Source organism: Gossypium arboreum, chromosome 7 (genome assembly GCF_025698485.1).
Source record: "Gossypium arboreum isolate Shixiya-1 chromosome 7, ASM2569848v2, whole genome shotgun sequence".
Taxonomy (NCBI): domain Eukaryota; kingdom Viridiplantae; phylum Streptophyta; class Magnoliopsida; order Malvales; family Malvaceae; genus Gossypium; species Gossypium arboreum.
This window is the reverse complement of record NC_069076.1, coordinates 472,850-617,028: the sequence shown is the minus strand read 5'-3', so window position 1 is coordinate 617,028 and position 144,179 is coordinate 472,850. Positions and strand designations below refer to the sequence as shown.

Genomic DNA, 144,179 nt, shown 5'->3' with positions numbered 1-144,179 from the left:
ATGATACTAATGAAGATTGGATTTTTGGATACAATCGTGGACTTGGAAAATGTTCTATCTTTAATGCTGAACTATGAGGCATTTTGGAGGGTCTCAGGCTAATTCAATAAAGGGGTCATGATGAAGTCATCATTCAATCTGATAGTTTGGAAGTTATCAAAGCTATACTTGATAGTACCTCTACCAAGGCGAATTCAGCGTTAATTAGTCACATCCAAAGTATTTTATTTCAAGAAAAACGGTGGCTGTTGCGGTACATTCCAAGATATCAAAATCAAGTTGCAGACTGTCTAGCTAAACAAGGACATTTGGAATCAAGTCCTTCTAGGTAATTGTTTATCGAACTTTTTCTCTATTAATTCTCAAGATTGGCTTTTTGCTAACTTGTAGGATATAGCATGGTCTACGAGGAAGGATCCAGTTGGGCTTATCTTTTTAGACTTCTTATTTAGCGCTTATGGAAGAACTGTAACTTATTCATTTTTCAAGGAAGATCTTGGAGCTAGCGAGAGATTATTCAAGTTTCTTTAAGTTGGGTGAATCAGCTCTTTTCAGCTCTTAAAGCAAATGTTAAGGGTAATTTTAAATCTCCCGTCGAAGAGGAATCTTTTAAAGATCAGATTTTTCTTAACATTGATGGGGCAGTGCAATTAGAATCTTGAAATGCAGCCACTGGTGAAGTTGTTCGTGATGCTAATGGAGATTGGATTTTTGGATATAATTGTCGGCTTGGAAAATGTTCTATTTTTAATGTTGAACTACAACGCATTTTGGAGGGTCTTATGCTAATTCAACGAAGGGGTCATGATGAAGTCATCATTCAATCTGATAGTTTGGAAGTTGCCAAAGCTATACTTGATAGTACCTCTACCGAGGCGAATTCAGCGTTAATTAGGCGCATCCAAATTATTTTATTTCAAGAAAAATGGTGGTTGTTGCGGTACATTTCGAGAGATCAAAATCAAGTTGCAAACTGTCTATCTAAACAAGCCTTGATCGGAATAGATAATTTGCAAGTGTTCGATACTCCTCGTCCGATGATGCGCACATTAATGGATTTGGACAAGAATAAGAATATTTTTCCTTTTCAGAATACTATTATGTAATTAGTTTAGTTCTATTATTTTCACCAAAAAACCTATATTTATTATTAAACCTTAATTAATTAAATAAATTTACCCAAGTACATATTCTAGATATTTTTGTTGCCCCATAAAAATATTTTGTTGCCCTAATTCATAAAGTAAAGCTTTTATATTTTTATTTATTTGTTGACCTTCGATAAAAATTATTTATTTATTGACTAGAGATAATGATAGGGTTGTCCACGATTTTAAGGGTAAATTACTTTGTTATCTATTCAATTATTAGTATTTTTGTCACTTAATTATTCGATTTTTATCTTTTTAGTCAATGGCTATTAAATAGCTAACGGAAATATGATATGATAACTTTTAAAATTGGCATAATAATAACTTTAACTGTCAACATTTATATACATTATGTCAATTTAGTATTGATTCTAAAAATTAATCCTTAAAATTTGCACATTTTGTAATTTGATATATTTTTTAGTTTTCATTTTCTTTGTGGTCCTTTCACCTAAAAAGTTAAAAAACAAAATTATCATCTAAATTTGATCGAAAATATACAAACAAATAAAAACACCTCAAAATCTAATATAATAGTTTCATCTTTTCTCATTCTTTTAAAATCAACCATCATTGCCACAAAAAGCAAGACTGTAAAAAAATACAGTGTGTAAATTTTTAGAATAAAGACTAAATATACAAATGTTAAATATTAAAGTTACTATTATGTCAAATTTAAAAACTACTAAGTTATTTTTCGTTAGTATTTTAACAGTTGGTGATAAAAAGAAAAATCGAATAATTGAGTGACTCAATTTAAAAATTAGTATCACTTAAATATTTAAGATTAGTTGTGTTTTTTTTGTTTGAAAAGAAAACAAAATGAATCCAACAACTACCATTTTAAAATTTATTTCATAATATTAGACATTGAAAATTTAAAGGTACATTAAGGGTTCCTAATTTTATAGAAAAAAGAAGAAGATTTAATAGACCCTGGAAGATGGAAAGGTATAATGTGGAGTATGATATTTGCTATTTATTAAAATTTGCCCAAAGACTTTGTATATATGGTTTAGATGATGAGAATAATTAAATTGCCTGTTGCCAAGTGGGTGGACTATTAATAATCATTGTCCTTTCTCCATTTTAATTCAAAAGGGAACTTAAAGCAAGTTATTATATTATAGTACATATAAGAAAACACCTTAGGCTTATCAGATCCCAACTTGATGCTTAAAATATAGTGTTTAATTGTTTTCTTATGTACTTTAATCTCATGAATAATTAAACATCAAAATTTGTCTTTTAACTGTTCATAAGATTCCTCTCCATCCTATAAATCTAAATCCCATTTGCTATAAATTAAATGCATAAACAAAAATGCAATCATCACTTGAATTTTACAACATTAAAAGCTATTTGACAAATAAGGAAAAAAAATCATAGCAACAAGAATTCTTTATTTTGAATAAATTGAATAAAATGGTAAACATCACCTATTATATTTATTTTTTAATAATTTCATTATAGGTTTTAATGATATCTACTGTTTTTGACACTATATTTAGAACTATCCATAACTCCTCCCCAACCTATAAATAAGAGGATAATAAGCTTCAGCATACTCAAATCTACATCCTCCTGCATTGACAACAATGCACATGCCAATTAAGCTAAAACTCAATCGACAACCTACTATTTTATTTTTTATATATTATATGTATATATATATGGATAATTGAAAATTTTATTTATCTAGAAAGTAGTAAACTACTACAATCTAACAAAAGAAACATTAGGAAACAATCCTATACAGTAAGCACAATTATACATCTCTATAATAAGAACAATTATACAAACTACATTCCAGTTGTCACATTTGGATTTGTAAGGTCTTAGGTAGCAAAAGAATTCGGTGTACTAAATTGAAAAGTTCTCTAATTTGGTTGGTTCTTTTTGCAAATAAGAACAAGTAACGGGCTAGTTAAGGAAAAGTTCGGTTTCAACCATAGTCCCGTTAGTATTAAACTAAGTATATTTTAGTGGGAGACATGATGATTAAGGTATTTCCAAGTGGTTGTGAATTGGTTTTGGTGATATGGGTTGTAAGGACTATATATATAAGAGAAGCATTCTTCTTTGAGGACAATTCTTTAGTTTTTTTATTCTTCTTCTTTTCTCTTTGGTTTGCATGGAATAGAGAAAGATTGAGGAATGTTCATGCATGAAAGGGAAAAACTAAGGATTTAGTCTTAGAAATTGGAAATCTTGCATGCTATTGAGTTTTTTAATCTCTCTATATTAGCAGATTCAAGAAAAAGAACGTAGTTAAGGATTTCAGTAAATTATTGCTTCTGTTCTATTTTGGGGTAAAATGCTGGATAATCATTCGAAAGGCCTCTGCATGTAAAAAAATTATGGGGTTTATGATGATGAATGGTCTCAATTGGATTCTAAAATGGTTGTTGTGTTATATTGACTAAGGAGGCTAGTGTAGTATAGGAAAAAGGCTTAGAAGATAGTTTTGGGGACAACTTCCACGTGAGTTCTCGGATTCAAATCTTAAATGGATATATTTTGTGTCATTCATTTACTAAATATGATGAAATAGTGCTTTACCATTGCTAAATCAACTTGTGGCGAGTATTGATTTCTTGTGTGTGTACATGTAGTGTTGACATGCAAATACTACTGGTTATGAGTTTGATCATTTTGAATAGAGGAAATGTTGGCCTGGTATATGTTGCGTAATGAGATGAAATTGTATGGATGTGAGTTATTTATGTTAAGTAAATGGAAGGTTTGGCATGATGTATTGTTACGTATTGATTGATATGAATGATTGGTAGTAAATATGATTATGTTGCATAATGGTATGAATGACGTATTATATGTCATTTGATAGGCAGTATTTGTTGGCGAAATGTTGAATATGTTATGCATTATATTTATGTGGATTTGAGAAAGTTCGGATGGTTATACACGAGATTGTATATACATTATATTTATGTGGCTTTGAGGGAGGTTCGGTTGGACTGAGCCAGGAAAGGAGATTAAATGATCCAAAGACTTATTGCGCACCCGTATATGAGTCTATATATGTGTGACTCTTATACTTTAATGTAAGTAAAAGCCTGAGTTTGAATAGATAAGGAACCAAAAGTTGGTGCATTAGGTATATAACATCTACAGTATGTAGCATCATTCACAATAGTGGAATTCATAGCCTAAGACATGGGTAAATGATATCCTCTAATTGGCATTACATGACAAATGAAAAGTAAACGTGGCCATGGGTCGTTTGTCTTTCTGATGAATAACTTAATTACTATTTGATAGTAGTTGACTATTCATGAAGGAAGATGTAATGGTTACCATGTGATAAAATAGGATCATATTGGGAGAGTGAATTTATCTCAAAGAGGTTAAGGATATCCTATAAGGGTAATACACTTATGACAAGGTCATTGGACAAGCACTAATTGAGTAACTTTCGTAATGACATGTCATTAGGGAGAGCTCAGTCACAATACTATAGTGGAATGACTTCATGACTAATTGAATTTATAATTAATAGGTGAAAAGTTAAAACTTAATTATAAATCATTTGAGCCCTAATTATATATATCCAATCGATCCATCCGTTAGCTTGTTGAAACCAAAAATGAATTGCAAATTGAATCAAATGAATATAAATGATAAAGTTAGAGAAATGAGTTACATTTAGAAATGAATGTGGTTTCTCACTAACATGGAAATGACCTAAGAATTAATTTATAGTTTTTGAATTATTATTTAATTAATTAAATAATCAAAGTTGAAAAATGGAATTAAATTAATTGGTCATTGTGAATCTGTTGAATGTAGAAAATTAAATATATTTTCTCATATATCCTTTAATGGTAAAGTTGTCATGATTTTAACGGAATAAGAATCGAGTTGAGAAAATTATTTAATTAGGAAATTAACTAATTTATTTAAATTAATTTGTGATGTTTATTTGGAATATAGAAAACATGTATTGAGTTGGATTAAATTATAAAGTGTTGTGTTAAAAGTCCATAAGATACTTATAATTGAACTCGATATAGCAGAGGCCCAAAAGCCCCTCATATTAAATACAAGGGACAATAAACCTTAGTGTGTTTAACTAGGGTTTCTGCCCTTCTCTCTCCTAATCAAACCAGGAAATTATTTTTTTCTATTAAATAGGAATTAAATGCTTTTACTAATTCAACAAGAGCTTCACTTCTTATCCTTATAAATAGATGACACTGGTAGGGATAAAAAAAATTATACTCAACTTTTGAGATTTTGTTATTCTACCCAAAAATAGCGAGAATTTATTTCTAAGTATAAATTCTATTTTTTGATAATAACAATTTTATCGGTTTCTATAAGAGAGAGAGTTTTACTTTTATACTGAAAATAAGAAAATTATTTTCAGTTCTGTGTTTGATTTGAAATTGTTCGAGCCCACACTCAAAGTGATTCGTGGTACGAGAATAGTGGAGAAGGTCGTTCAGTTGAAAGCTGGGAACGTTAAGGATCCATCTTGCTAAAAGCACATGTATTATTTCGAGAAAAAGTTTATTACTATAAATATTACAAGCTGACTCGGTTTTCAAAAATTTTATTTTTCCACTGTACAAAAAAACTGTTTTTGACTGGATTTTTTCTAATAGGTCAATGATCAGATTCATCAGAAGCAACACATTCCACCCCAGTATTATGAAAATAAACATCCATTCTAGGTTAACCAAGACCTTATCAAGCTTCCTTGAAAGATACTTATCTTATTGTTAGTTAGGCAAGTGTACTTTGGCCCAAAGTAAGCATGGTCCACGATTTTCAAACCATTCTTAGCCTCCTGAAAGTCACTTATATATTTAGTATTGGCTTGAGAACCATTAAAAGTAAAACTCTCTTTGAAAGAAGGGTAACATTAAAATCTCCCCCCTAAAATCCAAGGGCAATCACTAACATGTTTCCTCACATATTTTATTATAAAAAAATTTATTTAAGTGAATAACCTAAAACAATTATAACATTAATCTATTAGATAACAACTATCAAACTCTATAGGAAATTAAGTTTTTAACGATGTTTTCAGTGGCGTTTGGACTGAAAAAGCCGCAATAAGTAAAGCAATAGCGGTATTTTTTTCATAAATGCCGCTAAAAGTAAAGCAATAGCGGCGTTTATGAGAAAAACGCCACAAAATATCCTTTTATTTTTAACGAAATGGTGCCATTTTTTCTAGTTTTAGTTTTATCCCCAAATCAGTTTCCCAAAATCTCTTATTTTTTTCCCCAAATCAAAATCCCCAAATCCCTTAGATTTTCCCTGAATGTCTGCTGCATCGCCGTCGACAGTCCTCTACCGCATCGCCATCGACAGTCTTTTGCTGCATCACCTTGTAAGTTTTTATGTTTAGGGTTAGTTTGTTTGTTAATTTATTTTCTCATCTTTCAAATCCTAACCCACAGCAACGTAGAAACATCTCTTTTGTATAAACACTTCACCAGAAATAGCAACTCAGAAACAACAACCTCATCTGGTAATTTTTCGTTTCATTTTATTATTTTTTTATATCTATTTTTTTAAAAATTTTGGATAATGTTCTTAGTTTGTATGAAAAAGATGTGTACTTTATATAATGTAAGCTTTACATTTTGCCTTGCAGATTGCTTGAAAAGGATCCATTCCACCTGAAATGTACCTTGGTGCATTTAGCAGCGACAATAGAGCTTGAGAATTCAAATGACCTTAACCTAATGGCTTGCAATTTAGTAAAGGATTATCCTCAAAAGTGAGAAATAGTTTTAGTTGAGCATAAAATTTTTTTTCTTTTTCTTTATGAAAACTTTCTATAGTGTATTACATTGTTCACCTGATTTGTACTTTATTTTAAGGCTTTGTCATGGTTTGCAGTAGTCTGTTACTACTATTGTATCAAGAAATATGATCAATCACGCCGTTATTTCAGGTAAATATTTCAAAGCGTTACTAATTTACCAATGAAATTGATGCCTAAGTAAACCTTGCATTTGATAGAAAGAAAAACACCTATCAATATAAACTTCATAAGATGTTTTGATAATGGTATTGCATCTTGAATCATGTGTGCTTTGAAAGGGTTAAACATTGTGTCCATGTTCAGTTAATTTAGAGATATCTTTAGCAAGATAATTTGGAAATTATTCTAGGATAAAAACTCTCATGGGTTGGCCATTGATTGTGTTTGTTAATTTTTGTTAACTTTGCTTACTGTCATTTTCCAATTTTACTGGTTGGTGATATGCTTTGTTTTCTTGGAGATTTGATGCCAGTTGTTTGATGATTCCTTTTTTAGTATGCATTATACCTTTAATCTTTATATTTTTCTGTACCGCTAGTAAAATATATTTTAGTTTTGATCTTATTAGGATTTTGTTTGCTAATATTAGCTTTGCCCATTGTCCTTTCAAATTTTCATGGGTTATCTGTCACTTTTTTCCTCGGAGATTTGTTGTGGTTTGATAATTTAGTTTCAATGTGAATTACGCCTTTAACTTTGGGATTTATCTCTACTGCTTGTCAAAAATATTTTAATTTTGATTTTATTAGGCTCTCATATCAATTGAATTGACTGATGTTGCTCTACTCTACAGCAAGTCAACAAGTTTAGATGGAACATTTGCTCCTGCATGGATAGGTTTTAGAAATGCTTATGTTGTTCGCGAAGAGGGCGATCAAGCAATGTCCGCTTATAGGACTGCTGCTCACCTATTTTTAGGGTAATTTTATATTATATGTTCTTTCTTCAATCTAGATGTTGCTTTATGGAGAAGATAAAATGATATATATTTTCTATAGTTCTTGTTCATTCTCGGTTGCCATTATCCAAAATCTTCCCCATTTTGTATCACATGTAAGTGTAGTTTAATTCATCTTATTATTTATGGATTGTCATTATCCAACTTTGTATATTGGAATAGAGTACATACGGACTCACAGCTTCAAGCTTGCTTAGTAGGTGATTTTTGATTTATTAAACTTGTCACATTATGATTTTGACTGAGCTTGGTGAGGGTTAAAGAATTATCTAGAGAGTTGTTTTATGGACTTCAAACTTCCTAGTTGGTATATGAGGGTTGTTTTATGGACTCTTCGATACTTTTTAGGCATCTAAAGATCTTTTATTATTCAGAATAATTTAACCACTAGAGATTAGTTACCGTTAAATTATTTTTGGAAAGAGAATATGTAGAAATGGCATATTACATGGTTTGTACATTAGGGTATATTTTCTAACAAACTAAGGAGGTGGTCATAAGGACAACTCTAGGAAATATAGTTTTGTGGTGGGAAGGACTATAATGTTACATAGTGAAGCAAGTACATATATAACAGTTAGTATCAATATTGATATTATTTTCTATTACTTGAAAATTTCCTTGGTAGCGTGCATTGTGCCATCTTCCCCAAGATTAGAAGAGATTGCTGTTATAACTTATTCTGTAAAACTATAAAATATCTAAGCATCAAAACTTGGATTTTCATGAATAAGTTTGGAAACTGAAACTGACTCTATACGAATGATAACTGATCACGTTATTTCATGATAGATTTTAAATATTTATAATTACTTGTTCTTAAACTAACTATTATTGCGATGTAGGTAAGTGTACCTATCGAACAGTAGTATAATTTTAGCAAGACCGAATTGCCGAACCCAAAGGAACTAAAAGTACTAGTAATGACTGTCTTTTTATTATCTAGCCTAAGAATAAAGAGGTTTTGTTTTAATTAACTAATTATCTAAACTAAGAACGCACAGAGAAAAGAATTGGGGAATTGATTTTGGGAAAAATCGATTGACTTAAGACAATACCTAAGGAAAAATCCACCTAGACTGTACTTGTTATTCTGGCTCCGAATCGGACGATTTATTCATTCAACTTGTTCCATAGAGATCCCTAAGTTATGTTATTGTCCTTATTCAAGACTAATAACGTCTAATCCCTAGATTGAATAATCGAGATTTTTCTCTAATTAACACTCTAAGGTTACATTAACTCGATTTATGGATCCCCTTATTAGGTTTCACCCTAATCCGGTAAAATCTTGTCACCCTATGTCTAGGCGCGCAATCAACTCTGCTTAATTATGACAAATGTACTCTTAGACAAGGTCTATTCCTCCTCTGAATAAGAGCATGTCTTGAATCAATATCCTGGGATATCAAAACAAGAATTAAGAACACATAATAAGAACAAGTTAAATATTTATCATATGATTCAGAAAATAATAAGAAGATTCATCTTAGGTTTCATTCCCCTTAGGTATTAAAGGGTTTTAGTTCATAACTAAATAAGAAAACATCTCAGAAGAATAAAGAATACAAAACATAAAGAAAACCCAAAACTCCTGCAGGGAAATTGAGGAGAGATCTTCAGTCTTGATGATGAATCCGGCTTCTGAGATGGATCAATCGGCTTCCTTGGAGTAATTCCTTACTCTCTATTCTCCGTCTCCCTTTTTCTTCATTCTCTAGGGTGTATTTATAGGATTTAGAATGCCTAGAAGCCCTCAAAATTAGCCTTTTCTGAATTGGACTCCACTTAGGCTCGGCAGGGACACGGCCGTGGCATACGCCCATGTTCGATTACTTCAGGCTGTGCTTGAGCCTGCCAAATTGACACGGCCTGTTGTCTGCCCGTGTGAGGAGGTCCAGGCTGTGTTGATTTCGTACCTTGGCCCATTTTCTACGTTTTTGGCCCGTTTCTCGTTCCTTTCGCTCTCCTATGCTCTCCTAAGTATAAAATATGAAATTAATGCATTAGGAGCATCGAATTCACCAATTCTAATAAGAAATCATCCATAAAATGCATTAAACATGGGGTAAAAATATGTATAATTGATAGTTTATCAATAACCTCTCCTTTATTTTTTAAATCAAGCAAAATTGGTGGTCAATTGTTTGGCTACAAAAGAGATCGGTATAATGGTTGACAAGGTTAAAGAAAAAGTTCTTTACAAATTATTGATCATTGTGGTTTTTTGCTTTTGGTTGTAGATTGTGCTGTTTTGCTAAGTTTTCTTGCTTATAATTATCTCTTTTGTCTTTGTTTCATTTCAATTATCTTTTCCAAGTATCTTCAGAAATCATTATTTCCTGGCATTGCTTTTCAGTTTATCATGCAGGCAAAGGCAATTTGTCCTGCAAATCCACTTGTATATAATGAGCTTGGAGTTGTTGCATATCATATGAAAGAGTAAGGATAATGCACCTTATTTTAAAGTTTGGATTTTTAAACTTGTTGAAACTTGTTTTTAAGTTTAGTAGGTTGATACTTCTATGTTTGAAAATGAGAACCAAGGAGCAATCTAAAATTTATTATTACTATTATTCCATTGAACTTGGTCAACAGATTAATACTAACTAGTAAGTTTTTGTTTTTCTTCCAAACATAATTTTTTATTACTTGTTTACCTGGTATGTAGTTATCTTATGCACCATGTTTTTATGATTTAAATTGTCATTTCATTGTAAGCCATTTTTTGGTAAAGATTCCATTTCATGTATATGTAAATATATCATGTGTTTGTATTCCTTTCAGAATGTTAAGTTCTTTTGAAGTTATATATCTAGTTTTAATTTTTATAACAACATTTCCCTTCCTTGGAAACCTTACAGGTATAATCAAGCTGTTTGGTGGTTTGAAAAAACATCGGCTATTATTCCAAACCCATTAAGTGAAATGTGGGAACCTACTATGGTTAATCTTGCCCATGCTTATAGGAAACTAAAGTATGTTATTTTAACATTTTAGAACTCCATGTTATCTTAAAACTTTTTGTTCCCTATTAACCCCACAGTAATGTCCATGCTTTTTTTCGAAACATTTCTATATTATGATGTTTTCAGATCTTTTGCAAGAAAGAATTATAGATATTGGCCTAAAGAACATGATCTTTAGCGGCGCTTTTCCTACGAACGCTGCTAAAGAAACATGATATTTAGCGACATCAAAAAAGTGTCGTTAAAGATCATGTTCTATAAAACGCCGCGAAATTTAGCGGCGTTTTTTGTAACGCTTATCAGAATGCCGCAAATTGTTTTACAAGTGCTTATAAGCGCCGTTCTAGGGCCAAAAAATGTCACTAAAAACTTATTTTACTGCAGTAAAAATAAAAATATAGATAAATCATTTAAGTAAATAACAGATTTTCTAATATAATATAATTTATAATAAAATTTATCTCATCATCAATTCTCCCACACTCAAAAACTGAACTCATCCCCAAATTATCCTTATCATCTGAATATGTTTTTCTGCAAGAACTCAAGTTTCTCCCATAAAATAACTCTCCTTTAGACTCATTTTATAATGTGGCATGTTTGATAAGTTTGATCCAAGCATAAGCAATAATTATATAGGCAAGTAGTCATGTATAATATCTTTAAACCCTTAAAATAATATTTATGCATCTTCAGAGACTTGTTTCTCTATCAGTATTGTAACACCCCTTACCCGTACCCGAAACCGGAACCAAGTACGAGGCATTACCAGATATGTCCTCGAACATTTTCGGGTAATATGGGTTATAAAATTTTGTTCCAATTTGAAACAATTCAAACAATATCTTAGTGTCCCTATTATGGGCCTATAAGGCCCTAATCATACATTGAAAAGGGTCCAGAACTAGACCGAGAATGATAAACGTAAATTATACATATTTTTACCCCATGTTTAATGCATTTTATGGATGATTTCTCATTAGAGTTGGTGAATTCGATGCTCCTAATGCTTTAATTTCATGTTTTGTACTTAGGAGAGCATAGGAGAGCGAAAGGAATGAGAAATGGGCCAAAAACGAAAAAAAGAGCCAAAGTACGAAATCAACACGGCCTGGATCTCCTCACACGGGCAGACCATATGACCGTGTCAATCTGGAAGAATTGGAGCACGACTCACACGGGTATAGCACACGCCCGTGCCATTCTAACAGGCCTGAACACGGCTTGAAGTAATCGCACACGAGCGTGTCCCTCCCAAGCCCAAGTTAAGTCCAATTCGGAAAAAGCCACTTTTGAGGGCTTCTAGGCATTCCAAAGCCTATAAATACACCCTAGAAGAGGAGAAAAAAGGAGAATGAGAAGAGGGGGTAAGGAATTACTCCAAGAAAGCCGATTGATCCATCTTAGAACCGGATTCATCATCAAGACTGAAGATCTCTCCTTAATTTCCCTACAGGAGTTTTGGGTTTTCTTTATGTTTTGTATTCTTTATTCTTCTGAGATGTTTTCTTATTTAGTTATGAACTAAAACCTCTAAATACCTAAGGGGAATGAAACCTAAGACGAATCTTGTTATTATTTTCTAAATCGTATGATAAATATTAAACTTGTTCTTAATTATGTGTTCTTAATTCTTGTTTTGATATCCCAGGATACTGATTCAAGACATGCTCTTATTCAGAGGAGGAATAGACCTTGTCTAAAAGTACTTTTGTCATAATTAAGCGGGGTTGATTGTGCGCCTAGAAATAGGGTGACAAGATTTTACCGGATTAGGGTGAAACCTAATAAGGGGATCCATAGATTGAGTTAATGCAACCCTAGAGTGTTAATTAGAGAAAGTATCGATTATTCAATCTAGGGATTAGACGTTATTAGTCTTGAATAGGGATAATAACATAACTTAGGGATATCTGCGGAACAAGTTGAATGAATAAATCGTCCGATTCGGAGCCAGAATAACAAGTAAAGTCTAGGTGGATTTTTCCTTAGGTATTGTCTCAAGTCAATCGATTTTCCCAAAAGCAATTCCCCAATTCTTTTCTCTGTGCGTTCTTAGTTTAGATAATTAGTTAATTAAAACAAAACCCCATTATTCTTAGGCTAGATAATAAAAAGACAGTCATTACTAGTACTTTTAGTTCCTTTGGGTTCAACAATCCGGTCTTACTAAAACTATACTACTGTTTGATAGGTACACTTGCCTAAATCGCGATAATAGTTAGTTTCAAGAACGATTAATTATAAATTTTTAAAACCTATCACGAAACCTCGCGATCAGAGAACTTGAGAAAGTTCTTAGAAAATTTTCTAGGTTAAGTGTGTGGAGGCAATGCACACGCTCGTGTGTTTTGGGACACACCCGTGTCCTACACCCGTGTTGAATTTTTAAAAATTATTTTTCATTTCGAACCTAAAGGAGTTTTCACACGGCCAAGCACACACCTGTGTCCCTGGCCCGTGTCCTTCACACAGCCTAGACATGCCCGTGTGGTCGCCAGTGTCCAAAAACTCGAGCATTCTGTTTATGATGTCAGCATGCATTTAGGGTCACACGGCCAAGATACACGCTCGTGTGCTGGACCGTGCCCTCCACACGGTTGAGACACACGGTCGTGTCTCAACCTGTGTGTTTACTACCATTCATTCTGACTTAAAATTTTTAGGTGTAGGGGACACACGGCCATACCACACACACATAGGGCGATCCGTGTGTCACACACGATCTAGACATACACCCGTGTGTCTATCCGTGTGGACCTTGTTAGGCTACTTTCCAAGCCTTTGGTCACCCTCTATCAACCCCATACTCTTATAGGTTCCCATAATACATAACAAGGCCTAATTATACATCTTGAATGACCTTGATAAACCTCATTGCATATAAACCTCATCTCATCGGTTTTACCCATGCTAGGTTATTCCCTTTGTATTAAGGATTTTTGTGCCTTAAAATACTTTTAAGATTGGCTCATTATTATTACTCATTGCCAATTATGACCTAGTCATCCCATGTGATTTGGTCACATTACATGTATGGAAATGTGGTAGGCCATATTTCATCCTCACTAGTAGGGGTGAGTAAAATTCGATTCGATTCGAAAAACTCGATAAAATTTTCAAATTTTGAATTAAATAGTTCGAGTTATTTGAGTTAATCAAGTTATTTGGGTCAATTCGAATAAAAAAAATAAGTTTTTCTATTTAACTCGAATGTGAATTACACAATTCGAGTTATCCGAAAATCCGAATAAGAAAAGGCAAAACTACGTCATTTTGATAAATGTTTACCTTTTCTAAAGTTAAAAGTCAAAACCATTAAGTTAAAAGGTAAAACTATGTTGTTTTGATAAATGTTTACTAATTAAGTTAAAAGGTAAAACCATTATATTGTTTATGTTGTTAAATAATTTTATACTTCGTTTCCTAGTTAAATAATCGGTTCATGTAAGCGCAACATTGAGTACAAATAATAGGATTCGTTAACTCGACTCAACTTGACTAGAAATTTTTTGACTCGATTCGATCCGATTCGAAAAAAATTCAAATTGAGTTCGATTGCTAAAATAGGATTCATCAACTCGACTAACTCAAAATTTTTTGACTCGATCGAATGCTCACCCCTACTCACTAGCACAATTGAATATAAACATGCACAAATTTATAGGTCATAACCTACATGAAAATGAGCCAATTCCCATGGCCATATAAAGTGAACATGTATAGCTTTACGAGCCTTCATATTGGCAAATCAAATGACACATATATCAAAATAAACAAATGCCCTATACATGCCATTGATCAAAATAAAAGTATCTATATACCAAAGCTAGACAATATGATAGTGTGCTGAATCTCCGACCGTTTTTCAATCTTTACGAGTCCTCGAGCTTTGTAAGACAGGGAAAAGAGAGGGGTAAGCATTTACATGCTTAGTAAGCCCAAATAACTGGAAAGTAAACTTATCGATTAATTAGCATGCAACCATATTAGAAAATAAGACCAACAAGCACGGAATGGTTTCCCTATCACATGCACTCAATCAACAAGATAGTCACATAACAATGCATCATGTAATTTGTCTTAGATGAGCTCATCATCCAACAATTTCATTTTTACATATCATGTTAATCCCGTTGAGTCTCTTGAAAATCTCGATGAATTTTCCATTTACCGTCAAGTCATAAGAGTGATCATCTCATGTACGCACTCCCGCGAACCTCACATCTTACGGCGGGATTACCAGTCCAGGCTAAATCCCCTGTAATATCAACTCATAGGGTGATGTCGAGACTACCAGTCTAGGCTAAATCCTTTGTAGCAACAAACACCCGTAATGAGCTCGGATCTGAATTACTAGTCCAGGTTAAATTCAGACCCTAATCAGATTACTTGTCCGGGCTAAATCCATTATGCACACATATTCTTCGAGAGGCTCGATCACTCAAGGAACACCTGTCCGAGCTAGATCCTTTCTATATTTGTGAGCAACGGATTATCCGTCGGGGCTAAATCCTTTTTCTGCAACACATGCAGGATCTCAAGTCATGTAAGTCATGGTTTATCCATCGAATTTCCCTTTTTACTTCAACTGTGACATTTATCATCATGTCATTATTATTAACATATTTCATGGATTTTCATGCCATTATTATAACCAAATATCATGCACTTATAACACATGTAATTAGACATATTAATAGTTTACTTAAAATTCGAACTTACCTGATATCTGTTTCGGTTTTACGTCTCGGTTATTTCGAAACCTTTCGTTTTCCTCGATCGACTTCCGGAATTTGTTCTTCGGGGTCTATAAAAATAAAAATGAATTATCAATATCTCAAATTATTCTTTTCAACCCTAAATTTTACCCCCGGAAAAAATGATCGTTTTGCCCTTAACTTTTCACATTATTTATGATTTAGTCCCTAGGCTTGTATAATGAAATGCATAAATTTTCTACATTTCCCAAGCCTAGCCAAATGTTATTTTCTCTTATAGAAGCCCATATTTTTCCATTATTTTATATTTTTACCACATATTTTACACCTTTTGCAAAAAGGTCCTTTTAGGGGTTTTTCTTGAAAATCACCTAGAAAAAGATGTTTAACATACATTCAACTTTCATATTCCTCCTTAAAACATCAAAGAATAAACATGTCACACATGGGTCACTTTTCAAACATGAACCCTAACTTAAAATATGGGTAGAAATGGAGAGAGTAAGCTACCGGGATTTCAAAAATACAAAGAACATTAAAAAGGGGCTTGGGAGCACTTACTTTTGAGCTTGAAAATGTTGAAAACCCTAGCTATGGAGGGCTTGAGAATTTCAGTTGGATGAGGGAGAAGAATGGCTAATTTTTGCCTTCGTTTTCCCATTTTATTTCATTAATTAGCCAAATGACCAAAATGCCTTTAAGCCTTTTCTTTAAAATTTCATCCATTCATGCCCATTTTTGTCCAAAAACTTAGAAATTGGGAAAATTTATCTTTAATACCTTCTAATTAATAATCTAAAGCAATTTCATACAAATTTCTTCTAGAATCCAAGTTTTATAATTTATTCGATTTGGTCATTATTTTCCAATTGGACACCTTACTCATAAAATTTCTTCATGAAACTTTATCACATGCATATTCTCATATTCTAGACCTTATAATAATCATAAAAAAAATATTTCAACGTCGAATTTGTGGTCACGAAATCACTGTTCCGACTAGGCCCTATTTCAGGATGTTACAAGTATCTTCATCTTTTTGACAATTATTTTTCCAATTACATTCTCCTTCCTATCATTATCAACTACCAAGTTATAAATATTACCATCAATGGTACATTTGATTTGGAAATACTGGTCACAGTAGGTTATCTTTCTTTTTCTGAGACTAGCAACATCTTTCAAAAAACATAAATCTAGCTCAAAATCTTTGCCATCACTCTCACCTTCAAGCCTACATGTCATTTTCTCTCCCTCTTTATATTCTTATCGCTCTACTATATTGATACTCTTTTTTTTAGGCAATCATTATAAGGATGTCCAATTTAATTGCAACAGAAGCATTTTTCCCATGGTTGGCTTGGCATATAAATTTGTTTGTGTGCTTTTGGGTACCCTGCACTAGTTTTTTGTTGTTTTTTTTTATCATCGACATGTTTCTCTACTTGTTTTTGTGCATTATAGATGGATGTGTTCTTGTATGTCACCATTTGTGCATATTGGAGGTGATTTTTCTTAGTCAATTTTGCCTTCTACTCTTACACCATCATTATTGCCTTTAATTCCATATTTCGTGCTTTAACAATATTTGCCAACATTTGCACAACAATATTGTCTTAGGTTACAAGCCTTAGCCTATTAAGGTATTGGTATACCTATTGGCTATTGGACTCCTTCAGATGTGTTTTTGCAAGCTTCATGAACTCCATAGTGTAGTTGTGCACCAATCTATTTCCTTTGGTACACCATTGATATTGCAATAATAAATATTGCTCATAATTCATGTATAAAAATGGAGCCTTGAGCAATTGCTTCATTTTGCACCAATTCACTGCATATGCTACTAATCTTGCCATTAATATTACAGGAATAGATATTGCTCATAATTCATGGATGCAAATCTAGTATCTTATAAATATTCTCACCAAGCTAAGGCTACTCCCTTTAATCCGTATGCTACTAATCTCACCCTTCTCTCCTAAGAATCTTCATACAGTAAAAAAAAAATCCATCTACTTCTATAAGTTAGTCCATAAAACCCTCTATATTCAAATTACCATCAACGTTAGGAAAATCTACCCTTAGACTAAATACATCATCTCGAGAATACCATTGGACAAGTTTCCTCACCCTATGTTAACCATGTTGAGATATCCTTCTTCATCCTCTGAATCTTGCACATTAGCTTGTTGCTGAAATTAAGGGTGAACGTTCAATCTAATCGAGAAAAAAAAATTCAAGTTAATCGAATTAACGAGTCCTATTTTATCAAATCCTAACTCGATTTGAAATTTTTTCGAATCGAGTCAAGTCATATTGAGTGAAATTGTTCCGAGTTAAATTAAAAATTTAATCATATCAAATTAAAATATTGTTACAAGTATAACTAATTTCATATTAGAGCACATAAATTTGAAACCAAAAATATTTAAAAGTTTTTCAAAGAAAAATAAGAAGATAACTTAGTATGATAAACATGAATCGTTAATTAACTTATTTAGCCCCAAAATTATTATTTTAGAAAAATTTAACTTTTAACTTTCTTTATATATTATTTAGAATTTTTTAAAAAGTTTATTATTATATAAGAATCATATAAATGTTATTTTTATATAAAATTTAATATTTATATAGATTCATTATCATAAATAATTTTTCATTATTATTTAATATAAAATTATTTTAATATATTTTAATATTTAAAATAAATATATAAAAGGTTATATTAATTTATTATTTTTATTATATAAAATATAAAATTTTGAGTTTTATAATAATTTAATAATATATAATGTTTATAATATTAAAAATTATATGAATTTGTTATAAATAAGTATCTATAAATAATAAAAATAAATACAAATATAATTAATGAAAAACTGATTATTTATTAGTAAAATTATTCTTTAAGATAAATTCAAATTTAATATATTTTATTATTTAACATAAAATATAATTATTTATTTTACATATATTATTAAATTATTTTATACTTTCATATCACGGCTACACTACAGATGTCTTTAAATCCAAATATATATTTCATTATTAATTTTAATCACATTACTACAATATTCTATCATATTGCTACAATTATTAATCTCACTGTCACCATTATTATTAACCTCATCAAAAGTGAACACAGTCCCATTGAAAGAAAGCCTTAATCTAGCTTATTTCCATTGGTTAGCATAATACAAAATTGAACCATAGCCTCACCAGATTTCCTTCATTAAAACTTTGAATTGAGAAAAAAAAAAAAGCCGATTGGTGAATTAGCAACACATTTCCTATTTTGAATATTATTGAAGTTTTAGGTAAAGTTCGTGGTTTCATTGCTAAATGCATGTCATTGTCATTTATAAGCAAGTTGGGTAAAGGGAAATGACTTTTCTTTTCGTAGTACTGTTCTTTGAATGTTACCTAAAAGTGTTGTTATAACAAGCTTTGTAAAAGGTCTTCATGTCGGTAATAAATAAAACATAATTGATTTGATAACTCCACAAATGATTGAATTTCTTGTATTTGTTTATGAACATAGTGTGTGTTTATAATATAACATCATTTTCAGTATAACTTATAGAATAAATCAGTGTAACTATGTTAATTAATTAGCTTAGACAAGGTATTCAATTTCGATCAAAGTCATTGACTTAAACATACATAAATTTTAATTATTTTTTTAAAATTTATTTATTTTAATTAAGATAATTGTGTAATGTAGTCATTCCTGTTAAATATTTTGTTAACCACTAACGACACGTTTGGTTCACTATAATGGAATAGGGCTGTAATTGAATAGAGCTATAATGAAATAGAGCTGTAATGGAATAGAGCTGTAATCAGTAATTTAATTGTTTGGTTGAATGGAATGGAATAGAGCTGTAATAGAATTCTTGTGTTTGGTTGAATGGAATAGATGTTGTAATAGTATAAGAAAAAAAACTAAAATGACCAAAGTACCCTTAGCAGAAATTTCGTTAGATAGAGGATTATTGTTATTGTTATTAAATTTTAATAAAATTATTATTAAATATATTTTATTAAAAATAATAAATAATTTAACCATATTTTAACATAATTATTATTAAATATAATTTAATAAAAATACAATTTAATAACATTCTTAATATAATTATTATATGAATTAAAAATCATAATATAAAATACTATAAAATAATCTATAATCTACTTTATTATTTTTAAATTACAATACATATTTAATGTGCTAAAATATCATTAGTGAAATAAATAATTTAATTATTCTACAATAAAAAACAAAATATTAGAAGTAATGATCTGGAATTTTGGTCAATGCACAATAGCGCTCATCCTCAGTTAAACCTTCTGCTATTATGTTGAATATAATTTTAAATCACATTCTTGAATGGTGACTAATCAACACCATTCATAACATTGGAATAAGGCATAAACATTAGAGGCAATGCATTTAATTTCATCTTCAACAATGATGTTGGTTGAGCTAACTATCCTTTTGGAGGAACCATTCAGGCCGGGGAAGCCTTTAAGGATGAGAAGTTGCTGTGTTAAGGTAATTATCATATGTTTTCTATGATAAAGGTTCCTTGTTTCTTTTGCTGTAATAAAAACAAATATTATAGACTTTGGCTCAATAGTAATACCATTGAACTGGTGAGGTTAAGGTCATATCAATTTGATCACTTTTAACTTTTATTCATCAATATTAGCCATTAAATGGCAATCTCGAAGGGGATAGGTTTCTTTTATAGTACTACATATACTCCCAAATAAACTAAGTAAATTGGAGAGATTTGATTTGATATGATAATTTATCCTTGAAAAAATAGGTTAAACAAAAATCAGACATGTAGAAACATCAACTCGAGCTTCAAAATGATCGATTCCATTTCTATTCTGCTGTTTACTTCTCCTAAGAATAGAAACCTGAATCAAGAAAAAAAAACAAGCATAAACAACAAATAGAGAGCACATAAATCTTTTCATCTCTAATGGCTGTCAAAGCATTGCAAGAAATAAATGGAACTTCATAACCATACATAAATAATGCAATATCGTAACCACACCTTATAATTTGCTACATCAATGAATATACCATCTACTCCAAAAATATTTTTAATTGTAAGCATCATACCTTAGGCCTTTCCATGCCACTTCCAAAATATCCTATCCCAAAAGACAAGGATGAGTACGCAGTTGCAATTTCTATAGCTTTCAGTTTTGGAGGATTTCCTGGAACCTAAACCAATAAATTCACATATAAAAACTAATCTAATAAATGTAATTTTTTTTTCGAAAGATATATTGTGGTTTAATTGAAATCTCGCCCCGATAGGAGCACCTGCTTGCACGATTAAAATCTCAACACTTTTATCAGTATCAGCTTGATTACTATCTTGAGTAAAAAAAGCAAAGAACTTTCATGCAAGTAGAGGCAGGACCTGCCTGTGAGCTAAGCATGAAAATGACCTTATTAGTACCCCAAGTATTGCAAATTGCAGTGAATCTAATGTATGTTTCAAAGGCAGCCAAAATTATTTACTTGTGTCCATTTCTCTTTTTAGCTTACCTTAAATATTCTAAATGGGATCAAATATGATAAATCTTCGAATTTAAGCAAATAATTTAAGATCGAACAAATTCAACTTCTATTATATGATTTATCACTTCTAGTTCTCACCAAGCATAGACCGTTACCGATTTCAACACCCATGCTCGGAATCAAGTAGACAATTAATGTTTCAAAAGATTGTATCCTATTATACTACTTTTGTATTAATAGAAAGAGATACAAGCAGAGACAACCTAACTCAACAAGGTCCATTTAGGATAACTAAAACTTTCTTCATGTAAAGGGAACAAATTCCTGTTAGGCATATAAATCCAAAAGAATCTTATAGTGACGATGAGACACAACACTCCCGAGCTGAAAATCCTTTCATTAGGTGTTCTCCAGCACCGCTAAAACAACAACCAACTATGAAAGGAGCCCCAAAGGGTCCTTTTGAGGAGGCCCAACAGTCTGCACTATACATTGCTGCTAATCCCACACTACCAGAGACCTGTCACAATTGTGGGAAAAAGTGTCTCATAAATTATATAGCCTCAAAGAGGAATGAACTAAGAAATACAGTTTCATCCAATAATTATCACCTTCAGTGCAATACCACTGCTGGAGGCTTCTATGCTATATCTCCTTCAGTGTCAACATAAATGACTCCCACAGTGTCCATGATATTGTCTTCTGATGGGCCGAGCATACATGATTGACCACCACTGTTGCCCTCCAAAGTATCACAAGTTTGAGCATGTGAGCCTGACATACAGATGCATAATTTCGGTTAAAAATATTGCCCAAGCTTATTGATATGAAATACATCTCCAAAATTATTTGAGGGGGCAATTCTTAAATGAAAATGATCAAAAATAAGTACATGCAGAAGAGACTCAAAGAAACATCACCAATTTTGTAAGCAGTCAAATATCGGTGAAATCAATACAATTCACACTACTAATTATAGATATACAGAGTATTCACTACTAAGAGAAAATCATGAATGCTGGTACAGATGCCAAGATTGTTGAAACACTAAGCAATCAAATAACCCATCAAATAACTTATGATTCTCTAAGCATTAAGATTCAAAAATAAACAAAGCGTATTAGCACATATGTAGAATTTCTCTTTAATTTAACTTCAAAGGTTTTCTCAACTGAAATGCTTTGTTCAGCTTACAATGTAACTAGCCCAACATTTTAGAATCAAAATTGAAAAATAAAATAAAATGAAGAAGCAAAGCAATAGCAAATTTACTAGTAAAACGATTTTCTCATCTCCCCTGCCTCTGTTTTCTTTTTCTTTTTCTTGCTCAAAAACTCTGTAACTGATTCAAAGCTCAAAATCCAAAAACCCTTCAACTCATTAACCACAAACAACAAATTCTAACCTGAAATTGAAATCCCTTACTATTGAGACAAGCAACCTGAAATCCCTTACAATAAACAGAAATGCCCAACAATTCGAATAAACCAAGCTTAGCTTTCTAACCTTAAATTGCCCTAAAATAATCGGATCAACCAATCGACCAATTTTTTTTCGAAAACTCATTTTTTTCACAGCCCCCTTCTAGTGAAATACAAACAGAAAAGCAAAGAGATGATATTCTCACAATAGAGGTGAGATTGAGGAGAATAATAACCTTAGTTGTCTCAAATTTGGGAAAGCTTTTTACAATGTCGAGATCTCTGTCGATGATGGTCGTGGGATGAGAATAGCTAAACGAGAACTAGGAGACAGGGTTGGGGTGTAGTGGCTTAAGGTGTTTGCTGAGGGAAAGTGGCAAAGGGAAAGAATGGGAGGTTATGTTTTTTTTTCTTATTCGGTGGAGGCTCTGTATTGCTATTCTTTAGATCAGGTGGGGAATGGCTATTACGGGAGGAGGCGAAATGGGAGATGAATGAAATTCTGTCGAATGGAGGATTCGGTGAACCAAACTAATGAATAGCTGCTTATCACCGAATCATCCAAGAATAGTTTGGCTATTCATGCCAACCAAACGTGTTGCAAGTAAGTTAGCAATTCGCATGTGAATGTGATCTCAAACCTCACATGTGCACAATTAGCAACTCTTTGCCACGCTAGCTTTTCTTCCATTCGAATAAGACAATTTAAACCCACGTGTACGATTCTTGATTCACTTGAGTTTCCCCACGATCTCTCTAGCACCCAACGTAGCATCCGTATCAACTACAGAACCAAATACAGAATCAAATCGAATCAAACATAGAACCAGAAATATTTTCTTTACTTTTAATAGGAAAGAAAATCTCTCTTAAATAGAAGCTAGTAGAATTTATTCTTAAAATAAATTTCCACTAATTTTTACCAGAATATCAATATTGAAAACTTTAGAGAAACTTGTGTTTTTCTCTTTCTGTTAATGTGAAAACGAAAATATCTTTTCAAATAGAAACTGATAGAATTATTATTCCGAAAATTATATCTAATTCTTATAGAATAAAAGTCTCTTTATTTTTGGGCAGAATAACAATATCTAAAAGTTGTGTTAATACCCCTAATATTGCTATCTATTTATAAGAAGGAAGGTAGAACCCTTATTTAATTGTAGAAGTTTATTTCAACTAGAAAAATAAACTACTAGTCTAACTAGAAATATAGGTGGCAACAACCCTAACTATTTTTACTAGGTTTGTTGTCCACCCTTTTTTACATAAAGGGGCTTTTATGCCTCTTCCATATCGGGTCCAATTACAAGTACTTCCCGGGCTTTTAACCCAGTACTTTATAATTTGGTCCAATCCAATATTTGTATTTCTATTTCCCAAATTAAACTTCAATATTTCCAATTGAATAATTTTTTCAACTCAATTCTAATTCCATTAAAATCATGGACTTTACCGTAAAAGAATCTATAAGAAAATATATTTAATATTTTCAGTATTCAATGGTTCACTATGACCAAATGATTTATTTCTATTTTCGAACTTCATTTAGTTAGAAAAACATAAATTCATTTTTCAAGTCATATTCATTTTTCATTTTCATTTTAAAGAAAACCACATTAATTTCCAAATGATTCCATTTCTCCATTTTCATTTTCATTTTGGAGAAAACTATAATCATTTCCAAATAATTTCTCATTTCTCTATTTTCAACCATTTCTGTTCATTTGATTCAATATACAATTCATTTCTAGTTTCAACGAGCTAGTGGAGGGACTGATTGGACATATGCAATTGAGGCTCAAATGCTTTTCGCCTATTAATTATAAGCTCATTTAGTCACAGAGTAATTCCACTATAGTATCAAGACTGAACTCTTCCTAATGGCATACCATTACGAAAGAAACTCGATCAATGCTCGTCCAATGACCTTGTCATAAGTGTGTTACCCTCATAGGATTTTCGTAATATTTTTGGGATAATATCCATTCTCCCAATATGGTCCTATTTAATCTCATGGTAACCATTACATCTTCCTTTATGAAAAGTTAATTATTATCAAATAGTAATCAAGTCATTCATCACAAAAGACGAACAACTGGTGGCCATATTTACCTTTCATCAACCATGTAATGCCAATGAGAGGTTATCATTTACCCATGTCTCGGGCTATGAATTCTATTATTGTGAATGGTGCTACCTAGTAGAAGTCGTACACCCAACACACCAACTTTCGGTTCCTTATTTATTCGAATTCAAGCTTTTACTTACATCAAAGTGTATGAGTCACACATACATAGTCTGTCATCCACTCAGGATTTAGTTATGCCACACTATGAACATCACAAGTGAATAAATCTATAAACGAATTCAGGATCAATTCTTCTTGGGTCCAGTCTGATGTACTGTCAATCCAGTCGATCATATCTATGTCTCTATCTTCTGAGAGTCGTTCGCTCCAATGCCCAAGACGAGATATCTCCTCAACTGGACTTGATAGACGACATATTAGTCTTTCAAATGGTTTCTTATTTCCGATTAGACTAAGGACATGTTTAGGTTCGTCTACTAATACAAGTTGTCTTTTCATATTCCAACCAACCACGTAATACCGCTTAGTATTAGTTTAAATATTGGAAACCAATGAGCAACATTTGCTTTTATTTTGCTTTGGGTGCAAAAATCATATGAGAATAATAATACAAAGTATATTAATTTTAATTAATGAATTTGTTTTATTAACTAATCTATTCGAAAAACTTACACGTTACAAATGAATATACTATACTTAGGGTACCAGATCCAATAATATCTTTCTTTCTAAACCCATTTGGTTCCACATAAGCCATTAGAAGCATCTCATCTTCCTCACCAAATTCTACATAGTTTGTTTCTATATTTTCAAGGCACTCATATTGGAAACGTCTAATTTTATGAAATTTGTAGCTTTTTACTATTGTTTTGTTGAAACTTGCTTGACTTTTCCCTCTTTTATAAGCACTACGACCACGACCTTTTTCTGTATCATATGTCAATTTCAAAACCTACTCCTCTCCATGATGCCTTTGAAATTTATGTTCATGTACTATTAGTGAGCTTTGTAATTCATCAATAGTGAGAGCATCAGTGCCTTTTGAGTCCTCAATAGAACAAATAACATAGTTAAACTTCTCAGTTAAAGAGCGTAGAATTTTTTCTACCACTTTAACATCCTGCATATTTTCTTCATAAGTTTGCATCTTATTTTTCACTATCATGACTTTTGAGAAGTACTCTATCACTCAGTCATCATTCTTCATCTTAAGTGTTTCAAATTCTCTGTGGAGAGCTTCAAGATGAGATCGCTTGACCTTTGCATTTCCTTCATATTTTTTCTTTATGGCATCCTCTATTTCTTTGGTAGTATTCTTGTTGAGAATGGTTTGTCTCATCATTCTTCTTTTGTTGTATATCTAACTAAGGTGTTTTTCTTGCTGGTTTAACATAGTCAGGATTTACCAACTCCCAATACTCCTTAGAACGTAGAAAATTTTCCATTAATATGTTCCAATGATCATAGTGACCAGTGAGGAATAGCTGCTTGTATAAAGTTGTCAGAATTCATTTTTTAAGTCATTTTCTATGTTGCTGCTAGAATTTCTCATGTAACACCCCCTACCCGTATCTGTCGCCGGAATAGAGTACAAGGCATTACCGAGAAGCACGAAACACTTACAGATAATTTAAATATATTTTCATAACAATTTGTTTCAATTTCATACTATTTCATATTTAAGCTTTATTCACTAAAGTATTTGAAATATCATCTTTATGCAAATAGCACACATGAGGTACATAATTCTATAATTATGAATAAACACATTTATCAAACATATTCCATGTTTTTATATATATCATAGTTTCATATTTCCATGTATCAATTACCATCACTTCCTCGTATTTTAGACAAATACGTGTAACAATTCATAAATATGCAATTCATTAACTCTTCCTACCAATTATGATTTAAATTTCTAAATCACTTATTGAGCCCAATTTCAATGTTCACTAAAATTTATCATATAAATTTTGATGTACGTATTCATCAATAAATTCCATGTACAAATATCATCATCTTATATTTCCACGTACATTTGCTTTTCACATTTATGAATTCAAATGGCATATACAATACATACCAATTTATTTCAAGTACGTTTTCATGATATTTCATTTTGAACTCAGATTATTTCATACTAGAAGTTTTCTCATTAACTCATTTGGAGTACCAATTCATACGGATAATACACTCAAGGCGTAGAAATATATAATCACAAATGAATTCATCCATCAACCAAGTTTTATGCTCATGTCTCATCAACTCGTATTTCCTTATGTCACATAATTCCATGTAATACTTACCAAACTTTTCAAATTAATGAACATCTTACGAATTGAGTACTTCGTTTTTTCGATGCTATAGTTCAACTATGGTCTTACACATCTTTACATAATGATGCCATAGCCCACTATGGTCTTACACGTAATCACATATCTCATCGATGTCATATCCCGGATATGGTCTTATCTGATAGCATATATCACACCGATGACATATCCGGATATGGTCTTATCTGAAATCACTTGTCACTTGTCACTTGTCACTTGTAGCCAAAGCTACCACTATTCATCGATCGGTAGTGGTGCTACCATTTTCATCGATCGTAGTGGAGCTACCACTTTTCACTGATCAGGTAGCCGAAGCTACCACTTTTCACTGATTAGGTAGCAGAAGCTACCACTTTTCACTGATCAGGTAGCTGAAACTACCACTTTTCACTGATCAGGTAGCTGAAGCTACCACTTTTCAGTTGTCATTTGCCATTGATCAGATAAGTGTAGCCGAAGCTATCACTTATCACTTTCATTTGTCCTTGATCAGATAAGTGTAGCCGAAGCTATCACTTATCACTTGTTTCCATGGTCCAACCATGGTCTTTTCCTTCAATTCATCTTGTCACTGAACTGAAATGCTCAATTTGATCATTTATTCAATTTTCATGCTTTTACATTATTCACGATTTTATCATCAATACATATGAAATAACTCATCATAAAATTCATAAAATTAACAAATAATCACTAAAATTTAGCCATATAAACTCACAAGTTCAATTTTTGTATTATAACGATAATCATAATTTCATAATAAATATTCCAAATAAAACATTATATCATTTCTAATCCAACACTCATCGATTATAACCGGGCATGTGATCAATTTATACACGAGTCATTCATATATATGTACATTTTTCCTCCTCCTCCTCTCCATCCACATCCTTAGTATAAACAACACACTTCTAAGTAACATTATCCATAATTTTCATTATCTACTTATGTGAATATTCAAGCTATCCATCCGTGTCATAGTCACTAAATCATTTTTATCTTGAGCTATAGAACTCAAAATTAATATCCGCTAATTTTCTCTGAAACTAGACTCATATACCTTCTTACCATAAAATTTTCATAATTTTTGGTTGGGCCAATTAATACAGTTTATTCATTGAAGTCTCCCCTGTTCTGCTGTCCGACAGTTCCGACCCTTCTTCACTAAAAATTAATTATCTTCTTGTACAGGATTCGAATGATGTCCTCGTTTGTTTATATTGAAAATGGACTCATTCAGGATTCTAAACATATAAATTTAAGCCCATAATTATTTTTATCCAATTTTTTATGATTTTCCAAAGTCAGAACAGGGGAACTCGAAATCATTCTGACCTTGTCTCACAAAAGTTATTGTATCTGATGATTTACAATTCCATTGCTTACATAATTTCTTTTATAAGAAACTAGACTCAATAAGCTTTAATTTCATATTTTATTCATCCTATAATTCGATTTCTATAATTTTTAGTGATTTTTCAAAGTTAGACTACTGCTGCTGTCTAAAACAGTTTTAGTGCAAAATGTTTATTTCCATTTTGCCCCAAATTTCACAATTCATACAATTCAGTCCTTGCTCAATTAACCCCTCAATTAAGATAATTTTCTCAATTAACACTTTTTCTAGACATTATAAGTTATTTCATAATTTTTGAAATTCAGAATTTCCATATGAAACTTTAACTTCAAACTCTTTTACAATTAGGTCCCAAACATTCACTTTCTATTCAATTCTTTCAATAAAATCAGCATATAAATAATTTAAAGCTCTAATTCCATGCCAAATCATCATATACTTCCAGCACATATTAATAAAAACTTTCAATTTCTTTCATAGAATCAAAAACTAATGAATTCAACAAGTGGACCTAGTTGTAAAAGTCACAAAAACATAAAAATTTCAAGGAGAAAGCAAGAATTAAACTTACATGAAGCTAGAGTATGAAAACCAGCTTGAACCCTCCTCCATGGCTGTTTTTCAGCTGATGAATATGAAGAGAAATGAAGAGAATTCTAGATATTCCAATTTAGTCCCATTTTTATTTAGCCAATTTTGGTAATTTTCCAATTTTGCCCTTATTTCATCCATTTCCTGATTTTTCTCAGCTATTGCCGCCCAAAATATCTCCTTTAGGACTATTTTCACTTTAGGTCCTTCCTCATTTGACAATTGAGCTATTTAATCCTTCTAGCAACTTTTACACCCTTTTCATTTTAGTCCTTTTTATTTAATTAACCACCCAAACGTAAAAATTTTCTGACTAAATTTTAATACTACCTCACCAACACTCCATAAATATTTCTAAAAATATTTATGGCTCGATTTATGAAGTTGAGGTCTCGATACCTCATTCTCGACCCAATTTACCTAATTAATTCTTTTAAATCACCAAATTCACTAATTCAAAAATGCTTTTATATTCGCATTTGACTCATAGGTATTAATTTATTAAATTTTTAACTCACCTGTCGGATTTAGTGATCTCAAATCTCTATTCTCGATACCACTGAAAATTAAGTTGTTACATCTCAAGCCCTGAAGGGGTTCTAATACCAAAATTGTTGGGAACTTTAATCTAATATGAGACACAAGAACACAAGTAAACAACAAGCTAGACTTTTAATGACTTGAGTTTTACTGATGATGACCTTGGCTTATATAGTCATAAAATAAGATCTTAATATAGAATAAAAACTACACACTCAAATCAAATCAAAGATAAGAGATAATAGTTCAAATACCAATATCCCTAAAGAATATGAACTTGTTCTAACAATAAGTTCTGCAAAAGACTCTTTCATAAATGTCGCTTTTCTCTACTGGTCGGAACAACCGGTGGTAACCCAAATCTAGATACTCGGGTGTTCCTTGAGGTCCGATCCAAGCAAATTCTGATTTCGAGCCTCATTGGCCAAGTAAGCAAGGCTTTTGGATGATCGTGAAAATGGACGACGAGGATTCTTTTAGCTTCTGCAATGACTACAAGGGACTCCCACAACTCCATGACTTAAGCTCTCAATATCCCTACTTCATTGTGGAGTTTGATACCAATTTTATCCCTTCACTTGGTGACATCAATGGTAATCATGTTGGTGTTTATGTTAACTCCATTGTTTCTTTGGCTGCGGTTGATGTTTTGTCAAAAGGGTTTTGAGCTTCAAAGAGTGAAAATGATATCAACTTTGATTGAGTATGGGGACTAAGAGAAATTGATTCAAGTATGGCTTAGTTATTCATCAAGTAAGCCTCCAAGTCCTCCCCATGGTGCCCAAATAGGCTTTTCCAAGAAATTTAAGGAATATATGTATAATAGTTGCTCAAACAGTAGACTCTGCACTTATCCTTCGGCACTAATCAAAACATGGTCTAGCTCTCTGTCTTCACCAACCATGTGTATTGCTTTAGCTGCCCATTGACCCAACCATGTGTATTGCTTTAGTTGCCCATTGACATTGACCTAAAACCTCATTAAAGATGGTTCGACATTATCGTCTAACGATCTTTTTGTGTACCCAAATGACGTAGTCAACAAGTACAGTTAAAGAAATGGAAGTTGTAAATGTAAAAGATTGTCATTGACGAAAGCTTTCTAAGTGATTTAGCCTGGTAATAGATTGAACGAGCTCTTCCTTGAAGTTAAAGCTTATTGGGCGATTAAGTTCATACCCAACAACCACATATCTGTCGAATAATCGAAGCTTGGCCATACTTTTAACCCATTTGAGGAATAAAAGATGAGATTCACAGTCTCTAAAAGAACGAACCTTTTTGCTTTTTCACTGTTGTTGCTTTGCCAAATGGTTGACTCTGACGATTCCTTCACCACCAAAGCCTTGTTCTGGTAATTTCCAGTGAAGATCCGATGATATTTTTTGATGCGTTTTTCACAATTCACAACCAAAACCTAGGTTTGTGAAAAGAAAAAGGTAAAACTTATATTAAGTTGATTGATAACTGTGCTTTTCGTTAGTGATTAGCGAAATTTTTAATGGGAGGATTACTTTACACAATTATCTTGATTAGAGTGATTAAATTAAGAAAAAAATTAAGTAATCAAAATCAAACAAATCATATTTTAAAGTGACTATGAGTATAATATTCATCTCTTGTTTAATTTTAACAATCAAATGAATTTGGATCATAAGCTTCGTGGGTTGTTTTCAAGTTATGGTTTAATGGATCAAAAGCCTTTTGTTTTTGTTGAAATGAGAGCATCTTTTAATGGATCGAAAATTCAGCTCAGCCTTTGAGCTAACCCACGATGTTAGCTATCTATTCATTTCCTAATTGTAAGCCTATAATTTTGTTGAATTGACCCTTCTTTAAAGCCCCTGAATTTCAGCTCAGACACTACAGTCATTGTCTATCTGCTGCGCCATTTTTAAAATTGGATCGATGAAATCATCAATTATGACCTTATGGGTTATGCTCGAACTAACTCCCACTCTTATATTTTGCAAAATTTTTAAAATTAAACTAACGATGGAATTAATCAAATTACCAATACTAATCCAAGTTCAACTATCCAATTCCCCTTTATAAACCTGAAATCAAGTACAGGTTCGTCATCATTTTCGTTCCCGGGTCACCTGGTAACTTACTATTATTTCACAAACTGACTTTACCTAAGTAGATAATGAATTGTTTTCTTCATATTTTGAATTTATTTCTTGAATTCGTGACCTAATAATCTCAATCAATAAGTGGATAAAAGATATATACTCAGTGGCATGATTTGAATCGGTGAAAGAGACCAAATCAATGTATAAAAATGGAGAATAGCATCGTTGGAGTTTGGGAATGGTATTTTTGTTTTGAAGAACAAGAAATAAATGTAAAAAAGAAAATATCTAAAAGAATGAGAAAAATGAAACGTTAGAATTAAAAGTAGGATTCAAGATTAGGGGTGTTAAAATGGTTATTAATCGAATTGAATGAAGATTTAGAGATTGAAAGAAGATTGCAAAGATGTTGTACGACAATATGCAATTTCATCAGGTTTCAACGAGATAATCAATTTTATTTTAAATCTTTTTATAAAAAAAAATGGGTTCTGCAAAACAACAATGATGATGAGTTTTGGGCTGTCAGGTTAGGGAGTCACTCGAAGGTGAGTGCCAGACAGTAGTGAGTGAAGACAAACTTGAAGGTGCGTCATTACGTTGGGTTAGGGCGTGAAAGACAATGGCGGATGAACGTAATGATGGTGACCCAGTGGACGTCAGATGGTGGTGATTGGTGAGCGTGTTAGGTTGTCGACAGTAGGAATTCTGGGAGATCCTAGATTAAGGATTTTTAATATTGGGAGATCAGATTAAGGTTAAGGATTTTCGGTGCATTATTTTTAGTTTTTATGATTGGGTTGGGTTTATAAATGTATATTGGATTGGATTTATATTAGGTAGGAGTGTTTGGGGTTGGGCCGGAGGTTGGGGCATGGGTGGGCAGTGAGCTAATACATATAATATATAATATTAATTATTATGTTCAGTTAATTACTCGATTTTAAATTGAATTAATCTATAATTAAAATTTTAAAAAAATCATTAACCGACTTCTAACTGAATTAAGTTTGACCACCAATCAATTAACCGAATTATATCGATTTAATCAATTAATTTAATTTTAACCAAAGTTTGAACATCCTATTTAGGATCCCAAATAGCTAGTCCATATCCATGTTAAGGAAAAAAAAAACTTTTTAAAGGAAGCAAGTGAAATTTAAAGCAAAATATAATTAAAATAAAGGAAAATGATAAATATATTTTTAAAATATTTATATAGGATGTCAATTATTAGTTGATTTTTCTAATATTAGCTTCTAATGTCTCATGTGTTACATATAATTTTATGCGTTTAATATTTAATTAATTTTTAAATATTGTATTTTTAATTATAGCAATTAACATAAAAATAATAATTTTTAAAGTATTGGATATAATTAAAATATATTAATTTATCAATTCAAATATTATAATAAAACATTTTCAAATCATAATTAAAACATTTTAAACATATTCAACATATAATATAGTTTTATTTTATGTAATTAATGCAAAGTAATATTATTCAAAAAAATAACCAACTAACATAATTAAATCTAATGTTAATTAAGTGATAATTAAGATGCTTAGAATTCTATCCAATAACTGTATTTTACCTAGGGGCGTAGCTAGGGAGGACTGGCATGGGCCCCGGCCCCCCTAAAATGTAAAATTATATTTTTGGCCCTTTAAATTTTTTTAAAAAATTTAAATTAATAAAGGTAAATTTCACTTTGCCCCCCAAAATTATAAAAATTTGATTTAATCATTTACAAATTATAAAGATATAAACTATAGAAAATTAAAATTTCATCCAGCCTCCCTAAAAAAAATTTCTGGCTTTGCCCCTGATTTTACCTCAATAAAATTACTACAACTTTTCTTATAAGTGTAGTATCACGATTCCTAGTCTTTATTTTTTTGATATAATGTCTAGAACTATTTATAGTCCCTCTCCAACCCTTAAATAGGAGGATGATGCGCTTTAGTGCACTCGAACTCAATTTTCTTGCACTAGCAACAATGTCGAACCCAAACCCCATGCAACAATATGACATGTTGATGATGAAAGGAAATAGTAATAGTAACAGTTACTGTTTTAACATGCTTTTTCATGCAAACGCTAACAGTTCATTCATCAAGCAGTAACAGTAAGTATGCACCAGTAAAATATACAGATTTAACACTGAGTCAATATTCCAACACCAACGTTTCAGAAAATGGCAGCATAGTAACTCTACACTTACGGTTTTCCGGCATCTTACCCACATATTCAACTTTTTCAGACTTGATCATTCTCGTTGCATTTAGATTCATAGATCAGGTCGATTCGATATTCATAAGGAATTAACAGCAACTAACATGCATTTAGTACTTACACAATCGGCCAAAGGCTACACACACATGAAAAAAAAAAACATGGTAAGACACACACCTTCACCCACTAGTCCCAGCGTCACACCACCAGTTAATAATATAAGTTTTATAACATATCCATTTTCTTATCATGCTTATGTTAGATTATTTCCTTTTCTTATGATACATAAATTAAACAAAAAATAATATAAAATTTATAATATATAACTTTTATAAAAAATTATAAATTATTTAAAATTTTATAACACTTCTTATAAACAAAATATTATTATTTTATACAAGTTAACCTCTTCTTAAAAATTTTTTAAAAAAAGTACAATTTGAGTGCTCCAATTACACTTAATTTAGTGTGATCTACAATGGTTACTCAAACAAATTATTCTTGTGTAATTACAAGTATGCCCAAATTCAACTACTAGGTAGCTTTACAAACACTACCCTAATAATTGAATTTGAGTGTAATTATTTGTAATTACATAAGAGCGGTATGTTTCGATAACCATTGTAATTGATGTGTCTCACTAAATTGGGTGTAATTGAAACACTCCGATTACACTTTCCAATTCATAAGGGGGAGGGTGAGAATTTGAGTAATCACACAAGTAATTACACTCAAATTCATTTTTAAAAATTATTTTATATAAATTATAAAAATTATATTATAAGCATGAACACGAGTGTTTGAGATGATTATGGTAAAAAAAATCTTATTTTATAAATCCTAAAAAATATATTATAAAAGCAATTTGTGTATTTTATAAATTTATAACAAAAATATATATTATTCAAATCCTAAAAAATTTTAAAGTAGATGCATATTGCAGATTATTACAAGGTTGATTAAAAATTTTAAAAATTTTAAAAATAAATAAATTTAATGATTATAACAATTTTTTTATAATTTTATAACAAAATATATATTATTCAAAATCCTAAAATAAATAAATTTTAAAATTTTAAAAGTAAAAAGGTTGGATCGTACTAGCATATTGCAGATTCCATAACTTGAATCATAGATGAATTGAGATGATTCATACTTCATAGAGTACATGGAAAAAGAAGATTTTAATAATCTTAATGAAACAGATGCAAATTCAGATGATGATGAACTCGGTCAAGACTAACATATAATGATCAAGAGCATATGTTAAATATTAAACAGGAATAACCCGACAGATATGCAATAAAACAATTATATAAAATTGCATATGGTGTCTATTTTCTTACTATTTTTATTAGTAATTGTGTTATCTTATCAACTACTTTTTAGACTAACATAATACATATAATAATTTGATTTAGTTTTATAATACTAATATTTCTTATAGTAATTAATAATTTAAAAATATAAATTATATAATTACAATTTGTACTATTAAAATATAGAGAATTACGATATAATTATAATATGTCAGTCGAATACATTTAGGGAATTACAATTCTTTCTAATTACAAAGAGAGTGAAATTACACTTTCATTCAATTACTCAATGTTGTCCCGATAGACTCTAACTAACTTCGATATTACAAGATAGGCAAATGTGGTACACACAAAAAAAAAAAAAAAAGGTTTGAACGCAAAAAAATTTCCTACCCCACTGAATGATGCTGGGAAGTTTCCCTAATAAGGTACAGTGTTCTAAAATGATCACAACATCCTGATAGCTTCATTCCTTAAATCTTTCTCATTTTGTTTCATTTCAGAAAAAAGAAAAGAAAAGGTTAGCAAGTGATTTGTGTAATTGAGAAGATGACGGATTGGGGACCTGTTTTTGTGGGAGTGGTGCTATTCATTTTGCTATCACCGGGGCTGCTATTTCAGATTCCAGGAAAATCCCGTTTTGTTGAGTTTAGCAACTTTCAAACTAGTGGACCATCCATTCTGGTGCATTCAATTCTCTACTTTGCTTTCATTTGCATTTTCTTGTTAGCTATTAAGGTGGAGGTTTACATTGACTCTTAATTTTCTTATTGTCTGTTCTAGATACTGATGATTATTCTCAAATTCGTATGTTTTGTGAATTGGTGTTGTATCCTTCATGAAGTTGTATGCTGAAGTTTTATCTTTATTGCTTTATTTCCTTTAGAAAAATATTAATATTTAAGATTTATGTACCTATGTGAACATAAAGTATCATGAAAAGATTTGGACTAAGAATCGAATTGCATTTTACCCTTTTTTTTCAAGAAAAAGGGACAAATTAATTTATGCACATTAGATTAAACAGCGAATTGATTCTTTTTGTTAAAAATTTTATTTATTTCTATTGTTAAAAACTGATCTATGCATCTCGACATGAGGTACATGTGATACGTTATATGTAATTGTTTGGTTATTTCATAAGTTACCCCAGTTTTTAACAATAGAATTGAATGAAATTTTTAATAGAAAAGACTAGTTTTCTCTTTTGATCTAACGTGCATAGACTAATTTACTCATTTTTTAAATAAAATGGACAGAATACAATCTGACTCCTAATATAAATGTCTCCATGATACCTTACCCATATTTGAATAAAATTATGAAATTATTATCACATACATGTATCCCATACTCTTTCAAGCCAACCTAGAAATTTAAAACATCTTAAAATTAATATTCAGTGCTTTTAATTTAACTATTATTCTAAAAAATTGGGAAAAAAAGAAAAAAAATTAATTATTGATGAAGTGGATAAAAGTAATGGAATGTGTAGAAGGTTAGTATATTCTTAAACCTCACCTTGGCGTGATAATGGGGATGTATGTACCATAAAAGCTCCCCCCCAGAATATTGATCTTATAAGTAATCAAAAGGCATTCTAGATTATGCAGCGAAACTAAAGATTATGGAGATTCTCTTTGCTGTAGATAATTTTTTATTCTAATTACCAATCAACTAAATTAATTCATGAAACAGCTCTTTATTTTGCTTTAAATGGTAAATATTTCTCAAAACCAATAAAATTCATGTTTGAATTGTAAATACGAGATAAAATGTAAGATGTGCATAAGATTAATTCATATTCGAAAAGATGTTTGTTGAGGTCTGGATAAAATGAAGTTGCACACGGAAGGTTTGTAGAGAGCTGTCGTTAAGAGGGTTGATGAGAGACTTTTAGTACCTTAAAAAAAAAAAAAGAGAAAAAATCTCTCTTTAAGATTAGTGATGAGTATTTATAAGTGGAAGTGAGTCTTTTCTTTTATATTCCGATCTTAGCACATATATGAAGTGAATTTAACCATCAACAACCACTTAAAAAGTATTTAGCCTCTAAATAAGTGATGATGTAATTGGATAAGCTGTAAACAAAGTATCATGTACTCCTTATGCAAAAGAGAGGCATGACATTTATCTTCATATGTCATGTCATGTGTCTTCAAATAATGAAGTGTTTACGATCCTTCAAGTGGACGAAGTAACAGTAAAAGTAGTCATGAGGCAGAGCACCACTATGGTAGTAAATAATGTCTATAATGAGTAAATGATGTAATGCATCAAATTGAATTGCAAATTAAAGAGAAGGTAAGAAGAAAGTTAAAATTGAAACCAAATTAACCAGTCGAATGGACAAATTGTGGTAGCGCAATTGAGTGCTACAGCGAAGTTTCCTTTCCAGCAAAGTGCATGCCATTATTAAAAAAATGAAAGGGGGAAAAGTGAATCCGAATAGCTTGATTCGTTAATCTTAACTTTCCTACTCATCAAACCATTTGTCTCTTCTTCCTAAAGCAAAACACCATACCATTATAATCATCTTTTTCTTTTTCTTTTTCCCATTTCCATCACAAACTCCATATATTAACCATAGATCAGATCATACCACCAAGTGGTCAACACCAAAGGGTTGTTTTTCCCCGAGAGAAAGACGAAAAGATGTCGGATTGGGGACCGGTTTTCGTGGCGGTGGTGCTTTTCATACTGCTAACACCGGGGCTTCTCATTCAGGTACCAGGGAAGTCAAGGGCGATTGAGTTTGGGAATTTTCAAACCAGTGGAGTATCCATACTGGTGCATTCCATTATTTACTTTGCACTCATTTGCATCCTCCTCTTAGCTATTGGTATCCACATGTATGTTGGCTCATAGCTCACTATCCTCATCTGTCTTCAAACCTCGTATAAGATGAGTTTCTAACTTTCTGGATTGTTGGCATGTAATCTGTCTATTTAAATCTGTTTTTTTTAACCAAATGGTTGTTTTTGTTTGCAATATGATTTTGGGCTTCATGTTAATCTTGCAAATTTGACAAATAAATGTTTATTTTTTTTCTTGGGTTGTGTGTATCATCTTGTTGCATGGTTACCTGATATAAACTTCAAGGTTTCTTTTTTGCTTTGCTTCATTCCTTAGTTCCTTTTAGTTTTATTTAATGTTGTTACTATACTTGATAATAATAAATAGTTGTAGATTGGCATATGTATTATTATGAATGTAGGAGAATGTGAGTTTAAATACGTTGAAACCTATTATTATCTTATTTTTTAGTTAGTATGATAATAATTTCAATCCTCGATTTTTATTTTTTATCTATATGACCTTAGTTCTATATAGAAATTAAAAAAAACTCAAAATCATTTAAAAATAGAAAATTTTATATAGAAATTCTAAAAAATAAAATATTGAAAAGGTAGGAAGTTATCATTCAATAAAATCTAATAACAAATTAAAAACAAAACAAAATAAAAAATTAGATCATTACATGCTTTCTCAATATTTTTCAAAACCAAATTAGTAAAGTCTTCAAGTTAAGTTTCATGCCCTAAAGAACATGTAGAACTAATATAAGAGAGGTTTGAAATTGACTCCAATGCTATTTTTTAGCAAGAAAAATACAAAATATGCCACAAAATTTTCTTTTTCAAACTCAATTCAAATTTTCAATTCATTTTAATTATTTTTTAAACCCAAATTAACAAATTATATCAATTTGGAAGGTTTAAAACAATTTCCTTCATTTTCTCACTCTATCTATTTTTGAAATTGATTATCTACTTCTAATTAAATTTTAAGAATTTTCTAAATTTTTACAAATAATTTTAATTTTTATCATTTTATATATAATCAAGATCAAATTAAAAAAATAAAAATTAAGGAGTTAAAATATTATTATAGAAATTAAAAAATGCCACTTAACAATTGAGAAACAATAATTTCGAAAAGTGACAAAAAACCTTACTTATAATTTTAGTGACTAATAATGTAATTTACCCATCTTTTTATTTCAATTTATGTATTAATCAGTTTGATTTGACATAAAGAGAAGATTGGAAAAGGTCGGCTAGTGTTGGTTTTCTTTCCTTGTTCACTTTGATTATTGTGCTCAAAACAGGACATTTCCCTGTCAAACTTAACGATAAGAAGGGTAGATTTCAGTCCCTTGATGTAATTATAGTGGTTTTCCCATATCCGGTTTCCCATTTTTTTTATCAAAATTTTAATTTTTCGATTCAACTACTCAATCGATAAAAGCATGAGCATGCAATTTACAGATAGAGACTATTAAGTATTGAAGGCTACTGCTTATTTCATAACAAGTTCAAAATCAAAGAATATTGTCAACAGAAAATCTGCCAACCAAAAAAGAAAAATACAGATTAGGACTTACAAATATCACTCACAAGTGAGGAGTGTGAGTAGCACAAACTTTCCTGAGAAAAACCCTGTTTGTTGTTGATTTAGATATAGAGATGAACATGAAGAACAACAAGGAACAATATCATGAACAAAGCAAATAGAATTGCATGCACAAAAATGGCAGCCGCACTCGTCTTCATGTTCATAAAATCAATAGGATGATGCTTCCCTGGGATTTGCAGCAGTAAACCTGGTTGAAGAAATGCAAACAGTGCTGCTGCTATGAGTGGAGCACCCCAATCATTCATTTTCTTCTATATCGGTTTCAAACAAATATGTCTCAATACTTTGTGTATATGAAGCTCTTTTGAAGAATCAAACAAAGCATTAAAAAAAAAAGGCTTTGGATGCTTTGTTTATGGATTGGTGACTTTAACACATTTACAGACGGAATGAGAATCACATAAAGCTAGAAAAGGAACATAAGAACCCTCAATTATTCCATTTTTATACTTTCTTGACGTTTTAATTCTCTTGCTTTTGTTGAGGTCTATCAAGAGGCCCTCTGCAATTAATGTGGGTACATTGTATCGATTCTCTCATTCTTCTTGATGCTCTCCGTCACTGTTTTTACGCATTTAAGCATAATCTTTTATAAGAAAAAGAAAAGTGGAGCTGGAATTAGTCAATCGATCAAAGAAATGGGCTGAGAGAAGCTTAAGATGCATAATGCCTTCAAAATCTACTTTCTAATTGCTTCTTTTTTTTTATCTTATTCCTTCCCATTCTTTCTATTATTAAAATTTTGAGATTAAACAATGGGTTGTCACAAGAAATCTTCTGAAAATTTGCCATTCACTTAACATTATTGCAAATTCATGCTTATTTATGATGGCTCCCCATTTACCAATTTTTATTGGACTACATGACTTTGTAATTTGGAAAATGTTAGTAAATATCAAAGGGCATATAATTAAATACAAGAAAGCCCTTAACTTTATTGCTAATCAGTGTAAAAAAAAAAAACACTTTAATGCTAATCCTAATCCCATTTTCATTGATAAAAAAAAGTTAACAAACTTAATCTAATGGCTAGAATTTAGCTTCACATGGACTAAGCAGTCAGCACCGACCCCAGACAAAGCCACGCCCCCATACCCAAGTCTTTCTTGTGCTTACAAATGGCTCCATTTGCCGACCATCACTTTCAGTCTTGAAAGTAGTTCTTTTGGGGACCCTAACTCATCTTCCTCCACCGTTTCACCTCAACTCTTACAACTGCTTTCTGAAGCTCTCCAGCCTTGATTGAGTTTAGTTTTTAAGTAAAGGAACACTCTTTGTAATGGCAGATTGGGCTCCTGTACTTGTTGGGGTGGTGCTATTTGTGTTGCTATCACCAGGACTTCTGTTTTCATTCCCAGGGAACGGCAAGCAGCTGGAGTTTGGGAGCATGAAGACTAATGGCAAGGCCATTGCTATCCACACTCTTCTTTTCTTTGCCATCTATGCTGTTTTGATCATGGCTGTTCACCTCCATATCTACACTGGCTAACCACTTCCCTGCCGGTGAGAGTCTTTGTTATTGGTCTCTCTATTGGAGATCTGTCTTGGGTTTTACTTGGTTTATCAATCTTTGAATTAGCTTGTTTCAATTTTGGACCAATGAAATTTGTGGCACAGACCTTTGTTTCCCAAAGTTTACTTTTTTACAATTAGAAAAAAACCCCCTTTTTCCCCCTTTCAAAAGAAGGGCTTTAATAATGGAATTTGGTTTGCTTTCTCCAATCTCTTAACCTTGAGCATCTGAATGAATTAGTTTTGTGAAGGCTATTTTCTTCATTTGGGTTTGATGCTGAAAATCAGTGCTTTGTTTTGTTTGCTCGATAATATCATAGTTCATAAATAACTCATGGAAATAGACATATATACTGAAAGTTCTTAGGGGATTTAGAAAGCCGAGATGAATAGCTTGTTCATATGACCATTATCCATCTATATCTATGTTATCACAGTGATTTAAGACTAAGATTAGCTGTTAAAAGAGGAGTGTGGCAATACTAGACAAAGTTGAGATTATCAAAGATCTTTAGCCTGAATAAATTTCGTACAAATTGGACCACCTTGTCATGATATAGTTTTCATTATTACACTGGTCAAGATTTCTCTTGCAAACAACAATGAACAAAATAGTGAAAAAACAAAAGGGGAAGTAGGTTTATAGCATGGAAGAAACTAGAACATAAGCTTCTTGTAAGTAAAAAACAAATGAGAGCCAATGAAAAAAAAAAAAGGAACAAAGAGGTACCCTTTTCTTGACAGTTTGGATCAGTTAATATGTATGTGAATACCAATAGCAACCATCAAGATAGTGATTATGCAGAAATATATGACAGCATGAACTAGGATGGCTATCCCACTTGTGCACATATTACCAAACTCTATCACTCGAGTCCTTGCTGGTAGCTGGAACAACAACCCTGGTGACAACAATATGAATAAAACTACTGAAACAATGACTGGTCCCCAATCTGCACTCATTTCTTCTCTTTCTTTCTTGTTTTTAAGGGAAAGTTTTGAATGTTTGGGAACTTGTCTTCCAATACAAATGGGAAAATGAACAAGTGTACATTCTATTATGTAGGGTGGGGTGGCAATGGAACTAATGTTTTTCTTGGTGGCGAAGGAGAAGGGGATGATGCTAAACTTGGTGTGAAAGAAGGGATGAGTTTAAAGGGGAGGTAAGGTATGGAAATGTTAGTGGGTTTGCTTTATGGAGAAGCCCATTTTCTTCCATTGGCTTCTGATAAATTGTTTTTATTTTCAAGGCTTCTTTTAGCTTTGCTTTATTGCTTTTATTAAAGATATATATAAATAAAAAGAAGTGAATTGTAAAGCAACTAGGCCTGCATGTGTAAAGTTGACCCTTTTGCCTGGAAAACTTGTTTGCTTGTGGCTTAATGTAATTTGTGTTGGTCCTATGAACCAGGATTCATACGTGTTAAGAAATTTCAAAAGCTAAAAGAATATACAGGGAGACAATTTGATAAAAGGAGAGCTTTTAAGGCTATTCATGAACTCAGAAATTACTGTCATGGATATGTTTTTGTTCATGTTGCATTTACTGTATTTGCAGAAGCGCATGCAACTGATATTGACTGATTGAGGGTGTTCCATAGATGATACACTGAGTAGGAATGAATCAGCAATGATTGAAAAGTAGAAAAATTAGTAAATCTGAAATGGCAGAAATAAAAAGTGAAAGTTTGAAAATTCCAAGTATATCTTGTATCAGAAAAAAGCACTTGTTGTCTGTAAACACAACTTGTAGAAGGTTATTGGTAGAGTTTCATAGGGAAAACCAATTAATTCTAGTTCTATTCCATTGTGGATTATCAGATGTGAACTTTGCCAACCATTGATGATCCCTCGTTAGCATTAAAGAGGTATGCATAATAACTTTTTTTTTTTCTTTTTCTTATCTCATGTCACAAACAATAAAGGCAAATCTCCATAATTTCTTTCATATATTCTCTCTTTTCTCTATGTTTATTTTTAGTTTTTATATTTTCTGTTCAAGTTTATTTTCTCTCTTTTTAAGCTTAATTTATTTTTCATTAACAATCCCATCTATATTCCAGGTAATAGTTTTCATGTATGAATAATCTTGATGGTAACATTTGGTTAATTGCTTTCTTTGAATGAAATGACAATTTTTTCAGAAAAATAAAATAGAAACTTATTAACATAAACGTTATAGTTTATAAATGTTAAATTATATAAAAATCATTTTGTAATATTTTTTTAAATATGTTTAATATAACTCTAAATATTATTTTAAAGTGTAATACAGCATTCATTGGTATTTAAGTGTTGCTTCATTATATATATATATATATATATATATATATATAAAACTTATGCTGTAATGGTAAAGTAGTTTTATACTTGTCAATCTCCCCGAAAAATTCATGATCTCTTTCTTAGGTTCTAAAGTCTACCAAGTCCTGCAGAAAATAATTTTAATGATAACTTGTGGTGTAATCATAAATTGATTTTTATTTTAAAGATTGGTATTTAAGAGTAAAATTAAATAAATTAGGTATTGGGTTGGGTTTAAATCTCTTTATTTTTAAATTATTATTATTTGTAGTTAAAATAGGATGGAATCAATTATAAACTAACAGAAACGCCACTAGAATTAGATGGTAAGAACGGACTATATGATTAAATTTGATTAGTAATTTTAGCAGGAGCTACAAAAAGATCCAAGCAGCAAAATATATAAAGGCTCGTAGCCTAGAAAAACAGGACACTTAGCACATGACCAACCAAACTCAACTTGAAGTCATGGGAAGCAAATTTTAATGTCAAAGGTCATGGATTTAAGCTCGTGATGAATGCACACATAATGTTCTATGGAGGTTAATTGATTAAATGTGACTCATTTGACATATTTGAATTAACTTAATTCGTAGAGTACATTGAGAAACCTATCTACTTGTAAAATTAAAGTTACTATGGTTAATGTAAATCTTAAAGGATAAGATTATATAGAGTTAAAATCTCTTAGGACTCTCATCTTGTAGATAGATACTAATATCAGTTGTTGATATAATTCAATATGTACCATTAGATAATGGGGAACTCAACTATAAATAGAGGTCTTCCCTTTCATTTGTAATCACTCAATTGTAATTCTTCAAAATAATATAATACTTTTAAAAGCATTTACTTAAATATTTAGTGTGCAATTATTCTCTTTTGGCATTTTTGTTCGATATAAGTTCTTTTGTCTTTTCGAGTTTGCTTCTACTTTGTTTTTGGTGCTTTAGGGAATTTTTGTGAGAATTTTCATTTCTTGATGATAAGGCCGACTCAGGCAGATTTGAACCCAAGAGATCGCTTAAGGTCACATGATTTGCCAAACTAAAGTTCTAGCCTTATGACAGTTGGTATTTAAGCCAATGTTTGAAGGCATTAGCTGAGATGACGAAAGGATTAGAAGAACAAAATGTCTCGATGGAGGTACATGGGAAAACCAGGAAAAAAGCAGATCGAGGAATATGCTGTCAACTTTGCAAGGTCGGATAACCAATCTTAAAGAATCCATAGGTGGTGTGAAGGAAACACTCAAGGTAGTTGAGGGATGCACCAATGACTTAGACTCGATGAGAGAACAACTCAAAGATTATGTGGCAGAGGCTCTCAGTTCTAATCGAGATGTGATGAGGTTTATGCTGTCATGGATGATCAGACCAAGAAGTTGACTAAGAAGAATATTGCTCTTGAAGCTATGGTCGTGGCTTTGAAAGAGGAAACTAAAGCCATAATTTCAAAAATTGAAGAGCTCGAGGGAGAGGTCATTGAGTGTAGAGTTGTTGTGGGAAAATGGATGTTAGCTTCAATTCTTAAGCAGCGTAAAGTGGATGTCCTCAAATCGAAAAAAGCTTAAAGGGACGAGATCCGCAAGAGATGTGAATAATTTTCTTTGAGGATGGAGCAATACTTTCGTGCGTTGGGTGTCGAGGATAATGCCACTAGGTAAATAATGTTGTTGTTTATTTCACTGATGTTGCTATCTTATGGTGTCGTTGTAGGTTTATAAATGAGAAATGACGTGGGACTGCGTTTGAGACTTAGAAGGAGTTTCAAAAAAAAATTGAAGAAATTGTTTTACCTAGAATATGTCGAGAAGGAGGCTCGGGTTAAGTTGCACCAACTTACGCAATAAAGCATTGTTTGAAAGTATGTAAAAGACTTCAATGAATTGATGCTTCAATGAGAAATAAGCATTCTACTAGTTCGAAGATGGGTTGAAGTCTTGGGCAAAATAGGAGATGCATCGACAAGGTATCATTAAACTTACTATAGCCATGGCTAATGCAAAGCCCTTTGTCGAGCTTTGTCTAATGAAAGACAAGTTCAAGTCTTCCGAGCCCAAAGAGATAGACAATGGTGCGAGAAACCATGAGGAAGAGGGACAAGTTGAAAATGAAAATAGTGGAAATAGTAAGAATGGTGGTAATGAGAAACCACATAATGGGAAGTGGAAGTCTAACAACAAATTGAAGGGTTTAGGGTTTTAAAGTTTTAGAATTTAGGGTTTAGGGTTTTAGAGTTTTAGGCTTTCTTTATGACAATTCGCGTATAATCTACTATTTCAAAGATGGGTTGAAGTTTTGGGCAAAATAGGAGTTGCGTCGACAAGGTATCATTAAACTTACTATAGCTATGGCTAAGGCAAAGCCCTTTGTCGAGCTTTGTCTAATGAAAGACAAGTTCAAGTCTTCCGAGCCCAAAGAGATAGACAATGGTGCGAGAAACCATGAGGAAGAGGGACAAGTTGAAAATGGAAATAGTGGAAATCGTAAGAATGGTGGTAATGAGAAATCACATAATGGAAAGTGGAAGTCTAACAACAAACTGAAGGGTTTAGGGTTTTAGGATTTAAGGTTTAGGGTTTTAGAGTTTTAGAGTTTTAGGCTTTCTTTATGACAATTCGCGTATAATAAGGAACTGTCCAAAAAAATATGCGCTTTCTGCCATCAAAAGGGACGATAAGCCAAACAAAGCATCGATGAGGCTTGGCTCAATCTTAAGTTCTGTCAAAACCAAAATGGTTAGAGAAATGCAAAAAAGCCAGTGAAGTACTTATTATGTTGTGGTCCACATAAGATACGAGACCGTAACACCTTATACCGGACCCGACTTACCAAACCTGGATGTAGGATGCCATAATACTTAAATCCTTAACAAAAATTTTACAACTGACGAAACAATACTAAATATATTTCTTATTTATTTATTCTTTTTAAGTTAAAAGATTTTAAAGGGATGTTTACTAAATACAACAGATTCTCGACAGTAGTTTAATACATTACAACTTAAATTTTTGTTAAAATAAACTTGATCATGTTGAAGAGTACTATTCTCCATATTCCTACGAGTGCCCTTCTGTATATATAATATCGCTATTTGAATTGCCATCTTAGCACATTCTTAGTTTGGTCCCTTTTAGCGCACTGGTTCAATTCTAAGAACTTGCATTACAAATAGATGCTTGTAAGTTCAATGGAACTTAGTGAGTCTCAACCAATATTACCTTTAACATCGTTGTTGGATTTCTTTACTTAAATATTCTGGACTTCTTTTTAGACTTTGACAAATGCTTTCCTGATTTTTGGCGGATAACTATACATCCATCTCTACACTTAACCACCTTATACACATTCGCTCGATGAGCGGATCAAAAACTTCACACCATAATGCGAATCCTATTTCACAATCCCTTTTGAAGATAGAAGTTGGATACATTTCTCAGAATGATATTCATGCTGATATTATTCTTGGTTGATTCTTATACTGACTCCAGCGATTGACAAAATTTCAGTCACACTATATCTTTAAATCGATCCAGGCAACGAGCTTAATTTGATGAATGCGATGTTTAAGATCATCTAATAGAACCTCAGATGACTTTGATACATAACATGAGAACTTCCAAATTTGGAAGACACTTACCCCACCTATAATTACAGATATACCAAGCTTCCTGTCCTGACGAGTTGTTATGGTGAATTCATCAGTCGGATACATTGTCGAGAACTCTTTCAAAAAATGTCTTAAAGACATACCCAAATCTCGTCACAAAGGCAAACTGACAACTCACCACTTAGACGTTAAAGAATTCGTCATATAGGCTTTCCAAATGATTTGCCACAAAAACATTTTAATGAATATGCTAGATAGACTTTTCAAATAACTTGCCACAAAGGCTTTCCAGATTATACGTCACATAGGCTTTTTACATAATTTGTCACAATGACTTTCCAGATAATACGCCATAATGGCTTTTAAGATAATATGCCACATAGGATTTTCAAATAACTTGACACAAAGGCTTTCTAGATAATATGCCACATAAACCTTGTTTGGTTTGCCATCAATGCACCACATAAACTGTCATGTTTGGCGATATAGATTTGCTTAAACTTAGCATTGCCTGAGGTTTACCTATTATCGCCTTTAGGACACGCAAAAACTTTAGTAGATAAATGCAGCTCATTCGTCATTCCCAAAATGAGCCATGGCCATGGTCTTTTCATATATCTACCACACTGGCATTTTATTTTCATGTTTACTGTCCCAACAGATGCCATCAAAGCACCATTGCGGGGTTCATTATCTTATTACATATTTTCTCATCACTCCACCTGAACCCCTTATCGCCAACAATACTTTTGTCATGCATTAGTCAATTAGCATAATTGATGTTGAGGCCCAATTTTGGCCTAGGTATAAACCAATAAGACCCCAACAATCCAAACCTCAAATCCATACTTAAACTAAAACCCAAAACCTACCAGCCCAAATTAATTAAACCAAAACTAAACTACCCAAAATCAAACTAAACCAATAAACTCAGCCAAACCCATTACAACAACCCAAAAACCCAAAGCCCAAAAATCAAACAGCTCATAACCTAAAATTTTTTTAGAAAAAAGATAAAACCCTAGCCATTTAGTGCAGCCCTTAGTCTCTGCCCACTGCTGCGCCACTTGCTGCCACCGCCCTTGTCACGTCGCCACTTGCACCGCCCATTTGCCTGCAACGGAAAATACAAATAAAAAAAAACATTGTAAAATGGCTATAAAAACCATTACATATCAATGTAAAATGGGTTTTTTTTTTTTTTACAATCAATAAAAGGATAACTTCAAAATCAAGCAAAGGTCATCTTTTTAATTTCATTTTATTTTCTTTTTTTCTTCTTTTACAAATCTGTTTGTACATATATATATATATATATATACACATATATAAAAAGTGTATAAAAAAGCATAAAAAGAGGACTTACCTTCGATCTCGTAGAAAAAGGTCGACTTTTGGCCTTCCCGCTGCCGCATACGGTAGCACCGGCACCGGCGAATGGCGGTCGATGGCCGAATACCAAGGCCGGTGAGGGCCTGCTGCAGAGAAAAGAGAAACCCCCCTTTTTTTTTTAACAGAATAATGGAAGAATGAATTTTTTAAAAAAATATTTAGCTTTTATACCCACATAAAACGGCGTCGTTTTGGGCTTGAAGTTCAGAAGCCAAAATAGTGTCGTTTTGAATCTTAACCCGCGACCCGACCTGCTCCAGGCCTAGGATCCGCGTGTTTTCAATGGAAGGGCTAATTGCACTTTTAGCCCTTCCGCTCTTTTATTGTTCTGCAATTAAATTTTTTTATTTTTAATTTTTACCCTCTTATTTATTTTAATTACATTTTGGTCCATATTTAAACGACGTCGTTTTGGTGAGTAGGGATTATTTCCCTTTTGGACCTCCTTGTTATTCGCGCATTTAAATTGGCCCATTTCCTTTTTATTTATTTCAGATTTGCCCCAAAACTTTGTTTTTAGATTCAATTTCGTCCTTTTCATTACTTTTGTTGTTTTATTATATTATTACTATTAGTATTATACTTGTATTTATATTTATTTTATTCTAATACCATTATTATTACTACTTCTATTATTATTATTATTATTATTATTATTATTATTATTTTCATACATATATATTGTTATTTATATTATTACTATTATTAACGCTCTTATTATTGCTATTATTATCCCTTTTACTATTACTATTATTACTATCTTTTTTATGTTTATTTTATTAATATTATTATTATAATCTTATTTTATTACTATTATCATTTTTAAATTATTGTTACTATTATTCTTTTACCATTTAATACATTATTATTGCTATTTTTGTTATTATTACTATTACTATTGTATTATTACTATTATTATTATTACATTTTCTTTTTTGTATTTACTTATACGTTATTATTTTTATATCAACTAATTTAATATATATATTTTTAGCACACTTATTCTATTTATATATCATTACTCTTATTATTATCATTTCATCATTTGTTTTATTTATATCTTTGTAAATAATTTCAAACTTTAGATTATTTATTATTTGTATTATTATTATTATTACTACTATTTATTATTACCATTATTATTACTATTATTTTTACTTTTATTACTATTACTATATTATTTTTATTTTTATTTTTATTTTCTATTACTATTATCATTATTATTAATACTAATATTAATATTCTTATTATTATCATTAGTATTATTATTTTTACTACTATTATTATTATCAATATTATTATTATTATTATTATCGTTTTCATTATTATTGTCAATTTTATTTTGTCATGTTTTATATTTTTATTTACTTATGTATTTGCTTATTTCATTTCCTTTTGCATTTGTTTTATATTTTTATATTACTAGCCTTGCTTTTATTTCATCTTTTATAATTGCTCATATTATTGTTATTGACAATATCGCACCTATTATTATGTTATTATACGTATTAGTTCTATAATTTGCTTTTATATTTCACTATAAATCATGTCCTATTTTTCCTCGATGTATTAAAATAATTCTTTCATAAAAATAATATTCCATATTTAGAAATTCGAGAAAATCGTGCCCTAACTTACTGGGTTTCAATTTTTCTCATTTAACCTAAATTACGGAATATTCTTTTAAATCGTAATACGAGTTTTGAATAAAATGCTTATTCTCTAAAATATGAGGTGTTGTACCTTAACTTACTGGATATGACATTTTGTTACCTCGAGATAAGATTTTTGTAAATAAAGGCAATGTTCGGTATTTGGAAGTTTGAGAGATCGTGCCCTAACTTACTGGGTTTTGATTTTTCTCGTTTACCCTAAATAACCGAACATCCTTTTAAAAAAGGGGTGAAAATACACGAATTTTAAATAAAGATAAGCTCATTCTCAAAGTTCGAGATATCGTGTCCTGACTTACTGGATGTGGCATTTTATTACTTTGAGACGAGAAGGTCTTTAACATCCGAGCATTTTTTTTACAAAAAGAGGGATCGTATTTTAAAGTCTCTCAAGTTTTTAATTTTTGACACTAAGACACTAATTAATCAACTAGGTACCAATTTTTGGGCATTACGAGGGTGCTAATCTTTCCTCATACGTAATCGACTCCTGAACCCGTTTTTCTGAATTTCGCGGTCCAAAATCGTTGTTTAAATAAGTCAAACCATTTATTAAAAACAATCACTTTTACGAGGTGACCCGATCACACCTCATCAAAAAGGATTGGTGGCGACTCTTGTTTTTTCGTTTTCATGTCAAATCAAAGTCGACCCCGTTTTTCTAAAAAATGGTTTCGACAATTGACACATTTACATATATTTCACTCATATCCATAATAGAGTCATGCTTTCCAACACATAATTTCTTATGCATGCTTACCACAAATCGTCATATTCATGCAGCACATTTTATACTTCACTTACATATTTGCAGATGTTTCACATAACATATACACACACACATATATACTCACATGTGTACATACATCTCCTCAAGTACAACTACAAGAACATCAACCATACGAAGAATTATCATAAAATATCACGCAGGAGTCGGGTCTAGAGACTCATTAGAGACCCACTTTTACCTTAAGCTTGAGCTTTTGTTTCGAACTTCTTCTCGATCTAGCAGTAGCAGTAGAATGTTGAACCATCCATTGATTAAACGAAATCTTAGCTCTATCTTAACGAAGAAAAGGAAACCATTTTGTTAGAAAGAAGGACAAAATATCGAGCAGAAAGAAAAATCATCTGGAATGTTCCCTTCCCTTCACTTTATATACTCTCGGTCCCCCCTGATTTCCCTACCAAATTCGGGGTAGGTAAAAGAAAATCCGACGAAGATCTACGCTACTGTTTGACCAGTTATGGGGAGGGTCAACAATTGACTCCCAACTAGTCCTATTACAGGAACCAACTTGAATAAGGCCTTGGGTCATTATTTTTTACACACGTGAATTCAAGAGAAAATTTTTTGAAGAAATTATTTCAAAAAAATTCTAGAGATTTTTTATTATTTATAACTTGGCCCAAAAGTGCAGAGAAATTACTAAATTATCTGGGGACAATACTAACCCGTTGAGGGGTTCGTCATCTTCGAATAAACGACACTTTAAAAATTTTTTGGAAGGAGTTGACCCCAATTTGATCGACCTTGTAGGGTTCAACTATCTTTTTAAAACCCTAAATTTGAATTTATATATTGTACAATATTTAAAAAAATCAGTTAAATTAGTTAACTGACCTAAATGATAGAAATTAAGTCGGTTCAGTGAGGTTGGCTATGAAAATCTAAGTTGATCTATCCGGTTATTATAAATTATTTTCATTTAAGTCGGATAAATACAAATAATCGACCAACCTAGGGATGTTAGTGGAGCGAGGTGGGAACGGATGTTGCTAAATCTACCACCACTCTATAGTTAGCTCGCTCTACTCCACCACTTGCCCTTCTTTACTATGCATGTATGATTTTGAAAATCACTACCACCTCCATGAATGTTGGATGCATCCATCCTTGCCCCACCCCACCTTGCTATGCTCCAATTTAACTTCTGCTATTTATCTTTAATATTCTCAATCTTTTAAAGACAAGTAAATATTTAAACTTATTTTTTTTAAAAAAAATATTTAGGCATAAAATATATGAATTTTTATAATATGTTATTATATTTTTTTCCTTTTAATTGTTATATATATACAATGATGAAATGATAATTTCATAAAGTAGAGTGGAGCAGAACGTGCAGGCAATTACCATAACGTTCCATCCTCACTGTCTGAAAGAAAAAAATTCACCCCCTCCATCCTGCATTCACTTTTTAAAAAAAAAAAGAAAATTCAAAATCCATCAAATAGTTCAGATTTTACCATTCCTAGATTAGTTGATTAAAATAATAGAAAGTTTCTTCCTAATTTATTGTAAGTGAAAAGCTACACTCCTTCTCTACATTTTAAAATAATATTTGAAGTTATATTAAAATTGCATTTTAAAAATATTACAAAATGATATTAATAAATTTTTTTTATATAATGTAATATTTATAAACTATAACATTAATAATTTTTATTTTATGAAAAAAATATCATTTCATTTAAAGGAAACAAATAACGAAATGCTAGGCAATCAAGACTATTCATACATAAAAATCATAATCGTCTATTTCCAAATATTTACATGGGATTATTAATGAAAAACAAATTTAAGCTTAAAAGAGAAAGGAAATAAACATGAAAAAATAAAATACAAAAAATAAAAATAAACAAAGAGAAAAGAGATAATAATAAATGAAAGAGATTTTTGGAGAATCCACTTTATTATTCCAGACATGCGTATAGGAAAAAGTTAATGTATCCATCTTATCTCTTTGATAGTAACGAGACATCATCAATAGCTGAAAAAGCGATGGGTTAAATATATTTATCAAAAAAGTTTGTATTGAGTATTTTGTTGTGTGTCCTTTTTAGTGAGGAGAATTATATATTTATATGACATAGTTACTGTTTATAGAATTGATGTCTTAGGTAGACTCTATTTATATTGACACGTAAGTTATCCTAGATTTAATATGTGTTTGTTGGTTCGAGTGTTCATTAGTTCACTCATTTGACTTCACATTCTATACTCGTGAACACTCAATGACATGCGAACTGAGCTCGTGAGCTCTCCCCTTAAACCCTTAACATATCTACCTAGTTGGGTCCGAACTTAGGTTGCGAGTCAATAGCATGGATTGTATCCAGGTTGTTTCGGGTTTTGGAGATTGGAAATACCATAACAAGTTGGCGTAATAGTCGACACCCTATTAAAGTTCCAAAATTATGTCCTTGGCAGCTTCATATATTGTGAAATACATGTTAGAGAAGGAACCTATATTGTCAAAAGCGCAAGGATTGCTATATTGATTTAATTGTTAAACCATAGTTTATGCATCTAATAATTACAAACCGCAGAACCTTAACTACGTATAAAACAATTACAGATCGTTGAACTGGAAACTGGCAAAGGATTTTATTAACTAAAATGAGCACCCATTCTAAGAAGGTAAGGAACTTCATCCACCCAAGTAATTTTCTTAGAGTTTAATTCGTGCAGAGTTTTTCAAGCTTGAAACGTTCTCGAACCGAAGAGATGTAAGTTGCAGCCTTAATGTCAACACTTTCATCACCAACAACGCCGAAGAAATTGTCGATTTGGCTTAAATTTTCTCGGTTCTTGTCCGCGGGTACAACAAATGAGATCTTCTTTGGTTGGGAAATCATGTAGTCTCGGTGAACTCGAAAGCCGACTGAAGCTGTTGTAGAAGAACCCTGATTTGGCTTGGCCTGGTTGGTGCATTGCACGCCTGCTGTCGGCTTAACCGCACGGTACAACGGTGCCAGCTTCCCCTTGATGAACCCCCTTCCTTTGCGGTTGGAATCCATTTTAATACCTCTCTTGCTATTTGATTTCAGATCACTAAATCAAATGGTGTGAGTACTGAGTAGTAAAGGAAGATAACAGCAAGTGGCTTTATATAATAGTTGCTTGTGCACTGTTTTATTGTCTGATACAGAGATTTCAGATAAACATGAGAATTGTATATAGATTGTGGTCCCTTCAATAAATAACCTAGAGAATAATCTTCTTTAGCTACAAGATTATGCATAATTTTACCTATATTCCAATTAGGCTCAATATAACATTTAGTTTCTGAGTTTGACATTTTCTTTAATATGGTACATGTTTTAATTTTTGGTTTATATTTGACGAAAATTATATATTTTGGCACTCGAAAGTCATGGTGTTAACTTTTTATTGTTTAATTCAGGTTTTACGATTAATTGCTAATATTGTTAGGTTTGATTTTTTTTATGATTTTTAATAAAATAAATTTAGTGATAATTGTGAATTTGTTTAATATTGCATTTAATATTTCAAATATAGTCCTATGGATGTCATTTAATTTGGGTTTAAGGTTGATTTGATGAGAGCTAAATGCTAATATTATTAGTTAATTATGAAATTTTATCAAATCAACTTTAAAATCCATATTAAACATTAAAAGTTAAGGCTTTTACCTTTGGGTACTAAAATTTATAACTTTTGTTAAATATGGATATCAAATTGGACCAAAATATAATACATGTACCACATTGGAAAAAAGTATCAAACTTAAGTGCTGAATTATATATTAACCCTTCTAATTATTAGTGAAACAGTTGTGAAACTTTTGGAGGATATGGAAACTTGTAAAGCAGATTATGCTTTCATTGGAGTATATGTATATATAGAAATTGGAAACTTAAACAATACTGCATCCTTTTGTATATTTTATGCATCAACCGCTAAATTGCACATGCCTTTTATAATTATTAGGGGGAATCAGCACCATTTGGCAAAGTGAATGCCCTTATCAGTTAGGCAAAACAGTGGTTCCTACCAAGTAGAATATATGTTCTTTCTCACTCATTTGCTCTTGTTATGACTTTAGATATCAGCCCCTTTTTCATCCACCCTACTAGCTCTCTAGTTTCATTCTGGATTTTTTTTAATTCATATGCAATATCAATCTCTATATGTTTATTACTCCATTTCTAATTTGTGATTAAGGGTTTTAACGGTGACCCTTGCAGTGGTGATAAAAGTTTGCATAGATAAGATAATATATTCTCTTTATATCTGATATATTGACAAGTAGCTCATAGCAACTAAGCAAGGGTCATTTTTGTTTGGAACTTTTTCCAGGATTCTTGATCTTTTTCTAGGATTCTTCATCTTAAAATATCATACTCCCCTATCATATTCGACTACAAATATTTTAAGAAAAAAAATCTGAACAATACTCTTTATAACAAGTTGAAGTATATCTACTTATGATTGAAACAATAATCTAAAACAAATAATTTTTTGATGCACAATATCAACAGGCATATAGGAGGAGAATAGAGGGCAGTAATGCAGAAGGACGATTCACCCATTTTAGGGTCGAGAGTCGAAAATGTAGGGAGACTCTAGATGAATACCCAATGTATTAGAGTTTTTGTAAAGGAGAGGAGTCCCCTACTATGTTACCCCTTGCTGTATTTGTAAGTAATTGAGGGTTATTACCCAATTATGCTATTTAGTGGACAACGAGTAATCCAATGGATCCAAATTTAAAAATATAATAAATATTGAATTATTGTAAAAGAAGGCCAAATTTAATCTAACATATGGAGTATGATTTGATGAGGGGTAAATTACACTCACAATCACTTTAAAATAAGATATTTCTTATTTTTGTTATTTTAAATATTTTTTAATTCAGTCACTTTAGAAAAGATAATTGTGTGAATTAATCCCTGACATTAAAATTTTTATTTTCTTTTAACGGATTACTGACGTGACACACTAGCCAAGTGAATAATATGTGGTGTTTTTTTGTTGACTTTTGACTAAAATTTAGAGACCTCTCTACAAAATTTAGTGGGAAAAAGGTATTGGACTAATTATAGGGAGATCCCTAAACTTTAGTCAAAAGCTAATAAAAATTCCATGTGTCAACCATTTAATGTGCTAATGTTCCACATCAACAATCCGTTAAAAGAAACGGAAATTTTAATAACAATGACTAATTCGCATAATTATCTTATTTAGAATGGCTAAATTATGAAAATAAATTTATAGTGATCATGTGTGCAGTTTACTCTATTTTAGAATGTATTATCTAATTGGCAATAGTTAATGTTGTTAACTATCTGGATTAAATTATTGATGTGATTTTAGTCATTATGAGATAATGATAAAACCATAATTTTGATTTCTCTATTATGCTCATATTTGAGATTTAGTATTTATATTTTAGTTTGACATAATTTAATCTCAACTTTTAAAATGATGACATGAAATTATCTTAAAATATTTTTTAACACAAAAATATTATTTTGGCATGATAAATTGAAGTGTTTATTTTTAAAAAGTTTGACTTCAATATTTTAACCGAATAATTAAGGGCGTTCAATTATTTTGACTGACTAATGATATTATGCATAGGAAGAATATCATGTCAAATTAAAATATAGATACTAAATCATTGACAAAAAAAAAGTGAGAAACTTGAACTTACATTCATAGAGTATATATATCAAATTGGATCTTAAAGTTACATTCATAGAACATATTAAAGATTTTAGGGTCAAGAAGTGAGAAATTTGAAATATTGGTACTCAAATTTACATTCTTGCTTAGAGAGCACGGAGGGACTAGCTCCGGTGGATGCTTTCGTAAGCCAAAAAAAAGTTATATTCTTGCTATAAACAAACTTGAAAGAGATTCATAGAGGTTTGGGTCATACTGGAAAAGTTTCTTCCTCAATCACTGTCCTTGCCAAAGCGAAGTAGATCGTTGCACCTCCCGAAATAGAGAAGAAGGAAAAAAAAGAGAGGCCAATATATAATCATTGTGGAATCCCAGGTTATACTAGGCCTAGATGCTACAAATTGCTTAGAAAATGTAGAAATGTTGAGCAACATCAAGGTCTCATCAAGTATTGAGAATTAGAAGTGATCATGGTAACGAATTTGAAAATGGTGATTTTGCCAACTTTTGTGATCATGCAAGAATTGCACATTAATTTTTTTGCCCCTAAGACTCCTTTAACAGAATGGAGTGTTCAAATGAAAGAACCAAACTTTACCAGAATCATTTTAAACTCTAGAGTTTTAACCCATTGATTGTGGGCAGAGCCAATCAACACAACCTAAGTTGTGTGAAAATCATTAGCCAAGGTATAGGGTCTTCTACGAGAAAGTACAAAATGGTGAATTGGAGATGGTAATAAAGATTCTGGCTGGACAATAAAGATTCTGGCTGGACTCATGGGTGGCTGATTTAGGCCCTTTGAAGGATCACTGGTCGTGTTCACTCACAAGTAGAAAATGATGCGTTAGTGATGAAAGGGTGTTGAAGTTAGTTCCCATGCAGCCCATGCAGATTCAAGCACGTGAAAATTAATGCACTTATGTTATCCGGGTAAAGTATGTGTAAGAATTCATACACACAAGTTACCCGGGTAAAATACATGCAACTGAAGGGGTTGATGCTTCTTTTCTGTCTCAGTTATATTTTGTTACCGTTTAACTATGCTTTTGTAATCTAGTTCATTTTAAACTTAGTTTAGCTTACATTTGTTATAATTTGATGATGTAGGAGCTGATGACCAACTTTGCTTAAGTGTACAAGTTTTGTTTTGTAAGTTCCAATGTATTAGTGGTAGTTGGTATAGATTAGTTGACCACATGTTGATTTTGGCAAGTAAAAAAGCTTGATTTATGTATTGGCATTATGCCATTATTCTTTTAGAATGAAAATCATCAGATTTTCTTCCATATGCTCCATTTTTTCTTTGCCTTCAAAAACTTCTAAGTTCTATTATTTATTTTTGACAGTAGCTAAAAGCTTGAACTTCAAGCATTTTTCCTTCATATTTTACCCGGGTATAATACGTTGCTACTGGTGCTCTGTTTGAAATTCTTACTTTACCCGGTTAAAGTGTGTTGAAACTCCAATAATTGGTATCTAGAGCCTAATTCTTAGTGGACCTGTAGAACCATGGCTTCATCAAACTTCTCACCAACTGCACCTCCAGTTTTCAATGGAGAAGGATATCACATTTGGGTAGTCAAGATGAGAACCTACCTCCAGGCATTTGATCTATGGGAGGTGGTTAACTCAGATGTTGAACCAGAACCATTGAGAGCAAATTCAACAGTGGCTCAAATGAAGCAGTACTTTGAAAAAAAAAAGTAAAAAGCACAAGGCCATGTCATGCATTCAGAATTGTGTTTCTGATGTAATTTTTACTAGAATCATGGCTTGTGAAACACCAAAACAAGCCTGGGATAAACTCAAGGAGGAGTTCCAAGGTACAGAGAGGACAAGGCAGCAGCAGCTCTTGAACCTAAGAAGGGATTTCAAAAATTTGAAGATGAAGGAAGAAGAAACTGTCAAGAAGTATTCTGACAGAATCATGGCTATAGTTAACAGCATAAGGCTCCTTGGTAAGCAATTTGATGAGGCAAGGATTGTGGAGAAAGTGCTCTCTACCTTACCGGAGAGGTATGAAGCAAAAATATCCTCCTTAGAGGATTCAAGGGACCTGACCAGTATCTCTTTAACAGAGCTGATCAATGCTCTATATGCACAAGAGCAAAGGAGGGCTAGCAGATCAGAGGAGCACCAGGAGGGTACTTTCCAAGCTAAGGCTAAAGCAGCCTCGAGCACTTCAGCCTATAAAGGCAAGAAGAACTGGAGAAACAGGCCTAAGACCGATGCTGCAAGAGGAGGAGATCGACTCTACAGATTTTGCAAAAGACCTGGTCATTCAGAGGCCAGATGCTGGTTCAAGCCAGATGCTGCATGTCAACACTGCAAGAAGAAGGGCCATGTTGAAAGGGTCTGCAAAGAAAAAAGTAGACCTGGCCAAAACCAACCACAACACAAGAATGAAGAAGCTCGAGTGGCTGAAGACAGTAGTGACTATGAAGAGCAGGTCTTTCCTGTTTCATGCTCAACTAGCTAGAAGAAAGGTACAAAAGGCTGGTTGTTGGACAGTGGTTGCACTAACCACATGTCACCTGATGCAAACATCTTTAAGACCTTGGATAGAAGCTGCAAGACCAAAGTGAAAGTTGGCAATAGACAGTTCATAAAAGCTGAAGGAAAAGGGGATGTGCTGATATGTACTTCAACAGGCAATAAAGTCATTCCAAATGTGTTGCTAGTGCCTGAGATTAATAGAAACCTTCTTAGCATTACTCAATTGCTTGAGAAAGGTTATTCTGTTGTGTTCAAAGGTGAAGAATTCCAGATAACTGATCCAAATGGATCAAGTCTCATGACAGTCACCATGAGTGACAAATGCTTTGAAGTCAACTGGTCAGGTGACTCACACTCAGCTCATGTTGCTTCAATAGAAGACACCAAGCTTTGGCATCAAAGATTTGGTCATGCCAACTTCAAATCCATGGCTCGGATGGTCAGCAAGGAAATGGTTGAAGACTTCACCAAAACAGTTCAGATTGAAGATGTTTGTGAAGTTTATCAGATGGGAAAGCAAGCCAGGCTTCCATTTCCTGTAAACACCACCTGGAGAGCATCAAGCAAGCTGGAACTGGTGCACATTGATGTTTGTGGCCCCATGAGGACTGAATCACTAAGTGGCAACAGGTACTTTATTCTCTTCATTGATGACTGTACCAGATATTGCTGGATTTATTTTTTGAAGCATAATTCTGAGGTTGTTCAAGTGTTTATGAAGTTCAAAGCTGCAGTGGAAACAGAAACAGGCTACAAGATAAAGACCATTAGGTCAGATAATGGAACTGAATACACTTCAGCTCAGTTCCAATCTTTGTGCAAAGATGCTGGCATCAAACACCAGCTAACTAATGTTTATACACCATAGTAAAATGGGGTTAGTGAAAGGAAAAACAGGAGCTTGATGGATATGGCCAGATGTTTATTGTTTGAGAAAAATTTGCCCAAGATCATGTGGGCTGAAGCTGTCAACACTGCTGTCTACATTCAGAATAGGCTTCCAACCAAAGCATTTGCTCACAAGACACCTTTTGAAGCCTGGTTCGGGTTCAAGCCATCATTGGCTCACATGAAAGTCTTTGGTTGCCTATGTTATAGCCAAGTACCAGCTGTAAAGAGGGACAAATTGTCCAAAAGAGTTGTTCCTAGTATTTTAGCCGGGTATAGTATGGTCAAAAAGGGTTATAGGATTCTGGATCCTTTAACCAACAAAATCCAAGTGAGCAGAGATGTGGTGTTTGATGAGAAGGCTTATTGGAATTGGGAAAGAAATGAACCTGAAGCCATTCTTGAAGAACTTATGACAGATCAGTTTGAATCTAATCAAAATAATCCAGATGTGGATGTTGATGATGAACTAGTCAGAGGTACAAGGACTTTGGCTGATGTTTATGAGAGAGCTCATGTTGCACAAGAAGAACTATGTAGTTTTGAAGAAGCTGAAGCTGATAAAGGCTGGAAACAAGCTATGGCTGATGAAATTGCCATGATTGAGAAGAACCAGACATGGGAATTGGTTCCTAGACCAGCCAAGAGGAAGGTTATTGGAGTAAAATGGGTCTATCGAGCCAAGCAAAATGCTGATGGAAGCTTAAAAAAACTGAAGGCTAGGCTTGTAGTCAAAGGATTCAGCCAAAAATATGACCTGGACTACCTGGAAACATTTGCACCAGTGGCCAGGCTAGACACCATAAGGTTGTTGATTGCCTTGGCAGCTCAGAAGCAGTGGAAAATCCACCAGCTTGATGTGAAGTCTACATTTCTCAATGGCTTCCTTAAAGAAGAGATCTACATTGATCAGCCACAAGGCTTTGTTGTGTCTGGCAAAGAACAAATGGTGTACAGGCTTAAGAAGGCATTATATGGCCTGAAACAGGCTCCTAGAACCTGGTATGCTCGAATTGACAGCTACTTGGTCAGTTTGGGATTTAACAGAAGTGTTAGTAAGCCAACACTATATGTTAAGAAGAATGAATCTGAAATATAGCTTATTGTATCCCTCTATGTCGATGACCTTTTGGTGACTGGAGGAGATCAAGATATGTTGGCTGAATTCAAAGCCAAAATGATGGACATGTTTGAAATGTCTGACTTGGGGCTAATGACATACTTTTTGGGAATAGAGGTGCGCCAAACAGAAGGAAAAATCTTCTTGGGACAAAGAACATTTGCCTTGAAGGTTTTGTCCAAGTTCTCAATGCAGAATTGTAAGCCAACAAGCACTCCTATTGCTGTTAGAATGAAGCTGTCAAGCCAAGGAGATCATGAACTAGTCAATGAGTCTACTTACAGAAGCCTAGTTGGCTACTTGTTATATTTGACAGCAACTAGGCCAGATATCTTGTTTGCTGTGAGTATGTTATCAAGGTTTATGCATTGCTGTAATGTCCAGCACTTTCAAGCAACAAAGAGAGTGCTAAGGTACATCAAAGGCACTCTTGACTATGGTGTGTTATTCAACAAAGCTGAAAGTTTGAAGTTGAAAGGCTATATCGATAGTGATTGGGCTGGTTCAAGTGATGATATGAAAAGCACCTCTGGATATGCCTTTACCCTTGGCTCAACCATGTTTTGTTGGAGCTCAAGGAAACAATCGATGGTGGCTCAATCAACAGCAGAAGCTGAATATGTTGCAGCTGCAAATGCTGTAAATCAAGCCATTTGGCTGAGAAAAATTCTAGCTGATCTTAACCTACATCAAAGGGAGGCAACAGAGATCTTTTGTGATAACAAGTCTACTGTTGCAATTGCAAAGAATCCTGTCTTCCATGGTAGAACAAAGCACTTCATCATCAAGTTACATGTGATAAGGGAGATGGAACAAGCTTGAGAGGTGGAGCTGATTCATTGCAATTCAGAAGAACAGGTTGTTGATATTTTCGCAAAGGGGCTAAGTACTTCAAGGTTTATTAAGTTAAGAAAAGAACTTGGAGTTTGCAGCATGGAAACTAAGAAGGAGTGTTGAAGTTAGTTCCTATGCAGCCCATGCAGATTCAAGCACGTGAAAATTAATGCACTTATGTTATTCGGGTAAAGTATGTGCAAGAATTCATACACACAAGTTACCCGGGTAAAATATATACAACTAAAGGGGTTGATGCTTCTTTTCTGTCTCAGTTACATTTTGTTACCGTTTAACTATACTTTTGTAATCTAGTTCATTTTGAACTTAGTTTAGCTTACATTTGTTATAATTTGATGATGTAGGAGCTGATGACTAACTTTGCTTAAGTGTACAAGTTTTGTTTTGTAAGTTCCAATGTATTAGTGGTAGTTGGTATATATTAGTTGACCACATGTTGATTTTGACAAGCAAAAAAGCTAGATTTATGTATTGGCATTATGCCATTGTTCTTTTAGAATGAAAATCATCAGATTTTCTTCCATATGCTCCATTTTTTCTTTGCCTTCAAAAACTTCTAAGTTCTGTTCTTTATTCTTGACAATAGCTAAAAGCTTGAACTTCAAGCATTTTTCCTTCATATTTTACCCGGGTATAATACGTTGCTGCTAGTACTCTGTTTGAAATTCTTACTTTACCCGGTTAAAGTGTGTTGAAACTCCAACAAAGGGGTAATTGGAAGTGGCAGCTCTTAGCGGATCAGCTACTGAATAATCTTGCTGTCCTCGACGTTTGTATATGGAAATGGTCTAAAACCGGTTAATTCTCGATGTCGGATGCGTACAAATTTCTAGCGCGAGGGGAATGGAATGGGCGAAACTCGATTCGGACAATTGCATGGAATTTCGAGGGCCCCCAACGGGTGAAAGAACGTTTACTGAAAAATTTAGAACATTGCCCAAAGGGCCTTACGGATGATCCAGGTTGTAGAGCAGGCCCTTGAATGGCTTCTATTTTCATATATGAGGACATTTACAAATTATTTCCATTTAATTTTTAGTGAAAAATCCAAAAATGAGATACATAAATTAGTTAGGTTAGATTCTGTGACAATTGGTGAAACAAATGGCTTTTTCATATCTTTATATGGCAAAGAAAAAGTAGCTAAGTTCTCTCTCTTTCTTAGCTATGCTTAGATTTCCTGTATCAGTAAAACTAGAGATCTTCGAACTAAAAATATGGTTGATTATATCGAAAAGAGAAGCTAAATTTCTACCTAAAACTTGCAAGCTTAATAGCTTTTGTTTCCTAATTTACCAAGATCATCAGCAATGATGATGCATTGTAACGCCCCGTACCCGAGGCCGTCACCGGAGTCGAACACGAGGTGTTAACAGACTTAATTCATTACTTAAACAGCTCAAACAATTTATTTTTAAAATTTCCAGTCGAGCTAGCAATCTACGTCACAGTCGCTTAAAAATTCATATCTTGAGTTTCGAAACTCGAAATCCAATTCTGTAAATTTTTCCCAAAACTAGACTCATATACCTATTTACTATTTTTTTTTTGGAAGTTTTGGTCAAGCCAATTAGTACAGTTTATTAGTTAAAGCCTCTCCTATTTCAGGGTTTGACTACTCTAACCTCTGTATATTACGAATCAAATATTTCTCTGTACAGAATTTCAATGACTATAAAGTTTGTTTCTATTAAAACTAGACTCAATAAGGAATCTGTACATATAAATCATGATGTCTAATTATTTTTTACAATTTATGATGAATTTTTAAAGTCAGAATAGGGATCTAAAAATCACTCGCCCTGTTTCACAAAAATTCAAATATCTCATAAAATATAATTTATATACTGTTTTGTTCAATCCATATGAAAATAGACTAATTAAGATTAAATTTCATAACTTACTCATCATTTAATTCCATTTCTAATATTTTTAGTGATTTTTCAAATTTACATCACTCTTCTTTGTCGATTCATTTTTATGGCAAATTTCACTTTACTAAGGATTTTCATGGACTAAATAGCATTTTAAACATACATAACATCAAATATGACTTAGATTGGCCATTCCAATGGCTAATCATTTACAAACCCTTTTCTTACCAAACCATAGCCATATCATAAGATCAATTACACAAAGTGAGTGTTTTGCCATACATGCCACATTGAAAATACTCAAGCCATTTTACCAATTTAAGCCTTCAGATAGTGTGAATGAGTCTTCGACCTATCCCGATTCTCAAGCCGGCTTGTCAAAACTACAATGAAAGAAAAGGAGGGAGTAAGCACAAATGCTTAGTAAATTCACATGCAAATGTCAAGTAACATAATCACACAATCTCACATAAAACATCATTTGCATAAACAACACCAAGACATTCATGTTTCATTTACATTTAATATCTTTCTACGATTTCATCATACCAAGTTTTCAACCCGAGGGTTTAAGCACATACCTGTCAAATTTTCTCATTTACCACACTTACCAACATGTCACCTTCGTTTTAGGCCTTCTTCTTATTCACGTAAGATTCACCCATTGAACATAACGGAATATAATTCGAATACGTGGATCTCATGAACATAAGAGTCATACCCGCAGCTAGACAAACTCAATAGCCTGCGGAACTTATGTAGCCAAGCTACCATGTAACCCGCCCATAAGTGAACTCGGACTCAACTCAACGAGCTCGGGCGTTCGCATCCATAAGTGAACTCGGACTCAACTCAACGAGCTCGGATGCCTAGTTACATCTCACGAACTCGGACTCAACTCAACGAGTTCGGAACTCAACCATCCTAGTGACATGTCACTTGTATTCTAATCTATTCCCAAAGTTCAAACGGGCGTTTTCCTCGATCACACATCTTTTCCGTCTTCCACGGAATATCAAAATCGATACTTTGGTGATAGTTCATACTCATCAAGTAATTCACATAATTACATATTATTCAACAATAACCACAAAGCATAATATTTCATGATAATAATCAGCATCATATCATATAAACAACATTAAATTTCTTAAAATGACAATTATGTTATTACATTTACACATGAACTTACCTCGGTATAAAATTATTAGCAATCGAGCCTATTCTTCGTAAACTTTGTTTTTCCCTCGATCGCGACTTTAATCTCATTTCTCTTGATCTATAATGTCAAATTAATCTTATTTAATACATACATTCATCAAAACAGCATTTAATACGAACTTTGGAAAAATTACATTTTTGCCCCCTAAACTTTTGCATAATTACACTTTTGCCCCTAGGCTCGGGAATTAAACTTCATCCCTTATTCTTATGTTTTATGACATAGTGATCATTTTTCTCTTCTATGGCAACATCAAATTCACACTCTAACATGTACTTATGACTATTAGGTATTTTTACCGATTAAGCCCTTTTACTCGTTTTCGCTTAAAACCGAGTAGTACAAGTTGTCTAACATAATTTAAAACCTCATATTATATCATAAAACACCAAAATACACAAATTTCACCTATGGGTATTTTTCCAAATATGAACCCTAGGTTGAATTATTGCTAGCAAAAGCTTAATCGAGCTACCAGGATTCCAAAAACGTAAAGAACATTAAAAACGGGGCTTGGAATCACTTACTATAGAGCTTGGAAGCTTGAAACAAACCCTAACTATGGAGAACCCTTGAAATTTCGGCCTACTGAAGAAGATGGACAAAAATTGACTTTTAATTTTATTTTTAATTCATTTTAATAACTAAATGACCAAAATGCCCTTACTACTAAACTTTTCAAAAATTCCATCCATGTTCAATTTTTGTCCATAGACTTAGAAATTGGTCAAATTTCTATTTAAAACCTCCTCATTAATATTCCAAAACAATTTCATACTAAAAACTCCTAGAATGCAAGTTTTGCAAATTATTCGATTTAGTCCCTAATTTCAATTTAAGCACTTTAGGCATAGGATTTCATCACGAAATTTTCACACAATCATGCAATCATAACATAAACATCAAAATAATTATAAAATAATTATTTCTATCTCGGATTTGTGGTCACGAAACCACTATTCTGATTAGGCCCTAATTCGGGATATTACAATGCTTTGATAAACGATGAGGGTCCTTCAGTTATGTCCTTTACGCAAATTAGGTGTAATAGAAGAAAAAATTATACCTTCTCTTTGTAAACAGCTCAGTACACTTTTCCTATATAAAGCTAAGGTTTGGAAATCCTAACCATTATATATTTTATTATAGTAATATACCACTTTCTGATATATGGCTTCATTTTTATTTTCTGCTTCAATGGCGGGACTGTGTGTAATACCCCTACCCGTATTCATTGCCGGAATAGGGTACGAGGCATTACCGGAGTTTCTTAATTAATTTTTTTTTTATATTCAATATAGCCCTTTTATAAATATCTAACCTTCCTGTAATATTAAATCGAAACCAATCCACATCAACCAAATCAATTCAACATATTTTTATGATAGATTCATGCATTTATATAAAATAACGTCATCACATATCTATAACTGTGTTTGTTAACCATACTAATGGCTAACTTTACATTCATTTCACGTTAACATTTACTTTGTTAGCTTATACATGCCATTGATTTCCAAAATAAAGTTTCTTTATATACCGAAATCCTGAGGTTGACAGTGTGATGTGTCTCCGACCAAATCCGACCTCCAAGCTCTTAACACTACAAAACAGGGAAAAAGGAAACGGGGTAAGCACTTTGTGCTTAGTAAGCTCATGTAACAAGAATTATACTTACCTAATATTTTCAATACAATATAATAAACATTCATATATCCATTCAATGCATTATTACCCTAACATGCACAAACTCAACATTCAAGTTAGTACAATAATTTCCATGTATCAATAATATATATATATACCATGATTGATGTACTCATCAATACCATGATTTTCATTCCTTATTATTTTCATATTTATCCCGTTGAATTTATCGAATTTCGATGGATTTTCAGAGGTACACTTTTAGTGTACAATTCCGGTCCGTCAATTCATATTCATGTGCGCACATTTCCATTTCGAGAGCACACCCATGAACCTCAACCTTGCGGCGGGATTACGGTCGAGCTAAATCCCGCAATATAAACTCATAGAGTATTGTCGGGATTACCGGTCCAGGCTAAATCCGCAACGACAATTACTCTAATGAGCTTGGATCTGAATTACCGTCTAGGCTAAATTCAGACCTAATTCGGATTACCGTCCGGCTAAATCCATTTTACACATATTCTTGGAGGGCTATATCAGATAAGATCACCCGTCCGGCTAGATCCTTTTTACCGTCAATTCCTTTTCAGAAATCCATCGAATTTTCCTTTCATTCAAACGGGATTTCTTCCCATTTTATCAAATATATCAATGTTTCATAAATTTTCATATAATGAACATTCAAATCATATTCATATCAAAAACATACAATCTCAAGTAATTTAAGAATATAATTCAAGTTACACGAACTTACCTTGATACTTGTTTGTAAACAGTAAAAATCTATTAATCCCGAACTTTTTCCTTTCCTCGATCTAGCTTCGTATTTGAATCTTCTGGATCTAAATAAATAAATTTAATTATCAATTTAATACATTTCATGTTCATATGCAACATTCTCTATAATTCAACTATTATTTATAGTTCATTCAAAGTTGTCTACTTGAGTCATAGTCACTAAATTATTTATAACTTGAGCTACGGAACTCGAAATTAAGATCCGTTAATTTTCCCTGAAACTAGACTCATATATATTTTTACCATAAAATTTTCAGAATTTTTGGTTTAGCCAATCAGTACATTTTATTCTTCAAAGTCACCCCTGTTCTGTTGTCTAACAGTTCTGACCCTTCTTCACTAAAAATAAATTATCTCTTTATACAGAATTCAAATGATGTTCTTGTTTGTTTCTATTAAAAATAAACTCATTCAGAATTATAGACATATAAATTTAAGTCCCTAATTATTTTTATTCAATTTTTTATAATTTCTCAAAGTCACAACAGGGGAACCCGAATTCATTCTGACCTTGTCTCACAAAATTCATTATATCTCAAAATTTACAAATCCATTGCTTATAATATTTCTTCTATGAGAAACTAGACTCAATAAGATTTAATTACATATTTTGTTCATCTTCTAATTCGATTCCTACAATTTTTGGTGATTTTTCAAAGTTAGTCTACTGCTGCTGTCCAAACTGTTTTAGTGCAAGCTGTTTATTACCATTTTTCCCCTAAGCTTTTAATAAATGATAATTTCGTCTCTACTTAATTAGCCTCTCAATTGAGCTGATTTTTCTCAATTAACATTTTATTCTATCACCTTAAACTAGTTTACAACCTTTAGGAATCAGAATTTCAGCAATAGACTTTAATTCCAAACATTTTCACAATTAGGTCCCAAAAATCAATTTCCATTGAAATTGCCTAATAAAATCATCTCATAAACAAATTAAAGCTTTAATTTCATTCTATTTCATCATAAACTTACATAACTCAACCATGGTGACTTTAAATTTCATCCATGAAATCAAAAACTAATGAATTTAATAGTAGGATCTAGTTGTAAAAGTCTTAGAAACACAAAATTACAAGAAAAGGCAAGGATTAACTCACTTGGTGCAAAAATTATGAAATAACAGCTTAGAGAAACCTCCTATGGCGTTTTTAGCTGCTGGAATTGAAGAGAAATGAAGAGAAATCTAGATATTTCCTATTTAGTCCTAGTTTTATTTAGTTAATTTTGCAATATTCCAATTTTACCCTTAATTTATCAATTTTTCTGCTGATTGCATACCCTTGCCGCCAGCCCAAATAACTTTTGGGTCTAATTACCTTTTAAATCCTTTCTCATTAGACTAATAAGCTATTTAATCACTCTAGCAACTTTTACACCTATTACAATTCAGGTCCTTTTCATTTAATTGACTACCCAAACATTAAAATTTCCTAACGAAATTTTAATACCACATTAATAACATTTCATAAATATTTATAAAATTATTTTTGACTCGGTTTTACGAGATAGAGGTCCCGATACCTTATTTTACCCAATTTCTTCAATAATTTCTTTTTCGAACTAATCACTAAATCGATAAAATTTTCCTATCAATATTTTCATACGATTTTCCTATCATATAAATTTTCAAGCAAAAATATTAAAATAAAATTTTCTTTAAATCGGATTTGTGGTTACGAAACCACTGTTCCGATAACATTGGATTTACGCCATTACAACCCTCCCCCCCCTTTTAAGGATTTTCGTCCTCAAAAATCTTACCAGTAAAGAGGTTTGGGTATTGTTTCCTCATTGCCTCCTCCGGTTCCCATGTTGCTTCCTCAATCCCGTGCTTTTGCCACAATACTTTCACCAAATTTATCTTTTTATTTCTAAGCTCTTTTGTCTCCGTGCCAATATCTTGACCGGTTCTTCACCGTAAGTCATATCCGGTTGAATCTCTACTACATCTGAGAAATAACATGTGAAGGATCGATCGATATCGTCGTAACATAGATACATGAAAAACATTATGGATTCTATCAAGTTCGGTGGTAATGCCAATCGATAAGCGACCGGTCCAATTCTTTCTATGATTTCATAGGGCCGATAAATCTTGGACTCAATTTACCCTTTCGACCGAATCGAAGAACTTTCTTCCAAGGAGACACTTTCGAAATACCTTGTCACCGACTTGAAATTTAATCTCTTTTCGCTTAAGGTCGGCATATGATTTTTGACGATCGGAAGTCGCTTTTAGACTATCTCGAATAACCTTTACTTTTCTTTCATTTCCGAATCAAATCAACCCCATGTATCTTCCTTTCATCGAGCTCATCCAATATAACGGTGTTCTACATTTTCTACCATACAAAGCTTCATACGGAGCCATTTTAATACTAGACCGATAAGCTGTTATTGTAAGCAAATTCAATCAAAGGTAGATACCTCTCCCAATTACCTTCAAACTCTAGTATACAACATCGGAGCATATCTTCCAATACTTGAATTACACGCTCAGATTGACCATCTGTCTGAGGATGAAATGTAGTGCTGAAATACAACTGAGTACCCAAGGCTTCTTGCAATTTGTCCCAGAAACGAGACGTAAATCGGGGATCTCTATCTGATATAATGGAGACAGGCACTCCATGTAACCTGACAATCTCGGATATGTACAGTTCAGCTAGTTTATCTAAAGAATAATCCATACGTACCGGAATAAAGTGAGCTAACTTTGTCAATCGGTCTACAATCACCCAAATAGCATATTTTTTCCTCAGAGACAAAGGTAGCCCCGATACAAAATCCATAGTGATTCTTTCCCATTTCCATTCCAGTCTAGTAATTGGCTGAAGTAACCCCGAAGGTACCTGATGTTCAGCTTTAACTTGTTGACATATTAAACACCTTGATACAAACTCAGAGATATCACGTTTCATTCCCGACCACCAGTACATCTTTTTCAGATCATTATACATTTTATTACTCCCCGGATGTACAGACATAGTACTACTGTGGGCCTCGCGTAGAATCTTCTGTATGAGCTCTGAATTCTGAGGTACACATACCCTACCTCTGAATAATAAACAATCATCAGAATCAATCTGAAATTCAGAATCATTACCTGACTCACACTGTGCCCGTTTAACCTGTAACTTCTCATCATTCTTCTGAGCTTCACATATTTGCTGTAAAAATGTCGGTTTAGCTCTCAATTCAGCTAGGATTGAACCATCATCAGTCAATGATAACCGGGTATTCATAGCTCGTAAAGCAAACAGAGATTTTTGGCTCAAAGCATCAGCTACAACATTAGCCTTACCCGGATGGTAATCAATAATCAAATCATAGTCCTTTATTAGTTCAAGCCACCTGCGCTGTCTCAAATTCAAATCTTTCTGTGTCATCAAATATTTCAAGCTTTTATGATCAGTATAAATATGACATTTCTCACCGTACAAGTAATGCCGCCATATCTTCAAATAAATACAATAGCAGACTAATTCAAGATCATGTCTTGGGTAATTTCTTTCATGTGGTTTAAGTTGTCTTGAAGCATAGGCTATTACTTTACCTTCTTGCATCAAAACACAACCTAAACCATTTAATGAGGCATCATCAGTAAATAACAAATTCCTTACCGGTTCAGTTTGCACTAATAAGGTGCTTTCGTTAATAGGTCTTTCAATCGGTTGAAACTTTGTTAACATTCATCACCCACTCGAACTTTACATCTTTCGCAATAATCGAGTCATTGGAGAAGCTATCATAGAGAATCCTGTACAAATCTCGATAATAACCACTAAACCCAAGAAACTTCTAACTTCGGATACATTCTTGGTGGACTCAATTGACAATAGTGAGATTTTACTTGGATCTACCCGATGCCTTGGCAGATACAATGTGTCCAAGAAAACTCACTTCTCAAGCCAAAATTCACATTTACTAAATTTAGCATACAACCGCTTCTCTCGTAGAATTTGCAATACAATTCTCAAATGTTCGTATGTTCTTCTTCATCCCGAGAATAAACCAAAATATCATCAATGAATACTACTACAAATCTGTCTAAGTCGGTCTAAATATCCGGTTCATCAAATCCATGAATCTCGCAGTGCATTAGTTAGCCCAAACGGCATAACTAGAAACTCATAATGCCCGTACACGGTTCTAAAGGTGTTTTTGGCACATCCGACTCCTTTACCCGTGAATCGATAATAACTCGATCAAGATCAATCTTTGAAAACATAGTAGCACCTTTCAATGATCAAATAAATCATCAATCCCGGTAACGGATACTTATTCTTTATGGTTACTTTATTAAGTTGCCGGTAGTCGATACATAATCTCAAAGACCCATCTTTCTTTTTCACAAATGCAACCGGAGCACCCCAAGGTGAATGACTCGGTCGAACAAAACCCCATCAACAAGCTCTTGCAATTGTGTCTTTAACTCTTTTAATTCTATAGGAGCCATTCGGTACGGAGCTATGGAGATCGGAGTAGTTCCCGGAATCAAATCTATAGAAAATTCCACTTCTCTTTCTGGTGGCAATCCTGGTAATTCTTCTGGAAACACATCAGAAAATTCACATACCACTGGAACTGCCTGTATCTTTGACTCAGATACCTTGGTGTCGAGTACATAAGCCAAGTAAGCATCATACCCCTTTTTGACATACCTCTGTGCTGCCATTACTGAAATCATATCAGATAACCCCTCTGTCTGATCAGATTTCACCCGGAGCAACTCACCATTCTGACATTTTAACATAATATATTTTTGTTTACAATTTACTACCGCATCATCTTTGGGTTAACCAATCCATACCCAATATCACGTCAAATTCATCAAATGGCGGTAACATCAAATCACCGGAAACAATAACCTCTTACCATCGGTGGACAATTTTACAAATTTTATCCACTAACACAGATCGCCTGGGGTTTGAGACTTTAACCACAAATTCATGAGGTTCAACAGATAAATTTTTAACAATTGCAAGTTTATCACATATATATGAATGCGTAGAACCGGGATCACAATGCAAGAATATCAAGTATCAAGTAAAGAAAATGTACCAATAATAACATCGGTGTGAAGCATCTTCTCCGCACGAATGGCATATGTCCTAGCAGTGCTCGTACCTCGTGCCTACCTATAGTATCTTTTGTAGCTCCTCGACTACCACCGACATTACCGGATGGTCGAGGTGGTCGCCTCGAAACTAGATTACTCGGCCGATATATGTTCAACTTCTTTTCAACCCTTTCTAGACAATCTCGAGAAATGGTCAAAAGAACCACATCGGTAACAAGCCCCACTCTTAAATCGGCATTCACCAAAATGAGCTTTATTACAAGATCGGCATCTCGGTTTAGGAGTGCCAACACCGCCAACACCGGTCACCGATGGAGTAGAAGGCCTTGGATTAGTGCGTTGAGAACCTCGCTCTTTGCCCGAATACCCAATGGTGAAGTAGAACGATCCGATATTTCTTCAATTTCTTTGAAGCGAAACGGGATTTTCCCATCGGTCTTTTACTAAAATTCGAGCTTCCCTCTCACTGTTTCTTTTCTTTGCTCAATTCTTACATTTTATAAGCTCTCTCGCCAATGTAGCAAACTCTCGAATTTCAAGAATTCGATCAAGAACTTAATGTCTTCATTCAACCCTTCTTGAATCGTTTGCACATTTCACCGATTGTACCCATTCTCGAGCATATTTACTCAATCGAACAAATTCTCTTTCATATTCGAGATCTTGATCTATTGCCCTGTTTTAGCTCAAGAAATTCTTTTCTTTTTTGGTCAAGGAACCTCTGGCTGATATATTTTTTTCTGAACTCGGTCTGAAAGAATTCCCATGTAATTTTTTCTTTCGGAACAACTGAAGCTTTAGTATTCCACCGATGGTAAGATGTATCTTTTAGTAGTGAGACGGCATATTTCAGACATTCTTCTGGTGTACAAGATAATTCTTCCAGAACCCGAGTAGTATTTTCTAACCAGAATCCAGCCCGTTCGGAATCATCATCAACTGCTGCTCGAAATTCTTCGGACCCATATTTTCGAATTTTATCTCTGGAGCTTTCCTTTTCGATGATTCAGACTGCACCTTGTGAGATCTCGGGAACCGTGAAGGAGCGGGAGGGAAGCTTGAACTTGCTGCACTCTGAGGTTAGTTCTTAAGTATTGATTAAACCATTCATTCATCATTTGAAAGAAGGCTGTTTTTGCCTCCTCCCCTCGACCCTCTGTCTCGGGCCTTCTACTGCTAGTTTCTTCTCTTTGTATTGAAGCCGGAGCATGACTCCTAGCTTCCTCAGATTGAGCTCGGTCGGATGACATTACTATAAGAAAAACACATTTTAAATGGTCAGGAGATATCACACTATCAATAATAATTTAAATGGCATGTATAGCTAATCCCGTATTTGCTACATCGGTCCTAGAACCGGCTAAACCGTAGCTCTGATACCAATAAATGTAATACCCCTACCCGTATTCATTGCGGAATAGGGTACAGGTATTTAGGAGTTCTAATTAATTTTTTTTTTATATTCAATATAGCCCTTTTATAAATATCTAACCTTCCTGTAATATTAAATCGAGACCAATTCACATCAACCAAATCAATTCAACATATTTTTATGATAGATTCATGCATTTATATAAAATAACATCATCACATATCTATAACTGTGTTTGTTAACCATACTAATGGCTAACTTTACATTCATTTCACGTTAACATTTACTTTGTTAGCTTATACATGCCATTGATTTCCAAAATAAAGTTTCTTTATATACCGAAATCCCGAGGTTGATGATGTGATGTGTCTCCCACCAAATCCGACCTCCAAGCTCTTAACACTACAAAACAGGGAAAAGGAAGCGGGTAAGCACTTTGTGCTTAGTAAGCTCATGTAACAAGAATTATACTTACCTAATATTTTCAATACAATATAATAAACATTCATATATCCATTCAATGCATTATTACCCTAACATGCACAAACTCAACATTCAAGTTAGTACAATAATTTCCATGTATCAATAATATATATATATACCATGATTGATGTACTCATCAATACCATGATTTTCATTCCTTATTATTTTCATATTTATCCCGTTGAATTTATCGAATTTCGATGGATTTTCAGAGGTACACTTTTAGTGTACAATTCCGGTCCGTCAATTCATATTCATGTGCGACATTTCCATTTCAGAGAGCACACTCATGAACCTCAACCTTTGGCGGGATTACCATCGAGCTAAATCCTCGCAATATAAACTCATAGAGTATTGTCGGGATTATCGGTCTAGGCTAAATCCGCAACGACAATTACTCTAATGAGCTTGGATCTGAATTACCAGTCAAGCTAAATTGAGACCCTAATTCGGATTACCCGTCCGGCTAAATCCATTTTACACATATTCTTGGGAGGGCTATATCAGATAGGATCACCCGTCCGGCTAGATCCTTTTTACCGTCAATTCCTTTTCGAAATCCATCAAATTTTCCTTTCATTCAAACGGATTTCTTCCCATTTTATCAAATATATCAATGTTTCATAAATTTTCATATAATGAACATTCAAATCATATTCATATCAAAACATACAATCCCAAGTAATTTAAGAATATAATTCAAGTTACACGAACTTACCTTGATACTTGTTTGTAAACAGAAAAATCTATTAATCCCGAACTTTTCCTTTCCTCGATCTAGCTTCAGATTTGAATCTTCTGGATCTAAATAAATAAATTTAACTATCAATTTAATACATTTCATGTTCATATGCAACATTCTCTATAATTCAACTATTATTTATAGTTCATTCAAAGTTGTCTACTTGAGTCATAGTCACTAAATTATTTATAACTTGAGCTACGGAACTCGAAATTAAGATCCGTTAATTTTCCTGAAACTAGACTCATATATATTTTTACCATAAAATTTTCAGAATTTTTGGTTTAGCCAATCAGTACAGTTTATTCTTCAAAGTCACCCCTGTTCTGTTGTCTAACAGTTCTGACCCTTCTTCACTAAAAATAAATTATCTCTTTATACAGAATTCAAATGATGTTCTTGTTTGTTTCTATTAAAATAGACTCATTCAGAATTATAGACATATAAATTTAAGTCCCTAATTATTTTTATTCAATTTTTATAATTTCTCAAAGTCAGAACAGGGAACCTGAATTCATTCTGACCTTGTCTCACAAAATTCATTATATCTCAAAATTTACAAATCCATTGCTTACAATATTTCTTCTATGAGAAACTAGACTCAATAAGCTTTAATTACATATTTTGTTCATCTTCTAATTCGATTCCTACAATTTTGGTGATTTTTAAAAGTTAGTCTACTGCTGCTGTCCAAACTGTTTTAGTGCAAGCTGTTTATTACCATTTTTCCCTAAGCTTTTAATAAATGATAATTTCGTCCCTACTCAATTAGCCTCTCAATTGAGCTGATTTTTCTCAATTAACATTTTATTCTATCACCTTAAACTAGTTTACAACCTTTAGGAATCAGAATTTCAGCAATAGACTTTAATTCCAAACATTTTCACAATTAGGTCCCAAAATCAATTTCCATTGAAATTGCCTAATAAAATCATCTCATAAACAAATTAAAGCTTTAATTTCATTCTATTTCATCATAAACTTACAGAACTCAACCATGGTGACTTTAAATTTCATCCATGAAATCAAAAACTAATGAATTTAATAGTAGGATCTAGTTGTAAAAGTCTTAGAAACACAAAATTACAAGAAAAGGCAAGGATTAACTCACTTGGTGCAAAATTATGAAATACCAGCTTAGAGAAACCTCCTATGGCGTTTTTAGCTGCTGTAATTGAAGAGAAATGAAGAGAAATCTAGATATTTCCTATTTAGTCCTAGTTTTATTTAGTTAATTTTGCAATATTCCAATTTTACCCTTAATTTATCAATTTTTCTGCTGATTGCAGACCCTTGCCGGCCAGCCCAAATAAATTTTGGGTCTAATTACCTTTTAAATCCTTTCTCATTAGACTAATAAGCTATTTAATCACTCAAGCAACTTTTACACCTATTACAATTCAGTCCTTTTCATTTAATTGACTACCCAAACATTAAAATTTCCTAACGAAATTTTAATACCACATTAATAACATTTCATAAATATTTATAAAATTATTTTTGACTCGGTTTTACGAGATAGAGGTCCCGATACCTTATTTTATCCAATTTCTTCAATAATTTCTTTTTCGAACTAATCACTAAATCGATAAAATTTTCCTATCAATATTTTCATACGATTTTCCTATCATATAAATTTTCAAGCAAAAATATTAAAATAAATTTTTCTTTAAATCGGATTTGTGGTTACGAAACCACTGTTCCGATAACATTGAATTTACGCCATTACACTGTGTATTTGTGGTTCATCTGCTTGATATTGAGTTGAAATTTTTATGTTGGTTCAGTTCAGTCAGATCAAATCTCTAAATGGCTGAGTTGTTTAGTCTGATTGAGCCGTGCCAATATCACCTTGACCCGCCATATCTGATTTTATCACCAATATCTTATTACCTATTTTTGGTCTCCCTTCAATCTGGTTGAATTACCATTCAAATGTTGTAGTGTAGTAGATGGCATTTCAAATTTTGTGAAGATTCAACTAGAAAAGATTAAATTGGAATGGAAATATAATGAAAATGAGTTATTTTTCTGAAAAAGAAGATAATTATCCTGTTTTTGCAACTCTTTTTTAACACTAAAATGTGGGTAAATTTTAATGCTCATTTCAGACTCCCAATCTTAATATCTCTTTTTGTACTCGTACAAAAGTCTAATAAATAAGGAGGAAAGACATCAAACTTAAGAGGGTTTGAAGAAAATAAGACTACTCGAGTGAGTTGATAAGCGACCAAATAGCACCTCGACGAATCCAATAAAATGATATATTTTAAAATTGAGATTTTAAAAATTGACAACCATTAATTAAGACTCTAAATTCCTACCGATTCAGTAATTGAGATTGAAAAGCATTAAAAATTTGTAATCACTTAGTTCTCACCGTAACATTATCCGTGATTACATAAAAAGTTAATATTCTTACAATAGGAAAGGATAAAAAAAAATTGGATTAAAAGTTCCCTAACAAAAATGTTGTTTGATGAATTAAAAAATTAAAAGTGATTTGAATACAAAATTTCTAGTGTAGAATTTAGAAGGCTTAATTAATATTGTAAAACTATTTGCTATGTTGTTTAATCTCAACTGAGGCAAGCATAAGAAGAACGGAAGAATCTCAAAGACCGGTTGGCTTCAGCAGAAGCTGCAAAGAAAAAATCGCAACAAGAGCTGGAAAATAAGACCAAGAAGCCTAAAGCTCGGGAAACTGTTGAAGTTAATAAGAACGTTTTTCTGAAAAGAACTCAAGATTCTAAGAAATCTGATTGTAGTATCAAAGATGAAGTCTCTGAAGATCTTGTAACTGATCAAGCTGAAGCTGATCAAAATGGTCCTGAAATGGACATTGATGATGAATCAGTCAAAGGCACTAGACTATTGGCTGAGATTTATGAGAGAGCTCAAGTGGCTACAGTTGAACCAATCAACTTTGAAAAAGCTGAAGCTCAACAAGGATGGAAGCAGGCCATGCTCGATGAGCATGATTGACAAGAATCAAACTCGGGATTTAGTTCTAAAACCAGTCAACAAGAAGGTTATTGGAGTGAAGAGGGTGTTTCGAGCCAAGCAAAATGTTGATGGTAGCTTGAACAAACTCAAATCAATGCTGGTTGTAAAGGGATCAGTCAGAACTATCAGCATGCAAGCCAATGAGGAGTGTTGAAGCTGGCCTGCATGCAGCACAAGAAGCAGCCAAGGAGCAGACCAAGCAACACAAGTCATACGGATGAAGTGTTGAAGATCAAGCTGGAAGATCAAACTGCTATATTATTATCGAATGAAGTATGCATACAACAAATGAAGTAGCCAATGAGCTAACTATATAGCACAAGTTATGCGGATGAAGTATAGAGAAGCAGATCAAACCATACCTTCAGCACATGAAGTATGCATGCAGATGTTGAAGCACATTGCTGTTATCGTATTTCATTCTGTTTAGTTACCTTAAATATTATTTTGTAATTTAGTCAGATTTAAACTAAGTTGACATTGTTTTTTGATGTAATTAGGTACTGATGGACTGATAAATCAGTTTACCTTTGTGTGAAAGCAATTTTTTTTAAGTTCTAATGTTACTTAGTGGTAGTAGGTAATGTCAGGTGACAAATTGCTTTGTATTAACTAGCTAAATGTCTAGTATATGTATTGCATTTAAGCCGTCATTCAATGTTAATGAAAATTTATGAGAATTTCATCCAAATACTTTCTCTTTTTTTTGCTTTCATTTTTTTTCCTTAAGCCTGACTCAGTTCGTTTGCTCAAAAAAAACCTCCAGACTTGAATTCAAGTTTTCTTCATTTTTTATCCGGATTTATTACGTTGTTGCTTAAGTTCCTAACTGAGCTTCATACTTTCTCCGGATAATTTGTTTAAAAACCCCAACATAAGTTCTCTTTCTTTCTTGGCCATGCTTAGATTTCCTGTGTCAATAAAACTAGAGGTCTTGGAACTGAAAATATGGTTGATTATATCGAAAAGAGAAGCTAAATTTCTGCCTGAAATTGCAAGCTTAATAGCTTTTGTTTCCTAATTTACCAAGATCATCAGCAATGATGATGCATGCTTTGATAAACGATGAGGGTCCTTCAGTTATGTCCTTTACGCAAATTAGGTGTAATAGAAGAAAAAATTATACCTTCTCTTTGTAAACAGCTCAGTACACTTTTCTTATATAAAGCTAAGGTTTGGAAATCCTAACCATTCTATATTTTATTATAGTAATATACCACTTTCTGATATATGGCTTCATTTTTATTTTCTGCTTCAATGGCGGGACTGTGTATTTGTGGTTCATCTGCTTGATATTGAGTTGAAATTTTTATGTTGGCACGGTGTAGTCAGATCAAATCTCTAAATGGCTGAGTCGTTTAGTCTGATTGAGCCGTGCCAATATCACCTTGACCCGCCATATCTGATATTATCACCAATATCTTATACCTATTTTTGGTCTCCCTTCAATCTGGTTGAATTACCATTCAAATGCTGTAATGTAGTAGATGGCAGATAAGGTGAGCACTGTGCATATATCAGCTTTCAAATTTTGTGAGGATTCAACTAGAAAAGATTAAATTGGAATGGAAATATAATGAAAATGAGTTATTTTTCTGAAAAAGAAGATAATTATCCTGTTTTTGTAACTCTTTTTTAACACTAAAATGTGGGTAAATTTTAATGCTCATTTCATACTCCCAATCTTAAGATTTCTTTTTGTACTCGTACAAGAGTCTAATAAATAAGGAGGAAAGACATCAAACTTAAGAGGGTTTGAATAAAATAAGACTACTCGAGTGAGTTGATAAGTGACCAAATAGTACCTCGGCGAATCCAATGAAAAGATATATTTTAAAATTGAGATTTTAAAAATTGACAACCATTAATTAAGACTCTAAATTTCTACTGATTCGATAATTGAGACTGAAAAACATTAAAACCTTGTAATCACTTAGTTCTCACCGTAACATTATCCGTGATTACATAAAAAGTTAATATTCTTACAATAGGAAAAGATAAAAAAATTGGATTAAAAGTTTCCTAACAAAAATGTTGTTTGATAAATTAAAAATTAAAAGTGATTTGAATACAAAATTTCTAGTGCAGAATTTAGAATGCTTAATTTATATTGTAAAACTATTTGCTATGTTAATAAAAATTGAATATGGAATATAATTACGTTGTTTGATGATAATAAATTTTATTTTATAAAATTTATTTATTTTATAATTTTAATCTAATTAAATGTAATATTTATATTATTTTTAATAATTTTAGGTAAAATTGAATATAATATTCAAAATTATTTTGTCCTTTTCAGTATACTCTATACATTTGGAATTTTTTTTACTTTTATTTGTAAGAATTTAATCGTTCTATTTTGATTAAAAATGTAAGTCCAATTGTTAATATTGTTAAAAGTTTTCTATGAAAATCATGTCCATTACAACATCATTTTATTGTTTACATAGTTACCAAATGAGTATTTTTAAAATTTTAAAATGTTACACCAACAAAATTAATAGAATGATTTTAATGGTGTTAATAATTGAACCCTTAGTATGGAGCAGCTTTAAAACTTATGATCAGCATCTACCCCTTAATGAGTTTACAGAATGCGAAGGATAAGTTATAGGGCTCGTTCCGGTAGATACTTTAAGAAATAAAAAATAATAATTGGACCCAAATTTGTAAATTCAAGAAATAGAGGGACTGAATTTTTAGAAATAAAAGTAGGACTAAATACTAAATATACAAATATTGATATTCAAGTAAAAATAATGGATCTGAAATTCTACAGAGGCTTAAAGCCCAATAAAGTAATAAAATGGGCTGAGGTTCAAAAGATTAATAGAGCCCGCTTACTCGAATCCCTGATTGTAAGAGGAAAAAGGAGAATCCCCAATTTAAAACCCTTTCAACTGAATTCACTTAACTAGCTCTTCCATTGTTGGTCTTCGAAGTTAAAGTCGAATTTTTTCGCTGTAAAACGAAGTTTTGAGTTTGAAAATGGCATTAACCAACTTCATATTAACAGTAGCAGGTGTTAGCGCAGTGGTTCTTTTATTGCGAAGCGACGTTAAACAATCCGCTGCGATCTTTAGGCGCAACGTTAAACATATAAGGAATTGGCTTGAAGAAGAGTCTTCTGCTGCTTCCAAGTAAGCGTTATCTCGACTTCACTTATTTGTTTTTTTTTTTTTCAATTAACTTCTTTTTAAAGCTCACAGTAGGTTTTCTTGTGGAATCAGTATGAAGTATAGGGTTTTGTACTGTTGAATGTTGGATGATTATAAGAAAGAAGCTTCTTATTAGAATATTTATGGGTCTGGAATTATTGGTTTTTAAGCTCCCAAAAGTGAGTCAATTTGAAGGTTTCTCTTTATAAAGAATTAGATCGTTGATGTTGCTAGGAAAATAATAAGATATAAAAGTGATATGATATTGGAACTGTGATTTTCTTTTCTCCTTATGTGTATTGCAGATGATATAGCATGGGAAAGAAACACTTAGAATTGTAACTGTTGAGGGAAGTTGGACTCGCTATGTGTAAAAGTTTTGAAGTGTTGACCTTCAGGAGCCGACAGACCTCTCAATGGTGGAGTATTGTGTCCAGGGTGTCTATGCTTGGTTTTATCCCCAGGTTTTGTCTCTCAACTCTATGGAGGGCCCCAACAGGTTCACAGAGTAAGAGCGCCTTGCTCACCAAGGAAATGTGAGTGGAACCATTCTTACCCACTAATGCCATATAAGGGCATGGGTTCGAACCTGCCAAGGTCAAATGCTTGCATTTCTTTGGTGGGCGAGGTGCTCCCACTCCGCGACCCCATTCGGGCTATCTGCGGAGTCGTTAGACAAAACTTGGGGATAAAACTGTGCATAGACAGCCCGGGTATACTTCCACCATTGAGCGGTCCATCGGGAGCACTTTGAAGACTTCTCCAAAGAGTGAGTCCGTCCTCTCCTCAACAGTAATCATATTGCCAGATTGGCTGAGGGGTCTTTGGAATTCATAATATCTTTAGAACTTGGCTATTGAGTTTCGTCTGTTTTCATTTCACTTGGGCTTTCTTCGTATTTTCAAAGTTAAGCTGCACTGCACGTTTTATCTCTGGATATGCTGAACTAAATTGCATAAGACCAAGTTCTGCTTATAAGAGTGTTTATACGTGCACATGGATGGAAACTCATAGCTAAACTTACTGGCACATACCTGTTATCTTTTCATGATTAAATTTGTCGAGCAAGTATGTAACTGCGTGGTTCTAAGAACATTACCTATCATCCTTAAATCTAGTTATGGGATTAAGTTTTTCAAACAATATCATTGTCCATGAATCACTTAACCTGGAAACTTATTCTCATCTCTATTATGCTTCCCACCTGTTTATACTGCTCGTGTTATTTTTATGCTGGTTTTCTTTCAGGGCAGCAGAGAAGGCAAAGCCCAAGGAATTGGAGTCCAAGGTTCCTCCTAAGAAGGACTAGTTTCTTTATAGAGAGTTTGGGTTATTTATGATGATATACAGTTTACAGTTTTGAATATCTGGGTTTTTATTTAGAATAAATCTTGATTAATGTCTGGGTATATCTTCACTTCAAAACAGCTTAATTTAGTCGTCTCACTTTTCTTTCGGTTTGTTTATAGACAGACTTCTTTACTTGAGAGTTGATACTTACAAATGTCGGTTTTGTTTGATTAGTATGTAATACTGTAACAAAATAGTAAAACTATTGCTGCTCGAAGAAGACAGTCATCATTTTAAGTTTAGGTGCATTTTTATCTAATCCGGGTTTGGTTGTCTGGCAAGCAATGAGGCCAAGTTTCAAGGATCAAATTTGAATTACAATGAGAAGTAGAGGTCTATGCTATTGAATGGATTGTATTTGACTGCATTGAGATAAGTTGTGAGAGAAGAGAAAAGCACACAATACGGCTCAATGGATCATCTTATCCCATGGTCTTGTGTTGATACAAAGATTTTCCATGGTCGGCTTTCGTACGGTTTGTATCTTAAGTTTAGCTGTAGCACCTTCTAATGAAGTAAGGAAATTGGCAAATCATACACAAATAAGGGAGTTACCTGATTGGAACTTTCATGGGTGCTTTTGTAAGACATTTTCTTAATTTCTGATGCAAGCTAAAGGGGATCCAAGTATTCATAGACTATTTCAGCATGGTTTTTAAAATTGGGTCTGTTATTAAAATTTGGATTGATTCATATCCGTTTAGGTTATTTTGGTGTTGAAGTTACTTCAAGTTCTGATCCAATTTCAAGGTTTTAAGTACATATGGTCTAATCTTTTCATACTTAGTAGGTAGACTACAAGAATTTCTTTTACTAAATAAAAAAAAAATCAGGTTCGGTGGTGGGACAGATTTTGGATAAAAGTCTTCAGTTCTGGATGGGGAATGAATTGATTTAAACAATATTTAAAATTTTAACAAAATGTTTCTTCTTTCTATTCAGTAATTATAAATTTTTTTTGTCACCCATTACATAATTTCAATCATACCGAGAATGATATTCAAATAAAGCTCTCTTAATACTTTAATATTGTCAACTCTAAAATTTGAACTTGATTCAAATGAAAGAAGTACATTTCCATTTTTTTCAATTATTTCTACAAATTCGTTTAAATATGTTATAATATTTTTTTTTTAGATGTTTTTATCCATAACCATTTTTATATTGAAGAAATGAACTCATTTCAAATTTTCATTCAATAAACGGACTTTTGAGCTAAAAGCAGCGGAATTATTGTAGTCAATCATTTCATTCCTTTATCCTCCTGCCGACGCAAATTCGTCAATCTATTAATCCATATCACCCTTTTCTTTTTCTCCTTTAATCTTCTACAGTCTATTTATTTCTCACCAACATTTCCAATCTACTTAATCCATAAATAACTTCTAAAATATGAAGTATAACTTCAAAGAAGAAAAAAATTAAGAGAGCTAGCTATGAGTAAAAGTACTATAGAGGTTCGTGTATTAGGAGTCAAATTGTATTTTGCTTCTATAACTAAAAAAGTAGACAAATTAATTTTTATACGTTAGATCAAAGAGAAAATTGGTCCTTTTTATTAAAAAATTCATCCACTTCTACTGTTATAATTTGGTATAGTTAACAGAATAACCAGATAATTACATGTGATGTGTCATGTTACCTTATGTTGACATATATAGACCAATTTTTAGCAGTAGAAATATATGAAATTTTTACTAAGAGGATCAATTTTATCTTTAATTTAATGTATAAGGACAAATTTACTATTTGTTTGAGTAGAGAAAGCAAAATACAATCCATCTTCTAATCAAATCATGAGAACTTCACGATGCTACCTATGACTTTTAAAAAAATATACTATGTTCTCATTAATGAATCATGCTTGGCATCCCCTCGCATACCGTTGGTACTTCGTTAGCAGTGGAACGTAGAATTGAATCAAGTGTAGTTGATGAACTCGTTATATACGTGATAAGATGGAGGATTGCATCTCATGGAATGATGCTATTGAGGAAATTATTAGGCGAGGTTGCTTAGAACCCTGGATATAAAGAAAAGAAAAAAGTGAAGTTGGATCAAGTTGTAATAGACATAACAAAACCAAGGGTAAACAACTTATGAGATGAGTGAAACATATGATTGCAGGACCAATGAAAACCAAGTGAAAGCCACGTCTAAGAAACCTAGTTATGAAGAGACCTCACCAAGATGATAAGTGGCAACTTTAATTTTATTGAAGCCGATGAAGACACATTCCTACATAAGGTTGGTAATGACCCGATGGTGGTCACGACGATCACTAAGAGAATATTGGTCGATAGTGGGAGCATAGTTGAAGCGTTACATTGGCAAGCCTTTAGATAGATAGGTCTAACAAAAACGCATGTCCATTTTTTATTTTACAAATTAAAGGCTCCATAATTTTACCAGTGACCACCGCGACTGAGTACGTTAAGTTTTTGGCTAAAACATGGTGGAGCTGTTAGTGACAGCATATACATAAAACAAGCAAAAGTTAAGAAGATGCTGGAAATGATGGAGAAAGAGAACAAGCTTATATCAAAGAAAGGAGAAAATTGTACTAAAATCAAAACAAGCAATAATTGTTGGAATGTTCAATCCTCACTTTGCTAAATGAAGTTCTTAGGATGAATTTATCATTAGTGGTAATCGTTTTTACTGATACTAAAATTAGTTCCAAATGGATACTTCCATTTGTTTCAAACAAAGTCCAATAGGAACAAGCTTAGATGCAGAGATAAACGAAAAATAAAATTTTCCCAAGAGAAAACGATCAATTCTTTATCAGTTCAAATACACCATAAAAATGTCTAAATAAACTGACATTAATTTCCTTCCCAATGCCTAATTAACCGAGGGTAAGGAGAGAAAAAAAAAAAGAACATTTTTACGATTACAACATTATTATTTCATATTGAAGGATTAAATTTAAGATTGTTATGTCCTTACTAAAGCATACTACAATTTCATGAAGATGGGGTTTCAGAAGGGAGTGTAAATCTGCATTTGACTCAATATATGTTCAAAATTGTCAGTTGGCTTCTGAATAGGATGAGTGTGCATTCCTTCATAAGTCGTGACAACCACACTTTCATCTTTGGTTAGACGTTGGACTTGCTTCTTTACTTTGCATCCTTCATGTGTGCATCGGTAATAGCTTCTGTACATACATGCACAATTTATTATAGTGTTAGTTCAGCTCAAACCCTTGCATTTCTTTCATTCACAAGTCAAAATTTTGAAAGGCTAATTCCAAAGCATATATCATCGGTTATCAAATTTAACTAAAACTAATTCATCGACACATGATTTGTTGGTATATAATAGTGAATTTAACAAACCAAGAATATGAGTTGAATAACTTGAGGCATGTTGGACACTAATTTCTCTAAAAATATTTTGCCTATTCATGTATCCCTTAAAATTCAACAAACTCTTCCATTATAAAACAGGAAAAAGAATCAACAATAGATTGCGATTGAAAACACTCAAACTTAAAAAGAGGAGAGGAAGAGATGAGAAAAAAATTTTAGGTGTATCTAAAACGAAAATGAGCATAGTATATAGTTTGCATAGTATATATAAGAGTTTTACGAAAACACTCAAGTGCAAATCTACCCTTTGAACTTAATTCTTATTAGCTTAATGAAATATAATGACTTATCTTTTAACTTAATTCTTACTAGTTTAATAACATATAATGACTAATAAATAAGGTTCTTAACATCTTTCTTTAAGCATGTAAGATTTGATTCTTTTGAAAGATGTCAATTTTCCGAACAATATTTACTGAGGTAGAGTTGGACTTACGACACTCAAACCGAAGCTAAGCCATTTTTGCCTTAAACACATTTGACACATTCATGATGCTTACCATATCTAATTACCACAAAAGTTTTGAAGTCTTTTTAATTACTAGTATATGCTATTCATGTATAACATATAGGTATCCCTTTCTTGTAATTCTATCAGGAAGAATTATAAGAAAACTTAGACAAAAAAGTTTATATGAAAAAAACCATCATTTATGGAATTTCTTTTATATCCATGGCATGCATGCATGGCAAGGGTTACTGCAAGCATATTGTAAATGGTTAATGCTATATAAAGTGGGATATCATGCACTAGTCCATCATGTTTGGTACTAAACAGTAATACTAGCCAAATCCAAAGATGGACTAGTATATCTATGATGATATAAGCATGAAAGGATCTCAAGATCATGCAATGGAACAAATTAAGCTTTATGGATTATGATATAAATAAAGGCAAAACAAACCTTGGGAATTTGTTGTTCTTAACAGCTTTTTGCCCATATTTCCTCCAACGATATCCATCGTCAAGTATATCAACCTGACTCCTTGTTTGAAAAGCATATCTAGGCTTCCTAATCTTCTTTTCCATTTTTTGACTTGATTTCATAAAGTCCTTAGCTTCTGGTTTCTGAATCAAGTCTTCGTTACTCTTCAAACCTAAGAACCCATCAACCGAATTCCCATGAAAACTGTTAAAAGCTTGGGAATTAGGTGCCATGTTTAACGGTAATGATTGAGCTGCTGTTGATGGGGCTGAGATGGGGAAGAACATTTGATAATTCTCCATAAAAGCCACTACTGCTTTATTAATTTATGTAAGAGGAGAAGCTATGGATCAAAACAAAGTCTAGTGGAAAAGAAGAGGCGGCTTTGCCTCCTTATTTTATATATGGAAAAAGAAGAATGAAGAAGATGATGGAAATGGATTGTATGGAGAAAGATGAAGAAAATAAGCACAAAAATACAAAGACAATATTTATAGGGTTAAAGGTGTCGTAGGCGGCACGAAATTTTTTTCAAAGCCTAAGAGATTCAAAATAGAGCTTCATTGCGGTTTGTTTATTATAAAGATATCGTGGAAAATTTATGGCGGCTTCATCATTAGTACAATCTACCTTATTTTAATTTTTCATTATATTTAAAACCTTTTTTTTAAAAAAAAAAGAAGTATTTTGCTTTATTATTTTATTATACAACTCAGATTTCAAAAATTCATATAATATTTAGTCTTTGGATTTATCTTAATCCGTTCGCACGGTAATAATTTAATTCTACACCAAGCAGTTACTCAAATATATATTTTTTATACTTTAATTATTCTATACTTGTAAACTTTCAAAAAAAAATTTATTTATTAATTAAGGATATATTATTAATTTTACTTGTAAAATTAAAAATTCATTAATATATTAAATAATTATTCAATTATTTTATTAAATATTAAATTTATGTTATTATCTTTGGTTATAATTTTTATTTTTAATTTAAACAAAGTTTATATATATTATTGGACTAATATTTTTTTGCCTCCTCTAGTTTCATTTTACCAATTAAATTAAAAGCTCTAAGTTGTATCGATATTATTTTCTTCTTTCAAAATATTCAAATTTAAAAAAAAAAGTTTATTATTTGGTATTTTAAAATTAAATCATGAATATAATATGAGAAAATATTTAATATAAAAATTTTAGATTCTATAAATAAGATTATGGAGTTAATAAATGTTTTATATGAATATAATAAATATTAAAAACATATATGTTAAATTTTAAAATTATTTGTAAAATAATATATATTATCAGTATATCAAATATTTACCCTAGACGTAAATATTGACTATACATACATTAAAAATAATAAGAATCTTCTTTTTTGTTCATGGATATTGTAGATGAAGAGTAAGAGCAGTCTCCTTTGGACCGGTCTAATTTCACACGTGTTTAAATGATTTTTTTAAAAAAGTTTATTACAGATTTAGTAAAACTTACTTTATTTAATAAAAATGTTTGTGTTTGGGGTGGTGGGTACTATGTCGTTTTAGTGCACGTCTGACTGCGCCTCCTCCTCAGTTTCCAGGAACTTGATGAAATTAGCATCAGATTAAATTAATGGAAAATGGAATTACGATTCTCCACCAAAATCAGTCACTGTTTCGATGGAATATATTCCTGACTCTATACTCAAAATCTGCTAAAACATTTGGAAACTAAGGCTAAGTCATTTGCTACTTTTCAATATGTCGTCTCAACCGAGGACAAGACATGACACCCTATCTTGTCTTTATATTATTCCCTCTCTAAATTCACTTTGAAAGAAATAAAAACGCAGTGCATCAGTCCATCACTATGCCCAACAATGGTCAAGAAACCATGAAAAAACATCAAATATTACACAAATCTACAAATATGGGATACCGATTCCTCTTTTTTAGTGGGTTACAAGATGTCGGTAGTATTAGAGTTAGCCAAAGATGATAGTTACAGTGAGTCGTTAGCAAATGGTTAGATTGTTAATTAAGGTTGTTGGCACTCTGTCAGTCCTTCTACACCTCATCAGTCATATTGAGTAATCAAGACAGAAAATATATTCATGCCTTATTGTTCATCTATTATAGTTTCAGTGTTGTTATGTCTCGTTGCTAATAGGTAGAGATGGATACGCGTAAGTTTTACAGTGAGAAGTCAACAACGGGAGTTCGTTGTCTTAGCTTGCACATGTCATTAGGTGCTCGTAAAGCGAGCTTGCGGTCTCAACTCACATGTATCCAAGAAGTTCACATGTAAAGACCATAAAGTTCAGCGAGCAGCCGAAAATAGTACACGTATCATGTATGCATAGAATCTATTAAAAACGCTAATTCTATAAATAGTAATTATATATACAAATATTCAATTATTCCTTTTAATGAGACATAACGAAAAATTACTCAACAATAATCATAATTAAGGTGGGTAACGTTTGTGGTTAGGCAGGCGGGTCAAAATCTTGTTAGGTGTTAATGTATAAATTAGAAGAGAGAGTTTGCATGCATGTCGGAAATATTGAAAATGAGAATAGAATAATCTATTCAACCTAAGTTTGAAACTTCAAATACTCGCAAAAGATTAAGGTAGTTGGCAAAGACAAGAGACTAACCAACCCCATTGCCTTGCCTTAATTTTCTTACATCAGCTAACCTTCTTTACTACTTATCTAATTAATAATAACTCTTTTATTCAATTATATAAAATGTTTTTATTTTACATTAACTACGTAGATTCAATGAATGAATTATTTAATTCAATGATCAGATATTAAATTTAGGAATCTTAATTATACAAAAAATATATTAATTAATTAATTTTCAACGGTCTAAATTTTCATGTATATTAATAAATTATACAACAGTTTTGACGATGTCTAGAAGGTCTTAATCAGTACGTGCTTAGAGGAATATTAAATTTGTGTTCCTATTTTAATTTTCCCTTTGGGGAACACGTGTTTAATGTAAATATCACATCTACTTTCATACTTAATTTTAAAACATAAAAATAAATGTATTTTGATTCAAGATGGTTATGCCCTATCAAGACACATCGAGATTCATGAGTGATTCGCATAAAACCTTTTCCACTGACCACTTGTTGAAACCCTTCCCCTAAAAATAAACGAGTCCACCTATTAGCTGACGTTTTTAAGGGACAACGATATCAAAGCACAAAGCACAACAATCTATGACAAGCGTAACACCACGCAACACGTCTTGTAATGATAAGCCACCTGTAATAGAATATTTATTTGGAAATAAACGTGAAAAGGATAAAAAACTTTATGCAACATTAAATTACTTTTGTTATTATCATATAATACCTAATATTTATGTTCATTTATCTAAGGGCAGTTATTGTTTTCTTTCTCTTTTCTTCATTATTGTTTGAACAATTTTTTACTTTCAATATAATTAGTGATTTAAGTCTTATTGCATCTCGGTATAGTAATTTTATTTTCTTACTTAAAGATTTAGTTTACTCTTCTAAATTTTCCTTGTAGAACTTAAGCTGTAAAACAAGCAATAAACTTGTTTACACTCTCAATGCAGTTACAATTACAAATTACTCAATTAATAGATAAATGGTAATAGTTTTAGATACAAAACTTAACTATACAAGTTTCTTCAACTATATAAGAGTTTGAGGCATGCTAATATATACTAGATGAAGTACAATTGATTCCCTTATAAAATTGCAGATAAAATAGTATATAGAATACTGCTAAAATAAAATTAAATAGAATATACAATATTAGAATAATGTCTAAGATAAAGTAGGATCAATTGAGATAAGTTTTCAATGTACTCCCAATCCAATCTTTATATTTCAAAGGGATCATTTTACTTTATCTGATATAATTCATGATTCAAAAATTTCATTTCAAAAATTGTCAATTCCAAAAATGATAAAATATTCTAACTTGTCATAGCGTTAGTCATAATAACCACTACTGTTGGCACTGCGTGAGCCACTTACCTCAACAATAAAAAAAACCATATCATGCAATGAAATGCATGCTTTTAAGATGTAAGGATAAATTTAGAATTTGACTCACTTATTTGGATAAACTCCTTTTCTTCATGTCTAGACAATGCAATGCATGCTTTTAATAGTATAGTGCTGTACGTAGTTTAATTTCCACACTGATTTAGTGATCATCATGTGTCTAAGGAAGAAATACCCACATATATATAGAGAGGCTAATACTCGATATCTCTTGAAAAAATATGGATGGCAAAGCAGCCGTAGGTGAGTAGCTGAGATGTCCACGTCAAAGCAGCGTCAGGTTGAAGAAGCTGCTAGGAAAGGTGTGGGTGGCTGGTGGCCCTGCATAGTAACTTTTGTTTTATATTTTAAAATATATGGTTTCTTCTACTGAATTCTGCTGCTTGAATTCCAAATTACAGCTTCCATTGTTGAATGGCAACTAATATTAATTAATGAAGTACGCTAGCATTGGCAATAAATGAAAAAGACTGAAAAGTGACAATCATTTAAAAAAGAACAAGTTACAGCCATGACATCTTAGTTCCCATAAATGAGTTTTGTTCAAAAAGGCAATGACTTAGTTACATTGAAAATGTTGAGATGGTTTAGTTGTTTAATTTCCACACTTTGCATACCAAATTAGATGGGATTATTGGGACTCTTTTCATAGTATACACAAAGCTTTTAGTGGGATTATTGGTTGAATCAACAGTTAGTTCCCCATTAGGTAATCTTCCATTAATAAGTTACGGTATTCATTGATGGAGAAAAATATACTATGTTGGATTCTTAGTTTCACCAATCAAATTGGTATATATATATATATATATATATAAAATAAGGTATGATCATGATCAATATGCCATTTTAAAGGTTTTTCACCTAATGCTTTTACCATATAATTGATGAGTAGATTACTGATTAGATTACTGATCTTGACATGGTTACATGTTGCACTAGCTTGTTATTCTTAAACCATAATTATTGCCATGAAATCTGATTTGACTTCGGTGCCTCACAAGATTAAACCTACAACTTGGAATTAGGGTTAATATATATTTTCGCCCTTGAACTTATCCATTTATACCTAGTTGGTCCCTAATATTTTTTTAGACCTAGTTGGTCCCTGAACTTGTATTTCGTTAACTAGATTGGTATCTCTGCACTAACATTATTAGTTTGTACTGACGTGGCACTACTAGCCAATCGGATAACTATTTGTCTAGGTTCACATTTTTATAATTTTTTAATTAATATATAAATATAATTTATGTTTTTCACATAACGTATTGAGCAGTTGTCTACCATGTCAGCACAAACTAGCGGTGTTAGTGCAAAGGTATCAACCTGGTTGAGGAAATACAAGTTTAGGGGCCATCTAGGTCCAAATGACAAACTCAAGAACCAAAATATATAATTATTGTGAAATTTGAAAAGGATTCAAATTGAGTGACATCCCTAAAAGGTTGAAGAATATAAAAATGAAGCTTGTAACTTGGTCCTTGCTTAGGATCCTTAAAAGAATATAGGTTTGGTGTAACAAAGAAAATTAGGTCAAAATTGAAAACATTCCTGTATTGGCAATCATACAACCTAAAATGGTAGTGAGAATATGTTGTAGTCAAAGAAGAGTGACAATGGAAAGATGGTAAGAATGGGTAAATATTTGAAAAGAAGTGAAGTTTATATTTGGAATGATTGTCGTTTGTATTGGTGTTGAAGTAGCTGCCATTGTTGAAAAAGTTGTAATGCATCTAGAAACCTGTCACGTTTACAAGGAAATAAAGAACAGTTAGTAAAGGAGCGATTTTCATGGAGAAAAATGCGTTCATGAATTATTGGAATAAATCGATTATTATGTCAATGGGAATTGAATTTGGATTTCAAAGGATAACATCCTTCATGTGTTGGACCTTTCATGGATTAAGTTGTGGGGTCAAGAGGCTTCAAGATTAGGGCATCCTATGTAGACACAAAACAAAAAACATCATCCGGATTCTTTCTAAAGCAATAACATTATTTGGAGAGCATGGATTTATCATATTCCACCCACTTTTATCAATCTAATATGTATATTTTTTTACTATAATAGGTTTTACCTACGATGAAATTTACTAGATAGAATTCTTTGTCATAAAAATATGTAGGAAATGATAAGTCGATAAGGATCTACTTATCATTAGAGCTGTTTATGGGCCGGGTCAATTTAGGCCTAAGCATGATATTAACATACTTTATGTTTGCTCAAACTTGGCCCGACCCAAAATATGAGCCTAAAATTTTGCCGAAATTAACTCAAGCCCATTTTAGGCCAGCCTATATTATTTTTTACTCTCTTTTTTTAATATTTATATTATATTATTTTAATATTTAATAATTTTATACATTTTTATTTATTGAATTTTTTATATAGTCATCTTAACATTATTTAAATATTTACATTATAATTATCATCTTAACATTATTTAAATATTTACATTATAGTAGTATTATATATTTAGTATAGGTTTATTTTTTTTAATGTGTTCTAAATTTCATAATATATAAAAATAACATAATATAAATATTATAAACTTAAAACAAGTCAAGCTTGGTTGGGCTTGGGTCTTGAATGATCAAGCCTGAACCCAACCCATATTTTAAACAAGCTTAATTTTTTGCCCAAGCCTATTTCTCTGGCCCAATATATTTGTCCAAATCCTCCCAAATTTGGAGCAGACCTTTGGCTTTGAATAGAATCTACCATGAAGCAGTCTACTTATAACTTAATAAAGGATAAATTCAATTGTTTTTATTTTATTTTATTCTATTTCATATAAGATTATATTATCCTTTATCAAACAATCTAATTATAATCAATATTTAATTTTAAGTAATACATCAAACATATTTTATAACTTAAATTCAACACTTAATTTTCTCAACATTTATTTTTTTTCAATTTATCAAACATAGCCCAAGTTAAATTCATGTTTCAAAACGAGGCTTACATCATTTGAGTCTTTTAAGGGATTGTGATCAAATTTCGTAATTAAAACCAAGACTCTTTGTTTAAGTTACATTTTAGGGTATGTTTGAATAGTACAGAGTAAGTGGTTGAAAGTGTAATTACTAGAGTAATAATTATACTCTTTTGCAATTATTATAAAATATAATTACACAGTTATATAATTTGTATTTTTAAATATATATTAATTATTATAAATAATTATCAATACGATAATAAAATTTCTACTCAAGTAACAAAAATTAAAATCGAACCATCATATGTAGTATATTAGTCCAAAAAGTAGCCAATAATATGATTACTAATAAAAATAATAAGAAAAATAGGCCTCATTTGTAATTTTATCTAATTGATATAGCATTCCATGTTGGTTGGGTTATTCCTCTTCTGCATTTAACACATGCTAGGTTAAAATAATATAAATTTTATAATATATAGTCTTCAATATAAAAACATGTTTTATAAAACGTCTAATCGCTTTCATATCACTTCTTATAAATAATATAATTTTTGCCATAATGTATAAAACTATTTTTTATAAATAACTTAGGTAAAAATTATAACACTTTTTTATAAATAAGTATATTTTTGTATAATATATAGTATGCACATGTAAATAAGTTATATTCATACTTTTTAGTTATAACTTTAGAATATTTTAAGATTTAAATAATAAAATTGACTATAACTTTATAAAATACACAAATTAATTTCATAATATATTTTTTAGGATTTATAATATAGTTTTTTAAAAAGTTCCGTAATTATAGTAAACAATCATTCGTGTTCATGTTTATAATATAATTTTCATAACTTCAACTTGTATGAAAAAATAATTTTTTAAAGTTAAGTACAAGTCTTTGGAAAGTCATACGGTAATCGGATTTGAGTGTAAATACTCACCTAATTACTCAAATTCTCACCACCAAGAATTGAAAAGTATAATCGGAGTGCTTCAATTACACCCAATTTAGTGAGACCCATAAATTACCCCAATGTAATTCCAAGCAATTACACCCAAATCCAATTACTAAGTGACTTTTCAAACGCTATCTTAGTGTTTTTAGTGAATTTTAAATGTTTTTATGTTTAGTATTAAATAAACTAAGATGTTGTTTGATAAATCATTGAAAAAATTAAATCAATTGAAAATTATTATTTTCAATAATTTATTTTTTCGCATGTTTGATAATTCAAAATAAAAATAATCGGATAGAATTTTTCACTATAAAAGTGTTGAAAATGATAGATAAGAGCTACTTATCACTTAAGGAATAATATTTTCATTTCATTTCATTTTATTTATTTTAAGATTATATTATTTCATAAAAATTTTACATTTAAAATTAAGGATAAAATGTAGAATATATTTTTACAATTTAAAATTTATATTTATTAAATAATTTAATTATATTCTATAATTAATTTTAAAGAATATATTAAACGAATTTTTAAATTAAATTCAATATTTAAATTTTCAATTACACTTAAGCTTTCGATTTATCCAACATTATTTAATTAGTTAATATTTTTAGATGTCAAAGGAGTTAAGGCCTCGGAACTTGGAAGTAGGTCTAGTCTGCCGCTACAGTGCCATTTTCCAAGGAGCCAAATTATCTGAAGCCAATAAGGTCAGTCGCAACCTAAAGCACGAGGATGTCGCAACGTTGATGTTAAGCAAAATGAAGAACATGCTTTGAGCGAGGAAGTCATTGAGGACCGCTAAAGGAAGTTGCGACCGTGAAAAATAGGAATGAAAAATAAGTTTTGATAAAAAAAATAAGGTTCGCTTAGAAATAAATCGAACTTTGGATAAGACTTTTTTAGCTTGAGCTTGGCTTCATTCAATCTAGATTTGCAAAAATAAAAAAAAATTATTTTTTTCTGTTTTTTATTGTTTTGTTGATATTTTCTTATTGTTTTCTTATTGTTTTCTCATTATTTTACTACTGTAAAATATTCATAAATGAATATTTGATAAATTAATAATCTCGATTAAATGATAATTTTTTCAATCCCAATTTGGGCCAAGAAGGTTAAATAATAATATCGCTAAATATATAAAATAATAATTTTAAAAAATCCTTAAAGGCCAATGAAAATTTAAAATAGTAATTCAATAAATATACTGAAAATTTTATATACAATACATAAAACTAAAGTGCTTTTAGATAACCCTTATTTTTTATTCAATTTTATTCTTTGCTAGCTAAAATATGCATCTATAGTTAACTACTTCTTCTTTGCATGTGAATCAAATACAATTTCATCTTTAATTTTTAGGAGAGCATAAACTAAATCTGGTATATTCTTCTCATGTTGTATTAAATAATTCTTTAAGGTATCCACAGCTAGAAAAGCCTATTTTGGAGAAACATGTGGTAAAACACTACTGTTATCTAGATCTTACTCGTCATCAGCTGGCACATCCATTACTCCTTGAACCATAAGTTACTCCATCAAAGATTCGTTTTCACTTGGATAATTCAAAATCTACTCAACATCCATGGTATTTCTATAGTGTAAGTAAGAAATTACTTCTTTTAATTTATGAATGCCTTCAACATTACCAATTTCTTATTCGAGAGGCATATCCTCCTCGGATAAAATTTTGCAATGTCGAAAACAATTTGTAGATTTAATACATTTAGTAAATTGCAATGTCGAAAACAATTTGTAGATTTAATACAAGTTGTAGGCTTCACAACAATATTCCAAGCAGCATTAATAAAATGGATTACATTTAATACACTAATCTTTTCAGGATTTATTTCTCCTTTCTCGTAACCTTACAAGATATTATAATAAAAAAGATGTCGATAATAAATCTTAGCTCTCTAATTATTCCAGCATCATATGGTTGAATTTTTTATGTTAAATTTGGAGGTAAACAGAATAATTCAACATTTCTCAAGCCTTCAATAACCTTAGGATATGGGATGGGCTGAATAATTGTCTACTATAAGCAACACTTTTCTACTAGTCATTCTAGCATCAAACCAACGAACAAAATATTGAAAAAATAATCCAATCATCCATGCTTTTTTGTTGGCTCGATAATGACAGTTAAGATTATTAATATTCACATGTTTGAAGCATCTAGGATTAGCAAACTTACGAATAACCCAAAGAGGCACTTTATTTGAACCATCCCCATTGCAACAAACAACAACAGTAAGTCTTTCCTTATCATTTTTCGTCCTTTTAATTGCTTTGTAGCCAGTGAATGATCCAAACAATAAAATAAATCTATTTCATCCATATTATAGATATCCTTCCAATCAAAATTTTCTAATTTAGCTCTTATTTGAGGTAAAACATCTTCAATATTTTCCATAACAACTAAACTACTTTCACCAAATCTTCTATAAGACATAATCTCATGTCTTGCCTTGAACCGTTCTAGCCAACCAATTGAGAAGTTAAATTTAGAATTTGCATCACCATACATTTTCTGGAGAAACTCTTTTGCTTTAGTTTGAATCATTTCTCTAGTCATGTTTACTTTCTCTTGATATTGGAGAAACCACTCATACAATACTTTCTCTAATTCGGGATATTTGGCTGATCTGTGTCTTTTAACATTACTATTCTTTAACTCTTTTGACAAATATTCAGATAACCTTTTAAGAGTATTTGATATTGTTGATTGGCTAACAGAGAGATCAAATGTTTGTTGAACCCACTGTTGTAAATCTTTTTGACTTGAAGAGGGATGCTCATTTTTGTACTCACATAATGTTTTTTTCATCTCATCTGTCAATGTAGACTTTTTTACACCTTTCAAATGAGAAATCATGAAAGAAAAAATTATATGAATTACAATATTTTGATACGTACATATGTTTATTTATAATAAAAATTTTAATCTATCTAATGAATATATACATATTGGATTTTGAAGCCACTAACTCTTTTTTCTTTTTGGTTACATGAACTAATTAATTCACTCTTTGTAATGACCCAAAAGCCGTGGGCACCGGAAAAGTGTGTTATCGAGCCTCCGTCTTAGTGAAATAAGTTTGAAAATAATTATTAAAAATATTGATGAGCCTAGTGGTGTGTCTAATTAGGTTTTAATTAAGTAAATTTAGCTTAATTTAGAGTATTTAGCAAAAAGATTAAATTGAATAAAGAGTAAAAGTCTAATTATAGATTAAAAAAGTAAAAGGGCTAAAATGGCAATTAAGCCATTTAGCATAAGTTGAGGAGGCAAACATGTTAAAATCTAAGATATTTTTAGATTTTAATATGTAAATATATATAATTTAATTATTAATTACTTTTTTTAAGTATATAGATATTTATTAATTATTATTATTCTATTAAATTATAATTTATATTATTAAATTATGATTATTATTATTATTAAAATAAATTAAAATAAAGACAAATATATGGTGATTAAATTATACAAGTGTAATGCATATATTTATATATTTATAATATATTTATTTAATTACTTTTTATTTAAGTAAAAGATTTTTATCATATTAAAATATTAAATTATATAAACTAAATAAAATAACGACAATTGGATGGTGATGATAATAGGCAAGTGTAAAATACATGTGTGTCCAATTGTAATATATATATTTGTTACTAAATAAGATATTTATAATAATAATAATAATTATTATTATTATTATAAAGTTAATAAAATAAAAGAATAAAAGAAATGAAATAAAATAAAGAAATAAAACAAAGTAAAGAAGAAACAGAAGACGTTTCGAAACAGAGCAGGAAAGAAAAAAAAGAAAGAAAGAAGAAAGGGAAATTTGAGGTTTTAAAGCTTGAAGTTTAATTGGTAAGTTTAATCAAGTCCTTTTCTTATAAATTTGATATTTTTGGAATCTTAGAGTGAAATACTCTTGAATTTAAGTTGAAATTTTGAGAGCTAATAGATTTTTGAGTAGGGTTTATGTTGAACAAATAATGGAATTGGGGGTTTATTTGATAGAAAATTTGATTAGAATTTAATAAAGGATTGAATTGTAAACTAAGCTATAAGTTTTGAGTTTTAGGGATTAAATTGAAATAAATTCAAAATTATGAAAATATGATAAAAATTAAATAGTTAGATGTGAGTTTGGCAAGAAATTGAGTAGCAAAAAGGTATGAATTGAGAAAGAAAAATATATAAGTTTAGTTGAGATTAAATTGGAATTAAAGTAAAAGTTAGATAAAAATTTCAACATTTAAATTGTGTTATGCTAATAATTGTGAAATTATTTTAATTGTTCGTAGCTAATATCGAGCCTGAAGCATCGACCCAAAAAGGAAAAGGAAAGATCGTCGAGAATTAAGTCCGAAGAGAATTCTGGTTTGTATCACTATAATTCAAGCTTTATAATTAATACGTGTTTAATTTAATATGAATGTGTGGTAGGTATTTTAAGATAAGTATTTAATGAACTGATAAAATTTGTGATTGGGTATTAAAATTGAGATTGATACTGAACTGAATTATGGGATATTGAATATTGTTTTGAATACTGCATTGAACTGTAAAATTTCTAATGAAGTGAATTATTGTATTACTCGAAAATTGGTCAAAATAATAAATTATAATTAATATTGAATCGAAATGGAAATTATACTAAAAAATTATTTAAATATCCTATTAACTAGTCGGGTTAGTCGGATATAGTTGGCATGCCATAGGATATGGAAGAGTACGGGTTTTGCTTGAAACTTCTTCGATCGAGCACTTATATGCCGACTCTCTTTATCTTTATCGTTATTCATATCGATTCGACACTTTGTGTGTCGAATCGTTATCATATTCTTATTCTGATTCAGCACTTTGTGTGTTGAATCTTTATCTTATCGCCATCGCTACTGTTACTAATTACTGATTAGGTATTGTGTACCGTTAAAGCACATTGTGCCGTACTGGTGTGCTGGTTGGAATCCGTGTATCTACCGAGTCCGAGTCAAGTTAATAAGGACAAATGAAATAAATCTACTGATAAAATTAAATTTGAATGATATGGCATATGTGAAAGTTGAGAATTGAAATAAAGAAATAAGAATGGTATATATATAATTGAATGATAACATGAAAGATTGAATTGTTCATTAAGTGATGATAATTGAAATGTAAAAGTATGTGTGTGATTTAATGTATTTAATTATAAACTGAATTATAGTGATACCACTGAGTATATGCATACTCAACAGACAGTTGTTTTAAATGCATGTGAGTTGTAGAAGTCAAATCTTGAACCAAACATCCAAAGCCGGACCGACTTGACAAACTTTTGGTGATGTATATTTTCTTTTGGTAATGTGGCATGTACATAAGATATGTATAAAGGTTATTATGTTTTGAATATAAATGGTTTAAAATATTAGTATTACAAGTCTAAGAATTATAATGAAAAAGTTTATCCATTTCAATTTAATTAGTACAATGATAAATTTAAATTGATATTATATTGATTAAATTGATTAGAGGTATTTAGAATAGAAAATGAATGTGTGAAATAATTTGGTTGAATTGGTTATGCTTGAAATGGATATAGTTTTAATTGCAAGGGGTTTTATGTAAAAATAAGCAGAAATGCTGTCGAAATTTAAAGAAAAAAAAATTGGAGTACTTAAACGAGTCCCATTTCACTTAAATGTATGTTTTAGACTTTGAGAGTTTGATATAGGGATTTAGTAATTAAATTATGCTATGAATGTTATTTTATTTGTGAATTATTCATAAGTTGACTAATATGTCCGGTAATGTCTCGTAACTCTATTCCGGCGACGGTTTGGGGTTAGGGGGTGTTACACTCTTCTTCTTTTTTGTTACATGAACCAATTAACTTTGATTCATTGCACCTACATGCAAATTGGATTTTGATTAAAAAAAAAAAACTCATGCATAAAGTATAAAATGTCTCTAAATTAATAAATATTAATTCATCGATAAATTAATAAAATATTCATCTATCAATAAACTAATAACCTCGATAAAATAATAATTTTTCAGTCCCAAAGGTATTATTTTATAGAGGTTTTACTGTACCATTTCACTATTATATTGATATTATTTTATTGTTATTGTTTGAATATTATATAACTCTTGTTTTATTGTTAATTTTATTATTATTTTAGAGACATTTGCTTATTAAGTTACATGTTATTTAAGTATACATGTTTTTTAACTTATTTTGAAGTTGTTGGGAAACATTTATCTTTATTAATGTTTTTAATTTTTCTTATGTATTATATATATTTAATATATATAAGAATATAAAAAAATTTAATATGAGCGGGCGAAATGTAACAAATGAGTCTAAAATTTTGATTGGGCTTGGCCCAACCTATGGACACCTCTACTTGAGGGATTCTATGGAAGCTGTAATAAGTAGGTCTATGACTTGAGGATCCACTTACATTACTGGTGCAAAACACCATTTTGCATATTTTTGTATGATTAATATAATAATGATCTAATATCATATTTCATATTTTATTTATATAGATCATACATGTCAAATTTAACGTAAATTAAAATTTTCTAACTATTTGTTTTGTGTAAAAGACTTTTAACTATTCAATAAATATTAATATATATAATTTTTAGATCAATATGGTATTGGATCAATTTGAAAATGTATATGTATAAAAAATATAACTATATTAATAAATTCAACAGTTGAATTATTAAATAAATCGATCCTCTTATATATTATTATAATATAAATTTATTGTATATCATTCATATATTAAAATTATATTATTAAGGAAAGTAATTACAAACCTCCAACAAGAATAAAAAAATAGCTGAAAAAAAAATTCCCCTTTTATTTGTTTTTTCGTCCACTTTGTGTAGGCCTTCCATGAGTGGTTATCTCATCAGCTCTAGTTTTTTTTTTTTTTTTTTTGTCGTGTGAGCCTTTTCCGGCTTTCTAATGGGTATGGGCATAACATGCCACAAAATGATAAGGAGTCCATGCTGTGGGCTCTATGTTTTCAGCATATCATTATGTATAATTATTATAAGAAAGAATATATCATATGTAAGTTTGTGCATGAGAGTATAGAAATGAAAAAGAACTACATATATGATCTCAATCGAGGCCTAGTCATTGATTGTGCCCCATCAACAAATATAGTTGTTCCAGTCATATATCTTGAACCATCACTGATTAAATAGACAACAGTTGAAGCTACATCCTTTTTAACATCCAACCATCTCTGCAATGGTGCTGCTCTTTCCACCAACTTCTCTGCCATTTCCTTCCCAACTGACTGTGGAAACTCATCATCTATGTGTAAACCACGAGCTATTGCATTAACCCTAACCTTGTATTTCCCAATCTCCAGAGCCGATAACTTAAATAAAACCGACGGAAATACTCAGCAACGAAGGGAATATCATAAAGTCACAGGCAATGTTAATGAATTTACTTACTCTGACCAACTGCTGGACTGCAGCCAAGGATGAACCATAAGCAGCAGCTCCTTGATAAAGTCCTCTTTCGGCTCCGAGGAATGTGGTCATGAACACAATGGAACCCCCTGATTTATGGTCTCGCATTCTCTTACCAACAGCTTTTAGTAGAAACCATGCAGCCATGAAGTTTATTTTTATAATTTTTCTAAACTCTTCTTCACCTAATTGCAAATGGTCTTGCATCTTTCCTGTTTCATGCAGTTAGACAGGGTTAGTTTATGGTCTACACTAAAATTATTGAAAAACTATTAGGCATGTGAATGGAATTATTGTTTCATTCACCCTGAAAATTTCAGCCCTATTATGTTTTTTTATAAGCATAAGGGAATTGAGAAGCAGGTTGATGATTTTACAAGAGTTTTTAAATGCTTCAAAAAGGACTGTTATATTGCCAGGAATCTCAAATTACGGCCATGTGGTTTTTCAGAAAATATCCCCATTTCCCATCACTATAATTGATTGGAGATGTTGGTAGATATGATGCAGAAAAGGAACCAAAATCTGAACATTTTCTCTGGCACCAAACAGGAAAGAGAAAACGGCCAACTTTCGTTTAAGAATTACTTGATTAAACAATATTTATGGCTGATATATCTACCTTCGTAAGCATAACAATTCACAAATGCATCAATGGATCCGAACACTTTCCAAGCTTTATCTACAGCGTTATCAAAAACGCCTTCTCTTTCCTCCTCCATATCCAATCCAATCACTTCTATTGGGACCACATTATCATTTATTGAACCCATTATCTTCTCTCGCACACTCCTCAGGCACCATTCATTTCCCATCATAACCAACCTAATCACAAACCCAAAACATCATTCTTTAAGTAGTACTTTTTTGTTTAATATTAAGTGCGTGCATAAACGTAACGGATCGGATTGAACGTGGAAATAAACCAAAATCCCAAGAAACCAAACATATGCAAAGCCATAAAGGAGACTGATTAGAACCTGCAACCACGTTTGGCTAAATGCAAAGCAATGTTCATTGACATGTCATCTCCATTTGAAGTGAGAAGCACCTTTTTTGCTTGATTCTCCATTCTCAAACAAAACCAAACTGCCAATCATCATCAAAGAACAACAAAATCAAATAAAACCCAGAAAGAAAACACCAAAGGGAAAAAGAAAAAAGAAAAGAAAAGTGTTCATAGGTCATTTACCTATGCCTTTGCTAGTGGTGAAATGAATCAAGCTTGAGCCTTCAGCCTTGGAGATATTTCATATTTTTGGAGGTAGCCTATACTATAACCAATACCATTCCTAAATGATGGGTTTATATCAGAAATATATAGCTATTAATTAGTGTTTGTTGACAAAAGCAGTGCAGAGACGCGAATGCTGTGGCAGCCAACAATTAATTATTATTGACTTTTTATTTCGAGTAATTTGTCGGCTTTCCCCGCTAACACTATTAATAGTAACAACACGATCCACATGTTGGTGTGTTTGCTATAGATTTCTACATTATGCTTCTCAACGAACTCCACGTGTTTTACCCTTTTTCGTAGGTTGTTAAGTTTGTTCATGTTGATCAATATATATACTTTCATATTGGGGAGGTAGAAATTTTTTTAAAGGTTGGAATGAAGTTGTATATTTTTATGATAATAAAAATAAAATTTTATTATTTTAATAGTCTATATTTTTATAATTTTAAAAGATTAAATCAAAAAATTTCATTCTTGAGGGGTCAAAGTATAATTTTACCATATATTAATTTAAATTTTTTAAAATTATAAAAAGACTAAAGATGAAAATTTCCATTTTAGAGAGAGTCGGGCCCTGCCACCACCCCTGCTATTGTACATTAAGCAGCTTATTGACTTCACCATTTCATATTTGTTGGATGAATCTTTTGTTTAAATTCTGCTATTACTCTCTGTGCTTTGCGAAAGTTGTGAATTTAATCCTTATACTTTAATTTGATCAATTTTAATCCCTATACTTTTTTAAATTTTAATCTTGATCCAAATCGTTTCAGTTAAATCTCTTTAGGTAAATTCAATTACTAGTCATGCATTGTGCATATAATTGTAGGTTTGATCCATACTCTCTAATCGAATCATTCTAAATCCTTATAATTTTTGAATTTTAAAATTTAAGTCTTGACGCAAATTATAGTCATTAATCCATTAACTAAATTTTTAGTGAGTAATATATTAAAATAACATTAGACATAATAATATATTTAGTGGGTCGAATTTTAAAAATAACAAAATTTTACTCGTTAAGACTTAAAATAGATTTGATAGAGGACTTATCTCAAGCTACGTGAAAAAGTATTTATTAGCGTCAAATAATGGATCTCTAAAGTTTATATCTTGGATGCTTTATTTTGTTAGAAGTTGAGAGAATTGTGTTAAGTAATTTTATGTTCATAGCAAAGAGTTTTGTTAAGCATGTTTGATTTACCTTTGAGTGATTAGTTAAAAGCTTTTATAGGAAATTTTGTTTTCATACTATAAATGTAATAAGGTGAGGTTGTAATTATTCGAGAGGGTTATGGTAGACTATGTTAAAAGTTGGAAATTTTGTTTGGAGGATTGAGATAAGATTACAAAATTTGGGTAACCAAAACTAAAAATTGTGTATAAAAAAATCTAAATTGAATTATTAATTGTTTAGAAAAGCTAATTTTTTTCACTTAATCAAAGGGTAAAAGAGATCAAAGCTAAATCTTTTAATTTCGGGAAGGCCTAAAAAGCAATTTGTTCATATACTTACATGAATAGTAAATAAGCTTTATATGATTTATTAAATGAGTTTTAAATGAATATAAACAAGGTTGTTCATTAGCATAAATGACTCCAACATGCCTTGTTCATGTTGTTTATATTCATTTATTTAGCTTGATGTATGAACATAAATAAAAAAAAAGCGAAACTGGTTATGACTTTTTCATCGAATGTTCTATTCAATTACAACCCTAAGATTATATCATAATTAGATCAAGTAATTGGTGTATTTTTATTTGTAATAGTTATGTTTAATGTATTTTATACAAAGGTGAATTCAAGTATTATATGAAATTTAGATGAGATAAAACTAAAAAAATTTGGGAGTTCAAGCTAAAGTTGTATGAAAAAATGGCTTAAAAGTGAATTTTTAACTTTTGGAAGCGGCCAAATTTATAATTATCTAATTTAAAAAAAGCTAAAAAGAATAAAATTAAACTATTGATATTAACGAGGCATTAGAAGTGCAATTATACCATTGCAGCCCAAAATCAAGCGTCCTCCGTCCTTAATATTCTCATTATATATATATTTAAATAATCTTTCATCATATCTATTTTTTACACAATATTTAAAATTATTCATAATAATTTTTAACGTCATGGTTTACATTAACAACAATATTCATATTAATTGAGATAAAACTTAATTAATTATTATAATTAAATATTAAAATAAAAATAGTGTTAAAGTATAGTGGTGAATTTATTTTAATTTTAAGAATAAAATGAAATATAATAATAAAATTCAAATTTTAACTAATTGAAAAGATACATATTGTAATGCATTTGACTTGAAAGCAGCCGTTGAAGTTGATGGCTTCGTTTTCTTTAATGGGCATTACATCAGACACTGGATGGTGGCTAAATAACATAATGCGACTGTCACACTTACCTAGGAATAACTTAATCAATTCCACAACTTGCTCAATATCTAATTTTAATTTGGGATTGGGACCATACCATGTCTTCAACAAAATCAAACCATCTATATATAAAAACATTTCTTTTAATAACCTCAGCTCTTTTTAAGAAAAAGTAGAGATAAATTGATTTTTTAGCAGTTGACAATAGTGATTTTATGTTTAAGGTGTATATGCTTGATTTTAATTTGAATTTTGCCGAGAGCTCACAAAATTTGATGGAAACAAATAATCTATTAAGAAAATGTTTTTAACATTTTTTATTTTGGTGAAGTTTGTACTCATGCCCTTTATATGGTTTTTAAGGGTAAAAACCCTACTAAAACAAAAAAATGTTAAAAAATATATTTTTAGTGAATTAGGCGCTTTTACTAAACTCTATGAATCTCTTTGGCTCTTTTTAAAGTAGAGAGACAAAACTCGGAACTAAAATCAAGCATAAACATCCTAGACACGATACTTTTATCACTTGATAGTTCGACTGACGAATAATACTTAAAAGGTTTCTTTAAAAAAAAAAACTAACCCCCTCACAATAATAATCATAAGTGTTTTTTGTCCATTTTACTAAAATTATTCTTACTCGGATCGGAATAGTATTTAGGTAAAGTTCTAGCAACTTTAAAATTTAAATTTAAACAAAATATGTAAGAAAAAGTTGAGTTCCAGTTCCTACCGATCTCTTATTACTAACTATAAACATGTGAATGCCTTATTTATTTTTTGAATGTTGACTGTGTGAATAATGGGGAAGTCGCCAAGAGAATTCGTTTGGAAAAAACAAACAAGGATTTGGTGAAGTTTGGGATTGTAGGCTCAAACCGCATCTTGTTTTCCTTATTCTATAATTGAAGTGATGTATGTGGGGTTCCAATGAACCAAAGACTTTTAAAATGAAATTAGGTGAATGTGAATCAACCAAGTCAATTTCATTTTCTATTCAACTAGTCAATCACCATTCACCATTGGTTCCCACATTTTGTAACTATAAAAATTCTTTTCTTATTATAGTATCATTTCGTAGTAGTGTAATTTTGAATTGTTTTGAATTAATTATTTTAAATTTTCGAATCAACTTATTATTGAACGAACATGTTTAGTTACTAAATTTTTATTATTAAATTGAATTTTGTTAGATTAGATTTAAATTGTCAAAAATCAAAAGATTGAAAATGATACAAAAATTTTAACGCTTTTTAAGTCACCAAAATTGTCTCTGCGAGGTTAAAAATTATGATGATAGCGAAATTAATTATTGTAGTTGTGAGAATTGAAAATGATTATTAAAGACATTAAACTAAATATTGTATGTAATTAAAATTCGAGGTATTTGATATTTATAAAAGAAAATTAAATATAAAATATAATCATGTATAATATTTTTATTATTGATGCAATCATTTATTGTTAATTTAAAATTGATGTAATTAATTATTTGTTTGTTTTACATATTTATTAAATTATTATTTAAAATAAAATAATAATTTTAAACCTAAAGGGTTAATGTGGTACTCAATAGTTTTTTTTTTTTCTTTTTCAGTTCAATACATGTGGAATCATTCTGCTAACAACTTTACCTCAATTCGTCACGGAAAATGACGTGGCACCGTGTGTCAAAACCATGTCATAATTTTTAAATGACCTGGAAATATTAAAATTAAATGAATTTCTGTTTCCTACGTGTATTTCCATGTGCAAAGAAGATTTTTATTTTTCTTTGGTAAAATTTTTCAATCACCAAATCCATGTTCTCCCCCCTTTTTCCGACGAACCAAAGCCACCATTGTCGATGCTCTCTTCTGCCCTTCGACCGACAAGAAATTGAGAGCCAATTGCGACTCTTTCTTTCATCTTCAACCTCATTGTTTGGATTTCTCCAAAACAAAACCCAAATAGAGTTTTAGACTATCCTTGAGTCGGTCTACACTGGTCCAATGAACCTCCAAACAAGGTCATAGGTTCTTCGAGACTCCTTCATTGTCTTCACGGTTGGGATTTTCAAAGGGAATACCACAATGCCGATAATCCGAGTAGAGACGAAAATGGGTTCTTTTGTTTTTGAGGTTTCATTTTGGGTTCATTTTTTTTTCTTTTATATTTGTTTCTTTGATTCTTCCAGTCTGATGTAAATGATCACTACCATTTTGTTTTCAATTTTTCTCCGTGCCGGAATTTGGGAATGGTCACCGGAATATGAAATTTCTTGACGGAGTAGGGAAAGTAATGAACTCCGATCATGGTCTTAAGACAATGAAATGAAACAAATGGACAAGTAAATAAGAAGGGGAAAATGGAAAAATATTAAAGGGCAAACGAAAAATTTAAATAAAGGGAAAATTGAAAAATGATTTTTTTTTAAATTTAATGCCACGTGTCAGTTATGTATTAGTCATATAGTGTCACAGTTTGGGGTAAAGTGGTTAACAGAATGATTCTACAGGTACCAAATCGAAAACAAAAAAAAAAGACCATAAGTACCACATTGAAGAAAGGGGTATAATTCAGGTGCTAAGCTGCATATTAACCCTAAATTAAATAATGACATGACATTGTTGTTGGCGTTTTGTATTAAGACATTTCCAACATTCTTTACCTCCGTCTATCAGCTCTTTGGCCCAAGTAGTTGTGTGGACCTTAATGTAATAATAGTCCCTCCTTATATGCTAGGTGTATAGACCTGTTTTAGATTGTCAAAATTTCTGTTTGTTAAATTTAGGCTTGTTCCAGTTTAAAAGATGAGTCTAATATTTTATTTAAATTTGATTTGTATAAAAATATTAAAATTTAGATTTGATTCGTTCAAATTATTTTTTTATATTAAAAATTTTAAAAATATAATACATCAAAGATAATAAAATATTAAAATAAATATTTCCTAACATATTAAAAATAAAAAAATATGTTTATACTTAAATAACACGAAGAAAGATGTAATTTAGTAAATAAATACCTCTAAAATAATAACAAAATTAACAATAAAACAAGAGTTATACAATATCCAAATAATAACAACAAAATAGTTGTAACATAATTGTGAAATGGTAGAAAAATAGTGAGAAAATAACAAAAGAAGAAGAAGAAGAAGAAGCAATACAACAACAAGAAAACATTAAATTTTTTTATGTCTTTTTGTTAATCCAGGCCGAGCCTGGGCAAAAAACCTTACTCGAGTCTCAACTCGTTTTTTAAATGAGCCTTTTTTTTACCCAAGTCCATCTTTTGGGCCTCTATTTTTACCCAAATAGTGAGTTGTGTGTTTGGATTAAAATACAATTTTAAAAGTAAGGTGATGTATAAAATGACCACTAAAGACATTATATTTAATTATATATAAAATAAATATATATCATATTAAATAATAAAAAATATATAATGAATTTATTGATAAATAATTAAAGCTTCGTTAATTATATATACTTATTTATGATTAATTCATAAAATTTATTATTATAAAATTGAAAATTATATATTTTATATAATAAATCATTATAACCTTTTATATATTTATTATATAAAATAAATTTTATATTAGATTGTTGTATAAAATAATATATATATATATATATATATATATGTACTTTTTTATTCATTTAAAAAAAGAGCAACCTTTTACTGCATATAGTCCAACTAAAAGAACTCAAAACCTCACCTATTTACATTTAGTTATTCAATTATGTCACAAATATTTCTAACTAATAAAAACAGTAATGTTTCTAACCATATATGTCTACATATAGCATGTAAAGCTTTTGAAACAGTTTTAGTATTGATAAAATTATATTTTACAAATCTTTCATCAACATTTCAACAATATTTTAATTTCGTCCTTGTATGTATTAGACATATGCATCACAAGTGTAGAAGAGCCAAATTCAATGGAGTCCCTAAAGGGCTGTGAATTTTGGATCCAATAACACATTTGTTGCATATTATACAGCACAGCTTTGGATCGAATGCCAAAAGAGATGTCCTACAAAGTCTTGTGTAATCAAAGCAATAATGCCATATGTGCAAAAAGGACATTTCAATTATTAAACAAGGTTTAAAGTTTTTTTGGGATAAAAGTATTTCTAAACAAACTGATTTTTAAGAGAAAAATTGCTTCTTTCGAGCCAAAAATTGGCCGAAAAGCACTTTTATCATAAATTGAACATTTTAACTTCTCCCCTCCTAAAAATATTTTTGAAAAGTATTTCTAAACTAGGCTTACATCATGGGTTGTGACTATACCATTCAGTTAAATATTAAGATAAGATGGATGCATTGGCTTTAACATCATGATTTCCCAAAGTTAAAGCTACATCTCGTATCTTTCATCATTGTCATAAATAATTGCCTAAACAATATCATTAATCATTAAATTATGGTTACTTTTTTATTTTGGTCACTTGATTTTAAAAAAATTACAATTTAATCACTAGCTATTCAAAAGTTTTTATTTAAGTCACTGGGCTGTTAAAATAGATGCTATATGGTTTTCTCTGCTTGCACTTTCTGTGCTAATCGAAAACTTTTTTCCCCTCCTCTTCTAAAGTTCAATTTTTTTTCCATGAAATAGCTTTAAACGTCACAAATCTACAAACCAAAGCTCAAATAAATTTTTTTCTTCAATCTCCAATACTGACTGTCAAATCAACTTGGATCTAAGGTATGTTATTCTGCTTGTCGATAGGTATTGATCCATCGAATCGATCGTCAAATCGTCACTAAGAGCTCATTGGCAAAACTTTTAAAAAACAAAAACTTAGCAACCTAGTAACTTAAATGAAAACTTTCGAATATATAGTTTAATGACCAAATTGTAACTTTTTTTGTTAGTTAAGTGACAAATAAAAATTTATTCATAATTTAGTGGCTAATGCTATAATTTACCCTAAATAATTAGGCCCTTAGATTGATTGAGGAAATTACCAAAATTTTGCTGCACCACCCTTTGGCTTTGGCATTCAAATAAGGCAAAAGCAAAAGTTTTGAAAAGGATGGGAGTAGTTTTAAACAAACAAATCAAATATCCAAAGCTTATCCCTAATGAGAAAAATTAATGTCTTGAAATCAAACCCCATTAACAAAAGCATGCAAAGTTCTTTTTGGTTTTTCCAATGGAATTGGTTTTCTTCTCCACATCTAAACAAAAGCAAACAAGTTATATTCCCTTTGTCTCCTTGATGGGAAGCACATGTGACAAGCAATGCAATAACATTCCCACTTCTACCCATAATTATCATCTCAACACAAAGGAATTGATCTTCTCTACATCAAACCAAAGCCATAAGTTTTTTTTTTTCTTTTTCTTTTCTAAAAGAAACATTTTCCCTCATGTCTTCAATGATTCATGACTTAATAATCAAGTTTGGGAGAATGATTAAAGAAAAAAGAGATAATTACTTAAGTGATGTGTACATATGCAATGAAATCCACTATGGTGAACAAAGAATTGCATGAAATTATTCATGCAATGAGAATGTCAAAACTCTAGTACATTTTCAAACACTTAGCCAATAAGTGGTACATTCATAGGCCAATGGGATGTTGGGTTAGATATGATTAAATAGTATTTTTATATGTGATCACTACACACCATATAAAGAAAATTGGGTTTGAGACAAAAGAAATCACTTGAAAATGGCTCCCCTTGTTTAAAGAACTTGGACTTCTTTTTCGTAGGAGAAATTCAAAGGTGTCCCTATCTTTTTCCTCAAGCTGTCATTGGCATCCACTCAATCTAAAGTGTTTTTAATTCCTTTGACAAATGTACCTTTGTGATCATTTCCCTTAGCTTAAACATAGAATTCATCAAAGCATCCCCACTTGTTTTTCTAAAAGAAAATATTCATCAAAGAATGTTTTCATATAATTAGTTTCATTTTTCTTAATCCCAAATTATAGGACAAAACACAGTTTATGAACCCTACATGATGACAGTCAATGGGAATCATTGTCCTTCAACATATTTGTGGACAAGCTGTCTTCAAGGGCCAACATCTAACACTGAATGTTATAAAGGGGTTTTTGTTTTGAAGATGGTCCATGAACTATCAGGAACTGGGGGTCCCACTTCTATAGTGGAGTCTTTCCAAATTGAGCTTACTGGAAGCATCATCAAATCCTTCAATTGTAACTGCAACAAACTTGTTTTGGCAGATTATGTAACCGAAACTAAAGAAGAAGAAAAAAAAAAAAATCCTACAGTCTTTTAACTTTTTAAGCAGCGATTCCCCATGATTAGTTTTGCGGTGAAAGTATTTGTTTTTAGAGTGGATTACAAGCAAACAATCTCTTTATCCAGACCCATGTTAACAGTTGTCAAACAATCATTCATCCAAGTCGAAAATTGAGTCTCTTACAAGAGATGGCACCAATATATTGCTGCTGCAATAATATCGGGTAGCATTTAAAGGTAAGGGAATCCATCAATATATGGAATATGTCCATATAGGGATGTGTTTTGAGGTTAAATTAGCACTTAAAAGTTGCTATCATGTCAGAAATTTTAGTCAAAACCCTCCACCACAGTGAAAAAAAAAGGATAAAAAAAACAAGGCACAGTTCATTGCATATGCTATTATCATAATATGCTATATAGGAGAGACGGGAAAAAAAATTGCATCTTTGTCTAATATAGACTGAAAATTTTGACAATGGGGTGTGCTTTGGGATTTCAATAAAATAATAGTTTTGTCTTCCATTTTCTTGCCTAAAACAGTGAAAACTCGGGAAAGTCTAGGACTTTTTTCAGGTCGCCTTCTTCAATCAAAGAGGAGTCCACCACCCTTTTACCTGTTAATGGATTCCAAGCAGTCTCCAAATAAAGTAGCCAATTTCTTGAGCCTGCCCCAACAACAACAGCAGCCTCAAAACATGAGGGAGAACAAGGTAGGTGAAGTCCAGGATTCCCAGATTGTTATTGCAGATAAGGAAGGGAAGAAACAACAGTTGGCACCAAAGAGAAGTTCTAACAAAGACAGGCATACCAAAGTTGAAGGAAGAGGCAGGAGGATAAGGATGCCTGCTTTATGTGCAGCTAGAATCTTTCAGTTGACCAGGGAATTGGGTCACAAATCCGATGGGGAAACAATACAATGGCTGTTACAACAAGCAGAACCATCAATAATTGCCGCCACGGGGAGCGGGACGATACCAGCATCAGCTTTGGCAGCTGCTGGAGGTTCAGTTTCACAGCAAGGGGCGTCTCTATCAGCAGGGTTGCACCAAAGGCTTGAAGATTTAGGGGGGTCCAGTAGTACTATTGGGTCAGGGAGCGGTAGGACCAGTTGGGGAATTGGAGGAAATTTGGGGAGACCCCACCATGTGGGAACAGGTTTATGGTCCCCAGTCAGTGGTTACGGGTTTCAGTCATTATCTGGTCCATCTACAACAAATTTAGGCACTGAAAGTTCAAATTATCTGCAAAAGCTTGGGTTTCCTGGTTTTGACTTGCCACCTACTAACATGGGTCAGGTGAGTCTCACCTCCATCTTGGGCGCAGCTAACGAGCAGCAACTTCCTGGTTTGGAACTTGGGTTGTCCCAAGAAGGTCATTTTGGGGGGCTAAATCCTCAAGCTTTGAGCCAGATTTATCAGCAGATGGGACAGGCTAGGGTGCACCAACAACAGCAGTTCCAGCACCAGCACCAGCACCAGCACCAACACCAACACCAACACCAGCCCCCTCCCAAGGATGATTCCCAAGGATCTGGCCAGTAAAGTTATAAACTTTGGGAGCAATATTTAGAAGAATAGAATTTCTGAGAGAGGATGCCCCCTTCTTTCTATACTGCATCAACCAAGTTTCCATCCACAGAGGTGCTTTTCTTAATTTTTGCATTGTGTTGGACTTGCATCCTTCAAAGTCTTCAGAGAAAGTATTAATCTGTCTTGTGGCCTCACTGCTTTTGCTGTGGAACGTGCAGGTGGATCTTTGCAGAGCCTAGTAGCTTGGTTTTCTTCTTCTCTAGGTCTGGATGGAGAGGCAATGGTTTGGTTTTGAAATTAAACATACAAATTTACTATCATACATTTCTAGTTTCTTCTTTGAATCATCTAAGAGTTCATATTTATCTAAAACAATATATTGTTGCACATCAAAGTGCCAATTATTCAAGGATTTATATTTTGCAAATTTGATTGGCCTTCTTTCAACTACAGTTCTAACCTCGAGGCAAACTAGAATCTCTTACTTAATCTACAAATTCCTACTTGGAAGCACCGGTTACATTTCCCATGTTACTAAAATTGGAAAATTTCAGTCAACGAATTTGAGTAGACTTATGTTCCAAATAATTGTAAAATGATCATTTGGCTTATGTTCAAACTGCACTTAAATTTGGGTTGGTGTTCTGACAACAAAAGAGTCTGCACTCTGGAGCCAGTATATTCACTTGGCATTGCATTGGCAAAAAGGGGTTCTCAAGGCCTAAAGTTTGTTGTTTCATAGATCATTTCAGCTTTTGTCTTGACTGTCTGTTACATGGGAATCCTATTCACATTTTGAGTGCTTTATTGTGGTGTATATAGTTTCATTGACAAAGCTTTGCTCAAAATCATTCATGGTGAGGGTAATGCTATAGTGAGCACTTTCGGTGCTTGATATCTACTACGATGTATATATTTACATTGACAAATCTCCCCCACTGTTCTTCATTCGAAAGAAATGGAAAGTCAGCATTGCTTTAAGCATTGATATAAACTGTTTATTGAATTGATAGAAGGAACTGCAGACAACTTAATTACAGATCATTCTTTGGAGTCACCAATGTACCAATGCTAACAAAAGATCAACAAATGGGAAATTTAAAAATAAAAAACTATGAGCAACCTCCATTGAAGAACTTGCCTAGAAATAGTCCTGTTGATCTTGAATTCTGAGAATGATTGCGCTTCACACCAACTTTTGAGCAATAGAGGCACTTCTGCAGTTGTAGGATCTTGTTCTCACTCTTTACCTGCTCGAGTTTTAGCCGTAACCGATTGATGGTTTCTCTCTTCTCATTATTCCTACTTAATAGTTCTGCTTGCTGCCGTAGATTCTCCTCCATGAGCTTTGTAAATTGAAACCATGTACACTCCTTTTCAAACTCTACAGCTTTAGGATTAAATCTTTGAAACTCATCATTAACCTTCAAAACAACATCCTCTTCTTCCGAAAATTCTCGGTTCGTTTGTTCTCCGGGCTTTTTCATGAAAGACATATCGCATTGTCGTGTTAATACTAGATCATCTGCTAACTCGTTAAGGTATTCAAAGTCAGATATGTGATGTTCATAATCAGAATCATCCATGACAGGCTCGTCGCAAGTATCGAAGGCCTCTCGTATAGGATCATTAGAGGCTTCCAGGACCCTTTGTGATTTAGACCTCAACTGATCATACTTATGTGCTAAAGAACAGTAAGACCTGTTTAACTCTCCCAACATTTGAACAAGTTGTTGTTTCCAGTTGTGAGAAATATGAGCCATTTGACATGAGGATTTTGAATTATCAGATTCCTGAAGAAGGGTCGTCATGGCTTTCATTTTCTCCTCCAAATCTGCAAAAAAAGTTGATAAAGTAGGTTAAACAAGGAAAGCAAGCAACATATATATACATATATGTACATATAGAGAGAGGATATGCATGATATGGACTGACCTGATAGAGTGGTTTGAAGCCATTGGGATTGTCGGGGGATTGCAGTTGCAGCCAAAGAAGAAGAAGAAGAAGCTGAAGTGTTGTCCATTGAACCGAGGAGGAGGGGTTTATCGATGAATCGTTAGAGATGACAAAAAGAAATTTGAAAGCTGTGATTGATTCTTTCTTCCATTCCATTCCATTAAATTCATGTTTAAAAGGGAAAGATTGAGATTCTTTTTTCAATTTCAAACGCCATTCCCTTTAATATTAATGTGGGGAAATATATTTTTTTGATACTCCCCCACCGTTACGTAATATAGATTTACATACGTACACAGCTTGGTTTGCGCTTACATTTTACCCAGTTTCAAATTTCAAAAAGTGATGATGATAAGGCAAAGCTGTTTCTGCTTGTATTATCTGCCCATAATATCATCTCTTACTAGAGATACTCGTTTCCCCGGTATGGCATGTACTTAAATATGATATTAATTTATTTTATATTTTTAAATTTGACTCGACTTAAAATATGAGTTTAAAATTTTACTTAAACTTATTTATATATATGTAAAAAATTAACTCAAACTCATTTTAGGTCAATCTATATTTTTTTAAAATATTTATTTTATTTTAATATTTAATAATTTTATACATTTTATATGTATTGAAATTTTTATATAGTTATCTTAACATTATTTTAATGTTTATATTAGAGTAATATTATATATTTAGTATAGGCTTATTTTTTAATGTGTTATAAATTGCATATTATATAAAAATAACATAATATAAAGTATTATAAACTTTAAAACAGGTCGGGTTAGGTTGGGTCATGCTTGGGCCTTGAATGTCAAGGTTAAACCTGACTTGTTTTTTAAATGAGCTTAATTTTTTTGTCTAGACCCATTTTTTGAGCATAATATTTTACCCAAACCTTTTCAAATTTTGGGCGGGTAGCCCGACTTATGAACATGTCAATCTCTTACTACCACATATCTTAACCCCACCCCAATTCAACACAAAATTATCAATCAACCTTTACAATTCCATCCATCGTTTTTTCTAATGTGATACTTGAATTTGATTAAAGTTATATATTTTGATACTCAAAGATAAAGATATTAATTTATTTAATGATTAATTCAAATTTTAAGATTTATTTGATGAAAATTCATAATAAACAAATAATATTAGCATAATTAACTAATGGAATAAGTTTAATGTTAATTGCGAATTTGTTAGATATAATTTGATGGATGAGATTTTTTTGAGTTTTAGGATTAATTTGATGAAAATTCATAATTAACTGATAGTATTAGCAATTAGCTTTCACCAAATCAATCTTAAAATCTAAATTAAATACTAAAAAGTTAGCACCGTTACTTTTGTGTATCAAAATGTATAACTTTTTCAAATATATTTACCACATTAGACAACATTAGAAAAATATGTCTAGCTCCAGTCCCAAATGAGGTATTAAGCCATTACAATTTTATTTAGAATTAATATATTATTTGGTACATAAGTTTGGTTTCAATGTTCAAATTGACACTTAAGTTTTTTTGTCTCAATTCGGTACATTAATTTGGCTTCAATGTTCAATTTGGTAGTTGAGTTTTTTTTTTTTGTCCTAGTTAAGTACATAAATTTGGCTTCAATTTTGAATTTGGTACTTAGGCTTTTTTGTCTCAGCCAAGTACTTTTTATTTATTTATTAGAGTGCACATTTCAACATTAGTCTAAATCCAAATTAAACATTAAAACTAAATTTAAGTACCAAATAATATAATAACCTTTTAAGAGAAAACCAATGTAAAAAGGATATATAAGAAGACATATATATATATATATATATATATATATATGATAATTATTTTGTACTGGAACAAAATTTTTTCAAGTTAAGTTAGATATTGACATGTATTATTATAATATAGTATAAGGTAAAAAAGTTATCACTGAAAAATAATTACTTGAGTTTTTATGAAAAATATATTCAATTGAGTCATTAATAACTTAAAAATATCAATTGGCTCTTTTCATTAACGAAAATCATCAGTTGATCAGTTTGATCATTAACTTCGTTGACATAATTGATGGAAGTTAATAGAAACTACCACTTGATAATATGTCAGGTTAGCAAAAATAAAAGGAATAATTTTTTCAAAAATAATTTTTAAAATAATTAAAATGTGCATATTCGGACAAATAATTGTCCAAATTCATTTTGAATGAGTACAAAATTAAAAACTTCAAAAATTATAAAATATTATAAAATATTTTTTAAATTCTAAAATGTATACCAAATATTCAAATCTACAAAACTCAAAAAATTTATTTATTAAAAATTAAAAAAAAAAACATTATCATGTATTCACTTAACATTAAAGAGTTGTTGGTAGTTGATGATCAGCTTCAAGGACTATCGGGTTCAACTAAAAAAAAGGATCCTACCCGCATCGAGCAAATTAATGAAAAGTCGAGCAACAACCCAGAAATTGAAGTAATATTTGAGAGCAAATTGGGCAGATCAAGACTGCAATTAAAAGGGTGAAGCTAGGGGTTGAAGATAAGAGATCATGTTTGGCTATTGTTGCTAATAAGTGCAGCCCCATGGTCATGAATCATATGATAAAAATGATGTGGCGTTTGGTTTCTAAGAGCTACCATATGGACAAATTGTAAGATGGAACTTTTTGCATAAGGTCCCTGTATTATGATTTCTGTGGATTTAATTTTTATATTATTATTTGATTATTTTAATCTCTTTATTTTTAGGAACATGTCTTTGGTACATTTTCAAAACTTTTAATAAATAATAATTTTTTTGAGTTTTTACACATTTGAATTTTTTATATACATTTTAGAATTTTAATAACTTCTCTTTTTTTTTTAATTTTGAAGTTTTTTAGTTTTGCATCCATCCAAAAGAAATTTAGACAACCATTTGATCAGATTTATTTTATATGTATATTTTAATTATTTTAAAAATATATTTTTATTAAATAATATTTTTAAAAAATATTTTTTTCGACAAGGGATTTTAGTGACTTCCGTCAATCATTATAATGAGATTAAAAGAAGAGGCTAATTAATTTTTTAATCACTAAAAACTCAATTTTTTTTTCATAAAGCTCAATTTTTTTGACCTTAATCCTATTATAAAAAATTAAAACATACGGTTAGGGCACTAACCATGCTAATGATTTTTTTCCTTCACTAGCCGTAAACAAAATAAGAATCATATATAGATATATGGTATCAATATATGTTTCCTATTTTTACCATCATAAAGTCCTAATTGAATTATTATCATAAATCAAATAAAACCAAATCAAAAACAGAAATGGCATACCTTGATGCAAGGTTTAGGTATGGAGGAGATTACATGGTTGTGTTGAGAGTCTTTAAAGATTGGATGATGGCTTGGTAAGTGTTGAAGTACGGTTTGAGAAATATGTTGAGGAGGAAGGTGATGGAGTTAGTTTGAGAAATATCCTTTTGGTAGCACTGACGAGAGAATTTTGAAATTTCCATCATTCATATTGGGTGGATTAAGTAGAGGTCATAGCCAGAAAAGTTGCGTTGTGACCCTACTGCTACGAACGGAATCATCCATTCGGATCAACAATGCCTACTCAGAATAGGAAAAGCTATTTCTATCTCAAATTACTTAACTTGTACATGAATTCATAGTGTGAGACTATAGATTGTTATTTTCCCTAGCACTGACAATGCTCCGGTGTCCCAACACTAGTTGCCGAAAGTTGCAGATGAAGGCCTTAGGGAGTGATAAATACTAGTCTTTTCCTCTTTTTCTCAAAGTCATGTATAAGGCTTTGCATATAAGAGCATCAATTACCCCCCAATACATCCATGTAATTTGTATTTTGCATCAGATGCTCAAATGGATCTTTGTCGCCTTCATAAACTTCTAATCCGAAGCTTAATTTTTATTTTTTGGAAATTCAATAACCGTTATCTTAAGGGCTAGGGGGTTTTTGGAGTAAGAGACCCAATCCATGTCTTCTACATTTGGCCTCAAGGCTGAAGGTCTCTCATCAGGGCTTCCATTCCTCATGCCAAGCTTGAGGTGTAGTTGAGGGAAAGTTGCTTGCGATTAGTGTTTTGGATGCCCAATTTGTTCTTTTCTTTGTACATAAGTGATGAAGCAACTTTATCATGTTGTTGCTGATATTTGGGGGGGGGGATGCTCTTAACTTGTTAATAATCTCTGGGTTCTGGTAGGGTTGTTCCTAATATTGTTGGCGTTGTTAGTCGTATCTAAGCTGTTGTGCAATTTGGTCCCTAAGGGCCCTCCTATAACTCCATAAACTGCCGGGTGTTGGGGTTGGAGTTTAGATTTAGGGTAGGTTGGTTGTCAAGGGTAGAAAATGGTTATATGTTAGGTAGTGGTACAAATGATAGTTAAGTTCACTCTTTATTCAGAATAAGAAACTATGGACTTTATCGCCACAAGTAAAACAACGAATGTGAGTGCTACTGCCAGCTTTGGATAGCTCCAAATCTCGTTAAATACTTCCCTTTCACCCCTCTCAAGGTTTGCCATATTTGGTCCACCATTGCGATTCATAAAAGAAGCTTCACGAGTATTTTTTAAGGCTGTTTGTTCAATTTTAACGCCTTGAATAGCTCCAATTCCTTTTTCTGCCGCCGCATCATCAATCTTCCCAGTAATTAGTTTTCTTACACCATAACACCAAACATGTTTTTCAGCCATTAAAGCATGTTGTCGTGCATCTTCAAGGTTGATTAATCGAACCACTCCCGTCTCATCCCTAATGCTAGGTAACGAGATGTCATCTGCTCATTGCTTTCATTCAACCCAACTCAAATAGAAAGATTGTTGAATTTAGAAGTATACTCCTCCACCATTAATCCTCTTTGCCTTACTGAATGTAGCTTCTCATACAACTCTATCGCATAATCTGTTGGTAGGAACTGCTTGCGCGATTTTGCTTTCATGTATTCCCATGTGCTGAATCTGGGCTTAGCTTAACGTGAATGCTGCTCTTCAACTCATTTCCGCCATTGATGTGCAGTGCCCTTCAATTTTAGTGCTCACAAACAACACTTCCCTAGCCTCTACCATAAACTCCCACCCAAAATAATTCTCCAGACTAATTTCCCAATCCAATCTTCCACATTCATCTTACCATGAAAATTTACAAGTTAAATCTTAACTCCACCCCATTCAATTCAAGGGCATGCACCAACCACTCCTGCAATCCACCTCGTACAGTATGATTTGTTAGTTGTGGGAACCTTTCGAAATCTTCATCTAGGCTCCCACAAGTTTCTTTCATAGTCTAGTATAAATTGTGCACGACAATTCTTCGATCGCACTTCGATATACAAGCAATTCCATCTCGTGCTCTTAATTTTCTCTTCCTCGACCTTTACCATGTCCAACATGGCTTAAAAAACAACCCGTAATATAAACTCTAGGATCTAATTGGGTTTTGATTACCAAAATTGATATGGTTTGGTGAGAAAACAGCAAAAAAAATAGGGTCCAACTATTTAGGAAGAAAGGAGATGGAACTTTAGAGAAAAGGTTATAAAAAACCACTAGATTTCTTTATTAAATTCAAAAATAATAATAATAATAATACAATATATAGAAAGAGAGACTTTCTTGCAAATAAAACTTTATTAATAATCCTAGAGTTAATCCCGCAAGTAATAATAATCCTAGCTGTCCAAAAAAGTAGCATGGAGCAGAGTAATATGGTGCCCTATGCACATTCCTAAATGGTCTTGGCTTGCTTTTATTGATAGGTTAAGGAGTTTGGAATGGATGTTGATGGTGGCTACGTACAAATTTTGTGATAAGCAAGTAAAAGGGAGAGTGCCCTTAGTCTAGGAAGACATGGGAGAGATAACCTGGTACTTGGAGATAGTACTTGAAGGGAAGTCTTTCATTATTGTTGTGCTTAGATTGGCCTAGAATGCCCATATGTATTGGGTGTGGAGAGAAAGAACTAAAATGCAGTTGCTGGAGATGATAAAAGACTATGTGAGTTAACCTCAACTGGAATGATACTAATAACCAATCCTCATACCATTGGTACTGTATTTTTAAAATAATTATTATATATATATATATATATATATATTAATATATATTTTAGTATATCTTTATAAGACATTTGTCAACCTTTCACGTTGTTTTAAAGTTTTAATATATCAATTTTATTTTTATTACTTTTTAGAAATTTAATATTTTGTTAAATTTTAATGTGATTTTAATTCAAATCTTAATTTAAACATGAATTTTAGAGCTTACACTTCAAATTGATATATATATTATCATTGTTATAATATTTTGAAAAAAATTGTTTTTAAAGCTTAAAATATTTACGAAATAATTTAAAATCTTAAAATTTTAAAATATTGAAAAATTATGAAATTAAAATTAAAATATAAGTTTGTATACCCAAGAGAAATGATTTTTTTCTCTATGTATACATAAAAATATATTCTAGGATTTTAATAAAAAAATGAGATTAGGCATGTCGACAAGTGGCAATGATGCCACGTGTATTTTGACTTTTATCAACTCTCATGTGACTCGAGCAATCCGTGCATCATATGTAGTATTAGGTTACAGGTTTTTGGTGGCGTACTTAGATTTCTTCCAATTGTACTCAGCTTAACCCGACGACGTGTGAATATTCAAATTAATGGAAAAGGTCAACTCTGTTGATTTTATTTACAATTAAATTTGGCTACATTTACGCAGTAAATAGTGGAAATTGTGATTGAAATATTTATACATAAATAATCCCAACAATATTTTATTTCTATACGTAATATTTTCCATCAATTTATTTACAGTGTTGTAACGGTTGTGTGTAAAATATAAATATATATCTGAAAATGTAATTTTCATTTAAAATTTTGTTATTTAACCACAGAAACTATAAAATTCAATACTTAAAATTTTAAAATAATAAAAATAAAATCAACTTTTATATATCAAACATAAATTCATTAAAATGAAAATTTAGTAAATTTATTAAAATAAACCATTCCAATTACTTTAATATTTAACCACTTAAAATAATGGCGAAAAAAAAACCCCTCTCAAACTATATTAATGTTCGTTAAGGGGTTTGTGGAGTGTACCTCACAGTTCTAATGAAACAGATAGTGATATAGTAACAAGGAATAGTCGATGTCACGACGACACGACATCAACGTCCCGACGAGCTGAACACGACGTCACGTCATGGCGACGTGTTCCCCACTTAACCTAGCTTTCTTTTCTAGTTAAACTCTATTATCTTTTCCCAATTTAACTCTGATTATCCTATCTAGGAATGTTTTACTCATATTTTTACACAAAATTTAGGCTATAAATGGGCCTTTTGGCAACCCTAGATAATTCTAAATAACAACAAAATTAAGAGAAAGTTTATGAAAATTTTTGAAAATTTTGTACTTCGGGTTCAGGGTTTGTTTCCATGTAAATATTTATGTCCAATTTTTTTGATTTTCCGTTCGTGTTTGTTCCATAATTTAAGTTCAACCCTACAAAGTTAGACATATATTTATAATAAATTAAATATAAAACATTTATATTGTTTTGTTTTTACTTTTCAATTATAATAGCTTTGAAACATAATAAATTTTAACATATATTAATTTTATTAATTAATATATAATCAAATTCAGGAGATAAAAAAATTAACTTTTATAGGAGAAGAGAAAGTAAAGCTACCTTATTTTACTTTATTTTTTAATACCAATTTGAGTGAGAAGAAAAGATATTTTAATTTTTTAATATTTAAAATCTCAATTTTTCCTTCCAAATATTTTATTATTAATTTTATTTTAGTCAACTAACAATTCGTCACTCAACTTTTAATTTTTTATTTGTATAATTTAATTTTGGCCTTTAAATTTGGTAATTAGGCCCACTTTGATATATATACTTTGTAACACCCCTAACTCGTACCCGTCGTCAGAACAGGGTTTCGGAGCATTACCAGAACATTTAGAACATTTTCCATTAATCTACGTAAATTACTAATCATTTACTGAGATCATCCATAACGTCCCCTGATCGGGCCCTCGTGGCCCAATACGAGTATTAGAATCGAATCAGGGCTTAATGGAGACCTTTAAGAATTTTTCGCTAAATTAAAAAAATTTTCCAAGGTGCAAGGCTCACATGCCCGTGTAGTCCAAGGGACACACCCGTGTCAGAAACCGTGTTCAACCCCGTGTAACTCTCTAACTTGCGCACACGGCCATGCCACATTCCCGTGTGCTAGGCCGTGTAGTTAATTAATTCAATTCGAAGTTAGGTGCAGGTTTCACAGGGCCAAGACACACGCCCGTGTTCCAGGCCGTGTGGCATACACGGCTGAGACACACGCCCGTGTCTCTGCCCATGTGCTCAATTTTGAGCATTCTGTGTTTCTCAAAATTAATGTGCAGGGTGGACAAAATGAAGCCATTTCTAGCTTCATTTCTCACTCAAAACTTCACCCAAGACCTGCACTCGAAACACACATCCAATACCAATCAATCCAAGCATTCAAAATAGACAATTCTATCATTCATCATAGCATACCATTACATGCATATGTGTTTGTAAACTTACCTTGGATGAACTTAAGCATTACACAACATTGATCACCTATTCTTAACATATCTCATGTGTAAATATATATCATGATAATCTACTTAGTAATACCAAAATGAATCATTACTAGCCATTCCAATGGTTAGGTTACAAAATAACATTTCAAGCCACTATTGGTCAAGTTGTCCTATAAATGCCATTATACCAAAATGATTTTATTAAGTATACCCAAAAGGAATAGTTGATAGTGTAACGATGCTCCAATGATCTCCAACCCTCGCGAGCTTCATAGCACTATAAAACAAGAGAAAATAAAATAGAGTAAGCATTACATGCTTAGTAAGTTCGTATAACGGAAACTAAACTTACCAATCCTGTTTATTAAATTTAAGCACACAATATCATATTTTCCATCCATTTGGCTAAATTGCCTAAACACATACATTCAATCAAACATGTTAGTCACCAGAATCTTCATATCAATCAAGTAATATAGATGAGCTCATCAAGCAATATTCTTTCTAATAATTATCATATCATCTCAAAATTTTCATGCCATGTCAAGAGTTATATGTCCATTGAAACATTGAATTCCAATGGATGCTCAAGTAGTACACTCGAAGTGTACGATTCAATAATCCATCAATTCCTTATTTAAGGGTACCTATTAGGGCACTTAACCAAGAAACACCCACTCGAGCTACTTATCGTATAACAGGATTACTAGTCCAGGCTAAACCCTAATCATAATGTATACTCGAGAGGTATTATATCGGGATTACTTATCCGGGCTAAATCCTCTCTATAACAAGGTCGATGGGATTACTCGTCCGAGCCAAAATCCCATCCACAATAATACAGTACGTTATTAGTTTCGGGAAAGCATATATAATCATCAAAATTCAATATTCAATCGGGACTTAACCCTTCATCACCATTTTAAGCATTATATCAAATTTTTCATCATAGTGTACAAGTAAAGCATATCAATATAAATCACATTACATACAAACACAAAATTCAACTAACATAATTACATACCCGATTAAGTTACACGAACTTACCTCGACACTTGTTCGCTTTAGAAATTTACTAATCCGAAACCTTTTCTTTTCCTCGATCTAACCTAGAATTAGTGTTGTTCGGATCTATATAAATGAATTTAACCATCAATTTCATACATTTCATATTCAAATGGACTCAATTTACGTCCTCGTCAAAATTATCATTTTACCCCTAACTTTTCCATAAATTTTGATTTTGTCCCTAAACTCTGAAAATAAAACTTGTGCAAACTACTCCCTATTCCAAGCCTAACCAAAACCCCATTACAAATTTTCCAGCACATGTATTCATAAAATTTCAGAATTTTTCGTCAAATTTTACAACTTTTCATTTCAGTCCCCAAATCATGTTTTCATAAAAAAATCACTTTTTAAAAGTTGTTTATCTATCAATAATCTTTCATTTTCTACCTTAAATTTCTAATTTCCAGCATCTACATTCATGACTCATTTCCATACCTTAATAAATTTTCAAATTAATCCCTCAAATAGAGAGATTAAGCTATCTCGGTTTCAAAGATACTAAAATTGCTAAAAACTAGACAAGAGAACTTACCCAATTAGGCCTTGAAAGTTTATTTTCTCTCTCCTAGGGTTTTCATGTGTTTTAGGTTGAAGATGATATAAAATAAGGTGATTTATTTTATCATCTTTTCAATTAATTAAGTATTTTACTATTTCCAATTTAGTTCTTGACCTTTTTTAATTTTTCCATGGATGAGTCATTAAGAAAAATCTACATACTTTTCTTAATGGTCTAATTACCATATAAGGACCTTAAGTTTTGATTCCATCGCTATTTGATCCTTATAGCTACTAGAATTCAACTTTCGCATTTATGCGATTTAGTCATTCTCGTAATTAAGCACTTAATTGATAAAATTTTCAAGTCAAAATTTTCACACGACATGGCTATAATGATACGGACCGTATAATGAAATAAAAATAAACCTTATTTTTCGGTCAGATTTGTAGTCCTAAAACTACTGTTCCGATTTCACTGAAAAATGGGTTGTTACATACTTTTTTATCCATTTTGGTATTTAAATTTGACAATTTAATTCATTTTAATCTTTAAATTTGAAAAATATAAAAGTGTGGTGACATGACACTTTAAATTTGTACCACATCATCACTTTAAATTTATATATATATATATATATATAAATTTTTCAAGTGGTAATATTGTATACAATCTTAAAGTTTTACATACAGTGTTCTAATAACTTGACTAGTAGTTGAACTGGTTAAACCACTGGTTCTCGATTCAAGCAATTTGATCGACTCAACTGCTAGACCAACAATAATTAATTAATTAATTAAAAATTCATAAAAAAATTAAAAAAAAATAAACCAATTCAAGTACTAGTTTTTGTTTCAATTTCTTTTATTTTTATCAATTTCAAATAATTTCCAATTCAATCATTTCGACCTCTTTATTTGGACTAGTATATCGGTTGGTTCTCGATCCAACCAACCAATCCAATCATTCAAAGAACACCGATCATGTCATAAAATCTTTATAGAATCCATGTTTATGGACCAAAATAAATCTAATTATCAAGTTCAAATACCAAAATGAACCAAAAAATAAGTACAAGTACTGCCTAATTATCAAGTTCAAAGACAAAATATTATATCATCTCATTTTCATTTTAGGCATGAAAAGTAAAAATTTGCAAAATAGACATGATTGTTACATACTTTAATCATTTTAATCTTTTATTGAAATTACTAACAAATTTCTTACATAAAATTTTGTAATTAATAAATAATTTATATAAATTCCACCCTATCCAAGAAATAGCAAACAAAGGTTAAGATGGTAATATATTAACTTTGCTGCAATTGCCGACTTCTCAGCATGTAACATTCTCTTGCAAACTTATAATGGATTCTTTCTATTAGTATCTTGTCTTTGGAGCACCTCCTCAACCACCTTTATGGCTTTCTCCATGGCTTATAAATTGGAGTAGTTTAATTATTCCAACTTCACTATCTTCACCATCGATACCACAAAATCTTTGGCTAAAGTTCATCCATGACTAGAAGCTTGCAGGACGTATTCTTTTTGGTCTATTTCAATGGTCTGTCTTCTTCCACTCTCACTCTCAAACCAACTGTTAAGGCCCCATAAACTGACTCAAACTTAACCTATCAGCACGATGTCCATCCTTCAACGATCATACCCAAAACCCCTACAGCCTAAATCCCCATCACCAGTAGAAAAAGAAAAGAACCCAAATCAGAACATGAAAAAAAAATTAATATCTAAAATCAAGAGGTTTTGAATCAAGATGAATTTGTTAATTTCCCCATTTAATCAAAAGGGTGTTATAATTCAAGGTGCTTTCCTTTCAAATTTGGATTGTGGATTTGGTGTCAAGATTGAGAAGAATAACATGCCTCGAAACTGAAGGAATCGAACAAGTGAAAAAAGATATCATAAGACAAGCTCTCAATTTCAATGTGAGATTTGAAGAGTTTGTGATCAATTCAAGCAAAATTAACTGGAGATTTGGAACGAGGAAGAAGAGAGGAAAGTTTTGGTGTGCCAAGTTGCTTAAAAAGACCAACGGAAATAGCAGCGACAAGTCGGAAGAAACAAGGTTCCTAAAAGTTAGTTTTGTTTATAATTTATAATTTATTTTTGTTAAATTTGTTTGGCTAAAATGTAGAAAAATGCTGATTTTTTTTGGAAAAATATCGATATTAGGCTGATTTTCGTAAAATTATCGGATTAGGCTGAAAAAATGAAAATACGTCCAGTTAGAAGTCAAAGCCCAATTGAAAACTCGAACTGTGGTTTTTCTTAAATTTGCATGCATAATTTAAGAGGGTATTTTGGGGAACGTGCCACAAATAAATGCTATTTTAAAAAAGTTGTAATTTTTTTCAAAAAAGAAATCCAAGACTCCGAAGTTGATCCTAAATTTTTATTACTGAAACTATAGAAAAACTATAGATTGTGAATTTTAGTTAAACTATTAGTTTGAAAACACTCAAGGTTGATAAGGAGAACTCATTTCTGAACTATAGATAAGTGCATAAAACTTAGATACGCGATAAAAAAATGAACAATCAAAGAGTACGAATCGAGGGCATTCGAGCCCAAGGAGCATAGGGTCGCGGTGCCCAAATTGAATCATCTGCAAATCAAATTTGTACTCTTGATACTATGGCTGAGCATATTGAGGACGCATCTATCGTTGGGGGTAGCCATTAGGAGCCTATTTAGGATGTCGTACCGTAAGCCATGCTTAGGGTGCTACAGCAAGTGGCTGGAGCCCAATCTAGAATTGGAAGTCGCGGGACCATTGTTGAAAGGCTTCGGTCTAATGGATTCGAGTTGTTGGGACAACCCCTACTTTAGGTGAGTACTAGATCGAGGTTACAGAAAGAATTGTGGATGATATGGATTGTACCCCCAAATAGAAATTCAAAGGTATAGTATCGTTGCTAAGTAATAAGGCTTATTAATGGTAGTAGTCCATTATGAGAGGTACACAGGCGAAGAGACTGACTTGGGACTACTTTTAGGAGGTTTTCCAGAAGAAATACGCGGGCACTAGATATGTTGAGGTCCGAAGGCTGAAGTTTATTGAGTTGAAGTAGATAGATATGTCTGTGGTCGAGTATGAAACTGAGATCTTGAGGCTCAGCCGGTACACTCGGAGGATGGTTGTGGCTGAACAGATTAAGTGTTCCATATTTGAGAATAGGTTAATGTGTTAATTAACGATCCAGGTATCCCTACACCAAGAAAGAGTTTTTGAAACTTTGATGGAGAAAATCAAAATTGTTAAAAAAGTTAGGCATGTGGAGTGTGGGAGAAGAAAAAAGGCTAAAGCTCCTACTAATCGGGATGTTGGTCCCACTATTACAGCTCTGTGACCTTTTAAGCGTGCCAGAGATGATAGACCTCAACAGAATATTGTGGCAATTAGGACTGAAGGTAAGATTCAGAACCGTGTTTACTATGGTAAGCGGCATCCACGTGATGTGGGAGAAGTATGAGTACCTCTTTGAGATGTGGATCTATGGACAATAAAATTAAAGACTTTCTGCATCGTAACGAATAGATGCAACCTCCCGTGCAAAACAAAGTTTCAGAATCAGAGGGCTGGGCAGTAGCCTCAAAAGGGTCAGGGTTAGTACAAAAAGATGTAATGTTGGGAAGAGATAATAAGCACCAAGACAGTGTGATAATCGAAATGATGCCAAATAGCCCGTGTTTGTTTATTCGGCCAGATGTAGAGAGGATCATGATACGGCCGATGTCATAGTAGGTACTTTTACAATCAATTTTGCTCAGTATTTTGCTTTGATTGATATTGGTCTTACACACTTGTATGTTTCCTATTTTATAGTTGATAAACTGGGATTGGGGTAGAAGAAACTATCAGTGGCATAACTATTTTCAACCCCTTAGGACAACATGTTATTGTGAAAAAGATTTATAAGAGATACTTGTTGGAAGTTTAGAAAGAAATATTTTTGGCAAATTTGATGGAGTTGCCCTTTGGAGAATTTGATCTCATTCTGGCTATGGATAGATTGGTGGAACACCAAGTCAGTTTGGATTGTACTTCGAAGAGGGTCACTTTGAAAACTTCAATTGGTAAAGAGATTGTGCTGGTTGGTGAGTGTAGAGATTACTTATCCAATGTGATCTCTGCTTTAATAGCTAAGAAGTTGGTTCATAAGGAATGCGAGGCCTACCTGGCTTACATTCTAGACACAAGTGTTAATGGATCACCTATTGAGAGTATCCATATTGTGAAGAAGTTTCCTAACGTCTTTCCAAAAGAGTTACATAGATTACCTCTAGAAGTTGAGTTTGGGATAGATTTATTGCTTGGGACTGCTCTGGTGTCTATCGCTCCTATTGCATGGCACTTAAGGAGCTTAAAGAGCTTAAGGCCTAACTTTAGGAACTTCTAGACCATGGGTTTATAAGATCGAACATTTCACCATGGGGAGCTCTGGTCTTGTTTGTAAAGAAGAATGATAGATCTATGAGGCTTTGTATCGATTATCGACAACTGAATAAGTTGACCGTAAAGAACAAGCATCCCTTGTTGAGGATAGACGACCTGTTCAATCAATTTAGAGGTGCCTTAACATTTTCTAAGATCCATTTAAAGCCCGAATATTATCAGTTGAAAGTGGACTGAGGAGTAACAAGCCACTTTTGAGAAGCTTAAGTACGTGCTAACCCAAGCACCTATTCTGATTCAGTCCAAGTCTTAGAAGGATTATGTAGTTTACAGTGATGTGTCTAATATCGGTCTTGGTTGTGTGTTGATGTAAGACCATAAGGTTATGGCTTATGCATAATGGCAACTTAAATTGCACGAGTGCAATTACCTGACTCATGACCTTGAGCTAGCAGCTGTGGTTTTTGCCCTTAAGATTTGGAAACAGTATCTGTATGGTGAAAAGTATACATGAATCACAAGAGCCTTAATTACCTTCTTTCCCAAAAGGAGTTAAACTTATGGCAGGGGAGATAAATAGAATTGTTTAAGGACTACAACTATACCATTGAGTACCACCAAAGGAAAAGCTAATGTCGTAGCAGATGCATTGATTAGGAGGTTTTTGACCAATTTGAGAGCGATGTTCGCTAAGCTGAGCTTGTTTAAGGATGGAGGTTTACTTGTAGAGTTGCAAGTAAAACCTAAGTTGGTTGACGAGATTAAGATGAAGCAACATCTGGATACGTCTCTTGTGCCTCGAATTAAACAAATTGAGGAGGATAAGAATACAAACTTTGGATTTAATTATAATGGAATCCTATGTTATCATGTGAGATACTGTGTATTAGATGATAAAGATCCGAAGCAATCTATCCTTCGGGAAGGGCATAATAGCCCTTACGTTATGTATCCTAGAGGAAATAAGATGTGTCGAGATTTAAGAAAACTGTATTGGTGATCGAGTCTTAAGAGTGAGGTAACCGAGTTTGTAGTTATATGTCTAACATGTCAGCAAGTAAGGCTGAGCATTAGCTTTGTTTTGGTTTGTTACAGCTTATTCATATTCCTCAATGGAAGTAGGAACGTGTGACTATTGATTTTATTAGTTGGTTTCCTTTGACACCTACTAAGAAGGATTCAGTCTGGGTGATTGTGGATAGACTGACTAAGTCGGCTCATTTCCTACCCATCCATACAAATTACTCACTGTAAAAGTTAGCAAAGTTATACATATCCAAGATATTGAGACTGCATGGGGTACTGGTATCTATTATTTCAGATCGAGATCATTGATTTACATTTCATTTTTAGAAAAAGTTACATAAGGCTCTTGGTACTCGGTTGAACTTTAGCACGACTTTTCATCCACAAATGGATGGATACAAAATGGAAATATTAAGTTTAAATCCCGATGAACTTAATAAAAGTCTTGTATACAAGGTTATGGGTTGATGTTCGATGGTACCGAGCTCCAACATTTGTTGCGAACTTGAAAGTACATGTGACATAGGTTTAGCCTGGACTGATAACCTGACATGTATATTAAGCCCTGGCTAGGCTATTTATTATGTAGGTTTAACCCAGACAAATAACCAGGCACTATTGTTTATGACTAGCTTGATGAGCAATTGAAATTTGTTGTGTAAGTTTAACTCAAACGGGTTACCATGCACTATCATTTATTATTAGCTTAGACAAGCAATTGATATGATTTTCTCCTATGTATTGAGTTCTTTTATGATGTTTTATCATGTAGAAATAAAAGATAAAAATGTGAATATATGATATTGGTGTTGGTAAATGAATGAACTTGATATCTATATGATATGCAAATTAAATTATGGTGGAAATATGAACATTTGAAGCTATATATATGGATTTAAATTGAAAACCTTATTTAATGATGTTATATTATGCCTTGATAGGGATAACTATTTTGCTTAGTGTATTGTAGACGATAAGCAGTTGAGATAAGTCGAAGTTATATTGTATAAGCTTATTAAGTATTTATAATACTTACTCACGTTGCTATTTTTTCTATAGATTTTGGATGTTTGGAATGTGTCGATTGGATTAGCAAGACGCACACACCTTTCATCTCTAGATTCAGTAGACTTTTGATGTTCCAAGCTTGATTATTTGTGGTATGTACATAGGATGGTTAAACTTTTGCAAGTTAATAAATATGTTTTGGTATAATTTTTTTCTTTTTGTAAGAATACAAGGTAACTTGTTAAATGTTGGATGAATTGTTGCAAAGTTTGGTGTTAAAATGTTGATGTGAATGGTAAAGTTTAAATAATGCCACGCATATGTGACCTAACTTGTGGTATAGAATGGTTAAGTGTTTTGGTATGAATTATGGATTTATATTAGTGGTTATGTTGGTGTTAAATGTGGCATATTGGTTATATGTTTAATTGATTATGAAAACTGAAGTTTTGGTATAGATTTATACATATTTTGGGCAAGTCTAATTGGTTATGGAATGCATTATAGGTGAATTTGGTAAGGTTGGTGTATGTTGTCATAGGTGGTTTATAATGTTGTATACCGTCCAATACATAGTCGTGTGTCATAACACGGACAAATGGCATGGCCGTGTGCTCTATATTATTAAGTGGTTTTGGTTAAACACGGTCACAGTCTTTCACATAGCCTGGTGACACGTTAGTGTAAATATTTGTAAAATTTACATTTAGGTCCATACAACCATAGTTTGTTACACGGCCTAGCGACACAGCCGAGTGACTTAGATTTACACGGCTTCAGTCTGTAGCACGATTTAAGGACACAGTTTTGTGATACTACACCACACGAGCTCAGCTTATCACACAACCGTATGACCCCTATTTTTCTTTTTGACTCTTCTTTTTGTAAAAGTTTCAAAATAGTCCTAAATCAATTCTGAGTCGGTTTAAGAACTTTCATAAGCTCGAATAAGACTCAAATTGGTTTGAAATTCATATTAACATAAGACTTGAATTGTATTTATTGATTTATTAAATATTATTGATGAATAGTATGTGTTTGTTTCTATTTACTATTGTAGCATCCTCTAGCTCGGGTCCGACCAATGCACCGGATAAGGGGTGTTACAATGGGAGAGGACCAAGCCAAACTCTTCCAAATTAAGGAAGAACAAAGCGGTAACGTATTGAGAGGCATTCCTAGATGCTACGCCTCAGGAGTTTAGTCGAAGTCATGAAATTTTAAAGATTTAAATTCAAAAGTTTTAAATAAGGTTATGAGATAATACCTTTTAGAAGATGTATATTGTAATAGAGTTTAATATGTATAATAAACAATCGAGAATGAAATAAGATTTGATTAAGTTATGTTAGCTAGTTATTCAAGTCTTTGTAACACCTAGTATCTGGACTTGGTGATTAGGTTGGGCCTAGGGTGTTACAAGATGTAGTGCTTGTATAAAAATAATAAGGTTAATGAAAGCACCATAATAAGTCGAGCCACACTGACCGGAGGGTGGTGCGTCCATCAGTGTTTGTTCTTGTATTGGCGTAGATGGTGGACTCGCCTTGGCAGCTGCTCTAAACCTTGAATTCTTAGACGCCCATTGTGGCCTCATCGTATGACGTTGCCTATTCTTGCCTCTTCCACTAGTAGATATGGATTGCCATGGTGTCTAAACCATAGTATGTACTCCGAATTGCATGCTAATTCTGAACAATAATGGGTTCGCGATCAACTAAAAAGTCGTATATATGGTTTCAAATGTTGATATATTCTGCGTGGCATGTAAACCAATTTTCATCAATTTTCCCCGGAAGTCGATATGGTGCAGACCTTCGATGTCTTGGGGTACCGACAAAATTGTTTGGCTAAACTCGAACTATCGCATAACTCTATTTGATTCGTGTATTTCCACCGTAACGTACACTACCAATGACAGCTTCACGTACCAAATGTTGGGATTCACCAAGAATTTGGATAGGATACATGTTTGAATTATTGGATCAAAGTATGACATCCATTCAAACTATAATAAATTAATAATAATTTTAATAATATATTTACTATTATTTTTAAATCAACTACTTTAATATTATATAATTGAAATTTTAAAAATACATACCTCCGGTACCAGTCATTAATCTAACAAAAGTTGTATATCTTGAAGCTCCTCCAGTAGTCCCATATAACTCGGCCCATGGTTTCACCTATTGAAATAATATGTAAACACAAAATTTTCAATTTTAAATAATTTTATTATGGTTAATATATTATCTAGTGAATTTTAACTTGTTACAATGAGGAATGTATAAGGGTAGTCCACTTGAGAATGTAAAAATGACAGCCGATACCACGCCTATGATTGCAGCAGTAGCATGCTACCATCGATTTTAATTTTCTGTGGTTGCATCACCTGACACATTTCACGGTAAAATGTCGCCAACACGACTGACCTCCAACTGAGTTTGTCTGTTTCTCTAAAGTTCACGAGTTTTAGCAGCCACCTTAAATAGACAAGATTTTATGATTTATCGGGCATTAGGGGACCCTCGATGATCATAAGGATGTATGCCCAAGCGTGTTCTCTTTCAACTTCATTTAATTCCACATTGAGCCTATCAAAATTTCTTTTCATCGAATTCACATCTATCCGAGCTACATAAATCGCGTTCGAAACCCTCTCTAAAATTTGCTTGCATACATAACTTCAATTGACTGCGACAACTGACCCAGTCACTATTGGCCCATCTAGGTATAACCCAAGCTATAACTGCATATCCTCGAGTGTGATAGTACACTCGTCGCATGGAAGATGGAATGTGTATGTCTCGGGTTTCCATCTTTTCACCAACGTGCTTATAAGTGTGGGGTCCAATTTACACCCCCTACCCATACGGGCCACGTGTAAAAATCTTGCATCTCCCAAGTATAGTTCGATTAAAGATAATGGATGAGTGGGTATATTACGATATATGTCTCCAAAATCTAATATTCCGACTAAATATAAAAAATATAGAATATTAAATTTTAGTATAATAAAAAAAATATTTAAATTAAATTAGATTAAATGTAATAAAAAATTTCTTACAATTTGCAATTGATCAACCGAAATGTGCTCGCCATCTAAAAGAATTAGATATTTTATCATTACTAATTTCAATAAATACAAAACAAATTGTAATACAAAATTAATTTTAAAAACCTTAATACAATTCTAATAAAGAAAAAGAATTGAGAGAGGAATAAAAATTAAGTGAGAATTAAAAGGAATTGAGAGAAATTTAAAAGAGGTTTGAGAGAGAAAGTTGAGTTGAGATTGAATTGAAAAAGAAAAAGAATTAGGGATTTATATAGAGAAAAATAGATATTTGGGGGGTTAAATAGCCGTTGGGGTGGGGAGAGCCATTGGGATTTTTACCATTGGGGTGTGGGGTAGCCATTATGGAAAATACTTCCAACTAGATGCGTTTTTATTTTTTCGATCTAATTCAGTAAATTTTAAAAAATCGGCCTAATCCAATAATTTTTCAAAAAAAAACAATATTTTTCTATATTTTAACCCATCTTTTTTACAAATTTTAGCTCTATTAGTTTTATTAAAATGACTTTTAAAAATATTTTCTACATTTTCTATTTGTTTGTTGGAAAACAACTTGGTTACGTATTAAAATTTCTATCATTTCTAGCTAATAATTTAATAAATTTAATTATCCAAATAAGAAAAAAAATAAACGATTTCCTTTCTTTTATCATTCCATTCTTGTGCTTTAATAAATATAAAAACATTAAGCCAACATTGCATTAATCATAATAAGAATGCAAAGATGATAAATTGTTAAAATCAATTCAAATTGTTAAAGCAGAGCCCAAGAGAATGCAGATTTGAGTGGGAATATAAGAAATAGTAAGTGTGAGTTTAAAAGACAGAGGAGGTAGGAGAACAACATCTAGCTTCACTTTATGTTTATTTTGTTTGATTTTCTATTACATTGGACATCACTGTAACGGCTGCTCAAAAAAAAGTAGAAACACTTGAAAAAACACCAAAATAAGGATAAAGTTGGCCCCATCCTTTGACATTTCATGATGAAAGCCTTTTTTGTTTTGTTGTTTAACAAAATATAAAACAAACAGTATCCATGGAGATATTAAAGTTGATAAAACTCATCAAGTGACAAGTTTTCAACAGAACCAAAGCTTTCCAGAGACCCCATCCTTGAATAGTTGGTCATTGATCCACCCAGAAAATCAAGTGGGCAGTCATTTGAGAAGCTCAAGGTGGTGTCATATATAAATGACATCCCATTATCCTCCATCATTGGATAGTAATAGTTGCTGGACTTAGTTGCCTCATAATCATGGAGAAATAGGTCATTCACTCCGTTCCTAGCTATGTCACTATATACATCTTCGTCCGACGCCTTCTTCGCCTGGATTACCTGTAACATGTTTATTTTCAATTACCGAAATGCTTTGTTTCAACTCAAGATTTCTATAAACACCAAGTAATTGGTAGCCTAGCTCATACATAATTCTGGTTTAGGCTATCTTGATACACCATGATGAAATCCCCGAGCTGTAATCCGTGCGTGCTAACGAATTCCCCTGAGAATTTAATACAACAACGATGAAACAAGGCTCCAATCATAAACAACGGACATCGAATTACAAGTGTGTTTACCGGTATTTTCGAGCACGTACATACGGCTGTTGTTATTCGGCCAAAACCTGTTTACGAAAAAGGAAGCAAAAGGGTTTTTATAACGCTATTCAACGATAAAAACGGTCATCATTCTTCTGTCGGATATGGATATGCATACGCATACGCACGCACGCGTGCGCGCACACACGCCCACGCGCTTGTACGGATACATATACAAACCGACATTCCATCCATGTGAAGCAATATATTCGGATAAGATGAATTATTGGTGATCGTATACCTGTACTTGAAGCTCCATACATGCAATCCATCTAAGTCGTCCATGTTGATGAGGATCCCTTCTTTGGACTCGAGGACCGGTAAGTGAGCCTCCGCTGCTCTCTGAAATAATGAGATTATATATATTGAGAATATTCTGATGATAGAGCGGAATTGCATAAAATGAAATCTAGGAAGAAGTAACAATCGAAACCTTAGGGAGTATCATTCTTCGGAGGGAGCTTACGTCGCTGTTCTTGAGTTCCTTCTGGAAAAGGAATCTCAATCTCTTTGGATCAATAACCTATTCAACCATAATCAATATTTAGTTTTACTTCTTCTTACAATGATCACTAAATATGTAGGACCACTTGCTATATCTATGAGACAATGATATGAAACAAGACAGCATGTCAACATTACTACAACCAACATGAAAATGAAACAACAAAAAGAACCTGTGTCGGAAAACGAGAAAAATAGAGTCTAGAAATGAATTCCGCCGGGCACACTTCCAATGGATCTTTACTCATTTGCCAAATTTGGGGAAAGACTACGGCTTCCTTCCCTACTAATTAAAATAATTTTATGGAAATATGCTTGTCACCGATATACATAATTATGTGTATTTATGACACTAACTTTCCTATGGGATTACCATTTATTATTTGAGATCTTCCCCCATTAATTCTTCATAGAAGAGATAATAAAAATCCGAAAATTTTAATCTCAAGATAATTGAAAAAGTAACTTGGAATCTTACAAACACAGATTAAGTTGGGAAGATCAAAATATCTTTGAGAGAAATTTCTTGAGAATTTAATTAACATATGGACCATCTGATGTTCAATATCACAAACATTTGCATACACACAAAAATTATATTATATTATATTATATTATATTGTTATATATTTATATCCGTTGGTTGGTAGTAGATGAAGCAGGAACAACTGACAGATTAATATAAGCCTTCAAATTTTAAGCAAATAAAAAGAGATAGAAGCATAAAAAAAGAGAAGAACATGACAGTAGCCGAGAAGAGTCACTCACCGACCCTGTAAGGAAATACCCTTTGTTAACTATAAAAGGAACCAAAAAAAAAAAAAAACAACAACACGAAGGAAGAAAGGATTAGGAAGGAAGAGAAAGAAAGAGAGAACTCACACGTGTGGGGAGAGGGGGGGAAGGCACGTGCGAGGAGGAGGAGGAGGAGGAGGAGGAGTTGTTAGTAAAAGAGAGAAGTTTGATTGTGGAAGATGATCTCCTCTGTCTAGCCATCCTTTTCTTCCTGTTGAAACCAAAGCTTGGAACAGCAGCGACAAGGTCACGGGTCAACCCGGAAGGACCCGATGGGTGTTGATGGGTGTTGTCCCCTTCCACAGTGACACCCTCAACACCTGCCACCAAAGCAAAGGCCTCGGGTTTCTCATGAACACTAGGAGTAGCTGCTGTTGCTGCTCCTGCTGCTGTAGCTGCTGCCATCATTAGCTCAATTGGCTGAAAACCAAAAAAAGAAAAGAAGAAAAAAAAAAAAAAAGGCTTTAGATTTCAGTGAGAGAGAGTAGTGGTTCACTCTCTGGGTGTGGGTGCAGATCGAAACTACCCGGTGATGGACGCTCGGCAATCACGAAATGGAGAGTTTTAGGTTAAAGAGAAAGGTAAGGCAGTGCTTTAGTTTTTGCTATTTTTAGCAAGGTTTTGGTGAATACATTGACATTTGTTCATCTCACATTCATGCTTTGCTTTTAGATCTTTTGTTCCCATTCCGAAATATAAAAAAGAAAACCCATCTCTACTGCCCCTCCTCCTAATCCTAAACCACACTGGGGGGTATGGGGTTAAACCTGGGTTTCACTCTTTGAGTTTCATATCAATCTTTTTGTCGAAAACAAACAAAGCTGGGTTTAGGGTTTGGAGGACAAATGTGCATACTGGATTCCTGGGTATCTATATCTCTCACACTAAAACAACCCAAAAGGGAAAGTAACCAGAGTTGAGTGTGTGAAGGTGAGTTAATGTTGAGAAATGTGAAGGTGTTGGGTATAGCAGGAGGATAGGGATGGTTAGGGCACACCCAAGAAATGCTTGACGAGTGGAAGGTCACCACCTTCCAAGTGTTGCAAAAGTTCTGCATCCTTTTTTTTGTAACAGAAATCAATGGCGTTTGGGCTTATTGGATGTTAAATAATCAAACCACTCCGTCTCTTTCTCTCTCACACACACAGCTTAAGTGGTTTTCTTCTGATTCTGAAACCACCATACTTAAATAATTTAATTAAGCTTCTCCTCCATTTTCATGGCAGTTTTAGATGGACATATGATTATTTTCTTCAAGGATGATACTTATATACATCATATAACATACAGTTGGAGATGATTGTCTTGGTGTTTTGGCATTAGGAATCAGTAATTTGAATCAGTATTGGTCCACCAATGTGATGTAAGTGTGGTTTTCTTCTTTTTTTTTTTCCTTTTTTGGTTTTTGTCAACAACAGGCAACAGCTGGGCTTGAATTGCCACGTTGCCGCCATGCAAAACATGATGTTGAATTGAATTAATTAATAGAGAAGATGAAGAAAGAAAAAAAATAATTGTTGCAGTAAATGGTTGGCAATGACATTATTATTGACCAATATATTTCACTTTGGCTTTACGATATTCCCATGGGTTGGATTTGGGTTTGGTTGGTGCTGCTTTTTACTGACTCAAGACCAATTTTTAACCTTTCCAACTACAACCAATTTCAATAAAAAAAATACTTGCAAATTGACAAGCTTTATTGTTTATACTACCATAAAATACCAGCAATCAAATTACCAAGGCAAGATTAATTTATGGTAATATCGTGGAGAAGCTTTAAAGATTCATCATCTACAGATTGAATTTCATATTTGAAACCAATTTTGTGCTTTTCGATGTAATTCTAAAGTTAAGTTGAATAATAATGACATTAGTTACTACAACAATGATTTTATTAAAAGAATTATTGTGTTTTTATGCTATTAAAACTTAAGGTAGAATGTGTGTTTTGATGCGAATGCAATGATGAAAATGATATTAAAATATAAAATGATCAGTTGTTTATGCAAGTGTCAACAAGAGAGGAGATAAGAAAGAGAAGACAGTGGTATAAAAGAGGTTGAATCATCTATATAGACATAGAGCCAAAGAAAAGATGTAAGGAAAAGACTAAGGAAGCTAATAAGGTTGAGTATGTGAGTGTATAAGGTTATTAATTGGGAAGAAGATCCATTTTCCTTCATCGTGGAGGGTATTTATAGGGGAAATCCTTTTGTTTAGTAGCGATGATATGGCAGGTCATTACTTATGGGATGTCATCGTGGAGTGCATAGGGAACGTACGTAGAGGGGCTCATTCTATTATTCCTTTTGAGATGGTATGAGATTGTTTTACTTAAGTGAACCTTAGTGCTCTCTAAAAAGAGTGTTCACACTAAGAATGCTTATACTGAAAAACAAGTGAGCTGATGTAAGGGATGTTCTCGTTACCAGTAAATGATCCTACATGAGGTAATTTGTCTGGGAAACTAAGCAACTGATGACAATTCATAAGACGAGGGACGAGAAACCATCCATAGGTATCTTTTCAATATTCTCTTGGAAAGCCACAAGTTCAACCCTAGTGGAAGTATAACACCATTAAAGATATTAATTTCAAATTTTTATATGATTTAACTTATAACTTAATTAAAATTTAATGAATTTTTAAAATATTGATACATTATTTAATATATTTATTTTATAATAATATTTTAGTTTATTATATAATAAAATTTGCTTATTATTTTAAATTTAAAACATAAAAGAATGTAAAGATAGAGAGAGAATTGGCGATAAATAAGTAATGATGTAAATCAAATATATGTATATATATTGGATTAATGTTGTTTCAATCGAATCAATTGGATTAAAAATTAATTGGGGTATTAGTTTAATTAGAAGGTTTAGATAGATTGACCACAAATCAATATGGATCAGTTGAATTTAGTTAGAAAACTATTTTTTTTATATTTTTAATATTTATTTTTTATAATATTATAATGCTTAAACAAATTAATTATGCTAGTCCAATTAAGAACATGTGGTCTAACTAGTTTAACTACTGATTCCATCCTAAAAACCTTGTAATGGATGTCTAAAATTTTCATTAGACAACCTCAATAGAAAAAAGAATTACTAAAAGTTCGTTGAATGAGGTTTCAACTACATTGAACCATGCAATTTAAGGCTCCATTCAAATGGACAGTGAGATTAAAAATAATGGTAACATTGAAATTAGTTACTGTGACAGTGAAACTGCGTATTATAGCGATGAGATCAAAATTAGTGATTAAATATGTGTTTGAATTTAATCGTGGCAGTACCAATGAAATGAATTATTGTAAGGAGAAAATTATCTTTATTAACATTGGATAAAAAGATTAAAAAATGTACATAAAGAATGAATTTTTATTTATTTTATTTTATAAACTTAAAAATAATAAAATTAACTTTATTTTATTAATAATTAAAATAAATAATGTTTTGATTTTTTTATTATTTTTAAATTTATTTATTTATAAATAATATTAACTTTATAATTATAAAGGCATAATGATAAATTTAGAGCTCAAATTTACATATTTTATCAATTTGACCCTTATCTTTTTTTAAAACTAATCTTAGCCATTAACCTTTTAAAAAGAGTCAAACTGCTTTTTCCCTAAATAAAAATGTTAACTAAAATATTATTTTTTTTAACAATATTAGTGTGTCAACCCGCGTGATAGCCCACGTACACTTCATGCGAAATGTCATTATTATATACGACATTAACAAATATTTTAAAAATAAAAATTCAAAAAAAAACATGAAGTAAACTTAGATTGTCGTGTGGACTGCTATGTTTAAATATTTAATATTTTAGTCGGTATTTTTATTAAAAAATCAATTCGACTGATTTTAAAATGTTCATAGTCAAATTTGACTTTTTGAAAGATTGAGTACCAAATTTAGCTATAAAAAAAGAGTAAAAGCCAAATTGACAAAAAAATATAAACATTAAAAGTTGAATTTTCATTATACCAATTGTATATATATAACTATTAGATTATTGTATAAAAATTTCATTATATAATAAAATTTTGATTAAAATATGCTATAAGTCCCTATACTTTTGAGGATTTAGAATTTAGTCTCTATACTTTTATTTTAGGAATTTAGTCCTTTTATTTTTTTGTGGATTTCAAAATTTAGGCCTAATTGTTAATACTATTAAAATGTTTCGTTAAATTTGTTTGTGTGATATTTTGAAATTAAGAAAAATATATACTCACTTGGTAGCCATGAAATTTTTAAAAAATGACATTTTAATGAACACGAATTTAACAGCTTTTAACAATTAGACCTGAATTTTGAAATCTAAAAAGTAAAATGGTTAAATTTTAGAAATAAAAATATAGGAATTAAATTTCAAATTTATGAAGAGTAAAGAGACTTATGGCATATTTTAACGTAAAAGTTATATTATTTTATTTTAAAATAAAATGGTTAAAATTAAAAGAACTTTTTTTCCTGAATTTGAGTGTCTTATTAAGCTTCAGTTGAAAATAGAGGGGACAATACAACGAGATGATGCAAACACACTTCACCATTAATGATCAAAACAACAAAAAGAAAAGTTCAACGAAAAGCATATGCTCTAATATTTCCATTTCACATATGGTTTGTAACCGGCAATCTAGAAGGCTAGAGGGATGACTTGCATTCACACAAATATGACCTAAACGTGTCATATTGATGCTGATTGGGCATCTGAAGGGGCAATGAAAGCCACTTCTAAAATACTACCAACTAGTTATTATTTTCTTTAGACGGGTTTGACGTCCCAATGAGAAACAGGCGTAATCCCGACCACACGACCACTGAGGTCCCGACGAGCTGATGTGTTTTGCAATTTTTTTTAATTAAATTCTAATTATTTGTTCTACTTCAACTCTGATTAGTATAGGTTATTTTAATATTATTTAATTTACGAATTTAACCTATAAATAGGCCCTTTTTTACCCTAGAAAAAGAACTTATAACACATTTAAGTATTAACTTTTACAAGCTTTTAAAGAATTTTGTATTTATATTTTTGAGTGTTTTTATTTCGGGTTTCAGGGTTTAGTTTTATTTCCATCTTTATACTCTTCGTTTTTACCGTTATAGTGAAATTATTTTTACCAGTAATTTTTTATCCTTTTCGGATGATTTTTTCATATAAATATTTGTGTTTAATCTTTTCAATTTTCTTCATTAATTATTTTACTTATTCATTGCTTATTCGAATTTATCCCTTTATTACTACATTTATTCTTTTAACTCTACGTTTTTACATTGCCAAGATACCAAATGAACTGTGAATTTTAATGGCTTGTGGTTTTTTTTATATATTTATTATACGTATTTTATAATTTTATATATTGTTAACGAATGCAATAATAAGCATATAACTTCAAATTATCATGAAAAATGTCTCAATATAAACATTACCCTCACCTCAATGTTAAAGCATCCAAATTTAGGACACTGAGGGTTTCTGATCATCTAGAAATCATTAGAAACGACAATTACATCAATAATATTAAAATTTTACTTCAAATCTTTTAGACTCCATTAAATTAATCATTCAAATAGTAATTATACCTTGATTTTATGAAATTAAAATAACGACTAAAATTCTTATTTAAATATTAAATTCCACATTCCTAACATATGATTATACATCATCACTTACTCTAGGATAAAATATAACCAATACGTACCAAATCACAAGTGTAACACATAATATAAAATGGTTATGTCATACTTGACAAGTAGTAGACACTTTTACATGCTAAGGTACACATCAAGACACTTATATACATGCTATAACCCTAAATTCAAAATGATCACATGATACTGATTCGGTGATAATGTGAGCTTCGAGA

The 144,179-nt window shown here is 31.8% G+C and overlaps 11 protein-coding genes and 3 long non-coding RNA genes across 15 annotated transcripts; 6 read left to right on the top strand and 8 right to left on the bottom strand.

The window, feature by feature from the left end:
• Positions 1-20,276: 20,276 nt before the first annotated feature.
• On the bottom strand, positions 20,277-23,236 carry LOC108485718 (uncharacterized). 2 transcript variants are annotated; one of them, XR_008286001.1, is made up of 4 exons: positions 22,802-23,236; positions 21,756-21,918; positions 20,737-20,841; positions 20,277-20,528 (listed from the first exon to the last, which is right to left on the bottom strand). It is a non-coding gene; the product is annotated as an uncharacterized LOC108485718 (long non-coding RNA). The 2 variants fall into 2 exon arrangements; XR_001871352.2 differs by lacking the exons at positions 20,277-20,528; positions 20,737-20,841 and adding an exon at positions 21,340-21,664.
• A 12,169-nt stretch (positions 23,237-35,405) lies between these two features.
• On the top strand, positions 35,406-36,109 carry LOC108487036 (uncharacterized). Its single transcript, XM_053031225.1, has 2 exons — positions 35,406-35,545; positions 35,621-36,109. Exon 2 carries the CDS (start codon positions 35,667-35,669, stop codon positions 35,877-35,879), a length of 213 nt encoding a protein of 70 aa, XP_052887185.1. The 5' UTR covers positions 35,406-35,545; positions 35,621-35,666; the 3' UTR covers positions 35,880-36,109.
• A 1,375-nt stretch (positions 36,110-37,484) lies between these two features.
• Positions 37,485-38,168, top strand: LOC108485359 (uncharacterized). The gene has a single exon (XM_017789170.2). The coding sequence runs from the start codon at positions 37,773-37,775 to the stop codon at positions 37,983-37,985; it is 213 nt and encodes a 70-aa protein (XP_017644659.1). The 5' UTR covers positions 37,485-37,772; the 3' UTR covers positions 37,986-38,168.
• Positions 38,169-39,403: 1,235 nt separating this feature from the next.
• LOC108487185 (uncharacterized) lies at positions 39,404-39,957 on the bottom strand. Its single transcript, XM_017791456.2, has one exon. It carries the CDS (start codon positions 39,779-39,781, stop codon positions 39,575-39,577), a length of 207 nt encoding a protein of 68 aa, XP_017646945.1. The 5' UTR covers positions 39,782-39,957; the 3' UTR covers positions 39,404-39,574.
• A 380-nt stretch (positions 39,958-40,337) lies between these two features.
• Positions 40,338-42,522, top strand: LOC108459916 (uncharacterized). The gene is made up of 2 exons (XR_008285666.1): positions 40,338-41,039; positions 42,115-42,522. It is a non-coding gene; the product is annotated as an uncharacterized LOC108459916 (long non-coding RNA).
• LOC108459904 (uncharacterized) lies at positions 41,574-42,118 on the bottom strand. Its single transcript, XM_017759308.2, has one exon. It carries the CDS (start codon positions 42,009-42,011, stop codon positions 41,799-41,801), a length of 213 nt encoding a protein of 70 aa, XP_017614797.1. The 5' UTR covers positions 42,012-42,118; the 3' UTR covers positions 41,574-41,798.
• A 15,458-nt stretch (positions 42,523-57,980) lies between the features above and the next one.
• LOC108477668 (uncharacterized) lies at positions 57,981-58,950 on the top strand. The gene is made up of 2 exons (XM_017780186.1): positions 57,981-58,156; positions 58,236-58,950. Exons 1-2 carry the CDS (start codon positions 57,981-57,983, stop codon positions 58,948-58,950), a joined length of 891 nt encoding a protein of 296 aa, XP_017635675.1.
• Positions 58,951-80,898: 21,948 nt separating this feature from the next.
• Positions 80,899-82,811, top strand: LOC108465755 (uncharacterized). Its single transcript, XM_017766140.2, has 2 exons — positions 80,899-81,206; positions 82,473-82,811. Exons 1-2 carry the CDS (start codon positions 81,055-81,057, stop codon positions 82,531-82,533), a joined length of 213 nt encoding a protein of 70 aa, XP_017621629.1. The 5' UTR covers positions 80,899-81,054; the 3' UTR covers positions 82,534-82,811.
• A 2,520-nt stretch (positions 82,812-85,331) lies between these two features.
• Positions 85,332-87,368, bottom strand: LOC108465756 (probable WRKY transcription factor 75). Its single transcript, XM_017766141.2, has 2 exons — positions 86,857-87,368; positions 85,332-85,737 (listed from the first exon to the last, which is right to left on the bottom strand). Exons 1-2 carry the CDS (start codon positions 87,177-87,179, stop codon positions 85,560-85,562), a joined length of 501 nt encoding a protein of 166 aa, XP_017621630.1. The 5' UTR covers positions 87,180-87,368; the 3' UTR covers positions 85,332-85,559.
• Positions 87,369-89,728: 2,360 nt separating this feature from the next.
• LOC128295253 (uncharacterized) lies at positions 89,729-91,085 on the bottom strand. Its single transcript, XR_008285598.1, has 2 exons — positions 90,977-91,085; positions 89,729-90,029 (listed from the first exon to the last, which is right to left on the bottom strand). It is a non-coding gene; the product is annotated as an uncharacterized LOC128295253 (long non-coding RNA).
• A 10,799-nt stretch (positions 91,086-101,884) lies between these two features.
• On the bottom strand, positions 101,885-103,748 carry LOC108483322 (uncharacterized). Its single transcript, XM_017786660.2, has 5 exons — positions 103,540-103,748; positions 103,328-103,436; positions 102,970-103,172; positions 102,330-102,559; positions 101,885-102,250 (listed from the first exon to the last, which is right to left on the bottom strand). Exons 2-5 carry the CDS (start codon positions 103,417-103,419, stop codon positions 101,972-101,974), a joined length of 804 nt encoding a protein of 267 aa, XP_017642149.1. The 5' UTR covers positions 103,420-103,436; positions 103,540-103,748; the 3' UTR covers positions 101,885-101,971.
• Positions 103,749-112,434: 8,686 nt separating this feature from the next.
• LOC108485476 (transcription factor TCP20-like) lies at positions 112,435-114,155 on the top strand. Its single transcript, XM_017789326.2, has 2 exons — positions 112,435-113,839; positions 113,947-114,155. The coding sequence occupies exon 1, from the start codon at positions 112,820-112,822 to the stop codon at positions 113,738-113,740; it is 921 nt and encodes a 306-aa protein (XP_017644815.1). The 5' UTR covers positions 112,435-112,819; the 3' UTR covers positions 113,741-113,839; positions 113,947-114,155.
• A 557-nt stretch (positions 114,156-114,712) lies between these two features.
• Positions 114,713-115,833, bottom strand: LOC108487545 (uncharacterized). Its single transcript, XM_017791920.2, has 2 exons — positions 115,664-115,833; positions 114,713-115,562 (listed from the first exon to the last, which is right to left on the bottom strand). The coding sequence occupies exons 1-2, from the start codon at positions 115,749-115,751 to the stop codon at positions 114,841-114,843; spliced, it is 810 nt and encodes a 269-aa protein (XP_017647409.1). The 5' UTR covers positions 115,752-115,833; the 3' UTR covers positions 114,713-114,840.
• A 20,397-nt stretch (positions 115,834-136,230) lies between these two features.
• Positions 136,231-139,306, bottom strand: LOC108481706 (B3 domain-containing transcription factor FUS3). Its single transcript, XM_053031218.1, has 7 exons — positions 138,810-139,306; positions 138,371-138,703; positions 137,418-137,507; positions 137,226-137,326; positions 136,964-137,010; positions 136,811-136,887; positions 136,231-136,721 (listed from the first exon to the last, which is right to left on the bottom strand). The coding sequence occupies exons 2-7, from the start codon at positions 138,689-138,691 to the stop codon at positions 136,431-136,433; spliced, it is 927 nt and encodes a 308-aa protein (XP_052887178.1). The 5' UTR covers positions 138,692-138,703; positions 138,810-139,306; the 3' UTR covers positions 136,231-136,430.
• Between the last annotated feature and the right edge of the window lie 4,873 nt (positions 139,307-144,179).

What these genes read in the sequence shown, in the direction of transcription:
- LOC108487036 (XM_053031225.1), top strand. Translation starts at nt 35,667, where the DNA reads ATGACGGATTGGGGACCTGTTTTTGTGGGAGTGGTGCTATTCATTTTG.
- LOC108485359 (XM_017789170.2), top strand. Translation starts at nt 37,773, where the DNA reads ATGTCGGATTGGGGACCGGTTTTCGTGGCGGTGGTGCTTTTCATACTG.
- LOC108487185 (XM_017791456.2), bottom strand. Translation starts at nt 39,781, where the DNA reads ATGAATGATTGGGGTGCTCCACTCATAGCAGCAGCACTGTTTGCATTT.
- LOC108459904 (XM_017759308.2), bottom strand. Translation starts at nt 42,011, where the DNA reads ATGAGTGCAGATTGGGGACCAGTCATTGTTTCAGTAGTTTTATTCATA.
- LOC108477668 (XM_017780186.1), top strand. Translation starts at nt 57,981, where the DNA reads ATGGCTTCATCAAACTTCTCACCAACTGCACCTCCAGTTTTCAATGGA. An exon ending in ACAGTGGCTCAAATGAAGCA is followed by an intron (nt 58,157 to 58,235) that starts GTACTTTGAAAA and finishes AATTTTTACTAG; the next exon opens with AATCATGGCTTGTGAAACAC.
- LOC108465755 (XM_017766140.2), top strand. Translation starts at nt 81,055, where the DNA reads ATGGCATTAACCAACTTCATATTAACAGTAGCAGGTGTTAGCGCAGTG. An exon ending in GAGTCTTCTGCTGCTTCCAA is followed by an intron (nt 81,207 to 82,472) that starts GTAAGCGTTATC and finishes GTTTTCTTTCAG; the next exon opens with GGCAGCAGAGAAGGCAAAGC.
- LOC108465756 (XM_017766141.2), bottom strand. Translation starts at nt 87,179, where the DNA reads ATGGAGAATTATCAAATGTTCTTCCCCATCTCAGCCCCATCAACAGCA. An exon ending in AAGAACAACAAATTCCCAAG is followed by an intron (nt 85,738 to 86,856) that starts GTTTGTTTTGCC and finishes ATGTATGTACAG; the next exon opens with AAGCTATTACCGATGCACAC.
- LOC108483322 (XM_017786660.2), bottom strand. Translation starts at nt 103,419, where the DNA reads ATGGAGAATCAAGCAAAAAAGGTGCTTCTCACTTCAAATGGAGATGAC. An exon ending in GAATTGTTATGCTTACGAAG is followed by an intron (nt 102,560 to 102,969) that starts GTAGATATATCA and finishes TGCATGAAACAG; the next exon opens with GAAAGATGCAAGACCATTTG. An exon ending in CAGTCCAGCAGTTGGTCAGA is followed by an intron (nt 102,251 to 102,329) that starts GTAAGTAAATTC and finishes GTTTTATTTAAG; the next exon opens with TTATCGGCTCTGGAGATTGG.
- LOC108485476 (XM_017789326.2), top strand. Translation starts at nt 112,820, where the DNA reads ATGGATTCCAAGCAGTCTCCAAATAAAGTAGCCAATTTCTTGAGCCTG.
- LOC108487545 (XM_017791920.2), bottom strand. Translation starts at nt 115,751, where the DNA reads ATGGACAACACTTCAGCTTCTTCTTCTTCTTCTTTGGCTGCAACTGCA. An exon ending in GCTTCAAACCACTCTATCAG is followed by an intron (nt 115,563 to 115,663) that starts GTCAGTCCATAT and finishes CTTTTTTTGCAG; the next exon opens with ATTTGGAGGAGAAAATGAAA.
- LOC108481706 (XM_053031218.1), bottom strand. Translation starts at nt 138,691, where the DNA reads ATGATGGCAGCAGCTACAGCAGCAGGAGCAGCAACAGCAGCTACTCCT. An exon ending in CCCCCCCTCTCCCCACACGT is followed by an intron (nt 137,508 to 138,370) that starts GTGAGTTCTCTC and finishes ATGGTTGAATAG; the next exon opens with GTTATTGATCCAAAGAGATT. An exon ending in GTATGGAGCTTCAAGTACAG is followed by an intron (nt 137,011 to 137,225) that starts GTATACGATCAC and finishes TTTCGTAAACAG; the next exon opens with GTTTTGGCCGAATAACAACA.